We start from the raw sequence: 127071 nt of genomic DNA, 5'->3' as shown, positions 1-127071 counted from the left end.
GGTTTTTTTCCTGTCTTTGATTTTTGCAGCCACTGGACTAAACTGCCTAACTGTACATGGAGTGGCTATACAGCTACAATAAATTGCTGCTTATACACCCATGCATCACTACAAACTACATAATATGTCATATACAGTGATATACAATCCAGTGGAGTGGTGGTATATTATTATTTTGCAAATATTATCCATTTTGCAAAGGATGATATCATGCAAAGACCTGTGTCAGACACACTTTCAAACATGTATACTCCACATATACACACTTTTTGTTTGCATGACTAGGACCACCACATCCATCTGAACCCTGTATAATCATGGACATGTTGATTCTCTATAAAATTGCTATTGCTAACTTAAGACCATTAATGCTATGTTGTCGTCACACAGACAAATTTTCCAGGATCAGCATATCGATGACGGTCTTGGATCAGCATATACAAATTAGGCAGGGTAAATAGGGATGGTCTTGGATCAGCATAAGCAAATAATCCAAAAATTAACATGTCAATGATACTCCTGGATCAACTTAAGCAAATTATTCAGGATTAATACGATTTGTCTTGGATCAACATAAACAAATGATCTGAATTATTAGTTTTTTAAAATGGTATCATTTTCCCTCTTAAATGTTAGTAAACAGTATTCTAGCTGGTTGGCAAGCTTGCTCGTTAGCATAGCCGACCTAGTTAGCAAACTAATTCACTGACCCTGCGGTAGTTCAGAAGGATTTTTTTCAGCCTTACTGAAGATTTTGTTCAAATCTTACAAACTTAAGATGGAATACTTAGCTCTGAAGAAGGACAAAGGAGTTTTGAAAGAAGCACAAAAGCAGTACAGTGATGTTGTCAGAGAGCTGTGATTAGTTGATGGCAGTGTTGGTCCAGGAAAGAATTTTACAAATCATAGGATAGCAAAGGAATGGCCTGACTTACTCCGTGTTACTCTGCCTCTGATTGGCCTACCCTGACATTTTTACTTTAAACCTAACCAATCCAACTCCTCTTACCTAAACCTAACCAATCCAACCAAGGAAGGCAACGAGTACGTGCCAATCATAAGGAGAGTAAGGCACGTCATTGCCTTGCTACCCTTGAATTTACAAATTTGCACCCAGGAATGCAATTTGGGATGTCCTACTTGGCTAAATCACGCTATGCCCAATGCAAAACGTTCGCATTTGACACGTTGGGAATGAGAAACTGTCTTTCTCCAGCTATATTCCTTTCTAGTACTTTCAAGCATATTATTGACTTATGACTTTGACTTGTAGAGGAGTGTTTGTTAAGGCCTCTAAGTACTCTTCCCATCACTGTCGAATTGGGCCAATGGTTACTGATATATTTGCCACTCTTTCATTCATTCCCTGGTCTCCTGTGTTGTCAGACTGGGCTTGATGTATGAATTCAGTGAGCGTCATAATGCCGGTCTGATGATGCTGCGGGTTTCCTGGAGCAATAACCTCGCTTCATCCTCTCTTGCCATTACTGGAAACACTGAGCGCAGGTGCACAAGAACCATATCAACAGCCTCGGGGCAAATGTCAATGATGTCTAAGCTGGTTTTGTTGTCATCACCATGACGCAAAATAAAAGCCTCCTTGCTCTGTCTGAGTGCAGCCAAGACTCCCACTGAGGTGTTCATCACTTAACAACTGGAGGTGGACAAAGACACTGTTTTACACGGCGTGTAAGGCCTGTGTGTGAGTATGTGTCACAGTTTTATTGGGACTGATGGTTTTACAGGGTGGTTAATTGCATTTTAGCCTCTGCCTAGGTGGGTAGAACCCAATGTTCTGTTCCCTTGTGAACACAAAGACAAAGCCCACATCGATCTATTGTCTAATTGATGTCTGAATTACCAGAGAGAGAAAGACAGACACAGGGAGAGACAGACAGACAGAGAGAGAGAGAGAGAGAGAGAGAAAGAGAGAGAGAGAGAGGGAGACTCAAATAAGAGGATAGTGTCATTTTGTTGCTATACCTAATTGTGGTCTAGGGGGGCAGTAGTGGTCTTCACTTCATACTAGGTACTTGATGCAGACAGCAGGGTTTCACCAACAGAACTTAAAGCTTTTGCAAACATGACATGCATGGATGGATTACTGAACGGACCTACCGGGCACAGGCCCAGTGGCCCACAGGTCAGGGCCCCTTGGTGTCACTTGGTGAGGCTCAAAATGACCACAAAGAGACACTAAAGGACCACAAAGAGATGCAAAACAGCTGCAAAGAGACACAAAGAGACTCACACAGACTATGAAAAGGGGCAAAACGATCATAAAGGGACTCAATACAGCTACATAGAGATGAAAAGCAACTACAGAGAGACACTGTGCAACTACAAAAAGATGCAAAATGACTACAAAGTGACAGAAAGCTGCAGAGAGAATAATAACAACAAAAAGAGGCTAAAAACCTGCAAAGTCTGTGTTTCTTGCGCCTATTTAGGAGAAGAGGTGGGGCCTTCTACATGCCTGTGTCCAGGATTCACAGTCTTACAATCATGATGACATGATGTTAACATTATATGAAATTCCCCAGGACACTTTGACATCTGTCAAGTCTACTTTCCTTCCAGTAAGTAATCTTTTGTCTAATTCCTAGAAGTACAGGTACAGTGGGACTCTTAGTATGAGCTGCAGCAGTGTAACAGCATAATTTCTTATCTCTGATTTCAAACTCTGTTGTGCATTTTCCTAAGAATTTTCCCACATTCCCTCTGTTTAATGTGTTTGTATCAATCTCTGCCTCAGCTCCACAAAATCATCTGGCATCTGCTACAGAGTCAATGTTGCCAGGGCAAGAAGAAACATACAACACACAAGTAAAATGATTGCATATCAAGTGGAGAATGTGTTTACAGAAAATCAAATAAACAAGACAAAAGACTCACAACGCATGAAATCTAATCTCGGATAAATCTACTTAAATTTGATAGTTTTTAGGATTCAATCAAGAGCAATGTATTTATATAAAAAAGGTGCTGGAACACAGGATGTATTCTGGTCTGCTCTAGTGGTTCATTTAATTTTAAGAGTTGAGTCACATCTTACATAAACACATTGTAAAATCACACTGGTAGGAAACCTCTCCCTCTTTCTCTTATTTCCTGTCTCAAATGTATTAATGTTAGCAAATGAGCACTGCTGCAGGAGGCATATATTTCCCTGCAGGTGGTCAAGATGCCCAAACTAAAATTATATTTGCCATTACTGAACGTGCAGAAACTGATCGCACTCACTGGATCACATTGTGAAATCTTTGGTTCAGAACATCATGAAATGATAACATCGTCTATTGTAATGCCATTAAAATTTCACAACAACAATGATAACTATGCCTGGAATGTTCCTCACGAGCTGCTCTGGTCAATGTTTCAAACTCTGGTTATTGTATCAGTGCTTCAATAACTGATTGTGCATATTAGGTCATATTAAGTCCTATGTGAATAATATCTGCTGTGTGAAGATATTAAGCACATTTTCCACAGCACAGGTTCATAAGACTTATGCCTCACCAGCATTAAAGAGGTGCAGGTAAATCTGCAACACTCTGCAATACACCACCTACTCCCAAACAGACAGGTAAACACATAAAAACCCAAAGGAAGAGTACAAAGTGTTGCAGTGCTTGTTGTACATAATAAAAGTGGAGTGGAAACAGATTTTTGGCCATGCTAGAAACATGGCTCTGTAGTGATGTCAGCCTGTTGGCCTGTCATTCCACCACTTTTATCCAGACTGAAAAATCTCAAAAACTATTGGATGGATTGGCATGGAATTTTGTATAAAAGTTCATGGTACCCAGAGGATGAGTCATACTGTTCTGGGTGATCTCCTAACTGGTCCTCTAGCACCAACATGAGGGTGACATTTGTGGTTCTGAATAAAATTTATTGACAACTATTGGATGTATTTCCATGAGTTTTGGTACACACATTCATGTCCCCCTCAGGATGAACTATCTCTCTGTGATCATTTTACTTTTTATCCAGCATCACCATCAAGTTTACTTTTATTTTTACTTTGGTTCAAGACCAAATACCTGCAAAATTACATTCACTGATTTATGATGATTTTATAACTTATATTTATAATTATGATTTTGGTCAAGTTTTTTTAGCATGCTAACATGCCAGAATGCTTAATATGAGTAGAGGAAATCTCTCCTAGTATAGGCTAATTTATACAATGTGAAATGCCATAGGCTTGTGCTAATAGGGTTAGCATGATATATCCGTTTGGAGAACGTGTTTAGGATAAGACAGTTGTTCTGTTGGTGAACCTTGTGACTTGTTATGGAGCCAAATTTTGTAACGTTATCTTTGTTAGATGTTGCTGTTGTCCCTGGTTTCATATGAGTAGAGAGAATTCCGCTAGCCACTAGGCTAATTTATACAATGTAAAACACCATAGGCTTGTGCTAATGAGGTTAGCATGTTGTATTGGTGGGGAAAATGTGTCCAGCAAAAGACAAGTGTTTTGTCCATCAATGCTGCGAGTTACAGTGAAGTCGGTTTGTATAGCCTACTTGTGTTTCAAACTGTCACTGTTAAGCCATGTTTAATATGTGTTTAATGTGTGTTTGGGTGTGTTTTGAATCAACTAAACTTTATAGTACTTCACAGAAACCCCACTGTTTTAGAGGTGTTACTGCAGAGTGACACAGACACACCACCACAGAACATGGTTGACATTATGTATGAGCTTGTTAGCATGATGTGAGCATTTTGCTTCATAGAGCCACTAGCAGAGGAACACTCAACTTGCTTTGCCTGGGGGGCACTTTTGCAAACAGATTGGAGGCCTAGAGTCAGTTAATGAGCAAACATTTATAATATTTGAATACATTGCCTGTTGTCAATGTTTCAGCCTTTGCAGTCTAATTTTGGCCAAGAGGAAAATCCAGTTGCAGCAGCCCCACACAGATCAGATGTAAGCAGGGGGGTTCCAGGATTTTAGCCTGGACCTTTGTTATGGGAGCCAGAGGATCCTTCCCTGGCATTTTTTTGGTAATCAAGCTTTATTTTGATGATTTTTATACACATTGGCAACTTATTTGCATTCATAGTACACACAAACAAAACAAACAATCTCACTGTGAATCAATTTATTTTCATTATGTATTAAAAAATGGACGGCGGGCCAGATTTGGTCTACAGGGTGTAGGCTAGGTTTTTATGACTTTTCATTTTTTATAGTTTTTCTCTGCAACAGTGTTGCAGAAAATACAGCCTGAAAAGTCAGAAGAATGCTGTTGCACAGCGTGTGGCTAATCCTTGAAGCTGTTGTATAGTGTTTATTGAAATCATATGTCAGGAAATGAAAAGGAATCCAGGGACAGAGAGGTGAAGATAAACGATCTCGTATGGTCAGATATAAACGCAAAACAAGGTCACACAGCCCTTGTGAATTTTTTTTTAGTCGCTCCTCTGAGGTTCTCTAATGGTTGTGAAAAATGAAATTGGCCATAACAGAAACCCACATGACTCATGGCAGCTGGGAGAAAGAGAGCTTGAATTAGAAACAGGACTGAAAGGTTTTTTTGTTTTTTTAAAAGCACACACCCTGGAGAAACTGTCATCACTCAAAAACCTTGCCCCCAGATGCATGACAGCAGATGTATGTTAATTTACAGAAGCTAATAAGGCAAAGCAGCAATTAGAGCTTTAAAGTTTTAGTTTATGTTTCATCATCATGTGTTTACAACAGATTTTCTCAGTATCAGTGCAGCAGTCTAATTTCTACACTAATATGAATGTCAGCATTACTGCTGAGCTCCAGAGGATAAATAGACATTTGTGTGGGAGAGCAGCTACTGAGCCGACTCCTTTAGATGGGATTCTGAAGTGAACAAATACAGTGAAACTGACTGAATGGCCTGCAGCCAAAATAGAAAGAGGGCATCCCACCAGCTTCCCACTCATTAATACAATTATGCCACCCTAAATATGCAGTAATCACCATAATTACGGCCCTTTTAGTCTCGGGGTGGCTAACCAACAAACAAACAACCCAGAGTTTTATTTAGCATGGAACTGATTATGGCATCAAGCAACAGGATGTGATTAAGCATGTTTTTAGTTTGTAAAATGCATTAAGAGCATGAACACCAGCTACGCCTCTAAATTTGACTCATAGCAGTGGGTTATTATTAAAACTTAATCCAGTTTGTCGGTTCCACTCAGAAGAATACAAGCACAGACAAGCACATTTTTTCTTAAAAAAATTATTTTAAACAAGAAAAGGCACTTGAGAAAGACGGGCCTTTTTGAAGCAGCTTTGTGCTGCTAGTAGCACTCAGTAAGAATCAAGAGACCACAACAATTGTTTTACATGAAACTAAAATTGCTCTTGGAGAGCAGAATTATTCAGACACATTAAAATTTAAAATAAAAACAAAACAACAGGCTGGCCCTGCGTCATAGGCTGTGGTGATGCATTATAGACAGCCTGTCACTCAAAGTGGCCACGTCCTTACTTATGCATAAATTTAAGTCTTAATAAAATTTAAACAGATGAATATATAAAATATATATAATATATAATATATAAAAATTCATCATCCCATGCAGTTGTCATAAACAGGGGAATTAGTTACTGACTGATTAATTAGTGGGGTCTAAAGGGATTGACTCCATTGTGGAGCCAACCTCGAGTGGCCATTTGAGGAACTGCAGTTTTTGGCACTTCCACTTTGGCTTCATTTTTCAGCCCTGGAAGTTGCAGCTTGAGTCAGAGATGTTTTGTAAATGAGATTTTATTGAAGGCAGCAGTGTGTAAGACAGTGCCAGAGTGCATAGAAAAGAATCAATATAGAGCTTTTTTTTAATCAAGGGGACAATACCCTAGACCATCGGACAGAGGTCCAGGCTAATTATTTCTACATTATTATCAGTAATTTATTTTGAACTGGCCCCTGGCTGTCTGTCATTTTGCAAAAGTGGCCCTGGGGCAAAGCAAGTTGAGTACCCCTGCTGTAGGATTTAGGGGGAATTTTGGCAGAAATGGAATATAATATCATTAAATATCAAATCTCTGTCATCTTTCTGTCAAAAATACTGGAACGTGCTGTTGCCTCTCAACTCAAAGCCCACATGTCTTCCAACAACCTGTCTGAACCATTTCAATCTAGCTTCTGCTAAAAGCACAGCACAGCACAGAAACACCCTCCTTAAAGTCACTAAAAACCTCATCCTCGCCTCAGGCTCTAGTTGCCTCACCATTCTTATTCTTCTCTACCTTACAGCAGCCTTTGACACAATCAACCACACAATTCTCCTCCCTCCCTCAAAATCCCCAGTAGTGCCCTCTAAGGCTAAGGTCATACCTCCCAAACCAACAACTGTTCATTAGCATTAATAACTGCACTTCCTCCCTTGCTCCTCTGTCCCAAGGCGTCCCCCAGGGTTCAGTGCTTGGCCCTCTCCTATTAATTCTCTACATGCTTCCCATTGGTTACATCATTCACAACAGCCGTGGTCTCAACTTCCATTGTTACGCTGATGATGTCCAGTTCTACATCTCCACTTAAACACCACTGAAACTCACTCCACTCTTTACATCTGCCTCAGTGAAATCAAGTCCTGGATGCAAGTCAGCTTCTTCAACTGAACTGTAAAAAAATCTGGCATGATCATCATCATCTGTCACCAAAACCACTCACAACTTCTGCCTCACCATTGACAACTCCACTCCTGCATTCCTCCCCCACACATCTGCAACCCCTGAGTTATTTCCGCCAGTAACCTTTCTTTCGAAAAACATGTCATTCAAATCACCAGTACTGCCTTCTTCCACCTATCCACCCATCACTCTCCTCCATTGCTGCTGAAACTCTCATCCATGCCTTTGTCACATCCAGAATTGACAACTCTAACAACATTCTTTCCAATGGCTTTCCAAAGTCCTTAATAAACCCCAATACATCCAGAACTCTGCTGCCCTTCTGCTCACCCATTCCCGCTCCTGCATTCGGATCACCCCTGTTCTTCAGAACCTCCACTGGCTTCCTGTCCCACAACGCATCCTATTCAAAGTCCTTCTCATCACTCATGAAGCCCAGAATGGACAAACCAAACACTGGCTCAATAAAAGGCCTTTCACTTTTTTCATGCATCCTCACTGCTAGATGTCATTAAATCCTAAAATCAGTTAATTTCACTCCATATGTCTATATGACAAATGGCTGTAGTTGAAGGACACTGTTGATCAGTTCATTATTATAATTAATTATCAAGTGTCCTAAATTTCAATTTGTTTGCGCCTTTATCTACTCTTTCCACTTTTCCACACATAATTACATTCTCAGTAATCCCATTTACACAGGCCTGTTAGGTTAACCACTGGCCCAATTAAAGTAAGCTGCATTTGGGTGAGTGAGGAATTTAAGGTCAATTGCCACTTAAAACATCAGATTAGATGTTGATGATTTGAGTCAATACAGCAGTTATGAATTAATTTTGAATGCTGTTGGGAAAAATCAAATCATGCTGGCAAAGAATTACCTCTGCTAACGGAGCATTTGATTGTTTTCATTTTGCTGTGATGACAGGATATACAATGGCTGTTTACAGCTGTTTGCAGAATTGTTTTTGTGTTGAAGCAGCACAACATAGTGGGAGTGGTTACCTTTCATAGACACACATGTGCTTATCCATCTGAGACTTTAATTAGTCTGTACTTTTATGAATCCATTTGTGCAGACAGGCAGAAAATTTGAATGAGTCAGAAACATTTGGAAATGCTGACATTAGCTCCGTTCTGTTTTTGAATAAAATGCTGTTTGTCTATGTTTACTCAGTCCAACTCTATCATTCTATAGGTTGAATATACACCAGTGGCATAATAGAGTCACAGGACATCAACTCTTGATGTGCTTTTATGATGTTTTAGATGCATCTTTGAGATGCATTCAGCTAGAGCAGTGTGGAGAACATAAGACTTCCATTTCACTGCTGGATGAATTATTTTCGAAGGTTTATCTTAAAATATCCTGTTGTCATTCCCAGGTTATCAAATACAGACACTCTGTAATACCTCTCAGCATGTGATATTAATGCCAAAGGCACCCTTTAGCATCTTTAGGGGACCCGAGTCCAGTGTAAACACTTCCGTTGATGCTGAAAGCAACTCAAGTTGCATAAAGAGAAAGTCAGCGTACGGTGGAAGTGTAGGGAGGGACAGCCTGTTCTCATTCCAAACTCAACAAATACTGCTGCTTTGTCAGTGATTTCGGCGTCAGACACCGACGCAATGAGGCACTTTTCGCATCAGCTTGTAAGGCCGCTGGATGGTGTCAGTTTGAAATGCTTCTGGTAACAATGTAATATATAGAAAGGCACCTTTTGTGACAGTACGATACACTGCTGAGTAGCGTTATAACACTGTCGGATGGCACCAGTTTGAAACAGTGCCAGACTGTGTCAGTTTGAAATGCTTCTGGTAACAACACAATTTAAGGAGGTGGAAGTCCCTAAAGGGCAGGCTGGAGGGGAAGTGGATGGGTCCAACAAACTCTAACTCTTAACCACATACCGAACCACATGCTTTTGTTGCAACATGGAAATAAACGTAAATACGAGGTGTTTTACCAACTTTGTAAGTCTTTTATACCAGGCTGATTGGCTGATGAGCTGCAGCTGTGGAGGCAGGTGAAAGGAGTTGTCTTGATTAGGGGGGCGTGGCTGGCTTGTAGGGAGCAGGTGAATGGAAATTTACCAGGAACAGGTGAGGGAGAGAAGCAGACTGTGACACATAAATTGACACGCCGTCCCGGAACATCAACAGCAGACACAGGAGCTACTGTATAAAGTCCACTGACAAAGTGCTAGGGAGGGGAGGTTGATGGGTCAAACAAAACTGGACTTTCACCCTGGAGACTGCAGTTTGTGTCTCGTGTGAAACCAGTTGGCAGAATGTTTATTTGCACAATGGTGCAGGGTTACGTACAGTTCACCTCAAAAGGGCTATATTGGCATGAGAAACATATGTTTACTTAGCCAAAGCAAGTGTGAGATAAAAATAAATATTGCACAATGAGAAAAGTTCTACAAGAATTTGGTTTATACACATCTCTGCTGACTTGGCAATATCTCTGACACAACCACCAAACAAAAGGAAATGTACCTCAAAACCCAAAACCCTGCGACTGAATTGAACTTGAGAGAGTTTCTGAACAGAATGAGCATCAATAACTAATACAAACCATCCATTAATACAGCAGGATCTGTCATTTCTAGCAGGGTTTGACACATATTAAAGCACTGAGGGTTTTTTTTAAAATGTATGTGGCTGTTATTGTTGAATATTTCAATAAGTATCCTGACCAGTGCTTTGCTAAATATTTTGACAGGAGAGATACTTGCTTTGCAGCTTGTCTGCAATGGACTGTGAGATGCTCTGGAAGTAATTTAGTAATGGGAGATTATGATTCATTCACTGCATTAAAAGAAGAATGTTGCTGCCAGAAAGAGCTTTTGGGAATACTTTAAGAGGCTGCTCTTTTGTCTGTGTTTGTATTATTTACTGGAGACTTATAAACCACTTAGCCACTAATCAAGTCAAGATTTCACTTCTTCTGTAATAGTAACAATGTGAGATGTGAGAGAGAGCTGGCATGGCTTTAATTTTACAACGCAAAGGAGGAAGAAGGGGGCTGAAAGATAGGAAAAGCGAGATAACCATCCACCAAAAGGCTATTTTTACACTCAGGGACATGGTCCAACTCTGTGACAGGAGCTGCTGGGCCCTATTGTACCTATGTAGTCCACAGGAATAAACACCTGCCGCTGTTCTCAGAGTAATTATACACAGTGTTTGAGCTGCCCTGTCAAAAAGGAGAGAGCTCTCCATCCAGACAAGAAACTATACTTCTTAAGCGTTCATGGATCAGGTATAAGTGTAGGTTATTCCCAGAAAGATGTCCTGCAATGCAGCAACTACCTAAAAAGGAAACTGAAAGGTGAAAACTTTTCACATTCACTGATATGTGGGTTAAATCAAACTTTTAAGGCCATGATGACAGTGATGTGACCCTACATGAACATTCCTTAAAGGGATAGTTCGGGTTTTTGGACATGAAGTTGTGTGAAACGCTGACCATCTGTAGCTCTGATGTGACGGTGTCACTACTGTCAACGAGCCTCCTGCTCTGAGAAATGGCCCGTAGCTTACCGGAGAAAAACTAGTTCTTAAGATATAAGGGGGGCACGTAACCAAAAGGTTTTAAGCTACAAAAAAGTATGCATGTGTTTTGTTAGACTATTTCAATTCCTGCATTACATCAGACCTTGCTATTAATTGGGACTATTTTCTGGCCAGTATCACTCCGCTGTGCAGGCCAGCAAGACAGCACGCCAACAGAAATCAATTAGACAGTTCATCACCACGCTGTGCAGATGTGCAGGATAGCAACGGCTAACGAAAACTTCATCGGCTGTTTCCAACAGAGAACCAGTAGGCTATTATTAGTGAGGAAAAAGATGTACTAGCCCTATATATACCTACTACTACAGCACGAACACCGGCTCAGGCTCACGACACACCCTCGTCAGCTGCTGTAGGTAAACAGAGGAATACCAAAATGGTGTGAACAGCTGTGGGAATGAAAACATCGCCGGCTCCCAATTTCATCAGTTTCCTGTTACAGATGTAACCCGTAGGCAACTTTGGCTTGTGTCAACTGGGATGAACCTCGCTACCAAACCGGCGAGGGTGAAGCAACTGCGCGTATGTCAAGCTAAACTGCTAACGATGTCTGTAACTGACTGTCTGTAAAACAAAATGTTTGATTGAACTAATAGCCTGTTGTGTTGTGGAGAGTACATTATCCGCGGCCTCGTTTTACCGTCGGCATTTAGTTTATTATATTAGGCTAACTGCTAAATCCATGACATGAGTAATCAATCACATAAAAATGTGAATTCATATGTGATTACGACCAGTCTCTGCTTTGTTCTGGTGGTGGGTTAGCCAAAGTTGCCTACGGGTTACATCTGTAACAGGAAACCGATGGAGTTGGGAGCCGGCGATGTTTTTATTCCCACAGCTGGGGAAATCACAAGTTCGCACCATTTTGGTATTCCTCTGTTTACCTACAGCAGCTGACGAGGGTGTGTCGTGAGCCTGAGCCGGTGTTTCCGGTAAAACCATTTTTCTACCAGGCTGGAAAGATGTTCATTTCTGCTGTAAACTTGGACATGTTAGCATGTCTCTTGGCATTAGCTGGTTTTAGAGGCAGCCAAGTGGCCATTAGAAAAACTGCAGTTTTTGGCACTTCGGCATTGGCTTTCTTTTTTGGGCCCCAGAGGTTGCCGTTTGATCACAACTAGCTTACACCAAAGGTGGAGGACTCCAGCCACTAAGTTGACTTCAGTCAGACACAAGTCGCAAATTTGAGGACTTGAGACTTGCTTGACCAACACTGATAAAAGACTCGGCTTTGACTTGGTATTCATGACCAGAAACGGACTTAGACTTGAGGCAGATGACCCAAAGGGACTTTTTTAATAAAATATTTGCGTTTTCCAAGATATTGAGATGTTTTATTTTCGCACCACGATTGGGTAATTTCTACTGTGATGTGTACTAACTTGGCAACCTGCTCCGGACATGGCAGAGCAGCAGAGACCATTGCACAAGGCAGCTATCATGCTTTGGGGCTCGTCCAAAAATAAAATCTGGATTCAAGGATGACATAGACAGTGATATTAATGAGAGGAGACATGATCACCACAACACCCAACTTCATCAATCACTACAAAACCCACAGAGAAAGGTACATGAATACTAACATTTGACAAGATCATTAGAATTACATATGACTTGACTTGTGACTCGTTTGATGTGAGCAATGTCCGGTCTTGTTCGACTTATGGCAGGGACTCAATTTTACTGGCTTGATTCTCACCACTGTAACTTGGGACTTGCTTGAAAGGTTGAAACCTAAGACTTACTTGTGACTTGTACTTGTGTGACGTACTCCCACCTCTGGCTTACACATTAGAAGCAGTAGTAAGATGGCTGTAGGTCATTTTAAGGGCACATTGATGTGACAACATTCCTTCCTTCCTTCCTTCCTTCCTACCTTCCTTCCTTCCTTCCTTTATAGGAAAAGTTATAACTGATAAAATTACTAAATGTCCTCATGTCCCCATGCTTACAACTACATTGTAATGCCTTATAAACAAATTATATGTTGCAAATAAATGACAAATATGGGGTTAAACTAAAGTATACAAGCATAGTAATGTACATATGCACATCTACATGATGAGTGAGTGCAAATCTAAGGGATGCTATCAAATAATAATAACCCATCTAAGCTTCTCTATCATTTATAAAAGCTCTTGTGGGTGCCATGGACATTCAGAGAGGGTTCACTAGTTTAATTTTGCCCCTGTGGAAGGAGAGCTGACGTTCGATGAGAAGCGCCGCCCACCCTGGTCTCCCGCGAGGGGGGATTATGCTCTGGTCAGCTGGCTGTCAGAGGTAGCAGGGTGAGAACAGAGCTGATATACTTTCAGCATGACTGTACATCCATCAGCTCCACTCTGAGCACCCTGCCATTACTGCTGATGGAGATCTGGCATAAGAACACTCAGAGCATCACATGTTAAGGCTTGAATGGAAACATGCACAGGCTGGTTGTTTGCATGTTATCTAGTTTGGGAATGCATGTTGTTCTAGTACATGTTGCTCCAGCTGTCAATTAGCCTGTGCCATCATAGTCGCTCAAGTATTCTCAGTATGGACTCTCTTTGTTTTTAATGTTAGACATGATCACAGTTAATTAATTTGTTATTTTCTCCTATTCAGTTTATCCTCTGACCCAGCAAGACTGTTAAAAAGTGAAAGAGGTTAATATATATGAAACAAGAAGAAGTCAGAGCTTGAGCTGTAAGAGCTGAAAAATGAAAGACGTATTTCACTGTTGGAAAGATGACCTTTTAATAAAACTAGGATGTCTATGCAGCCTTTAAAATGGTACTACACAACCAGAGAAAACAGAGAAGACACCGCTTTTGCTGAAGAGGGGGAAAACCTACAACTAACAGAATGCACTGCGTCGGACCAGACCAATAAACGCTCCCACTGGTCGGTGATGCAATGCAAACGTATCCTTTTGAAGCGATGGCGGCTGGCTGGCAAGAAATGATCTACAATTTTTTGAGCCAGCTTTCAAGAGTGCGGTGGTAGGTTATGTCCAAGGTTGCTAAACAACCTTAACAAGCACTGTATCATAGCCTATTTACCCAAAATCCTGAGTGCAGAGCTGATCTTCTTCCAGGCGCTGTTTTTGTAGGCCTGTCATCCATGGAAGAGATGTAAAGCTCTGGGTAGCCCTGCACCAAAATGATCGACTTTTCCAGACTGATATTTACAGAAGAAGGGAAGATATCTGTTGGCTGTGACAGGTTGAGCCGTGTCACATGACATGCGGTGCGCGCTGCTGCATTCTAAAATTTGAACTTGTAGGCTCTATAGGCTCTTTGTGACGGCGTCGCTCTGGCGTTTGAGTGTGCCTGCAGCACGTCTTCATTGAAAACAATGGATTTGAGGGAGCACAAAACGCAGCATGTGTAGGGCCCCTACAAAAGTAAGCTAAAAAATGTTCCTGAAAACATTTGAATATGAAACAATTTACACATACTGCCCACACTGTTTTCATACGAAACTGGTTGAAAATTGGCAAAGTGCCCCTTTAATGGCCTCAAGTGAACTTTTAGATTGAAATTCAATACAAATGTAATGTATGTTAAACAATATTTTTCTGGTGACTGGGTTGAAAGACACATATATATTGTCTTCAAAACTATATTCTACACAGCATCTGTCTTATTCCCTCTATTGCTTTACTTGTAGCCTACTGCACATCAGGTAATTGCCTTAAATAAACTGTAATTTAAACCCAGTTTCTGGCCAATCACTTTATATCATAACAAAACCAAGCCATAATAACAAAAAGCTTCTAATCAGATTCAAAACTATGAAAGAATATTTCTGTGCTGCAGCTCACTGATCTCAGTGTCTGGCATGGAAAAATCCTGCCAAATGCCAGTTGAATGGCCAGACTCAAAGAGCGTGACCAGCCTCTGAAAACAAGCTTGTCTCTGAGGCCAGGCCACAGCTGACCCAAACACACAACATGCTGCTCCATACTACTGCACTCTCACCTGTCTGTTCCCACTGCCAGCTTGCCTTTTTAGACCTTTTTCATCTCATCGCTGACAGTTCCCAACATTTTTCCCAACAGCTTAGTAAATCAGGAGTAGCAGGGATTTTTTTTTTACTTAGTCTGAACATATCTCTGCAGCAGTGTGTCCCACTGGTGACATTTGCATACTGTAAGCCAGTTATTCTGATGTAAACAAACACCTTGACAAACATTTTTTTTTTAAACTGTTGTTGCAGCCACATTGAAGCTGCTCTGGGCAGAAAACATAATCATCTTAACTATACATCCAGTGTTTACCTTTTACAGTCCAGCTAATCTCTCTTTAAATATTAACCTGGCATACATTTGCCAACAGATGTGTGTGTTGTGATGTGATAGCAGCCTGCAGAGACCCTGGAGAAAGAGAGAGGGAGAGAGTTGTCTGTGTGCATGTGCGTCTTTCAATGCATCAGAAGCTGTATTTTAATATTTCATAATGGTATGTGTCTCATTATTAATCTAACACAGCTGTGTGTCTCTGTATTGGCTCCCTCTGTTGGATGGTCTGGGGACTGCTCCCCTGATGCTCCATACATATCATCCCACACACCCACACACAACACACACATACGTTCACTGTCATCTAGTTAATACTACATGGCTTTTGCTGGTCTGAGACATTACACTTTTGCATAAGTGAGTAGTCTTAATGTGTTTTCCATTTTGTGCCCTGAGGGTCTGCTTTAAAGAACGAGGAATATGTCTCAGTTGTTGGGATTTAATGATTAGACATTTCTCTCTCTATAGCGAATGGATTGCCTCTAGAAAAAAAAAGGATACAGATGGTGCTGTGATCACATACTTGTAAAGCAAAAGGCTATTGTTATTTAGAGTCAAATATAGAAGTGCCACTAGGCTAACTCAGATGCTGTTATTTAAAATGTCTCAGGGGACAGAAGGGGTCGATGCACATCCGGCCCTTAGCTGAACTTTTCATTATTTCCAACTGATTTAAAGCATCTCAATATAAAGGCAGTGATGCCTGCCGTGTTTTGAGCATTTTTTTTTTTTGAGCATTGGGACTCTGTAGCCTCAGAGGGCTCGAGACTGTTTGAGCATCACCGCTCAGTCAAGTCTTATTCCTGCATATCTCGTCTATCCCAATCAAGAGGCCAAAAGACACAGAAGCTGCTTGCCATCTCTTGGCCTGTTCAAAGCTGGACATCCTCAACAACAGCTGTCACAGCACATGACTGATAAAAACAAATGCGTAAGTGGAGAAATTTGATCTGCTGGCAGTGTTGACTCCTGACGTGTTAGGAGGGTCTTCACTTCCAAATAACACTCATATTAACACGTACCATACAGGAAGAAACTCAAAATGACCACAAAGATACTCAAAATGACTACAAAGAGACTTAAAACAACCACAAGGAGACACAGAAAGACAACAAAGAGATGCAAGAAAATGCAAAGACACACAAAATAATACAAAATCAGGCACAAAACAACCACAAAGAGACACAAACTGACTACAAAAAGACTTAAAACAACCACAGAGACACAAAATGACTACAGAGACTTAAAACAACCACAGAGACTCAAAATGACTACAAAGAGACCCGAAATGACTACAAAGAGACTCAAAACAACCACAGAGACCCAAAATGACTACAAAGAGACTCAAAACAACCACAAAGAGACACAAAATGACTACAAAGAGACTAAAAACAACCACAAGGAGACACAAAATGACGACAAAGAGACTCAAAACACTCGCAAGGAGACACAAAATGACTACAAAGCAACACAAACCAACCAACAAAGACAAAATTACCCCAAAGAGACACAAAATCACCTCGATGAGATACAAAATTAACAACTACAAACAGCTACAAAGAGACACAAAACTACTACAAAGTCTGTGTGTCTTGCTCCTGTGTCGGAGAAGTGGTGGGTTCCTTTGCATACCTGTGCCCAGGGGCCCAGTGTCCTATAATCGGCCCATCGCTTTTCTAATCAGTCAGAAAATTAAAGAACAGAAGCGTTAAAAGGTCGAAAGCAACACTCTAGATGCAATACGCATGATGAACTGCTAATGATATCACATAAGAAATAAAATGTATTATAAATGAAGGAATACTGTGGTTATCACTACTGTATTTGAGGGAGAATTCTGTGAAGCTCTTTGCTTCAGCTCTGTAGAGTTTATTGACACATGCAGTCGGTCCTTGAACCCTGTTTATGGGCAAAGTTCATGTTAAAACTGAATGTGTGTGTGTGTGTGTGTGTGTGTGTGTGTGTGTGTGTGTGTGTGTTTTCCAAGAAGAAACACAATGTTTTGTTCAGGAATTTACTGCAGCAGCATATAGCCATGTACGCCTCCCTTGGATTTAGGCGCAGTTGTAGGCCAAGGATGGATTTACTCACCCTCTGCCGAATTCACTGCAGGGCGAGGTGATTGATTAGTTGGTTAAGGGTCCAAGAAATTCCCCAGACCGTGAGTGTTAATATACTGTAAGGCTCTGTAGTGGGAAAAGTAAGATTTTCCCATCAATTCTGGAAACGCTGACAGTGTTCCATGCATTTTCAGTAGCCTAATCCTTTCTGAGCACATCCATCTGACCTCATGGTACAACACAGACCGCATTCTCACGTAATGGATTCTCTGCTTAAAACATAAACTCAGATTCAGACAGGTATAAAGGAAGGCACTGATTAGTTCAACTTGACATTTCAGTGGTGATCGCACCAAATTCAAACCTCATTTGCAATAAAGAACTACTCATGCTGCAAAGCCCCTTGATAAAGGCATTAGTTCTGCTCTGTATAAAAAATGAAATGGCTTTGCCAAGGGTAAAAATGCACAACAGTTTTGTGAAATGACAACTGAGGGCACACCAGACATTTGAGAGAGCAGGACAAAGTTCACTCAGCCAATAACCTATTTATGAAATTGGAGGGAAGTTTGGTCTCTCTGGAACAAGAAGAAATTTCTTTTTAGATAGAACAGTTTAATGGAGTCACTGAATGCAAACATTATCAGTCCCTTTAGGAACATTACATAAACGTTGCAGTTAGAGGATGCACAAACAAAAAAACAATTCTGTTCACTCAATAAATGTTTCATTATTCAAGAAGTAGTTTGACATTTCGGGAAATACAATTACTTGCTTTTGTGCTGAGAGTTAGATGAGAGGATTGATAACTACTGTTCTCTATGCACGTAGGCTACTGTAAATATGAAGCTACAGCCGGCTAACTTAGCTTAGCACAAAGTGAAACATGGAGAGATAGCTCCACCTATAAGCCACCAGCAGCTCTAAAACCCAGTTGGGACCAAAGATTCGCGGCGAGTCGAAACCGCTTTAGAACGTTGCAGAGAAAAGTTGCAAGGGTGTGAACTGGCCGTTTGAGCTCAACTTACGCCATATTTACACAAAAACGATCCACTGAAAACAGAAAATGGCAACCGCACGAACATTTGTCTGGACGGACGGCGAGGTGGAGTTGCTACAGTAAATCTACACTTTGCTGGAGAAGCGTTGATACATTCAATAGGGTGAGCAGCACAAACAGAGCTCGGGAGTCTGCCATTGTTGTTGTAATGGTCGACTTTCTCGCGCATGCCTAGTGACTGGAACCGCAATGCGAAAAGTCTCCGTTTTCAGGGGGACTGCATATTGCAAGTTTACATGACAACGGAGACGGTGCCGTTTCCAAAAAATTGCACTCTGGAACCCGTTTTCAAAACGTTGCGTTTTCAGGTACCCAAAACGCCGCTGTCGTGTCATTTTCAGTTGAAGTTGTTGTCGTATAAATGGGACCTTAAGCTGGCTGTTGGTGTCAGGTGCAACTTGTCTGGCCAAACTGTCGGCGGCTGGTTTTAGAAAATGACCGCAGACGGCATGTTGGTTTGCTGTTGCAGGTGCTCCGTCTGTAGGCAGATTTTGTTACCTTTCAGCTGTTTCCCTGTGTTTAGTCTTTATGCTAAGGTAAGTTAGCTGGCTGCTGGTAGCTTATTTATCATTCAGACATTAGTGCTGATCTCATTTAATGCTCAGCAAGAATAAATGATAATAAAAGTACATTTTATTTTTTTACTGTTACCTTTAATAGCACTTAAGGTGCTCTTAAAACATACAATAAGTAACAAAGCACCAGTATTAAAACATTAATGACAATAAACACACAAAGAACAACATAGCATAGCTCAGCAATGATTTAAAATCAGTATAAATAAGCTACAATTGATGCTGTTAAAATGAGTAAGCTAGTTTAAAAAGATGCTGTTTTCTCAGTAGCAGTTCAGCAGCAATTCCATAATGGAGTTCAGTACAAGGAAAGGACATGACGTCAGTGGCAGTGTTCGAATTTGGAGCCAGACTTTGGTGCCAGTTCTATTCAAGTTAATGGAGTGAGCACGGCAAGACACAATATAACCCATCATATCTTTGTTGTTTCACCTCTGACTGAAAAATCCTTTCACGAAATTAAAAACACACATTACCTGATGCTGACTGATGTTTCTTATCTTAATGTGTGCGATCATTTTTCTTATTATTGGTCTCCAAACAGATCATGGCTCTGTCTCAAGGTCTGCAATGTTGGTGAGTGGTCACAAAGGTTGTAGCTTAATGGTTGTGCTTGACAATGAAAGAGCCTGACATAGGATAACTTACATAAATGTAAAACAGACAAAGCATGTCTCATGAGTCAGAATAATGATCAGAGCCATAAATAAACTGATCTGGATATAATTGCTGATCTGTTTGGAGGCCAATTACAAAGAAAGCAAATGTGCATATTAAATCAAAAAAACATCAGTCAACATCATATAATGTTTGTTTTTTTTATTTTGTGAAAATATTTTTCAGTCAGTGATAAAATAACAAAGATATGATGGGTTATAGTGTTGTTTGCCGTGCCCGCCCCATTAACATCAATGGAGGTGGCACCAGTGCAAAATTTGAATGTCGTCACTGATGCCATGACCTTTTATTCTTTTTCAGTTTCCTTGTTCAGTATGCACAGTGGTGTAGTGGTACTAAACCTGTTCTCATTTCAAGGTTGTCAAATACTGCCACTTTGTCAGTAAGTTTGGCGTCGGACACCGACACCAAAAGCTGCCTTTCTGCCAGGTGGCGTCAGTCTGAAATTCTGCCAGTAGCAACGTAATATAAGGGCCGGTGTATGGGTCCAACCAACCCTGGACTTTCACCCGGGAGCCCAGTGTTTACTTCCAATGTGGAGCCAAACCATGAGTTTTTTTTTCTAAACCCAACCAGGTGTCCTTTTGTTGCCTAACCATGTACTTTTGCTGACATTCCTGCCTTGGCTGCTGCATCCTAGAACATCAGCAGCAGATGCAGGAGGATACCTAACATGTAAAATATAGATGTGAAAGTCCACTGAAAAATGGTGATATGTGACGACCTGGGATGAGAAGGTGTTGTGGTACTTGATGAGGTGGGTGTACTACTACAAAGATAAATAGGTTACAGAGAAGGTAGTGGCTATACTCTCCCATATCCTCCTGAAAACAGAACTTTTGTTTGGTATGCATTTTTAATTTCTTTTGGCTATTTGGCATCATTTGGATCTGATAAGTTTAAAAAACTAAACACTGTCAATGATAATGAAGTCCCAATGTTGTCAGACAAGATGATAATAAAGTCATTGGGCCCTATTTAGATGGTCTAAAACGCAAAGCTCCAGGCGTGTGGCGCACGGGCGTGTCCCAGTCACTTGCTAGTTCGACAGCGCGTTTTCAGACTGTGCGCCATGGCGGAGAGTCTAAAATGTATCTCTGTATCAACTGTCCCATCACATCTGATGTCAGATCAAAGGGGATTGGCACCGTTTGGCGCATTTGGCACGTTTGGCACGCGTAATGGAAACCCAACCTGATTTGATTAACACAGTTGCAAAGTAATAAGTTCACATCCCTCTCAGCCAACCACAAACAGCCACAGCATCAGATAGGGAGTATATATTCAGCATCTGTCATCTTAGAAAAGTCAAAAGAAAAGAAACAGAGTGAGACTGCGAGAGAGAAAGAGAGAGCGTGCACGCATGGGAGAAACGCTGTCAACAAATTGTAAATTATTCAATTTATTTTATTTTAACCCGGGAGGTTAGAGAGCCCAGCTCCCTCTCCAGCATCACCATGCACCACTTTTTCTTTCATCGGCTTTCACCTGGAAGCAGTGCAGCAACTCCCAGAAAAACAAACAAACAAACATCATGGCAACCAAGAAGCAGAAGACGCAATTATGGACAGACCAGGAAACTACATTCATGCTCCGACAGCTAAAGGAGCTAAACATTTTGAAGTTTATGGATGGTAGGAAAACACAAAACGCGGATTCATTTTAAAAAGTTTCTGAACAAGAACCGGAACTAGTTCAATAAGCACTATATTAAAAAGGACACAGCGCCGCCTATCGAGGCGGAGTCAGATGTACTTGGTCAGAAATTCAATTTTCTCTTCTGTATACTCAAAACAAGAGGAGAAGTCTGACTTGACTGATTAGCCGAGCTATGAGCTAAACTCGACTACTGCATGCATGTAAACATACTGAGTGTCTTAGCTTGTTGTGATGTCTTCATATGAGGACACAGGGTCTTGGGAGGATATATCCAATGGCTTTCAGGGGTAGAAAGAAATGTGGCTATACCCCGTATACCCGTGTAGACCCACCATTACACCACCAGGTGTGCGCATGTAGGAGGGAAGTGAGTTCCTAAGTTTGGATGCAGCTTAGGAGAATTGTGCTGAGTTTGATGGCCGGATGTGCCTAAAATGTTACTTTAATGAGTGCTGTGCGTCACATTGACTGAGTTCCCTTCATGCACATTGTGCATATTGACAATAAATATCAAAAACAGAAGTCCAATAAATCTTGTTCCTTTTTCAATAAACCATGATGGTAAGACAATCTGTGAACTAAAACACACACACACACACATACACGAACACACACTACATCCCTGGGTTTAGTAGCTACCCCCCTCCCGGTTACGTCACAGGGTACAAGGAGCGCAAGTTGCAGCGGTGCGGCTCGCGCTCACTCAGCCACTTGCCAACTGCGACCACAAAGCTCAACCGATCACTTTATAAACCTCTTATTGAAACGTTATCCCAGAAATAGTTAACTTCTCTGCAGCCGCTGACAGGACTCAGGACTTCCCTCCGAAGGTGAACGCAGGCGGTAATTTATTTTTAAAGTTGGATTACAGCGGAGTCTCTTGAAGAACTGAGAGGAAATATTGTCTGCCAGATGCTGCTCAGAAGATGAGCAGCAGCGAAGTACAGATTTGGGAAATCAGCGGAATCCCGTGCTGTCAACGGTAATTACTTGTCTATTTATTTCCTCCAGTTTGATGATATTTCCACGTGTGCTGCAAGTGAACTGAAATATCACTTACTTTAAAACAAATCACGGGCTTTTATAAGAAGAAAACTGCGACTTTATAGGGAGATTGTAAATGGGTATTTATACGACTTACACACTTCGTGGTCATGGTTTAATTTCCTGGAATTTAATGTCCAGTGACTGCTGGTGGTGTCACTTATCGCTCCCATTCAAATGCCGTATTATCTGGACCATCCACTATCTGGGATCTGCACTTGGTCAGTCAAACCTACAAGTAGGCTATGTTTTACTTAGTGGATGTGAAGGTAATGTGACCCTATTTACGAGCACAGTCATGCAGTTATCCATAAAAATAAGGAGTTTTCTGGCTCTGAATGGGCTTCAAACACCAGTTAAACACAACTGCACTTCTAAATTATTTCAATTATAACATCATTTATTGCTGCAAAACAGAATTTTTTATATTAAGTACAAGTGCAGACATATAGATGCACGTGAAACCTACATAGTAGCCTACTGAAACTGCTTAATTAATAGCTGTAAAGGAGTCAGGCTGCTTAGGGATGAATAAAACAGCACATGCAATGTGATTAAATACAATGCAAATTTTTAATGAGAGGTGAGATTTTGCTTTAAAGGCATGGCGTGCTGTTGTAAGTTGTGGTGTTGCTGCAGTGTGTTCTGTGGTAATATGTTTCTGTTGTTGTGTCCACCCTGTGTACTGTGTGATGCAACCAGTTCATAATGAGGGCTGTAGTTAAGAGACAACACCAGATCTGTCAAACTGAAACCAAGTGTAAGGTCAGCGTGAATTTGCACGAAGGACCAAAAATAATGGGGCACCCTAAGTTTAGGACTGTGAGACATGACCAAACAAAGTTTTTTTTGTTTTTTTTTTACAAAACTAAATAAGTTATCTTGCCCTCTTTGTGCAAATAATTGCAGAATTGTAAAATATATTGAGGGCAGGATGTGCACAAGCTCAGGGCTACACATAATGTATTTATTTTTTATTTATGTGAATGAAAATAGTCAATATTTGTGTGTTTCTCTCATATATTATTTTATTTATACATTTATTTTACAATAGACTCTCTGACTCTGAGGCAAATGAAGTGTGGGCATCCTGTGCTGTACATTCGAAAAATGTGTTTCATTATGTACCAGGCAGGATAAACACATTAGTGTGTCTCTGTTTACACTTTAACACTGAATACATACACATTTAATTGTTCGGGGAGCTAATTGTCCAGGAGTGATTTTGATCCTAATGAGACCCACTTGGGCAGCATCACGCGAGTGACAGAACAACATGTCTCAGTGCCTTCTGCATGTACTGTTAGGTAAACACCTCTTACACATAACTAAACAAACACATTCATTCATATCCCCCGACACATCTGCTGGAGTAATAAGAGAGATGCGTACAGGTGCACTCCATGAATGAGTGCTGCCTCGCTGTATGTTGTCTGTAGAGGTAATTTGCAAACATTAACAGGTGGTACAGGTGCGTCAGTGCATACAAGATAAACACAAGTGCAGTTTTGTGATGCATTAAGTAATCTTCTGCTCTCTGAGTGCTACTACAATCAGCAGGGCGAACTTTTCTCAGCTGCGAGTGCCATTATGTGTGTGCGTGAAAATGCTGAATGATCAGTTTGGTGTGAGGGATTGCATTTGTTCAGAGGTTACATAAACATTTTAATCTCATATGCATGCAACACAGCTAAATGACTGTGAGACTGCGACTGTGATCAGGCGTCAAGGGGCTGAAACTGAAAGCAGCGAGTGCTCGCTGATATTTTTGCACCCTTTAGAGTGCTGTACGTCAGTGCTATAGTGTTCAGCTCCATCCTCCTGAGGTCTTTTTCACTAATTTCATATGGGAAGCGATGTATTCAAATGACTGCACTCTCCTTCCTCTCTTTGTCTGTGGAATTTTGTGCCTTGAGCAAAGCAGCATCAGGACCACATAGTGTCATCTCAGCTGTAATTGTCATTGAGGCGTGAGTGTGCTTGTGTGGTAGGAAACCTATATGGACATTTCTGGCTGCAAAAATATACCAAAAGCTTTTTTTTCACTTGTCACCTCTGATGTCATTTCAAGTTGTTTGAAACGAATGCTGTGTTGTGGATGTGTGCTTTGATAGAGTGAGGCTTTGTGTTCCTATAGCAAGCTCTACGGTTATTTCAGCAGAAAGCCACAGAGATAAGTTGAAACAGGTGGTTACAGTTTATTTACATGCATTTTGATTAACTCTAGTTTTCAAAAGTCAAAACACTGCAGGGCAGAAGCTTTTCTAAAATCTTGCTTTTATCCAAATGATGTTTAGAAAGCAGGTAAGGCTGTCATCAGATGACAAGTGCAGATGAACCTGTCACAGTCGTATACATGTTGTGCCCAAAGGGGACAAACTGCAGATAACCACAAAATCAGAAGCTGTGCAGATTAAGGTGGACTGTAATGGAAACTGCCACATAACAAAAACTTGGAAACTATTTTTTTAATCAGGTACTTTTCAATTCCACACTGGAGGAAATGTGATGTGAAGTGAGAGCACATGTAAGGCATCCTAGACGTGTTTATTTTTAAGTTTAATAGACATAAAAAACTTGTCCAACATTTGATCTGATCACCCAAGTTGTACCTGATTACGGGGCAAGGAACTATTTATTAAACTTTAACTGTCTTGAGTCTTACATTTGGCCTTCATGACAATTTTTTTAAATTTTTTAAAGATTTTGTCTAGAAATACATGGTAAGATCTTTAAAAAAATCACAGTAAAATAATTTTAAAAAAGGCATTTATATAAACATTGTGAAACAAAAATTGGATGTGTTGGAGTCAGGGGACATAGTCGTACCCAGCAGGTATATTTTAACCTGTTTTAAGAAGACAAACTTTTTAATTGAATAAGAGACTGTATGAAAATTATTGCAGTTGTAAAAAAAAGCAAATCCCCAACCAGGCATATTATTTTTTCTATGACTCCTCTCTTGACTAAGGGAAAAAATTGCTAAACAACTTCTGAAAATAATAAAACAGGGTTAAATTGGTGCAACTTGTTAAATCATGGGGGAGAGCGGGGTCAGTTGGGACAGGTAAGGACAGTGTCTTTTTAGTGAGAAAGCAGCTATATGACTATGCCTTTCACCCTGCTCATACTCAACCACAACCTCTTCAGTTTCTACCTCAAAGTGGAAGCCTTCTGTCTATTTCTCACAATTTATTTACAGTTTTGAATTCGACAGTGTGTAAATTTAGGCTTTTTTGTTGTTGTTCTTCTACCATACTGGTTTCAGTTATGCCACATACAAAACAAATATTGCTGGAAGGCTGATTTTCTGATGCATCAGTTTGTGCTGGTGTTAGCTGTCTGAATTTTTGTTTGTAGCAAGCACAGGAGTCCAAAGTTTGTCTGCTCATGTTGAAACAGTTTTGTTTATGGTTCTTACCTTATTACAAATCAAAGACAAAGGCGTTTCCAAATTGAATAATACCCACTATATAATGTTACTGAGTCAATGTTTAATCCATGAAGAAATTTAGAGTGCAAAGCTGAATTAATAGGGCATGTAAAAAATGCATGAACTTCAAATAGACCTGTATTTAAACCCCTGAGCAATGAATGTGCGGAGTTCAACCCCTTGTTGCTATTGACTTTTTTGTGTTGCAATAGCCTACATAAACCTTTGGGCTACATGTAGCATATGGTAACCACATTGAGCTGATGCCAGTAAAAAGTTGGAAGAAAGCCAAATTCCATATCTCAGTAATTTATGAAGAGATAATGATTTTACACATTTTCTTTTTCTCAAGGAAATGTGTGAATAGGCAATTTTATAAATATAAGGTGTTCAAATTTACACTGCATATTTAGAACAAGGTGTCCCAGCAGACTCACCCACTGTTCCAATTGTCCTGGGGAAAATGTACTCCTTGTACATTTAACAAAATAGTGCTTTTAACGTTTTAATGTGTTACATTTTTAGTAGATAGACTACCTATATCTGTACAGGGATCAAACTATTTTCACTAATGTTTAATGCCTGATTCACGCTACACAATATCAGCCCGATTATAGCCCGACGCAGCAACGTATGGTGTCGGCATGGATCGTGAATGACAATGATAATTTCATCTCGTGTAGTGTGTAATAGTAGACAACAACAGACACCACGTCTGGGACGCCTCACAACATTCCAACAGAAAGTCTGGCATGTTTCATTTTCTTTTTGTTGTTAATGACTGCTCCCATCACAGCCGTCACTTTGACCAATAGAAACACAGAGCAATCTGCTGCCGTAGACAACTGTATGACAACAACACCCCAGCGTTTTTAATATTTCCTCTAGGGATGTTACCACACAGAGTAAAAAGGGAAAAATGATGGGGTTAAACAGCAGAAGCACTTTATCAATCCAGTGAGTACTGTCATTAGCATCAAGCTAGCAAAGAATATTATTCCTTTATAACGGAGACGGACATAAAGTAATACAATTTTAAAATAGTGGCTTTTGCTCACCACAACTGCAGAGGCTCCCAGCTTCATTTGAAACAGACTACATTATAGACGGTCCTTTATTTATTAATCCCTCTGCATCTTTCTATTTTTACTTTTTATCTGCTCCCGTTTGCCTTGATAAAGTTAATGCATCGCGCCGTCATTTCAAACTCAACACTTCCTGTACTGTTTCAAATTAAAAGCCCATTATAACTTCAGTTGAGAGAATCCCTTCATTTTTTTAAAGGCTTTTATTGTGAAACATTTGCAGGAACTTGTTGTGGAGGATTCAGTGACTTGCATGTTTGCGTATGGTACTTCAAATGGAGCTCCTGCCATCTGGTGGTGCTTTTTATGTTACTACAACAACATTTCGGCTGGCACATGAACAGACACAGTGACTGAAATAATAGTAATAATAACAAAAAATAGGACAAAAATAACCTGATGACATCACGACCGGGAATAATTGGTGTGGACCATCGTGCAGTGTGTCATGTCTGTCGGCCAAGTCACGGCATGATTTTATGACTCCACAACTGCGTAGTGTGACATAGTGACTGTCAGAACGGGCAGAAATGTTGTGTAGTGCAAACCAGGCATAAGTAGTCTGTGAGTAATGGAAGGTTATTTTGCAATGGCAGAAAAGTGTCCCAACTATCCCTGCTCTCCCCAAACTTAGTTCAAACCAAAGTGCACCTTTATGAGCCCTGGCACAAGGGAACATTTTCTTTATGATGTAACCATTTGTATAACTAATTGCAAAAGAAATGATAGCTAAGCCTTGAGCCAAAACAAATGCAACACCCTTTCACTTTAATGACCTCCTCTTCCCCTCTAATAATTTTCATACATTCCCTTGCAGAAGAAAAATGAGAAGATGGAGATGTCTTCATATAATTGATCCAGATCCAGGTCAAGCAGACATACATCACAGTGCTGTCTGCAAAGCACTTTAGGACTTTCCTCAGTCACAAACATGCGCTTGTCCTGCATGTCTTTGATCTTTAACTTGTTGAGTCAAGCACTCACGCTGCCGAGACAAGAGTTATCCTGTCTGTAAACATTCAGCTTTGTGTCTGCGGGAACTGTGACTGCTGGAGATAAACTGTGAAGACAGTCAGTGTGGGATAAATCAGAGATGGGGAAGATGCATGAGAGGGAGCAATTGATTCTCTGGACTCAAGCCTACTGTACATCTTCACAGCTGATGGACACTGTGAGACTATTAAGTATGTAACACTGAAATGCATTGGTTGGTTCATGGTGGCGTATTGTAGTGCATGATTGGCACGCTGCAAGATCGAGGTGAAAGAGAGGTGAACAAAAGACAGACTTAACGCTTGACAAGGGAAGAGAGTGGACAGCCCTGCATATCTCTGGACGTCTCTTTGCCCTTTGTGGTTTCCTGAGTATGAGCCAGCTATCAACATGAGAGCGAAAGAGAGAGATGGATGAATGAGATGAGAGAGATGCAGTGGCTTTGCTTATTTCTTGCTCTGTGTCTTCTTTTCTTTGGCTGTAGTGTCGAGAATAGAGCTGAGAAAGAAAGAAACATAAAGACAGACACAGATCGCAGACAGACAAAGAAACAGATTGAGACAGCAACAAAAGAAACAGAACAAAAGAGAGAGATGATCAGGAGATCCTCAGCTGATGGCCTTTGGTGGCGCGGAGGACAGGTGTGAGGAGGTCTGTAGGTGTCAGCAGCTGTCAAGTTGCTATGGACGTCCTGTGCTGCTCCACAGGCTCCAGTTCAAGCGGACCCCTGTAATGGACCCAGGAGGGCTAAGAATAGCTTCCACTACAAAGAGCTGTCACTCCGGATTGTAACAGAACAGCGATAAGGGTCTGACTGGATACCACCGCAGGGTTCCACTTTGCCATACAGCTCCTAACACCTTGTCTGCGAACACACACATATGTGCACACACTAATAGGTACATGAGCAAATACAAAAAATGACAAGGTGAATAATTTAAATAAACTCCTCTCTTTAGAGATGATGCAGACACCTCTTGCCCCTAGAAACAGCAAGTATGAGACAAAATTCTGATTTCAGTCCTGGTTGATCTGACAACAGCCATAGTCACAGAGTTCTGGGGGCAGCAAATCAAACTATTGTCATTTTAATGTAGAAGTCAGTCAGTAATTTACCTTTTTCCACCATTCTGTGAGCAACTGTGATCTGAATTTACACTGCACACGGCATGAGTTTGTGACTGGTGGGCACTGTGAAAGGAGTTGGTTACCTCCAGTGACTATAAGATGGATAACTAGTCTCCACTTCTTTCCACTGTAGAAAAATTAAGCCAAAATATCGCAGATACGGCCTGCAGATACTGGTGAGGTCATAGTCTGCACAGCGGTATCGACTTTGCCCTGTACGACCAATCTTGAGCAGCGCCATTGATAGCGATTAGCGCACACAGCTGTCTGTCATGATGTCAAACCCTCTTTTAATAGAATCAAGTAACTGATTAAAGCCAAACCTAGCAGAAAAACACACTTGAACACACATCGGCATGATAATAACTATCTAAAATGACAGAAACCATCTTTGAGAATTATATGACGTGTGTTTAATCTCCTAGTTTGGCCTATGTCCTATCAGCTAACATGGGGTTTATTATCTATACTGCAGCCAGCCACTAGGGGATGATCAAGATGTTTTGGTTTCAATTTGGGGAGATGTCATGTTGTCTGTCTTTATTATACAGTCTGTGTTTACCTTGCTAAGTTGGAGGTTTGCAGCCTGTCACCTGCAGCTCGTCATCTAACAGCTTACTGTGGCTGCTCCTTGTTTTTCCATTGCTCCCTGCAGTATTTCAAACTGATGCGCTGGCAGAAAATGTTTTGAAGACACATTTTTGATGAACAATAGCGGAAAATTCTAAGCTCACTGAAAAAACACATTGGATTTGCTGTGACCCCCTTCAAAATAAAAGTCAACTTGCGATCCGACAGTTAAATGCTTTTAATGTGAAGCTGCAACACTCAGTCGTTTTTGTTTTTGTACCTTCGCATCATTCTCTGTCCCCTTCTCTAAATTCTGAGGTTTTTGCAGGTCTGTGAACACAGCACAAATTTGATCTCTTCATGGGTTTATCTTTTCTCAGCAGTACGTTGTGGAGTTTGAGTCACAGGGTTGATAATTGTCAGTCGATCCGATTATAGCTTATCAGATTGATGATGAGAGGAGCAGCTGCTGCAGAGGCGAGTGACAGAAAACTTTTAGAATGAGGTCAACGTTCTGCTCCTTCTGTGTCCAGAGTACACTCTGCTCTGTGTGATGCAATGAATATCACACAACACTAACAATGCACCTAAGGAACGGTCAAGCTCAAAAAATAGAAAATCAATATGTGGCACTAGATGTTAACATCGTGGTGGACCACCACAAATACATGAATGTGTGGGAAACCCTTTTGCCACTGCAAAAAAACAAAAACAAAACACAAACAAAAACATGTGGCTTTTTAATGCAGTGGGAATGGTTACACACCTGGGTCAAATCACTCTGCAGCAGTCACAGCTATTTATCGCCTTCCGCTCCAATCGGCATTGATGTGAACATGCTACTTTTAGCCCCTTAACTGGCGAGATGTAATGATGCGGCATCACAGAACACCGTCCATCTTCACCCAAGCAGTGCTCAAACATCGATCCAAAATAGTCTGCACTGATCTTGAAAGAGAGACTGTCTCATAGTGCTGTCTACTGTTAACCTGTTCTCCGGCCTGTCTGTGACATCAACATGACACACCAAAAAACAAAAAACAAAACACACACACACACACACACACACACACACACACACACACATGCACACACACACACACACACACACAGGAAGGCATACTTGTCTGTCAGTAGACAAAGCTCTGGTCTACTGACAATGGGAAAGGAGTCTATAGCCTATTTTTAGCGGGTTTACTCGTGTTTTAAAAACCCACGTACACAGGCTAATTTTGGTGGAAATGGGGTGTTAATGTTACTGAAGTAGAAGTTGCATATTTTTTAAGTGCATTGGGGGCCTTTTGTACACTATTTCAGGCTACAAAAACAACAAAATTCAATATTTTTCACATATAAAACATCATAATAAATCTATAGCTGTTTTGGACCCAGGTGTATTACTAAGTACCCAAATAAGCACAGTATAAAGTGTGTAGTATGAGCAGTTTTCCAGAAAGCTGCAAGCAGCAATATCACAGGCCGAGTAGTCAGCCTGTTCTGAACTGACACAGCACTTGTATGTGCAGATACACAGTGTTTACTGTATACACAATTCAACGGGAAATATCAGAACCAATCCCTTCCTGTTAGTGGCAGGAAACATGTACTCCTTATTGAATAGACATCGACTCCCATATTGCTTCGAGCCACGACTTGATCGGTGATTTTGTCGCCCAACTTTCAGGCACATGCTGGGTTAAACGGATAAGTTAAGAGTTTATTAAATCTTCCCAAGTGCACCCAACAGTGTGCCAGTAGCAGAGCAACTGTCAGATCCTTTAATGAAACCTCTTCGAAACCAGCTCTTTACCTCCAGGGGAAAATCAAATTACTTATTTGTTTTTTATGGAGCAATAAACACATGCATTTGCTATAGCAACGGAAAACCACTGGTGGAAGCGGAGGATTGCGCAGTGGCTACCTTGCTCCATTGCTGGGGATTTTAAAGGATGCTTCAATATTGATACATCAGGCGAAACATGTCATTAAGGCCACAGCTCAGAGCGTATTGTGCTTTGAGTAGTGGGTCGCGTCTGTTGCTTTTCCTCCATGTTCTCAGATATCAGATATGAAGTGCAACACATTCCATCACTTACTTTGGTCTGGGTGGCTGCCAACAGCTCACCCTCCTGCCCCTGTGAACAAATCCAGACAATGTTTTGGTGTTGCCTGCTCTGCAGTCGGGAAACAACAAGATTAATCAAACTGACAGAGCCGTACGTCCCAGCATGGTGGACAGGCTGAATTGTTTCTGCAACGCCAGTCAAGAGGAATCAGCACTTGAGCTGATCTCAACGAAAAGGAGCTAAATGTGATTTTTAAATTGTTTTCTAGGTATTTGTCTTAGTGTTTTTCTGCCGCAGCTAGGAAACACTGCATCATTCCTCCACACACTGATCATAAGAAACCTATTCCAATATTGTAAATAAAGCAGAAGCAGTGATGCGATGCTCTGGGGAATCTGCATCATTTCATTCTTGGTTCAGTAAGAGGTTTGCTATTTAAGCCTCACAGCACGCAGATTCACCACATTGCCTCTGGGTATCAGCCAGACATTGAAACATCTAAATCCCGTCTTTACTGAATCATTTTAACAAAGTCCCACAAGGAATAATTTGAGGATTACAGCGTCCCAGTGTGTATTCGGTTCAAAGGCGAGCTGGAGCTGGTGCTGTGCAGGGAAGCAGAGAGATTAATTTATCCATTATTTTAAATCAATACCCTCAGTGTTAATGTTGGTGTCATTAATAATGGCTTTTTAAAATCACTCATCCTTTTAAAGAAAATCCTGTTAATTCATTACAGAAGAGCTGTTACAGAGAATGAGTTTCTGCAGAGGAAAGGATTATTCATATTATGAAATTGAAAAAGTTATGAATAAGTATCATTATTACATGAACACACCAATGGTTTAGACACTGTAGCCTATAGATAGCTCATTTTTTTAAGTCAAACTCAAATTTGTACTCCCTGAATTTTTGTAAACATGAGCAAAAATGACACTGTAGCTATTTTAGTTTTTGGAAAGAGGATAAAACTATATTATGGACACATTAGCACCTAAGATTCAAGACTCTGGGCAGGTGATTATATGGTAGTGTTATACCGAGATTTGAGGGTGTGGTTAGGAGATATCGGTTTCCATGTTACACTACTGACTGGAGCATGTCATGGCCTTGTATAGTCCACGAATGCTGAAGAAGATACTTTTCCCTCCTTTTTTAACGAGCTCACATTTCATTGGTTATGTACTATAAGTAATGTACGGCATCTTTTGCTCTACAACGTCAAACATTTGGAGGACCCACAGTGCAGCCTGTTCTCATTCCTAGGGCAACAAATACAACAGCTTTGTAAGTGCCCATTAGCCAATGATCCTTATGCGCTAGGTACAGTGTCGTGTCCGTATGAGACATACTGGACTTTCAACCAGCTCCAATATAAACCCATCCGTGGTAATGACATAGTTTAAAGTAACCTCTGTCCAAAACATTCAGACAGTGCTGGCGGCCTAGTGCCATTCAGATGATGGTAAGCAGCCAAGAAAAAGACAATGAGGATATTTACTGATATCATCTCATATCGATCCCAGGCTCTTGAACTGAATCAAATTGAAATTATAGTGTGGCAGACGTTTTGATATCAGCAAATATTGTTTTATTTTCCAAAGAACCAAAATATCATATTATGATGAGAAGTCTGGAGAGAGCAGTGGTGAATGGTTCAAAAATACACAGGACTTTTTACCCAGGAGACCGGTGTTTGTGTCTCATGTGAAACAGTGGGTTTTTTAAAACTAGATTTTAATTACATAATTATCAATAATAATAGAAATTATTATCAATGACATATTTTAACCCAAATGATCTTTTTCTAAATCTAGCCAATTAGGTGTGTTGCCTAAACCTAAAATAGTTTTGGTGACAAAACCTACATTTTCTGTGAACACTTGTGATTCTGAAAAAGTCAGTATGCATGTAATGAGCGGAAACTGACATGCTGTCCCTGAGCATCCAAAACTGATGCGAAAGAGCACATCATACTACAGCCTGTTCTCATGCACTGTTTGAATGTATAACTACGAAATTTGTATAACCCACATAAACAGGAAGGCTACAATCACGTGACCAATGCATTGTTAGAAGTAAAGAAGGAAGTAGTATAAAGACTGAAAGTCCATGTAAGGAGGCACGTTGTGGTGGTGGATGGGTAAAACAAACAGGACTTTCCCCGAGGGGTTTGCTTCTGTGTGAATTCATTAGTCATGGTCATGCATTCTCATTTGATATCCTACAAACTATTATATATATGCATTTTTGTAAGGTAGCATGCAAAATGTTGTGTGTGAATTTGTTGCATATTTTGTGTAGGGAGTTAAGGAGTTGTGTTAAGGAGTTGGGAGTGAGAACGTGTTGCTTTGTGCTACTAACACTATATTTCACTCAGAAGGTGGAAGCTTTCACATGGAGTGACGTCCATAGTACTTTAATCACAGATGGTACTAACAGCAAAAAGCAGCAGGTAGCAACCCCAGGTCTGTGTGGCTGCTTGAACTGTGGTAATTTTATACATATATGTATATATGTATATGTATATATATATATGTGTATATATATATATATACACATATATATATATATATATATATATATATATATATATATATATATATACATATATATATATATATATATATATATATATACACATATATATATATATATATATATATTTTTTTTTTTTAGTGCCTGCCTACACAGACATTAAACCTATCAAATTACACTGTCAGAAGGAAAAACTCACGCCCACATACTGATCTATTTGCGGAAATTTACTTTTAATTTCAGTTTGACTTTAACACTCAATAAACAGCTCAGTTTTCTGGTGTGTAGAACACAACGAGCTGATGAACATTATTTCAGGCAATACTGGATGTCATACTCCAAAGTCTGTGTTGCCTCATTTTTGCATAAAATGTCAGTTAGGATGGAACAAGATGTTGGTTTTCTTGGTGACAAACCAGCCAGGTGGGATTGCATGATAAAAACATCAACTTCTGTGATGTATTAATAGCATTTTGAAGTCTTATAAATTAAACTGTCAAAACCCGTGATTAAAAAAAATGAACAAGGTACGGGAGTGAGAGTGGAGAGCCAACCTTCTTTGGTATTTGAGCTCAAAAGATGTGGAGCAGTAACAATTTAGTGCTCCTTCCCATATGTTAATACTTAGCCAAACTTCTTTGGGTATCTGGTAAATAGCACTCTACAGACAATCAGCCTGCCCATTAAACTCAATCAGAGCTTATATAAGATATGTAGCTTCGTACTCAGGAGGTCATGACTGGAATTATCTCAAAGGACTCAGATAAGTCATGTTGGCCTGAGAGCAGCCAGTGGGCTGTGATGATGGAAACACATCACTGTTGCTGTCTTTGCTCTAAGATGAATCACACAATCAGGCTCAATGTGGCTTATATGATTACTCACTAATGACCAACCTACACGCTCCAGTGTGGACTGAACAGAGGCCACGTGCACGTGGCTGTCCACGGGTCACCATTGGTCAAGTTGTGGATCAGATTTGAGAGTTTGAAAGGTTGTGTTCATGTCTGGCTCACATCTCACTTAACCTGCCTGTCCCGCGGGAAGTAAATTCCTTTTCAATGCACACAGAAACAATTCCATGCAGGGTGGAGATTGGAGCAACAAAAAAAAAAAAAAAACTCACGCAGGAGAATCAATACCAGCAGAGGAAGATAAAAGAACACAAAAAGGTTCTGCTTTTCTCTGAACTGCTTTGTAAACCCTGGAGGAGGGAACGTTATTGAGCCATTTTCTGTTTGTTCACATCCACACTGTGAGGCACTAAAAATAACCCCTCCTCCTTTGCAACATGTGTGGGTCGAGGGTCAAGTGCAGCCCCTTTTGCTCCCCAACACGACCTATTATCACAGTACAGAGCACAAACAACAGTTGCTTTATCTCATCAACTGCTCAACTGGAAACTGTCGCAACCATGCCTTTGCCATGGGCTTTGGATTGCATGACAACTTTAATCCAGCCACAAACAAATTATCTGAAATTTCTGGTCCGCTGCTCATTCTAAACTTTCAGGTGATGCTTCTTTTTAAATTACAGTTTCAACTCTTGCTATTTTTTGCTTTTTTTTGAGTGAAATGATTGCACAAGTATAAAGACAGAGCATTTTCAAAATTTGATGCGATCATCGGGTGCATTCGATGTCTCTAGTCCTTCATCAAGTATATAAAATAACATTCTTTCCTAAAGTCGCAAAGCCTTCACGGGATTAAAAACATACATACAAGGGCAAAAGCAAAAAAAAAAGTAATGATGATGGATACATCTAAAATGGCAGATAAAGCACTCAGTTTTTTTATCTGTTCTTAAGAAAGGTCCTTCGAAAAGTCAGTGTCAGATTAATGACCTGCTCTTAAACTGCAGAACTGTTTGCATCTGTGTTTTCATACTGATGAATCCCATTGTCCTTTTAAATTGAAAGCATGTGCTGGTTGGTCCCAAGTAGCACAGGCAAACACCCCACAAATCATTATGAAAGGGCACAAGTCTGCAGGGGCTGTGTGCACACATGGAAATGGATGAAGAAGAAAAGGGGAAAAAAAATTGAGAGAATTAAGTAAAGACTACTCAAACAAAAGTCAAAAGCTCTGGACGTCAAGCATAAAAAAAAACCTTCAGTGTTGTATGAAATGGAGAGAACTGGACCCAAAAGCGAGGGGGTTGAGGCTGGGCTCTCAGGAGAAACACGGCAGGCAAATGGGTAACCAGTGAATGTGGATCTAAAGCAGGTGGCAGGCTGAAGTGGCAGGCACACAGGTAACCAGTAAGTGTCGATCTGAGGCAGAAAAAGACAAGTTTTAAGCAAAAATCCACGAGGGGAAAAAAAACAATCAGCAACAAGTAGGCTGCGGTTAGTACTGCAAGGCAGACTGAACGACCTGGCGGAGACTGGACTGCAGAGCCAGGGTACTGCTGGAGTTGATTGATGGATGGCTTTCAGGTGAGCAGGCAGATTGGCAGCAGGACTGACAAGGAACCACAAGAAACCAAGGGGAGGGGGAAAACAGCTGACACATGAGGAACAAAGGAAAGGCACAGACAATGACATTCAGTGGTTCTGAGGTGGAGGTACTTCAGCAGAAAGTAAACACCAAACGAGCTGTCATATTTCGTAGCATCAGGGTTCAGGAGTGGATATAAAACGACACAAAAAACGATGCATAGGGTGTTAAAAATGTGCATTAATCATCCACCCAAACCTGCAAATTGTATACATTATAGTAGCACAATTGTCAGGGATAAGGATAATTGCCATGGCACTATCCAAACTGTGCGAGTGCAGGGGTGTTTTTTATTTCTAAGTAAGTAGTGCCATATCTAACTTTAAATTGTCTGAATAAACTGTTTAAAGAGGACTCAACTTTATATAAAAATAGTGGAAGCTCTCTGAGGCCCCTCTCACCCCTTAAGTTGCAAAATGATTTAGTCCAACCCTGAGATAGGATTAACCTCTAAACGCAGTCAGAGCCGAGTGATGCTCGTTATGTTGCTGGGGCACTGACATACACTGGAATGTGTTTCCCCAAAAATGGGAAACCAGGGTTCTAAAGAAGAAAAGAAAGAAAGAAAAGAAAGGGAAATAAAGCCAACTGACTTTGTAAAAAAGTTTTCAAAAGGTGCAGGAGAGAGATGTGATTTAAGAGAGGAAGGGCGAGGTCCCACAAAGACTGCTTTATGCATAGGGCCCAAAATTTGGCGCTACACCCCTGTTTTTGTGTGTTTACAGAGAAACTAAGAGAGGAGGAGACAAATTGGACTACATGCAATGTTTCTGTAAACTGTTAATAACTCAAAACCCTGCTTTGTCACTTTTTGCACCACCCATCCGCATCGCCTGTAATATTTTCTAGCCTCATCAATCACTAATTATTCGATAATGTGGGTCCCATTAACGTAACTGATGTGAACTGAGGAGTTAGTGTAGTGATTTAATTTCAAGAGACAATAATGCTTTTGGTAAAATAATGGAAATAATTATTAGAAAATAATTAATTGCAAAAATATTATTGTAACTTAAATCCTATAATACAACTGTAGAAGTGAATAAAACACTATTCTGCACAAACGTCAGCAAAAATATGTGTGCAAGCCTAATAAAGAAACATTGGGGAATGTCATAAATCTTTGTGAAGCCTACTTAAGTGGGTTTCAAGAAGAAATTTCCCCCCAAAACTATTGGTGAATGAGCCCCATTGCTTTACAATTATAATAATTTTCAATAAAAAAAAATATACCCAAGGAGCAGATTGAGTTAAACTGATTTTCATAAATAAAAAAAAAAAGTCCCTGGGCATCTTTCTCTTGTTGTGTTTTTTCATCTGAAAGAGTGGAAATAATTAAATTACTGCAGTTTACTGTAAAATTTTATTTATTATTTATTTAACCTTAATTTAACCAGAAAAACCTGAGGTTAAAAATCCAATTTTCAATGTGTCCTGGCTATAAATTACAGACAGACACCATAGAACAAAAACACAGAATAAAAATGTAAAGCTCAAAAACAATCAATATAAAACACAAAATAAGATCACTACAAAGAAAAGCTAAGACAATTAGGTCCTCATGCAACAAACACAGCTCAGAAAATGATTCTGTTAAAGAAATAAAAGAGAAAAGGGGGGAAAACACAAACACTAATGAGCTGGTGATTGCCCTTTAAGACAGGCGCAAAGCACTTTTCAAATTACAGTGTTTTCGGTGATAATTGTATTTGAGAAGAAAGTGAAAACATTTGGAAAAAAAAAAAAAAAGGTCTGAAAATAGCTGTGTAGCTGCATAATCTCGGGGCCTTTCACTACAAAGGTCTGATCACTACCATGATCTCAGACTAAGCAACTGTTAAAGTGAAACCAAGTGAATTATTACACACACAATGTATTTCTTGTTCAGTTTTCAACACATTAAAAAAATCTGTAAAGCCAAATAACCGTTCAACTGAACCATTGCTCATGAAATGGATCATGACTTTAGATGATTTATTATAGGTTTTGCTTCCAGCACAGCTTCAGGTCGTCATTTGGCTAACAGACCTCAACCAGAAAATGTGGCAGTATTCCCTTAAAAATGATGAAACCACCGAGGGAGTCTTGGCTGACTTTTACTCCAGCTTTGGAGAAAAGAGGTGTTTAAAATACGCAGACGCTGTGCATGGTCTCAGGGGTGCACTGGATGGGAATTTTGATACAAGATAGAGCGTGTATGTTGATGTATGGTGAGCCACTGCAGCACAGTAGAGATTATTCCCGCTACTAAAGCATATTTACTATTCTAAGACTCATGTTCACAACACCGTGAAATAACTTCAGAATAATGCTCCACAGACGTGGAATAAGAATTTTTATGATATAGAAGTGCATTTGGAGGGAAAAACTTTTGTTTTATTGATACAGAAAAGAAAACAGCACAATGTGTTACATCATCAGAAGTGCAGTGTATAATGCATGGCCACATGCTGCAAAGAAATGGGGGCAGCATTTTATTGGTCTTCTACTGGGTCTATAGAGCCTTAATTTACAGTCATCAGTGATATTAAAAAAAGCCAAATACTAACTAACAGCAGGGCAAGATTGTGCAAAATTTGACCCAACTGTTTGACTTAAACTCTGAGAGCCGGTCAAAATAACATTCGCGTCAGCCAACAGTCACATCAAAACCATATGGCAACATTGTTTTCTGGTATTGTTTGTGTCGTCATTAGTTTCACTAAAGATACATTTTGCTTAACAGCCAATTTAGATGTTACTTATCAGTCTAAAACAGCAGTTTGCAGTCCAAAAGTGGGTCGCAGGTCCATTCTGAATGGACTGCAAGTGACTCGCAAACATGTGAAGTTGGTAAAAAAACACATTTTGTTTGTTAGTACACTCAATTGCCGGCACAAGGCTTTTATTTTGAAGTGCCGTTTCCTGTTGTAGAATAAGTGACTAATGGATAATTACTTAACATAGACAGCAAACACAAGTATGAGGCTGAATATATTAAACTGTGTGAACCTTGAATTAATGAGTAAGGTGAAATCTAGACACCGTGGCTGGATTGGTATTTCTAAAAGAAACACTGTGAGCGCAGCATCAAACCGCATCTCTTACCTCGCCAAGAGCTCTAAGAGTCTCCAGCAGTGAAAAGCCACGCCAGTGTTTATGTTTAGCTTTTTTGATATAATACTTTTTTTCTTTGCCGGCGAAGGTGGTTTCTTGCTGGGAGGTGGTGGTTGGACTAGTGATAAAGGTTGCTTGCCAAGAACGGCAGTATCTTTTTTGTTTTTAAAAGTTATGTGTTTTAAAATGAAAGCATGTTAGTGTGGTGTAGTTCACTGTGCCACTAATCGGGGGTTCGAGGCAGCTGTTCTTCATCCTCTCATGTTGGACTGAGGGCAGACTGGATGCTACAGTGACTTACTTAAGGGAAAAGTGGTGATACAAGACAGCACAGGCTGGAGCTAGCTGGTTAGCATGCTAATTTTGTACATAATTCTGTCACTTTAAAATGTCAAAGTTTCAGCCATAAATAGTCTTTGTTCTGTGATTTTTATAGCATATTTTTTTTTCAACTTTTCCTCTTTTGCATTTGTAAGTGAGTGTGTGTATTGGAAGAACTTTAAGAGTGCAACACAAGGCCTATGCTATTGTCCACAGAAGCAGATATCCTCACATGACTGCAGGAGTCAACACTGCTGCTTGTAGTTAGCGCTGTAACAGGACATCAGCAGTTTGGAATGAGGGCTGGACACAAGTTAAAGGATGTGAATTGCAGACACTGTTGGGCTAATGTCTTCCAGAGGAGTGTTTTGTCTGCGTTACCTTTGATGAATGAAACCCTCCTCTTAAGTTTTCAGTGTGGGTGATTGTTAGTGAAAGTTAAAAAAAAAAACAACCACCATGCCCTCCTGTGTCACAGAAAAGACTGCTGATGTCAGTGTGTTTTTGACCTGAGGAACGAGACTTGGGCCTTCATGCGCTGTGTACACAACGGGAAACATTGACCTCCATCACACACGACACACAAACACACACTCAGTACTGAGGGCTGTGACAAAACCACAGGAAACACCCTCAAGGTTTAATGTTGGTTTTAATGACTTAATCAAACATTCGTACAAACATTTCTCTTCTCTTTGAATATTGTTTTAGGCTTGCTAAAAAAACACGTTTGCCAAGAATAATTTTTACACAACAAAATAATTTATGCATGTTCTGCTGGCGTGTGTCACCCTGCCACTCATTCGTATATTACTAAGTTATCTATGGCCCTGTTTATAGCTGGTGTGAACATGCTTCCTGTGTGATCAGGTAAGTGATGTGTAGACAGCTCTAAGTACAAGTGTGAAAAACGCCCAATGTGTCCTCAATGCATCTTGAGATTCAATCACCTAGACCACATTTGCAGATGGTCTTGGCTGCATATGGCCACATTCTTTTAGCATTGTGTACACCAGGGGCAATTCTAGGATCAGAGGTTTAGGGGTGCTGAGCACCCAGAGAGCTGCCCGGCCAGATAAATTTCACTGTTTTGTAGATTTTAACTCAATTTCATTCCCACATTTGTGAAAGAAAAGCACAACACTTTTTGTGAAAGTCTGTGACTAAACCATCAAATCTGATAAGGATAGACCGATACATCGGCCGGCCGATATATCGGGCCGATATTTGAGTTTTTTACTTGTATTGGCATCGGCCGATACACGCGTGGGTTCGCGGATTTATTTTTCCCTGGCACTTTTTTTCATTTGAAAGTATGTGGTTAAGTTGAACAAAGCTGTTGAATCCTACTGTGTACAGTAGTTGTTGTTTTATTTATGCTTCAGCTTAAATATTTGTTTATTTTATAAAGACATTACTGGAAGATTTAAGAGCACTGAACTCTTTTTTTTTATTTGAATGTATAATAAAAATAATAATATTCTACCTGTTCTACCTCAACTTTCCATCTTGTTTTAGTATTTTTTACTGTTTAATAAATGTTTCTTACTTTAAACTTGAGACCTGTAATATTTGTTATCATTGTGTCATTTTTTTTTTATGTAAATTGAGGGAGCAAAAGCAGTATCGGCCCCAAATACTGGCTCAAGAATATCGGCAGTCCATAATTGGTCATCGGCTAAGGGTGATGGAAAAAAATTGGTATCGGCATCGGCCCTAAAAAATCCATATTGGTCTATCCCTAAAATCTGATAAAGGTTATTTAAATGCTGAGCCACAGCAAAAGAGGAATGGATTGGAATCATAAAAGAAACATATCGTCACCCTAATTTCTGGGGGAAGACAACTCATTTTGATATAGCAGCTCCTCAGCATACACATAAACAGTATGTATGTTTCTGGAGTAAACCAGCCCCCTATAGTGAGTACCAAAAATACCAAAAATGGACCTTGGACTTATTTTCTGGACTTTTATTTGAAATGCAATGCACAACATGTAACATTAACACATTAACAGTAATTGACTTTTTCAATGTTTGTCTCTGCCTTTTTCCTTCTTGTCTGTATTATATAATACAAATACATAAATAAAAATACACTTCAAAAAAATAAAAGTGCTTGAAATCTACAAAAAAATAATAATAAATACACACAGTAGGAGTTATAATGTTAATGGGCATCCAGTCAGTTAGCTAGTCAGTAGCACCTTGGCTTTAATATTAACACATGCAGATGACACAGCAGCTAGCTTCTCTCATTCCAATTCAAACAGAGGACAGTGGTACTGACCACCTGTAACGTTTCCTAGCTAGAAAAAACGTCAGCTAACTCCTACCTAACAACATAAACAGTGACCTACGATTAAATGCAGCAAAAATGAGGACTGGTAATGATAATAATGTAATGGTATTGAGTGGTAGAAGTTAAGAAATGTGCCACACAGACATTGCGCTAGACTTTTTCGTCGCCAGTCATTTTGACCGACAGGGTCATAAAAATCCGGTCATAATCTATTTTTACTGGTCATTTTAATTTTTGTTTTTAAATGATAATAAAGATATTCAAAGACATTTAGTTTTCATTCGTTCGTTTTTAATAAATCCAACAAGCAAGTTATAAAGTGTGCATTAATAAGGACATGAACGAAAAGATGAACAGTCACATCCACACACCGCAGCACTTCAGTTCGGCGTCTGGTCTATTTTTCACGCGAGCCGCGAGCGCTTCTGTCAAGCTGGATAGAGTGGATTGTACCAAACAGGAAGTCGGACACAGAAAAGACGAGAGAATCCGGCCAATTTTCAAAATAAAATAACAACAGCACGCACTGAGGAATGTGAGGAGAAAATACTGTGTTTATAATTCAAAATAACACAACAGTGCATAACTGAACACATTTTTCAATACCCTAATCACTTCATTACAATTTTAATTTTGTGTCACCGAGCCTACAGACATAACTACATGAATAAAATGGTCAGAACAATAGGCCCTATTCATTCAGTGTTTATCCAACACGCTTAATACATGGACATGCAATGACAGATTGTCATTAACTTATTACGTTATAAAAAACGATTAAAATATGGCCTTACCCATGTTTAAAATGACCTGTTGAAGTGAAAAAACGAGTACTGATGAGAACAGACGAGTGGAGTCAATGTTTAACCGGAGCGGAGAGCGCAGGAGAAATGAGCTGCCTGTGTGGACAGTCAAGCGCCTGCGAGTATACTCACAGGACTTCTGCGGCACTTCCGCATCTGGTGTGTCCAGGCCGTTATGTCAACAATGCTATATGAAGCAGATGAATGACTTTTTTCTGCTGCTGCTGTATTTTTGTTGTTAAAATATTACGTTTCAACCAAATACTGTGTGGTTTTGACACTTTTCTAGCTTGCTAAAAACAGACATACAGTAAAAACAAAATTAATTTTAGGGGTGCTGGGATTCAATTTAGGGGTGCTTCAGCACCCCCAAAAATGGGCTAGAAATGCCTATGGTGTACACTAAAGTGTCCTGGGCCACACTGAGGGACCGTCTACGCAACTGGCGTCCTCTGCGGAGGTGAGAACATGAAGTATATAGAGCAGGGAGGTGAGATCGGGTCTAAGTTGTCATTTGAGATGCATATGGAGACACATTCTAATGTCAGGTGTGAACAGGCAGACTTAGAGCTGTCAGCAGAGATTGTAGTGTAAAGAGACGTGGAGACGTTGCCTTGAAATCCGCCCACTCCACCAAGTTGAGTGATTCATCTGGCATCATGACATGAAACAGTGGTTTGGCGGTTGAACTACAAAACGACCAATGAGTGCAGCAGGGGGACAAATGAATAGCCAAACAGACCATAGGACTAATGTCATATTCATGTGGTTGTCAAGTGGTTGTCGAGCTTGAGGATGGAACCAATGAGACGTGATAAAAACAACGGCGACTGCAATGGACAAGATATATGCTGCTATTGACGCTGTTATAAATCGACATGTCTCCTCAATATCGGCAGACATTGCTGTTCCCCTCTTAAAATCCATATGTTGGCATGGCTATGCAGCAGTGTGGACTAAGAATGACTTTAGGGTGCTTTCAGACCTAGAGTTCGCTTGCTTTGGTCTGAATCAGGGACTCATTTAGCTACAAAGTTGGATAATTGCCTCAAGATGGTTCATGTTCTCACGGCAGCATTTACAAGTGGACCAGATCAAATGCCTTGCGTGAGAAAGCTGCTCTTGATTGGTCTGAATTTCCATGTGGGAAAAATCCAGGAAGTAAACCAAACGTTGAAGAAGAGTACACTTACAAGATAAATGTGACACTTTCTAATGTCACAATGGAGGGACAACTATGCAGGTTGACTTTAGTGCTGGTCATCGTGGACTATATTGCTGTCAATGTTCATTTTAGTCAAACCATACAGTTTGAAAACAAGGTGCGGCTCCAACTAGAAAACAATGTTTTGATTCATTGGATGCGCCGAATGTGCATATTAAGGCAGTACAGGAGGAGGTGCACATTAATAATCCTCCAGGACTGTAACATGCTCATGCTTGTTTGACCCAAACAATGCATAATGGTAACCAGACCATCTCTTCAAGAAAGTCTCGGTCTGGTTGTTTTGGTGCACACCCCATTGCAATTGCTGTGTTCACATCTGCCCAAACGAACTGCACTTAGGGGGCAAACAAACTTGAGTCCGATTGAACCGAACCACAAAAGGCAGGTGTGAAGGCCCCCTTAGATTCAGGCATGTTGGTCTCTAGTGATTGGTTTGAGAAAATCAAATCCCCCTCTCCCATGGAAATCAGTTCCCGTGGACACAATCTCAGATGGAAAAAGGAAATGGAGTCTGATATCAGGCATGTCAAGAAGTGTGTGTAAATGCTGGCTTTCTTAGTATGGAAATGGTCTGACATAGCCCCCACTAATCTGAAGCTGGAAATGTGTGGGAGGAGGAGATTTCAGAGGCTATACCACTAGTCGACAAACACTTCTGATACTGGCAGCCTGCGAGTCTACAGCAGTGCTAGCGGCTCTTTGGTCAGAAACCCCAAGTACTGGACAACTGAAATCTTGACATGTATGTTTGTATCAAATTTCACGGCAAACTATCCAACAGCTATTGAGACATTTTACTCATAACCACAAATACAAACCTCATGGTAGAGGGAAAGTCTGAGGATTATCATAAATCAATCTTGGCAGTTTATGGTAATCCGTCCAGTGCTTGCTGCAGACTGACATTGTCATCCTCAGCGTCGTAGCAGGCAGAAAAAAAAAGTCTGAGAAGCAAGTTTGTGAAGTTTGGGTCAAGTTGGGCCAAGATGCATTAAAAAATAGATGCACAGAAAATTAACTCTGTAACTGTACTGTGTGTCACATGCTGCATGGGAGCAGCGTGGGGAGCAAACACGTGACACAAACAAGCAGTGGAGAAGTTCACCTTGTATCATAGTAGATTATCAGATTAATTATCAGTCATTAAACCCTCATATTATTACGATAAATGAAGCAGTGTTTAATAACCAGGCATGATAAATCAGCTGCTTTCCTGTTAAATGTCATTGGGCGTCCTCTAAAATTTGGTCTCTGCTGCGTCGGAACACTTCTGGTGAAGATTTAGATGTCACAGATAATTTCCTCTTGGTTGTACCATCTGCTGGCATCATGTGCTGAGCGTGTGTGTATACACTTGCAGAACTGAGCGGGGCATTTCTATTTTCCTTTCTGGCCCTCCTCACCTGTCTGCAGCAGACTGACTTGCTGGCTTCTTCTCTCTCTCTGCGCAATGATTTATGCCTGTTGCCTTTACAGCTCCCTTCTGTCAACCCTCATCTCCTCCCCTCCCTCAAAGAGCTGCCATTAGCTATGCTGTGTTGACGTAAACTAAACATTAAACATTCATTGCACACCGACACACTTCTTCTGTGGAGTATTATTCGTGCTCTCCACAGACCTGTGTTCAACTGCTGAAGGTCTTTCAAGAGCTCAAGACAGCCGCACACAACATCCATCCAGCTGCTCTTTTCTCAGGAACAGCAGATCTTCTCTGCAAACATATAATCAAGTGGAAGATAGACGCATTAAAATTCAATCCCCCACTTCTCTTTGTATGCCCTCCTCTAGTCTGTTAGGTTATCATGGCGACAGTGTTTCTGGGTGACTCTTTTTTAGGGTTAGTTTAGCTGTAAAATAAGAACTGTGTACATGTGATGCGCTGATGGTGAAGGGTTAGTGGATCTGGAGAGAGTGAAGTCACTTAAGGGTCCTCATGAGGCTAGACGTACAAGAACATGTGTGTGCGCTTGTGTATATTTATGTGCTCATCTGGTTTACTGCCTAGTTAGTCTCTGTTTGCTGACTGCATTACCTGCATTACAGAGCCACCTAAATGTTTCCAACAGGCATGATCTTGCAGGATGAAGTAACTGCTGCAGCTGTAACACAACAACATCCAAGGCTCATCATTTAATTTTTAACCAGCTTTAATGTAAAAAAAAACAAAAACATGATATTTCTAAAAGGAGAATGTTTTTTTTTACGTTCCTCACATGTTGAAAGCTCGCTGCACTTCGCTCTCACAGATAATGGTGTCAAAATATGCCAGTAGAAAGTAGGCATGTCACAATAAGAGAAATACCACAGTGAAAAAAGTTGATGTACTTACACAAATACTCCTTCATAATTTCAAACATTTCAATTAAATTGAATCCAAATGTTACTTTTGCTCCCGCATGACTTGCCTCGAATGCAAAGTACAAGTCTATGTGGATTCATCATTTATATATGTTAAATTACAGCCTACAGTATATTAACGTATTACTCCCCCATTGTTTTTGTTCACTAGCACATATAAGATCTGACAGTTGGTCTTTGTAGTAGGCCATCTGTCCCACCCCTCCTCCACTGTAAGTGGACTGCTGGGTAAAAACTGACAGTAACGAGTGCAGTGTTTTAAGTACAGTTGAACATTTTTCAGCTCTCGGCAACCGGGGGAAAAAAGCTGAAAGTGCAGAATAGACGCTCAGCACCTCATCAAGCTGACGATTGCAAAGAATTAACAAAGAACGCTGTAGTTGCATTAGTTGCCATCATCCCATGGCTGTCTAAAGAGCTGGATACAGCATTGGAGGCACAGTGCCGTTCATTCCTATAAAAGAGCCAACAAAGCCTTGGTTCCGCAGGATGAAATTACCCAGATCTTTAATATCATGGGGCCAAACGAATTGGAGATTTTCGGCGGCCAAGTGGGTAACTTCTGATTTAGTGTTCACTTGAATGGGGACAAAAAAACCCCCACCAAAATCATGTGGCTCGTCTAGACTTTAGAAATGTTATCGGACCAAGTGGATTAAATCAGATAAAAACGTGAAACGAGTCGTGGAAAAAGGTCTATTTTGGACCCAGTGACACAGATATTGTAATTCCATGCTTGGCCACTATGTAAAATTGGCTTCAAAGCCAGGCAGTGTTCCCGTGGGCTTGTATCTTCCACGTGTTCTTCTTCCTCACACATTTCACAACAGACTAGAACGCTTAGTTGTAGACATATATATGTTGCCCCATCAGGTCCGGAGGAATTGCATCCCTGGTACCTACAGTGCTGGAGAAAAACAAGTTACATCACATTATCAGAATTTTAGCATCATCTTGGTATGGAGGTATTGGTATTCATGACGTCCCTAGTAAAAAAGAATCAAGTACCCACATTTAGTTAATGTTTGATTTGTTCTGTTTTTTCCACCCTGAGGTTTTTGCTTCACTGAAAAAAAAAAAAAAAAAAAAAAAAAAAAATATATATATATATATATATATATATATATATAATATATATGTTCGTTGGATAAAACAAGACATTTGAAGACATTACCTTGGATAATCTTTTCTATTTCCTGACATTTTAAAGACTAAAACATTAATTGATAATAAGAAGAATTGTTTGTTGGTGTCCTTGCCCTAACTACATATGCTGTAATCACATATTTTGGTGACATGACAGCATGTGTGTTGTTTGTGTGCTGCATGATAGCAGCACACAAACTTTCAGATAAAATGTACAGACTGCAGGAGCTCTGGATTTATTCTTAACGTTCCTGACCTACATCACATCTACAGCTACCGGGGCTGCTTTCCCCCCCTCGTGAACTCTGCTGCTCACTGTTCCGTGACATGTTAATATCTTGTTTGCCTCTCACCACACTTTCTCATGAATGACTGAGGATGTTGATACTGCGCAGCGCATGTCGCTCCTTCTACAGTGATGAGAGCCAGGACGTGTTATATGTTATTTTCCGATGTACAGACATGGGAAATGATAATTCTGGAGGTCTTGGCTGCCTAATTAAATGTCTGAAAACAAACCAGCACAGAAGTGCTCAGCGCCATGCAGCCCACGTTCATGGATCAGATCTCTCTTTGGCTTTTCACTGTCTCATCATATCTCAGGCTGATGTTTCCTTGTCTGCTCCTGCAACTCCGGCATGCTTAATTCATTCATAAGTGAGGTCAGCTGCAACAACTGAACCTGTAGCTCCTCATGGGAGAATAACGGGCCCTTGAGTCCTATTTAGGCATCTCTGTAGCCCGAAACAAAAACAAGTATAGCTGCCTTTCATGCTTCATAGAGATGGCTCTTCAAGATTAAATACACTGAGGTGCCTTTGTTTTTTTGCAAACAAGCAGCTGGAAGCCGCAACAAAACAACAGCTTATTTATGCATGACAAAACACAAATGAGACACCTCCGGCAAACCCAAATTATTTCGGGAGCATTGCAGCGCACTTGAGGCAAAGTTTACATAATCATGGCTCTAAGCATCTACTGTAAGTGTGTGTTTGTGTGGGTACGCTTGAGAGGTGAGCGGGAGCAAGTGGCAGAGCACAATGTGTGTACAACTGAGAAGATGGTGCGGCGGATAAGTCACTCTGCTTTCCTCTGCCAAGTGGTAGTGAGGAATTGAGTTCATTTAGATTAAGGATGGTACAGATGCTAAGAGGGGGAAATGGAGTGAGATAACACAGATGAGGAATAAAAGCGATAAAGAAAAGGAGGGGCAGGACCTGTGGGAGTCGAGTGAAATCAAGACAAATCACCTCGATTTACTTTGTGTTTCATAGAGGGAAAATCCCCACGTTATACCAACAGATTACGCATTAAGATATACAAGTTTAAACCTCTTGGATGTCTGCTTGTGGCCAGGTTGTAGTTCAGGAGGTAATTATTCACTATTACCGTCAACTGAGCCAGAGTGTGCTCCATATTTTGGAAAACATTAATAAACTGTAGTGATTGGTTTCTTAATAGGATTCACTCTTTTGCCACTTGGGATGACGCTGCTTACAGCTCTAAGGAACCTCAGTCTCGCCAGTTATTTTAGTGAGCAGCTGCACACACACACATATATTAATATTTCTCACTTTAGTGGCCTGAAGGTTAGAAAGTAACCAGCTGGGAACAATCTTGGTGTGCAAAGTAATAAATCACAACCTTTTCCCAGAGAAGATAAGGCTGCAGTGATATTATCTTTTTGGTTTTGTCAACAAAATCCCACAAAAGGACCAAAATCAACAATGGATTCAAGTTGTTAACAAGCTTTGTGTGTTTAGCTAAAGTCTGATATACTGAAGGTTATGATACGCCTCTTTGTGGTACACCTCCAGTATTCTAAAAACACACGGAATAGCCATTACATCTGGATGACATGCAGTGGTAAAAGCATTTACCTCAGTACAAGTGGCATTACAAGCATTTATTTTTTCACATATGTAAAAGCATAGCAGCATTAGCAACAAAATGGCATTATAGTCCGACTCATTATGCAGAAAGGTCCCTATCAGGGTTACATTATTATTCTGTTATAGCTTCTTTGCATATGATGTCATCCATCAGTGTGCTGTCCAGATGGAGGGCAGCTGGAGGCAAAGACTACAGACACCGCATAAATGCCAATGATTTGCGTTGTTTACGGCTGTTCTGGTTGAACAAAATTGGGGAAAAAACAAAGGGCACGCACTGAGAAACAGCGGCAGATGTTAATTAAAAACCTCCGTCTTCAGTCTGGAGGAGTGGAGTTAACTAATTTCAAACATAAACATTAAAGCGTGCTAATCATGCCCTGACTTGGATGCAATTGCAATGTCCTATGACATCTTCATGTGTAGTCACAATCCAGATTTTTAACAGCGTTTCACCAGACCTCTGGGAACGGTTGACTTAATAGGTGGAAAATAATAGCTAAAGTTAGCTAACATTAGCTTGTAAGGTTAGCCTGACAGCGATACATTACAGAGTTGAAATACAAAATGTGTTCTCAAACGGTGTGACGTGATGTAAATCCAGGTGTGTGGGATTCTTTTGATAACCACACATTATTATTGTAATATTAAACTGGGCCTAGTTATGTATACATTCTTTATTGACTGTATCAGTACATTGTGCACACTCATTTCCTAATTAAGAGGCAAACTCAAAATGAATTCTTGAATCATTTTGTAATATTTCATGGGTAATAGTTGTCAATTACTATTTGATATTAGTAAATAAAAACAAACATTTATGCCATGATATGAGTGATAACACACCTTATACACTGTAGAAGCTATTGTGCACAGATATAAATACAGGTGTGCCTTGAGATTTTGGCACACCCTTTGGTGTGCCTTGGACACACAGTGTTTGAAAATCACTGCACTGGGCTGTTGTATGCTTTCATTGGCGTGCTGTGTAATGTTAGTAACATTAGGAGGTCTGGAGGACAAGTCATTTTTAAAAATGTGTCCACACTGGGCAAATCAGTCAAGTTGTGGGAAAAAATATATTTTTCATTTCCAACATGACTTTTAATTTTAATTAATACCTGCCTCCCACAATTAAAAACAAAGGAATGAATAACTAGGCCTATAAAAGTGGTCAACATAACATAACATAACATAGCTATACTCACTATAATGTAATAACTAAACAAGGTGTTCACTGAACAAACTGACCTGTCCAAATGACACACGTGGAAGTATATATAGTGGCTTGGCCAAACCAAATAATACACAAGGGGTAACCAAAATGGACACCAACTACAACTAAACACAAAGCAAAACTCACTAAACATGACAAGACATGACATGACAGCACGTGGTTTTGTCCAGTGAGTTGGCTCCAGGATTTAAGACTCCTCAGCCCTCAGCTGCACCTTTTGCTCCACCAGGAATGGACCTCCCTAAACAACCACGGTAACTCAAAGACAAAGAAACAGATTATTAATATCAGACAATTTGCCTGTGTAACCCTACAATGTGTCCACTTAAATAAACAACAATGAAAGGTTAAACGCAAACTGTGTGCAACTGTGTGACATGAATTGTTTAGGTATGGTTGATCATATATGAAAGTAACCTGTGTAGATAACAAACTAATGGGTTTAAAGAGTGTGGCTGTGACCATCACACTGCCCTCCGTCTGAATTTCATTGCATCACAGTAGTCACATGATTATAAACAAGTGATTGGATCATGATTTATCATACAGTTGTTAGTTCTGGCTGAGTAATGTGATTCGACGAGGCACTCCATTAGTGCTGCACTTTAAATTATGCATTTATCCATTCCACTTGAACATACTTCCACAAATAACATTTGTTTTAAATTATGAATGGTTGACGTTAAGAGGGAGAGGGGGAGTAAAGAAGCCTTGGTGCTTCACTGCAAGCCTTCAGATGTGTTCGTATGACATCAGTCAAAGTCCGAGCGTACTGTTTCAACCTGTTAACTCATCTGAGTCACACATATGCCACCGGAGCGACTCTTGTGTCTCTGGTTGCACAATAAGTGGAAGCATACAGATAAATGTAGGATGATACAAAGCAGCTGGCCTGCAGTAATGTGTAGACCTGTCTTACACAAAATAGCAAGCTAGTTTGCAGCAGAGTTTACGTGTTGCTTGGCAGCAGTCCAGTGCCAGTCCAGACAGAGAACTGTTTGTGTTGGTGGAGCCAAATAAGTGAATAAATAAACAAATAAATCATAATCTGTTGCCACTTATTACTGGTACTAAATGGCACTTGAGGTCAGGCTGTTGTAGTGAATATGAGCTCAGCTGGGATTATGACAGCTCTCCCTCATGTGTGATATGGCCTTATTATTCCAGCGGTACTTCAAGGTGCAGCTAATTTTAATTACCTCATGTACTACTGGGTTTATAGACATCTGTGTCCAGTCATTAAACTTATAAATAAACTTAAAAATATTCCCATTTATAGATTCAAGATTTCTCGATGAGGGAGGGTCTAATTTAAGAATCTGACATCAAGCTTAAGAAGGTACAACTGTAATTAAACTTGTTAAGTAAAGAACATATCAGACACAAAATACTCTTCCCAAGCTTTAAAACATATGGGATGGGGGGGGGGTCTTTAATTATAGTACTTATTTATTAAATAACTTTTCATCAATATACAGCATGTCTGTCATCATAATGAATATAGTGTTGTTTTCTAGCACAGTCTCACTCCAAAGTTGCCGAATCCAGAGCTTGGGCAGTGACTTGCAGCGTCAGAAACCAACGAAAAAAGCGCCTTTTAATGTCGGCATGATATGCAGCCAGTTGCCGTTATACTAATATGGTGCCGGATGGTGTCAGGGGGAAACGCGGTGGGACAAGGACAAAAGTTAAGGCGGCGAAAGTGCGAGTGGGGGCGACAAACACTGACTTTGACCCGAGAGAACGGTGTTCGCGTTTCGTAAGATTCTAAAGCCGAACCCTGGTCTTTTTTCCTGAACCTAACCACGTGGTTTTGTTGCCTAAACCCAACCATGTGTGTTTGTTGTTGAAGGGAAAAAATGTTAATTTGCGGTGTTGTACTGACATAGTACATTTATTTTGAATCTTGAAAGAAGAGAACTTTACACAGTCTCTTAGAACATCAACAACCAACGCACCCAGGATACCTTGCACGTCATATGTGGACATGGAAAGTCAATGAGTGCATTTACATGGACAGTTTAATTCTCTTTTCATTCAGAATGAAAGTTCATTCCTATTAAAAGTGATCTTGTAAACACCTAATTCGGAATGAAAATGGCCAGTGTGATTGAAAATTCAATCCGATGTAAGAGGCTGGAATATTCCGTTTCTAATCCCAAATGAAAGAACTTGTATACACTCATTCCTCTTTAAGTTCATTCCGGTCTTTCTGTGCATGCTTGTTTCCTTGCTTGGCGCGGAAACGCGATGATGTATAGCGCACATAGCAACGGGCTGAGATAGAGCAATCGGACTCGTTGCACTCACTGGTTTCCATTTGCCAAAGCACGGTCTTCTGTCTCCCTTCTTTGACCTTCTACCTCCTCTCAACAGACAAAGCATTAGCCGAACAAGGTTGTTGTCGTATTGCTGCTTCAAGAATATAAGCAAAACAAGCCCGAAAAAGGCATGAAGAATGGCTTCATCAAGCATCTTGTTATCCAGAGCGAGGACTACAGTGTTTTCTTCCGGTAAACGTAAACACGTAACATTCGCCCCACCCCCTATCCAATCAGAAACCTTCCCTGCCCCAAACCTTGCGCAGACCCGAATACAGGCAATTAAACCGATCTCCCATGTAAACCCTCATTCGGAATGTAAACTACCTGGAAAAACTTCATTTCCGAATGATTTCATTCAGATTTATGTCATTCTGAATGAGAAGCCATCATGTAACCACACCCAATGATGTGACGAGATCGGAGTGAGGAGTGTTGTTTATTCGTCTCAGTACATGAGATTGAAAAATTACTTAACAGTTATGTTTGTTATATCAAAGCAATTGGTCGTCCAGTGCAACAAAGTTCATGGCAATAAAGTTCTTCGCTTTGGAAAGCAGAGCTAAATGGTAAACAACAAACATGGCAGCACACCGGTAAGGTAAGACAACACGTTTACATGTCGTTTTCTATATGTTCTCTGACATGTATCCTAACGATATGAGGCGGTCTTTGTGGAAAAAAAGCTTGTTTAGTGGACTAACTTTGCACTTGAAGGTTGACCGTTCACTTATGTTTTAACAGGTCTGATCCTACTATGCGCCCCGGCTGTATCTAGGCTAACGGCTAACATGCTAACTATTATTTTTATGTCACTAGTCACTTGAAACAAATTTAGGACGATAGGAGACAGGTTGAAATAAACCGAAATTTCCCTTTAATGGGGATAAATTCATTGTTGGCTATCCTCTCTAACAGGAGCAGCTCAACCAACATCCACTTTATAAATGCTTTGTACATGAACTGTTTAAAGCTTCTGTGGAGATTCTTCCCTGCTGCACAGGAGATGTGTAGTGTGTTTATGAGAGCAAAAATCACCACTGGCTTGATGCAAAAATGAAACTGCAGAAGAAAGCATAAAGTCGTCGTCAACACCCATTGTCTTGATTGTTTACTTGACCTTTGTAAGTGAAGCCGTGAGTACGGAACAGTATCGCAAATGCACCAATGTCAGCAGCCCCTGAGTACACAGTATGACTTCTCCCTCTGCAGCTTCTCTGTTCTCTTGTAATTTTTTTTTTCTTTGGGGCTGTACTGCTTTGCTAAATATGGTTTAAGAGAGCCAGTGTATCTATGTATGGGGTCCAGTGTGCCGTGCAGCTTTGCCACTGTGTATGACAAACCTCACTTTCCTCCAAGTGTTTGATAAATTCCAGGCTTTATTGCGGAGTGACAGAACAGCATGGCGCAGCTCAGGGGATTACTGCACGTAAACACTGACTGCCAGCATCTATAAGGGCTCGACACACAATAGTGCCGCATGGATGCACATAGAGGACACATGGTGAGGGGATCACCCAGGCCTTTTCATAATTCAGGACGTCTATTTGGAGTTAACTCATAAACATTAAACATTACAGAGGGCACTGTTGGAGGGCTTGTGGGGGTTCCTCCGCTGGACATATCAAACATTTAATTACTGTGAGAATAGTTCATGTTGGGAATATCTCTGAATTTGGTGAGTTACAGCAAGTCAAGAAAGTTTGCATATGTCTTTGTGTCTTTCTCCATCTCTAGTACGTCGCCTCTGTGTTTGTTGTGGAGCCTCATTTCTGTTGTATTTCTCAGAATCCCATCGATCCTTCGCACGGGACATAAATAATCTAACAAGAGGAGTCTCATTAGTGTCCTCGTATCTCCTGAAAATGCTGATTGTGGCTCTTTGAAGTTTCCTGATCTGCTTTGTCACCCTGCCAAGTCCACTTCTACTCTTCCTGATGGGATTTCGCTTGTATAGAAACCTTTTTTTAGAATTTCCCTTGGAGAGAAACTCGGTCCAGAGATAGTGAAAGGATTGCTTTTTCTTCTGTCTTTCATGAAACTCTGTATTTAGTTATTTAATTCCCTTAACATATCCAAACCCCATCAGACTTAATTAGGCGGGTTTATCATGTGGCTCTGATAACAGTGTTTGTTTGTCAAACAGTGGCCCCTGTCCCTGAACTTGAACCCTCATTAAGCCAAGTTGTGCAGTACCAAAGCATCGTAAGAAAGCCCCCTTGTTACTAATCCTGACTTTTATTGTAATTCACTTAAAGCAACATCACTGAATAAATGAACCTCATCCTTTTACACATAAAAGGCTGTTGACACTATAGCCTTACAATACTCTTTGGCATTCCTACACAGCTGAGTGTGTTTGACTTGTCATGCGAACCTGCAAGTGCTGACAGGTGAAATGTTTTGAAACTGCTGTGTTTTCCCTCGCTCCTTGCTCGCTTGTTTACACGAAAACTCAGGCAATCGCTTTGAACGTTACAGGGAGATTTATTGCTGTGACAGAGCAGTCATTTTTATACTCAAGAGACAACTCTGAAATGTTTACTAGCGAGCTGTGTGCTTTATATAATGCTTTTGGTGGAAATATACAGTCACAACTCACTGGTTTGGATCACAGACTGCATAAAATAACTGACGTAGTTAAGGTGTGGACTATCATTTCGAAGCCTCGAGTTTAGCATTTTGGCCGTCTCTATATTGGATTTTTGGAGCCAGAAGTGACCATATTTGGATGAGAGGGTGAAGGTGTGAATGAGTAAAAGGGGATCTGACTCACAGACTGTGGTGATGCCTTGCAGACAGCCTGTCTCTTAAGCAACCCTGCCCTTAAATATGAATTTAAGCGTTAATAAAATGTAAACAGGTGAATTATATAAAAATTTGCCCCCTGTACAGTTATCATGAAGGGGGAAATTAGCTATATAGACCAAAACCATTGTTTGTTCCAGGCTGTAAACATGTTTATTTCAGCTGTAAAGTCTTGCATTTTAATATGGGTGTCTGTGGGGATTGATTGGCTTCTGGAGCCAGCCTCAAGTGGCCACTAAAGGAACTACAGTTTTAGCCATTTTCGCGTTGGCTGCATTTTTTTCAGCCCAGGACATTGCCGCGTTATTTGCATATATCACCCTGATTCATTTATTTGGCAGCTTTCAACTGGATTTATGAGTTGTTCGGGCAGTACAGTACCTCAGATTTGCACTCAAGCATAGTACTTGATGATATACCCACTGCCTGGGTGGATACATGGATACATGCACTGAGGTTCTCTGCAGATGCGATGTTGTCCCTCCTGGTCTTGTGTGGCAGAAGTTGCAAAAACACTCAAAACTGCCATGAACAGAGACCTTTGACTCCGACTATTAGGACTGTACCACATAGTTTAAAGCTTCCAAGCTTCATTCGTCACATTGACATTCAAATTCTAGATCAACATTCAAATTTCTGCCAAGCTTTGTCTTTTTCTCGCATGTGTATTCATTCTGTTTGAGCTAATTTGCTGATAATGATCAGGCTACACTCATATTACTTGTATTAGTATTGTAAAATTTTATGCCAGTGGCTGCATAGGATTGTTCTATCTCACACATGCTCCGCCCTCTATTGTACTTTATGGATAGTGCTCTCCACTAATCATGAGCATGCATTTTCCCACTGACATCTGCATAAACGTAGCTGGCCAATCAGGTCATGCCTACCAGAATACGCGTAGACCACAAGGAATATAAAGGAGTACCATGATGTTGTCCGTTGTCCTTTTTCTCCTCAGCAACAGTGATTTGCCCACTCTTTGGGTTGAAGTTATGTCGCAACAAGGCCTTTATACATCAGAATCCAGCCACTTTACCCAGTGGGGGGTGCAGCCTATGTGGAAACAATGACAGTTACAATATTGTAAACCTAGTTCTGTTAGCACAAGGGGATTCCTCTACCTGGGGGCCCAGTTGCTCATACAATGCTCATTGAAGAAGGTGTAGGATGTCTGATGGCGTTGTGGCACTCCCTTATATACTGTTTAGTCAGCATGCATTTGGATTGGCACGCCCTGATTTGTTGGCTATCTTTATGCAGATTTCAGTGGGTGATCGCGTGCTCATGATTGGAGGAGAGTATTTCCTATAGAGTCCAGTAGAGGGCTCTGCCTGTGCAAACAGAACTAGAGTTACAATATCGTTGTTTTGGACCGGATCTGAACATTTCAACACTGTTACCCAGGTTACAGCCCCTGAGTGAGGGTTGGTCACACCAGACATCTGCACTGGACTATTCAGATTAAGAAAAAAAAAATCGCTAATACTTTGATTTGAAAAGTTCTTATTTGTTTTATTGCAATGTTTGTTGTAGCGTAATGTTACAAGGCGTAAGAACTATTTAATGATGATTTAATGCCATTACTGGATTAGCCCATAATACTGCATATAAACATGGACGACATGACAGCTCCCCAAACGTGAATCCAAAACACCTGGATAGCCTGCTGGTGGTTGGCGTCAGTACAAGGTCATTAATCCTGCTCCCTTCATGTTCCCAGACAGGACATGAGCCACACAAAAAACTAAGAAGTACACATCAAATAAGTTTTCTCCAACAATGGTTTCTGTCTTTTCAGGTAGCTCTTATCATGCTGATATATGTTCAAGTCTTAATTTTTCTGATAAGTTTGGTTTTAATTAGTTATTTGATGCTATGAAAAGAAAGGGAATTTGATAACATGGAGCTCGCACTGTGCAGACTCTGGCTCCAAAGGATGCTACCAGCACAAGATGGCAGTGGCTGTATATATCTGGAATGTTTTAGCTTGAGTTTTGCACAGTGTGAGGATGTGGAGACATGTTGTCCATTTTCATATACAGTCACTGGGTTAGCCCGCTGCATACTTGTGTATATGTGGACAGAACAAATAAGTTAAATTGATTAAAGAAGGTTGATTTGATTTAAAAAACAAGGCTTACTCATTTAACGTATGAATCACTTGTTTTGGGATTTTTTTTTTTTTTTAGGGTGATGACATCATAAAATATCATGAGACATTCAAAGCTTCATTTGAACCCCTCAAAAGAAGCTTCAAATTTAAAAAGAGACATTCAGTACAGCCTTACTTACAAATCTGAGTAACCAGTTAATTAGGTGCACTTTAACCATCCAATCCATGCAGTGTTTTTGTCCACCTCCATTAAAGTATTTCAAGTACCTTTCAATGCAAGTTCTCAGATAATGATTCTTGGCATACTATATATATTGTATAGACGACATGCATCTATTGACACATGCGTAACAAGTGATGCCAGTGGCTGAGGACCTTGTGTGGGCCAGCTTCACGGCTGTTGAGATGTAAATTGAAGTGGGGTTACCACAGAAACAGTGAGTGCAAGTAATACAAATGATGATATGTCTTCATGTCCTTTTCCCTGCATTTCTGTGCCAGCAAAATCAGTGAATATCAGCAAGTACACAGGCAGAGACAAATAAGCCAAGTGTTCTTGTTTGTAGCATGAACGGGTTTATTCCTGCCAAGCTCAGACCGCAGACAGGATCTGCTGGATGGTGGTCCTGCTCTTTGTTCAAACTGTAATTACACTGTTGTCTCAAAATCAGGTTTTAGTCTCAGAGAAGTTATCTTTGTTCATTTCGTGGTTTAGAGGCTAAGGCATAGTTGGAAACCGCTGGCTTGTGTTATCAGGAGGCGTGACTGGCTGGGCTCGGTTCATGATCAATATAATCCTTTCTTTAAAAGCAGTGCACCTCTTGTAATGGAAATCTTAACAGTTTCGTGATGAAGAGCACAAACAGGTCCTCCCAGGAGGAAAGTGCTGCTTTAGCGCAGAGGCTGAAGAATCACCCCGTGAATATATTAGCTGAAATAAGCAGCTGAGGGCAGATGATGTTGGATTTGGGGGAAGGAACACATTCCCCTCTCATTCATGGATGGATTGATTTGGGGAATTGTTGTGTATCAACGTGTCCAGCGTGGCATCCATTTAAGGGGTTGAAAAGCTTATAGCAATAAGCAATAAGATCAAATTGTATGTTGAAGTCACAAAAACAGCATGGAAGAAATGACGGCATCATGTAGATTTGATACATGAAAAAAAAAAAAAAAAAAAGTAATATTTGACACCGAAATCGCACTGCAATGTGCTTTATTATTACAGTTGCCAAAATACATAGTGGTTATCCGCAAAGAGGAAAAAAACTGTACAGCCAACAGAAATAGCCCTGCTTTCTGTCATAATCAGTGACTGAAGAGAGAGAGGATGAAGTCGTTATTTGTATTAGCTGTTTTTGGGACTTTACTATTCACATTTTAATTATGTATTGGTTTAAAGAAAACATAAACAGCCACGTTATATTAGCACAATGACATGACCAAACCTTACTAGAAGAGGGGGATAAATGACACCAGGAGGTGCTGGGGGGGCCTCGATAAGCTTGTTTGCCTGGAACTTCACCAGGGTTTAGGATCGCCACTGACCATAATACAACCCATGGTGGATTTCTGAGACTGATATTGGTTTGTTTAGAATGCAAACACATACGAAAAACAGACAGACTTGATGCAGATCCCAGTACAGATTTATGACCAAAATACATACTAAGCAGGACACTTCACTGTCGAAACACTGAGTTTTCAGTGTTCTTATTGTCATGCAGTCACCTCACCCCAGCTGAATTACCTCAGACCTAATTTGACATTTATGTACTGCAATTTTTTGGTTACTTATGAGCCAGCATAACACTGAAAACAATATATAAGCAAATATCAGCCAGTATATGGACCTGGGTGATATATGAACCCTCCTTTAAGGCTTTTCCGTTGCCAGTTTTGGCCGCATCAAGTCAAATAATTTTTTCATTTTCAGATTTTAAATAATGTCGCTTGATGTTAAGGGGTTGTGTTGTGTTTTGCGTATGGTGCTCTTTTGTGTGCTTGGTTATGTGCAATACATTAGTGGCTGATGTGCACTGCTGTTATGTGTAGTATGTGTTTTTATGTCTTTTTCTGGACTGTTATTGTAAGGCAGCAATGCTTGTGCAGCTCCTGAGTCCAAGACAAATTTTCCTACAGGGACAATAAAGTATATTGTATCATGTCACATCGTATCGTATTGCATCACATTGCATCACATCGTATTGTATCGTATCATATCGTAATGATGCCATGTTGATTTACATGTCCTTTGCCAAGTTGTGCCGAGTCACCTACCAGATGACCCATAACTGGAATTGGGCCAAAGAGTGCCTGATCGCCTCCAAGTGGGTTGTGGTGACATCAGATGGGCTTTCTCATCATTATTTAGTGTCAGCATTAATTGACAATTCAGTGACATGTTTAAATAGCCTCAACTGTCTCTGAAAAACAGCAAAGAGGAAAAAAAAAGAATGGCTAACACTTGGTCTGTGGATGAAACACAAGCCCTGCTTGCTGTTTGGAGCAAGAATATCTTGCAGGGTGATGTAACACAGGTGGCGCAACAAGATATGAGAAGGTCTTCTGAGACATTGATGGGCATCTGATGTAAGTTTGTGCAGTGCTGAGCAAAAATTGAAAAACGTTAACAACATCAACAACGTCAACATTAACATGTGCGTGGCAGAGAGAAGAACGTTCCATTGGTTCACAAGCACATGCGCGTCATCAGTTAAGGACATGCCTTCATGTGGGTAGCCTTGTCGTATGGAGATACAGACGTCCGCTGTGGTTTAGCATGTGTGTATGAAAATGGAATATATCTGTCAAGTTTTCAAGTTTCAAGTTCTTTAAAGGTGCTTCATGTGAAATTGAGAGTCTGGGAGTTGTCTTGACCCGGTTCTGCACATGGAGGTGGCTGAGCCGGCAGCTACTAGTTAGCAATGCTAACTCCATATACAGCACTAAACAACAGCAACAATGATTAACAGTGTTAACCAGAGTGAACCAGAGGGTGGGTGCTTCACTTCTGTGATGACTCCGCAGTAACCATCTTGTGAGCAAAGTGCAATGTGGCGGTGATGAGTTAGCCAGTGAGATACACACATGCAAACACAGCCAGACCGGCTTACCACAACAAACCACAGAGAAGCTCTGATTACAACACAAGCAGAGGTAGCGTGACTTCATTCTCTGCTCAGGACACCATTACTCCACCATATCTTTACATGGAAAATAGTGGTTTGCTGCTATATTAATGCTCTGAATGCAGTTCTTTTAATGTCACATGCATAATTATTATAAAGAAGCAGGTGCTGGCAATGACAAATCTTGGATGTCAGGCTCCCTCTGACAATTCTCATTGAATATGTATCAGTTATTATTATTAATTTATAATATTCTTTAATCTAAAAAAGTCAAATCTGGGCTCATCCCCTGTAGTGATGATTGCTACATATAAATCTTTACACTGGGCAGCTCAGTGTATGAAACAGTAGCAACAGTGTAGGCTGGTGAACATGGTAACTGATAATCAAAGGCTCCCTGTAGGGTTGTTGTTGCCTCACAGCAGGCACAGATCACAGGTCTAACACACCTCATCAAAGAGTATATGTACTTCCCACACACATGCCCATGTACAACACAGAAAAGCCCCCATACACTCACCCTCACACAATACAGGTACATCTCCAATGTTATACAAGTGTTTGTCATTGTTCCCCGCCCACATTCATCAGACGTAACCCCCTGAATAGGAAATGTGAATGTTGTGAATAATGAGGAGGCTTGGAGCATGCAGCCGCAGGGTCAGCTGGAGCCGTGACCCACATGGGACGCAGATGAGTCGCGGTCTGCTCTGTGGCATTGTAACCGGGTCAGTGACAAAGGTTTTGAGCAGTTCAGAGGTTAGCCATATAACACAGCTGCTGAAAACTGAACCACTTTTTTGTTGGTTTTGTTTTTGGCTTAACATTATCTCCATTTATAATCCATCCATGCATCTCACAAACACATTATCATTCCTGTCGTATGTAGTGTGAGAATGACACAATAACATCCAGTTCATTTTAATAATACACAATACAAAGTGTGTGACATGGGTGTTGGACAATAAAACAACCTTGTACATACTGATTGGAGGCTGTAAATACTGTGTGTTTTCCTCCCAGTAAAAACTCCTCTGGAGGCTGTGGAGAGGAGACAGGTGATGAATAATCAAAAACTTAGAGATTCACTGTATTTGTACACGTTTATTGTTTCATAGATGTCGTAGAAGAAGAGTGAAATACCTGCAAAAAATGTGATGTTTTTTCTGTGACTACTACAAAGCACATTTTAGTGACCATTTGCATATTCCAGTGAGAAGTGTCGGTCCTTCAACAAAATGTCGTACAGTCCTCCAGCTGACACATTTGACCTGCATATTCAGTGAAGTACAATGTCCCGTTGACTTTTCTGAGCACGTTTCTCAAAATGCAGGCATGTGAGAGCGGCTGAAGCCCAGTTGTGGAATATTTTAGCAGGCCAGGAAAAAAAAGTACACTAGCAAATTGTCATATTTTACCGAGGTGTGGAAAAGGTAAAATGTAGAAGCCTGTGTTAAAGGGCGGAGGGCGAGCAAAACCTTTGACGTGACACATTTTCCGAACGCCATTTGGCAGAGAAATGCCAGCATGCAGCGAATGATTAGCCGAGCAGTGCATGACGTATCCACTAACAGACCTGACAACTGAATCCTGCAGAAAGACAGACTGACCAAATTAGGCTACGACCGTGATGAGCATGGTAACGTGGTTGTTAGCTTTATGTATATGCTGTGTATATACATGTTGTAACAGGAGGTGCTATCCCTCACAGGCACGTCCTGGATTATGTAGACTTGGTGAAGGTGACATAGCTACATCTGTTAGAAGTCTTGAACTATATATGGTCAAACTCATCACTGGAATGAGTGGATTCTCCTCTTCATGCACTGACTTTTATGTAGCAGGTGTAAAGAAGTAAAGATTGAGAGTGGGGGTGCCGATCTTACAGACCCTGTCTACATACAGATATTTATGAAGATGGCTGTTTCACCCCTCCATTATCAATGTGACCTTGATTTTACAAAACACCTCTGTCCACACGAGAAGAATTAGCTGTCTTCTGCAGACTCTCCTTGTTGAAAAGGCAGTAAAGTATACAGATCATAGACTAACGGCGTACACTTTGCACCCTTTAGCGCACATCTGTCAGCACTCTGTAGAGCCAGACAAGCATGTTTGTGTTGGTTGGGAGAGAGAAAAGCTCATATGTATGAAACATTATTAGCGTACAGAGCACCACCACTTTATGTTATTCTCACCCTCTCATCACTGTTGACTTCCCTTTGATATTACCAGAGGAGCACACTCAGAGATATGATTGATGCTCTAGACATGCACAAGTTTTCCTTCCACTCCTCACAGACAACAATCCCACTCTTACAGTTATCCTACCATCTGCTGCTTCAAGTGAGCTTGATCCAAAACCACAGACGCTGAGGTGGACCAAATAAAACTGGGCACAGAAGATGCCTCCGTTGGTCCATGAAGTGGTCCAGAAATAGTTTAAGTGTAAAGTAGTCATTAGACCAAGCAGTGCTAACAGAACAAACCGATCATCTGCCATTGTTGTTATTGTTTCTTGGTTATTATTAAGCAACAATGGGCACTGGTGAATTTTCAGCCATGGAGGTTGTTGCTTGGTCCACAGAGATAAACAGTAACTGGAGCATAGGTGTCAAACATATAGCCTGTGGGCCAGAACCAGCCTGCCAAAGGGTCCAATCCACCCCTCAAGACGACTAGATTAAGAGGTGCCAGGTTTCAGGAGCAAGTTAAACAATGTGTTGCCTACACCATGTAAAATTCTGCTTTAGAGGCCTTTTCACCCTGACAAGAATACAGTTCTCTGACATAACAATCAAGACTTACTGTGATGAGGTTTAAAGATATTGAACATTGTGCAAAATATTGTCAGCCAGCAGCTTGAGTTCAAAAGAATCTGTATCAGGAAATGTCTGGATAAATGCACATGTAATGATAGTGAGCAGTAGACTGACTGAATGTAGAAAAACTGATGCATACTGTTAGAATTGCACTTATTTTTCTTAAGACATCTTACGCTGATCATTTGTTTGTAAAAGGATAAATGTACAGAATGTACTTGTAATTCTTTACACTAAAAAAGGGAAAATATTGGAGCTGATGGTACTTAAAGGTTATTGTGCGATGGTTTTATTCGTCTGGCCAATCTGAGATCAAAGTGGTGTCCCAAAACAGAATTGAGGTAGTGGAAGTGGTTTCCAACACTTAAAATCTGCCCTAGATTCCAAGGGAGCCCCGACCCATGCTTTCAATGAAGTGGAAGATGATATTTCCCAGAACACCTTGCGAAGTCAGCAACTTCGGCAAGATTTGGAAAACATTTTTACTGTATGATTGGAATGAAGGCTATACAAACAACAGATGGTTGGACTAGCGTAAAGTCATCAGCGACTCGGTTGAACACAGCGTCAAAATATTTAAACAAATCCACTTACCCGAACAAAATAGATCAGAACTAGAAGACAGAGAAGAATAAACATAGCACATGCCAAACACAAGCGCTGGAGCCGGCGTTTTCAAACCTGAATGACTACCGGTACCTTGCGTCGCTACTACGCGTGACGTATGCCTGCACGTCAGTCACGCTGATTTGCATGAAATGGTGTCCCATTTCTTAGGGAAAGATCTCTACCCTAATATTTCTCACTTCCCTCATCAAGTGTTATCTCGCAAACAAGGGCGCTCAATACCAAGTGGAAGATTTAAGGGGTAGAAATGGGAATGGGCCTAAATCGAGCTGTATGTGGCCCATGAACTAAAATAAGTTTGGCACCCCTGAACAAGAAATTTGTGCACCATAGAAGGCGCTTTTCAAAAACATATGTCTCAGTGATCTCCTTTGGCAATCTCTGATTGAACATGGACAAGAGGCCAAAATGTAGAGGAAAATATCCATCATCTGTTTGCATGTAGACATGCCCTGACAGTTACAGTAAAATCTCCTCCAAAAGTTTGTAAGCTCTGTCCTCTATAGGTAAAGATTTCTCCTGGGTTTGTTTTCTTGTGTGATGGTGCATTTCACATTACTACAGCACAGTTCTGACGCAGTTGAGCCACAAAATGCGTCTTAGCAATCTGAAACGTCAATAGTAAACTTTCAGTCTCGGAAGCAGTTTCTCAGAATCAAAGCACAGCAGCCTTTTTTTTTTTTCCTGCATTCACATTGAATCCCAGATATTCATCAGTCATACAGGCAGAGACTTATTGCAGAAAGAAAATATTCAGATTTGGATGACACAGAGGGTGGCTGCTCTCAGTGCTCATGCACAAGACACACATTGACACTGACACATGCACACTCCAGAAAAAAAAAGGCTTTTGTTGTTAGTCTGAGTTCAGTGAGCAGCTGAGGGAGAGCTTCCCTTTTGATTTGTGTAATTGTAATCTTTACAGCTGAAGGACTTTTGGCTACAAAAGGCTCTCTGGAAGAACTCAGGAGCTTTTGTTTTTTTTGGTAACATTTTCGGTGTGCTGCTGAAACTGCAAATGAAACCACTGGTCCACTTTTATTTATAATTTGCTGATATGTCTGTCTGTAAAGTAGGCGTCAACAGGAAGCTTTAGTCAGGATGAATTGCCTGTTGAGTCACAGTTATATGAACTGTAACTTTGCCTTTATCGTATTGAAGTAAGGTTAATTTTGTGATTAAAATCTTGTTTGTTTTGAAGAAACATCCCCCTCAAAAATACGCTGACACTTTTCTGGGAACAGCTGTTGGTAATGTACCATGCATAACTAGTTCAGAATGGGTTTCCAAAATGTTGGCATGTCTCCAGAGGGTTTGTGGGAAAATCACTCACTGGAGTTAAAGCAGACAGGTAGTTGGTGATCAGATAAAAGAACAACAGCTGAAATGCACCGAACACAAGTTAATCCATCAAGATGCCGTGTTAATGGTTACAGAACATCTCACTGAAAGAAAGAGTGACTGAGACTGAATGAGAACTGAGGTTTGCTGCACAGATCATTATCTGCCACACAGCTGCCGCACAGAAAACCCACGCTCCAGCAGTTTCAGAGTCAAGAAGTCAAGTAAGTTGATGAAACTTATTGTACAATAACAAATAAGACAGATAAGAGTACTTGCTAATCAGAGATCAAGTTTGTCTTGCAGCGTGCAATGCCTAGATTTTAGCGATAGCCCGTCTTCCTTGTGGAACCCAAGTTGCAGAATGTGTCGCAGCACGATGTTCTGTCTCCTCTGAACTCTGCCTCACCCTATTATCAGATAGTGAGGCTCTCATCCAGCACTGTCATGCTAAGAGTAACATCTGCAGCCCTAAGGTATGAGCGTGATGCGCTTTGCCGTGGCTTATTTAGTCAAAGCACAGAGAGTGGACAGAATATACAAAGCAGTGGCTGTAGAGTTGTGCTGCATCTGTTTGGTTGATGTCTCTGTTACATATATTAGAAAGCTAGGTAAGTGAATAGTGCTTCAGTATTGATAAATGCACAAAGGCCACATCATTGCAAGGTATAGTTGTATAGTTGGCCTCAACTCACTGCTGCACCTCTGCATCTGGAAATGTGGATGATGGATTGTTGCTCAGGGGCATTTCGTGAAGTGGACAGTTATTGTGTTTTCCAAGAGGTTTGTTTTTAATCCTTGCTGCTCTCCCCTCAGCCCGCATTCATGCATGCGTACTCCCCCTTTCTAATTTTATTTGTTAGACAGTGTAATCAAATGAAAGGTAAGTACTCTTGAGCAAACAACAGTAATTGTTAGTGGGCATTGTATTGAGCCATCCAACATACACTTGAACAAAGAGCAGTTTTTATGTTGTTTGGGACATTCAGGGAATTTGCGTCATTAATTTGATTGTCGGTGTATTTTTCGCACAAACATACATAAAACGACCAGGCATTATTCATACACCTAGCTGTCTGTCCTTGCAATAAATGGGAGCAACAACCCTTTAGTTGTCTGGGGAGAAAAAAAAGCATTACATCATTTTTCACACGTTGAACACACCCCCAGGCCAAAGTGAAATATTTTGGTTTGGTAACTTGTTTCAGGATGAAAAACACCAAAGGAAACAGGCCCAAACCATCCGAGCAATCCCTCTGGCTCTGCCTGACTCTCCGCAGTCGTTTCATCCCTTAAATCAGATGTTCAGCAATAGCAATCAGAGCTCCAGGTTATTTCCTGGAACAGACAGAGAGCTAGCGGGGCAAAACAACACATGTTCCTGAGGACCTCGATTGGTCTGGATCCTCAGCAGACCGACCGATTCACAGCTTAGTGGGAGTCCAGCAGGATATCACAACAGCAGAATATACAAGCCTAATTAGCCTCACACCTTCAAGCCCATTAGTTCCACTCCAGCCCCCACCAAATGGCCGAAGTGATTCCCATCATCGTGCATCAAAGGCAACCAAGCATCCACTCGTATGTGATAAATCTGCTCAAATAAAGCACGAGAGACTTACGGTCATATATCCTCAGGGTGTGACTTTAAAAATCCTCTCATGTTCTGGCTTTTCTTGTTTGAGCATTACAAGCAGTGAGTGCTTTTCCCAGGAAAAGCCTCATTTTGAGTTTAGCTTTGGGGCATTTAGTGATGCTACATCTAAAAATATACAGATGCAATATGAAACAAAGCAGAAAACACATCCGTGACATGAGATGTGAAAATCTGGAGTGTAAGGAAAGGACCTTTGGTGTGATGGTCAGGGAGTAAGATTAAAGGAACGTATGTATATCACCCTCACTGCATTACCTTGAATTCATGAAAGCATGTCTCAACGTTAAATGAGGAATACAAAAACAGAGAAAATTCTTGATGAATTAAAGTTAAAGGGGGACCGTGGTTAACAACAGCAAAACTATATCAGAACATCCATTTACAAATCTACATCAACAAACACTTCTGCATAAACAGTCTCACACATGGATGAGTAGTGTGCCTGGGCGACCCAGTTGAAAGCCTGAGCAGAGTACAGATGCACGCGCTTGCCAAAGCATGCTACATGAATGTGCAAGTGTTTTGAATAGAAGGGTGTTAGTGAAAATGCAAGTGTTTGGGAGATACTGAGCATTTGACTCAATATCGTAACACTTCAATTAAAAGCCCAGTCTCAATTAGAGGCCCGGGGCCCTTTTAGTAGCCCGGTGTGACAACACATTTTAACAATTAAACGCCCGTCTCAGTTAGATGCCTGATCTGATTGCCAAGCAAGTTCTTTAACCCTTTGAAACCTGAGCGAACTGACTTAATTTCTTTAAAAACGTGGGGAAAAGGCAATGAGCAACGAAAAAGACGACCCAGAAAAATCAGCAAGAAATTAGTAAAAAGAGAAAATTAAATGCAAGAAAATAAGTAAAAAATAAATAAATAAATAAATAAAGGTAAAAACAAACAAAGAAGGAAATGGAAAAAGTTCTTAAAAATTATGATAACTCTTGAATTTTTAAATATAATGCAAATAATAATTATAAGTATAATATTTTTCCTAGCTTTTTTCTTATATTCCATATTTAAAAAAAAATAATTATATGTATATTTATTTATCTATTTATTTTTCATTTTCATTTCATTTCTTGCACCAATTAGTTCAGAGTTCAAAGGGTTAAATAGTTGTGAAAGGTGTTAATGTATGAAACTGGGTTGTTGGCTACCCACTTGAACTAACATTAGTTTGCTGCTTCGATTGTGCATACAAATATAACGGTCACCACCAAAGAAGACAGTAATCCATCCAGGGTTACCACCATGGTAAACAAGTCAGAATATGTGTCCATTCCTCAATTACCTGGTAGTCACCTTATTTTCCTTTAGTCCATAAGGGTTCACCAATCAAAAGAATCAAAGTTGTTTTTCGTTAAAATCAATCCAAGTGAATTTTGTTTTAACAAAAACATCAAGTGGTGTTGTGTCAGTATGCCAGGTGCCGTAACCAGCGGGTGCTGTGAAACAGTCCGCCAGAGCTACATCAAAGGAATGATTCATAATGAATATATTATTTGAAGCCTATTTTTTATACAAGAGAAATTCATACTGGTTTATATAAACAATTTGACTGCATTTACCATATTTGCTGAGCAACAGTTATGTGTAAAAGGAATTAAAGGCCTGTCCCATATAGACACCTGTTAAGTCATTTAAGCAAATAATAGCCCAGGCTATTAATGAGAAGTGTTCGCTTTTTTTTAATTCTCTATTCAACGTGGAGGCCTGCGAGAAAAACAAAGTTCTCTACAAATTAAACTTAACATAGTGTGAGTAACAAATGGTCATTATGTGGGGGACATATTCCTGTAAACAGAGCAGGGGCTTTAGTGTGGTGTTAATGGTCAGTCACCTGACTGTAGAGATGCTTCACTTTAAGAGATATTGTTTTCACATGAAAAAAACAAAAAACAAAACTAATGTGGGCTATTCATTTTTGTTGACACTTCACAGATATGTAATGGCCTCTGTGTGTGTGGGGACATAATAACGGGGTCAGAAAGGGTTGAGAAACTCTTTCTTTTTCTGTCTTGCGTTCTCAGCGTCTCTTTCATCACCCTCCTGCAGCACTGAGCGCTGGGTCTGGTTAATCATTGCTCCTACTTGGTGCTAAGTTGCAGAAAGTGGTGCAGGCCGGTTGGTGTGTTGGGAAATGAGTCTCTATATGTGTTTGTGTGACGGGAGCGAGAAAGAGAAGGGGGAAACCCATGGAAAACTGCCCCACACTGGCGTAACACTCATGCCGTAAGCAGGAGCATGTGCTCACCCACATGCATGTCAGCCTCTCATCTGCACCCAGATTCATGCTTAAACATCATGCACTCACAGAATGATGCCTGAGAAGTTTCTCTGGTAAGAACTTGCATTTACAGAACAGATGTTTGATTTAGCAGTGTGATTGACACAATTTGGCTGTTGTTTTTGGTTCGTGACATTTGTGTAAAGCATGAACGGTGTGCTTTTAATGAGCCATAACTGATCCTTGAGTGTTTGAATCAAAGCCAACATCTCATACCAGAGATGCTTCTGTGTTTCAAGCCACTTCTGTTGCTGTGAAAGTCAGAACGTGTAATATGAGTGGTAACTGAGCTGTGACTCCAACATGTCTGATGGTGTTAAGGGCAAAAGAGTCAGTGGTATGATCTCAGCTGGAGCAGCCTTGACCCGATGTCAGACCAGACAAGAGGTCGCCTGATCCCTGAGGCACCCGGGGCAATCAGTCAGTCTGTACTGCAGCTAACGCTAACTGCATCCTGTGGTCATTACACTGAACAGGCCATTTAGAAAGTATGGCTCTTTGATTAAGATATTATCTGAAGTCTGACTTCCAGTAAAGCTTTGTGAAATATAAGGGTGGACATTTACATTGTGACTGGAACCTTGTGGCAGCTAGACTTTAGAAGCTTGTTGACATGTTCAGTCAAAATGTGAGCTAAAAACTCACATGAGCACGTACATTACACACAGTACTGCACATCTGTCATGGTGCATTGTGCTCTTATCTCCTGCCCAAACACCGTAGCCTCAGTAAACAAAAGAAAATCCAAACATGTCAACACGAGCCCATCCTCCTCCCTGCCACGAGACTAGAACAGAATGGAATTTGAAACGTTTTAGCCAAAAATGTTTCCATGGTCAAGGTGTTTTTTGCAGAAACGTTTCAGATTTCGTTCCGTTCTCCCGCTTCGAACCAAATCTCTCTGGGGAGTTTGCGGCCTTTGATCAATACACAGGTGAGTGACCTCTGGCACACGCTGACACACGCTCGATCAAACACTGACAGGCTTTAAGATGAAGGTGGACGGCAGCCAACTGTGAGTCCCCTGAGTGGGTACAGCTCTGCTGAGCCGCAGCTGTCTTATCGATGGGACGAACAGCATTTCCTGGAGGTTTCTGGCTACGTGTAGGATGTTCTGGATAGTCCATCCTGCTGCTTGTACACCTTGCAAACTCAAATTGTGTTGTTATTATGCCCCAGCCTTTTCCTGTTTTGGTCTTCTTGATTTGTGCGGCCAAGTGCAGTCGAGGCAATAAGTGGTGTGTTTGCAATGAGCTTTGATGGATTGTGTGTCTCTGTGTCATGCAGGCAGTGTGGCGAGCGTAGATAAGCCCCCTTATGAGGTGAAAACCCTTCCCCGTCCTGCAGTATCCCCTCCCAGCACCACCAGCAGGAATAAGGGATGTCACAGCTGTTCCTCCTTTCGGCGATGCTGATTGTCTCCTGCAGCATCGAGGTAAGTCCAGAGAGCTTGCACTCTCACAAAGAGGCACATATACATGTCATATTCACACTTTTTCCCATAGGTAAACAGCCTCCATGTAAGTCTGTGAACTTCCATTAGTCACTGACCTTTACAATGTGGAGGTGGATGTTGTTTCTTTAGCGCTGCTGCCTTATGAAACAAGCCAGAGAGTCGTGGTGTGGGAGCCTAAACAAAATGTCTGTCCCTGTTTTTTAATGATAGGAGTGTTATAGTGTACAATAAATCAGCCTGTCCATACATTAGTACAAGTCCCCCATACAGACGACACATCAGGACACAGCATCACCCTGATGGATTATATCCCCATCCTGAGGATGAGTTGTTTACAGCTACTGAAGTGAAACAAATGAATGACAGTGCAGTTATTGCACACATTCTGTCTTCATTGTTTGTGTAAAGCACACATTTTTCTTGCCTACCTGCTTACACTACATCGATAAGTACACGAATAACAGACCCACCTCATGTAACTGGAGTTTTTTGTTGCATGTGCCCCACTGTTTCCTCAGGTGTCTCCTGCTGCTTCTCTGGATAAGCTGAAGGAGAGTTGGAAATTGTACACAGAGGAGTGTAAGCGCAACATCAGCCGAGACCCGCCAAGCACCGGTGAGCTTAGCAGCTTAACATGTAACTCATTTTCAATGGACAAAAGTGCAGTAACTAATCATCTTCTCCATTTGATATTGCAAACCTGCTAGCATACAGTTGCTTATTTACACATCCAGCAGATATGGTGCAACATATAAACATTTATTTGGAGTTCAATCAGGACAGACTTGTTCTGAGAGAAAAGAATAATTATTTAAAAGTGCACATAAGTAAGAGAAATGAGAAAAGTCTTCAGTGATTTGACCCCATTGTGATGTCATCTATTCCAGGAGGGTGGTAAGGACGTGGTAGATTAGGGATCTCCCCCTATGGAGTTTAGATGCTGGTGGTGGTAATGGTGGTGATTAGATGAGATATGAAGAGGAGTGGGCTTTTGTCCTGAGCCCTGGAAAAGGTGACTGGAGGCGATTCCACCTGAAATGACAGCTGACAGGAGCAGAGAGGAGATCAGATTTAAAGTTTGGCAGCAGCATGAATGGCTGAAGGAGACTGTAGCAAAGTTTAATTGGCTAACCGGAGGAGGGAGCACCCATAGTCAGCTGATTGGTGGAAGTGGTGGGAGTGGGATAGAGAGAGAATTGTGAATGGATAAAGCATAAAGAAAGTCTTAGTCATTTGTGTTCTTTGCGATCTGGTCTCACAGAGATACTTAAAAATTTCGATGATCTTTTAACACCATTAGCATGACACGGTGGTGGAACGTATTGTGTTGAAACAACATGTCAGCACCACAGAAACAGTGCCAGTTGAAAGTCAATTAGGATTCTTTGTCCTGGTGGAGACATGAATTCCCTGGTTCAACACTGTCACGCAATGGGCGGTGGTTAATGCAGAATTTTCCTAAAAAACAATGTGCAGTAATCCCTCTCATTCATCACTTATGACCCAGTGTTTGGCAGTGTATTTTTCTGCAGAGACTCTGGCCTCTTTCTCTATTTTCTTATTTTCTGTCATTAGATCTGTACCCCTACAGCACTCAGGTGAGGACAGGGCTTTATAAAAGGTGCCAGACCATTAAGAGCAAGCATCCAAGAGACAGAAAATGCCAAACAAGAGCGACTCTCTTTCACTTTAGCTGGCGAGCTTGTTAGCAAACAGTTATTGACAATCCTGTATAGCATACTTCTAGTGTTACGACCCCATAGGTATTCAAGAGAGAAGTTAGGTGGGGACATGCAGGGACATTTTGGGCAGGTGCTCAAGCTGATAAAAAGGGCACACATTTGCGAGCAAGGAAAAACTGTGCGCTTAAAGTTTTATGTGTTAGAAGTTTCTATAAGCACCTGAAAGGCTCTTGAGGACTATGTACAGACAGAACATTTGTGCACAGTAATGAGAAGGTGTCTGTCTGGCTTACATATGAGCTCTCTCAAGGTCTGTACTAGATGTACCTTGCAGCTGCCACACCTACACATTCCCTCTCTACATTCATCAATAACAGGCGACAACAGAGAACAATGCCACACTGTGAACACTTTAGTGGTCTATACAATAACCACTCAACAAGTCTCAACAAAATTAAAAAATAATAATGCAACAAACCAGCCAATCTACACTCCAAATGCCTATGTTCAGCTGCAACAATCAGGCCAATTGTGTTCTCCTCCTTGTCATCACTCTATTCTCCACTCCTTTCTCTTTGCTCTCCTCTTCTCTATACATTCTCCTCCTCTCCCCATTTTCTTCTCCTTCTGTAATCAGTCACGTGCTAATTCTTAAAATTACCTTCTAGATAAGCTTTGAATATTCTAAAAGAATTGCAGAGAACAGACACATGCAGGCTGCAGCTCTCCTCTTCTCATCTGTTCCTTTGCATCTTTGTGCAATCTGGACATGTTTGTCCAGCACATGAAATTAGTTTAAATGAATTACCAGAGCTGCAGTGTAGGAGATGTTAACATTATTTTGAGTTGAGTTTTGGTTTATAGAGACATATGGAAGTGGGAAACCAAATTAGGCATCTGTCTTTGCCCGTTTCAGGCATTTGGTGACCCTGAATCTGCGAGAGAGTTGGAGCGAGACAGTGTGATTTTACAGCAAGCTATCTTACTTGTTGTTACGCAAAATGGTGGGTTGTTGCCTATGTTAGGCTGGCTGTATTGAGATGTTTTAAAAGTGTTTTAATATTTCATACTAGTAAGAACAATGCAGACACTTGCAAACATTATCGTTACCAGGTTGTCCATAAAGGGAGGAACTGTGGTAGCTGTGACAACAAGGGAAGTTGAAAAGGGAGGTCAAGGGGCTACACTCACATGGGTGTCCAGCACGTGCATACAACATGATTCAAAGTGAGAATTGATGGTGTGGGCCAAATTTAAAAACTAAATTGTAAAATTATTAAAAGAAAAAGGGCACTTATCAAGTCAGAGGCCAATGTTAGGGTTTAAACACTGGACTTTCATTCTGTAGACCGCTGTTCAGGTTCGCCATTGACTTCTAACTCAACCTACTTTTGGTCTTTACATAGTTACATCATGTTACGTGACATCCTTACATCCTGTACGTAACAGAAGTAGTTATTTTAATCAAGAGTACAATATTACCTGGACTGCTTTCTTTCTCTGCAACATTTCCAGACTCCGCCCATCACTGTCCCAGTCCAGCGCTGAAGGCTTGGTCCATACATTTGTCACATCACGTATTGACTACTGTTAGGCGGTATTCTCTGGCCTTCCCACCAAACTCATTAACAGGCTTCAAATCATTCAAAACCCTGCTGCCCGGATCGTCACCCCGCACCAAATCTTTTGACCACATCACGCCCATTCTCGTCCAACTACACTGGCTCCCTGTTCAGTACAAAAACCTTCTGCTCACCTTCAAAGCCCTCCACCACCTAGCTCCCACCTATCTCTCTGGCCTCCTCCAGGAGTACACCCCCTCCCGCTCCTTGTGCTCTTCCTCTGCTGCTCTCCTGATCATCCCCACTTCATGTCTCAGCACCATGGGTGCCAGGGCTTTCAGCTGCACTGCCCCCAGGCTCTGGAACTCCCTACCTCCACACATTCGACAGTCTGACAGCATAACATCCTTGAAATCCCATCTCAAATCCCACCTGTTATTGACTGTACCCTCTGCAATTAATAAAGATTGTAGGCATTAAAGTTTTTATCTAGAGAAACATTGAAGGGCAGCATTATGATGCGCTATGAATCCTAAATCATCTCCGCTGCCCTGACAACATTCCTTAGACGTTAGATATACAAGAGATATTTTTCATATATATAATTTGAATTCACATGAGAGAGAAATTCAGCATTCACCCTCACCTTGTGGTGCAGTGGCAACTACCTAATGCAGTAGAGCTGGTAATGATTAGGTCACACTGTCACTAGACTGTGGAGCGGCAGCAATATCCGCTCCCTGCTCAAACCATTGTATAATCACTCTGCTTGCAGCCGCTCACAGTTTTCTATTTGCTGCACCACACTCTCTGCTCTCTGGATTCAGTTCGCTCCATCAGCAGCATTTAACTGCACGGAGAATGCTGCCCTTCAGGTACATTATAGTCTGTTAGCTTGTGGACTAGAGGTGAGGAACACAGACGCTCCAACTTTGAAAAAAAAAAAAAGGCTGCTTCCCACAATGCGCACAAAATCACACCACTCTGTGGCACTCATACACCCGTCCTGTCACCCCCATGAGTGTAACAGCAAATTAGCAGGCGTAGAGGAGATGGGACTTTTAACACCTGAACATCCTGTCCATACACTAACAGCCAGCGCTGTTTACATCCTCTGTTGAGAAGATGAAAGGTGTGGTGTAAGCAGAAAGAAGTCATCGATGGACTCTGAAGTCAAGATGAAAGACCATGAGGTGTACAGACGCCATAATGGCTACCAGCAGCCATCACGTCAAAGACATGCTACTGTATTCAATGCCTCAGACCACTCCAGGCTATAGATACAGACAAAAATATAGTGTGTGAGGGCCGTTGTTGTATGAAAAAACAACCCATATTAATTTTTTTTCTTTCATCTCCAGGCCTCATGTGCCAGAGGGAATTTGACTTGTATGCCTGTTGGCCTGATGGACTCCCCAACACCACTGTCAGTGTGCCATGTCCGTGGTATCTGCCATGGTACCATAAAGGTAAGAGACACTTGGGTCAGCAGATACACACTGTATGGCCGTTATTTTGCTGACAGCTGTGTGTGATGACTGAAGCCTCCTGTAAATCACAGAGACCACGTGTGTGTGTGTGTGTGTCTGTGTGTGTGTGTTAAGTTAAACATGGCATGGTGTATCAGGACTGTGATGCAAACGGCCAGTGGGCAACTACGAAGAATACCAGCGAGTGTGACTCTAATGATACAGGTCAGGTAAGAAATAGCTCTTGTTATTCTTCACAGAAACAAAGAAGCGTTTAAAGAGCACATATGAGATGTTCCTGTTAAATCTGACATAGGAAATACATCTAAACATGTCTGTCTGTGTTTTAATATGCAGCAGTACTATGGCCACATTCGGATCATGTACACAGTGGGCTATTCCTTATCACTGGTGGCTTTGGTGTTGGCGCTTGGCATCCTCATATTCTTTAGGTAATAATGATTTTTTGTTGAAATCTTTTCTAAGAAGTATAAGATAACAATTCCAGTAGATTCTGACATAGCTAGAAAGGGAAAACTTACATTTAAATTGATAAATTGCAGCAGGAATTTGTACTAAAACGCAGAAATGTGTTAGCATTTTTTTCACTTCTGGTGCCCTCATCTCGAAGTTAACATGTTTTTTAAATTGCTTTTTGATTAGATGCCTGAAATGAGGTCTGTGGAAATTAGATGACAGTATGTCATCACATCTAATGCAGTTTTAGAGCCTCCTTGTGGTGGTGACGTTGAAGTCATGTGACTATGGTGAAGTTTGTTTGCAGCATAATGTTAGTTTTTTTACATCTTCAAAAATCAGAACAGTGGTGTTCAGTTGTGAAGATGAGAGTAGCATCAATCTCCCCATCTGCCTCATAGAAAGAATGTGACTAACCATATTTCCCCAAATGTCAAACTACTCCTGTAATCAGAAAGCTATATTGTAGTTTATTATTGCGGTGGAAAAGGGACTGACCATTGTTGCCTCTCATTCATAAGAAAACTGCACTGCATGAGGAACAACATCCACATGAACCTGTTTGCCTCCTTCATCCTGCGAGCGCTGTCCATCCTCATCAAAGATGCTCTGTTGGAGGCCAACACACCGTTGCGGGACCTTGGCAGAGACCAGGAGCAGGGATTTCCCCAGGCGTCCTTTCCTCCAGTGGAGCTGCTGGTCAACAACGAGGTCAGTGGTGATCTGTAGCTGAACAACAAAGGGAGTCATTTGTTTTTCTCTTTTTGCTACGGGAAGAGTTATGTGTCTATTTCGGGAAGAAAGAGAGAGAGTTTTGAAATTTTAAAAAGCAAAATATAACATTTAACCTCCCTCCTCACTGCAGCAATTGTTATAAAGTGAAAAATTTGGGACAGCGCCAAACAGAATAGAACTAGAAAAAGCTGCTTAAAACTGCTTTTGTGTCTTTAATAATTTAATTATCTGCAGTCTATGGTATACCTTATGAATAATGCACATAATAATAGAACATAAAAACATCAAACTGCATGAGAGCTATCAAAGATTGTACAAAGAATAGTAGCAGGGTATGTGATGCTACCATTATGATTTGTATAACAGTACAATGAAACTCTATTGTGAGGGGTAATGGTAACCACAGAGATAATTGTAGCCGCTAATTATTCATATAAGGGGCCAGGGTCAGCCATGTGATTTGATGTGTAGAGTACTTGTGTTTGTTTGGGAGGTCACAGCTGGATGTGGCTGAGGTTAAAGTTGCTGCTGTTGGAAAATCTCGTGGCTGCTGGCACATAGCCTGAATCCTGGCGGCAGAAGGAGCTCCCATCTGCTGCGGCGCTGCTCTCACCATCCACATCACTAAATGACGCTCAGCATCAGATAGCTACGATATTTCATCATGTGTGTAATAAACCTCTTTGCCATCTCGCAGATGGTGGTGAGCTGCCGCATCGCCATGGTGATGATGCAGTACAGTATCATGGCCAACAGCTACTGGCTGCTGGTGGAAGGCATCTACCTCCACAACCTCCTGGTCATCACTGTGTTTACAGAGAGGAACTACTTCAAAATCTACCTGTGCATTGGCTGGGGTGAGCTGCTGCTAAGTGTCTGCGAGTGTGTATTTAGGTGTGTCTGAGTGGAATATTAAGTCAGAGGATGCAAGGTAATTATGTGCTGTATGACACTTTGTGCATGAAAGGAAATTCAGTGAGATCAGAAAAACGTAAACAGCTATAACGCTGGTGTACGAAATGACTGTTTTGCATTTAGACAGCTCTCATTTCTTTACAGGTACCCCATTAATATTCCTTGTGCCCTGGGTGATCGCTAAATACTTATATGAAAATCAACAGTAAGTGTCCACAGTCCTCTGTCTCCCTCTCTTCTTTTATTTCCTCACTCCTTCCATCCATAGCTGCTATTAGACCCTGCAAAACATTTTACATTTAAGCTAATTTGTGGTAATTCCACACTCATAACAACACCTCTTATCAGAAAAATAGCTTGCAGATGGACTCCCTAAAAACTTGTAATTCCACCCAGGGGCGGTGCCTTATGTCCTAAAATGTTGTTTAATAACCTAGTTTTTGCCCTAACTCCATATTAAACCTACCAGAGACCTCATGCTTAACAGGAACTTCAAACAGAGATGATGTCTTGTTATGTTTTTTCATCGATTTATAAAGATACAAACGTGGCTTACGTTAGACTTCCCTGCAGAATTGTAACTGACTTTTACCCGACAGCTGATAAATTCTCAAATTGACCATCATGTTACACTGGAAAATATGTACAATTAAATAGTGTGAAAATATACAGACATTTAGATTAAATACATTACATTCAAGGGCAAAAAAACACTGAGATGGAGGGGTCTGTTATCAGTGTAGTACCTCTCATCAGAATGCCCAGCCCAAACAGGTTTACAAGGCAGACTATCAGATTGCATGTAAACAGGTTTCAGACCATATACATAAACTGAGCTCATATTGTGTGCGTATTATTCTGTCCAGTTTGCCTCATTTTTCAAGCTGTAGAAATAAAACTAGCTCGTACTTTACCACACAGTCCAACTTCTCATTAATTCAGGATCTCTGTTCTGCACAAAGGTCACGGAGCTTGACAAAGTGAGTACTGCTGGGTCCTGCAAAACCTTGCCCATCTGGGTGAAAAGTTTCTAAGGGAGTCCTGTTGATAGTCAGCAGCTCATGTGCAATTCACCAAGTAATTACTGCGCAACAGGGATGGGCAAAAATTGAACACACAAATCTTTAAAAACAACTCTTGATAGTGTCCAGTATGTACCGGGTCAGCCTGTTGAACGTTCATGTGCTCATGAATCTGTAAGATGTCATAGTGTAGTGCAGGAACAGCGCTGAATGAACAACCTGGGAACGATAAAATCAGACTTGAGCCAAGACCCTTGTCAGACAATGCCAGCAGTGTATTCCTGTGCTCCTGCAATGGTGGTTTTTCTGATTTTGGTTTGTTCATGAGCTGATATTGTAATGTGGAAACAACATAGTCTTTAGAAAGAAGATGTGTTTTATTTGATGGCTCAGAGCGTTTAACAACACATTGATTATGAAGACAAAGGAAACAGAATATTCTGACATCACATAAATGCAGCACAAGGCTGTAAAGGTTACTTGGAAGTTTGCTACTCCCCCCTCAAATGACAAATTGTTGGACAGTGATATTTCTGTAACAATGTAATGAGCGCACACAGCCTACGTACGTACAAGTAGGATGCTGCATCGATGTATTAAAATTTCACCTTTATTAATATAAACTTATAAACTCCATCCATCACTACTACACAAAGAGTTTGCTGTAATTAAACTTTTCACACAGGCGCATTTTATCCTCTGCAGGACGCCAGTAATAAAAAACTAAGTCAGAGTAGGAGTTGTGTTGGCACGTTTTTAATATTTCATGTTTCCAACCTTTATTATGCAATCTCTAAAGGTCTAGTGTAATGGGGGTGAAAGGGATTTTAAAGCTGCGCTTTCTAAAACCGCAGACACAATGTGTTGTTATGTAAAGCTTAAAAACCCAATGATGTCTGGTGTCGTTCGTCGCTGGCATTTCATCAGCCAGAGAGAGGAAAGCCTGTGTGTCAGAGTGAACCTGTTTGAAAGGTGTTTCTAGTCGTCTCACTGATGTTCCCTCCAACGCTTTTTTTTTCTCCCAGGTGCTGGGGCCAAAATATAAACATGAATTACTGGTGGATCATCCGTTCTCCGATACTGCTGGCAGTTGTGGTAATTTCACCTTCCTCGCTCTTATTCTGTTGCTGTCTCCTGCTTATTTACCAATACACAAGTTCCTTTCACATCATGATACGCCTTTTCCTAAACACTTGAATCCAAAGTGCCACATGCACATGTTTTTTTACATCAACAAAAAAGTGCATTCACACTAAAACCTCTCATATTCACCCACCACTCTTACATTTCTGCTTTTCCCCATTCATATAGTATACAATATTAAATACACTTCATTTATTCACGAAGTGTAAAAGGCTGTCTGTGCTGTAGGGGGAACATCTGTGAAACATCTTCAGAGTCAAAAGTGTTTGGATTAAAGAAATATGATTTTTGCTAACACATTTAAACTCTATTCACGCCATGACCAGGCCCTTTATTGTAGATGTGCTCTGCAAAGGTCAGTTCTGAGCTTTTACATAAGTCCCATTTGTCATGGCTCTTATGCCAGACCAGTTACACAGACATCCTGGCATTTTCCATGCATTAATCTTTTTGCTAAGTGGCCTGTATCTCACAGGAATTCCTGTGTTTGAGTTGTCGCAGAGACGTGAGGGCTGCTTCCCATTTTAGTGTTTCCCTCTGTGTCCTGGTCCCAACAGGGTGCACATCAGAGCAGAAAGCTCAGTAGTAAACACTTGTATGTGTGTGTGTCGCTGCAAGAGCATGTGATTTTGTTACTGACTGGTCAAAGATCAAAGTCTAGGCAAACACGAAATAACATGCATACAGTTTTCATGCTGATACACATTGAGGGGGTACATACACAGTACGTGGAATAGCACTGTGTTTCTAATAAACACAAAATGCCTGCACATGTGACCGTATGTACAAATTAAGTCCTTTCTCTTCCTTTGTTGAAGCCAAATGACCAGCAAAGACTTAATTACAATATAAATGTCACGTCATAAGTGATTTTCATTAGAGAATCACCTGCTGATCCTTTAAATGTCAGCTCGTGTCAGGGGCTTCCCTGATGTGCCTCTACTGTAAGTAATAATGTTAAAGGGTCAGTTCACTCAAATTAGATTCAAAAAATGTTTTGCACTTCCCACTATGGGAATCAGTCCGTACTGGTAGTTTTGGTTTTACCTGCAGAAGTTATTGGAAGTACCTTTTATTGTATGTTTTGTTTGAGCAAAGTTTCAGCTTGGCAGTGTCTCTTTCTTTCACAGATCAACTTCCTAATCTTCATCCATATCATCAAAATTCTTGTGTCAAAACTTCGAGCGCACCAAATGAGATACACAGATTACAAATTCAGGTGAGTTCAAGTGTTGCAACAGCTTTGCTATTTACATCGCGGGTCCATGTCATTGGTTCGACAGCCCATTGGTTCGACATCCCATTAGTCCGACTGTCCGCAGTGCTGAATGGCTCACGGCGGGCGTATGGTGCGCCGCGACCGGCTTGAGGCGGAGCAGGCTCATGGCTTATGTGTTTGTCACTTTCTTTTTGTGCCTAAACCTAACCAGACCTTAACCACAGGGCGTCATGATGATTTCGGAACGGACTTCGGAAAAATGAATTTAATATGGTCGGAACAATGGGATGTCGAACCAATGGGCAGTTCCCTTACATCGCACCATTCTCTCATCTTATTCTGTGCTTTCCCTCTTTTCGTCTCTCATCCCCCTCCGTCTCAGGTTGGCTAAGTCGACTCTAACCCTGATCCCTCTGCTGGGCATCCATCATATGGTCTTCATCTTCGTGACGGACGAGTCCACGAAAGCCACCATTGGGCTTCGTCTCACCAAGCTCTTCAGCGACCTCTTCTTCTCCTCCTTCCAGGTTGGTTTTTGGGTTATACATTTGTTTGTCTCTCCGTCTCATTAATTTTTTTTAAAACACCCCATGGGAATTTCTTCAAATTAGGTACTAACGTCCACTTGAATTCAAGGATAAACTAACTAGATTTAAGTGATCAAAGGTCAAGGTCACTATGGCCTTGCGTCCATCATATTTTTGTGAAGCAGATAGTTCAAGAATACCTTTAGGAATTTTTTTTCAGATATGGTACAATCATAAACTTGGACTTGATAAAGAACTGACCAGACTTTGGTGGTCAGAGGTCAAGGTCACTGTGACCTTGCATCCATCTCATCCTCGTGAACGTGATTTCCCAATAAGGCCTTGAGGGAATTTTCTAAATTTTGGCACAAATGTTAACTTGGACACAAAGATGAAGTGATTAGATTTTGGTGGTCAAAAGTCACTGTGACCTCATAAACATGTTCTTGGCTACAACTAAAGAATTCATACACTAATTATGACAATTATGACAAAATTTTATGTCAAACAGGATAAAATGGCATTGTGACATCATAGTGTTCTGCAAAAACACTTTTCTGTCCATTGTTGAACGCCAAGACTCAGGAGCAGAAGGGAAGACATTTGGTCGGTTACTGTATTGGTGACACTAACCTTGGATGACCACCTTGAAACTTTGGTGTTTGTACAGATCTTTTGTGCAGCCGGGTTGAAGATGTGTGTGAAGCATTCACATTTTAGAATATGTAGCATTTGAGCCTGCACAGGCATGAATGTAACTGTAATTGCAACTTGTACTGTTCGCAGGGGCATACAACCATGAGGCGGTAAGTCAGACAAAAACAAAGACTGCATCATTTATGGAATAGCTCAGCATCACTCAGCTTAGATCAGGGGTGTAGATGAGAGTTGAGAAATTGGTGGGACATCTTATGGTTCATAATTCTCCCCTGTAGTTAGCGTACTGAGACAAAATTGAAAAAGACAGCATATAATGCATGCGAGGAAGATGTGTGAAATGAACGATGAGGGAGATAAATGGGTAAGACATGCCTAACAGGATAAAAAACAAGTTTAAATCACTGCCTTTGTTCTCAAATTTGAGTCAATCTAACAAGAATCTAACAAGATTCAGTGGAAGAATTACATCAATCTTCGAATCAAATCCAAATCTTGGCATTCACGCTTTACTAAACTAACAGTAAAAAGTTACTCTTTCATCGTATCTAAGTGCCGTTCAAGATGAGCTTGTTCAGCGATCCGTCCAGTCGCTGCATGTCTGAGTTTCCCTTCCCCCGGGACCTGTATTTACTCAAGTGTCAGGAGGGATTACATTAGTATAATGTGCTATCTGTGCTGCTAACTGGCTGTGTCACACTGTGACATAATGACAGTGACCTCTTTGCTATGAGGACATGGATGACGTGAGTCGAGGTTATAGCCAGCCACCAGGGGAATCGCCTTGATGAAGAGGGCGACAGAGAGAGGACAGTAAGAAGTCAGAGACGACAAGTGCAGACATGAGGCTTTACACTTAAGACAGAAGATACTCACTGAAGTTAGCCCGCTATACAATTGCAATGGCAACGGTAAATGCCCGTTGCTCTGAATATCTTGCAATGTTGATTTGTCTGTTCTACTCTCATTCTATTTCTATCAGACTGACTCAGTACTGGTTGTCTCTACAGGGTCTCTTGGTGGCCATCTTGTACTGCTTTGTCAACAAAGAAGTGAGTGTCTGCATTTGCACAACACAAACACCTTTGTCGACCCCCAACTTTTCGCCCGTTATCACATTAATAACGTCTGCCTTTGTCTCTCCTCAGGTGCAGTCAGAGATCCTGAAGAAGTGGAAGCGTTGGAAGCTAGGGAGGAACATCGAGGAGGAGTACCGCCACACCTACAGCAATACCCCCAACACCAAGACGGCCAGCCTGTTGAATCACGTCTCTCGACTGCCTCATCTCCCAGACATCGCCAAAAGCTCTTCCCCCGTCTGCAGCCCTGAGGAGACGCACATGCTCGTGGGTGGATGCCAAAACGGTATGGCCCACAGTAAGGAGGCAGACCAGTGCTCCTCCCCGGTTCACAAGGGAACCATCAGCAACTGCACCCTACTGGAGGACATCAGCCCTACGGACAAGGTGCGGTGTTGCGAGGGTCAGAGAAGGAACATGGAGAGCCACCTGTGAAAGGCACTGGGAGCGAGAACTCGACGAAGAAAGTTGGACGGCCGTGAGCTCTCATCTGGCTCTGACATACCTCCCTGGGTGGCTGTGAAGAGCTGGGCTGATAGACTCATCTGTCAGAGCGGTCTTTGCCCAGAGATTGGTGTCGCTGGGAGAACAAGTGGGCACGCAGCCAGAGAAGGGAGAATATTACCGCAGACTCTCACACTGAGGTGTCTAATGTTCTGTGAGCTTTGCGAATGGATTTTTGTAGACGTTTGCCATACAACGAAAGAAACTACTGCATGTTGAACGGTGCAACGACAGCATCTCAAGGCAGATAAGCCATGTAAAATAATAAGAAAAAAACCTGAAACCTCAAATAGCAACTACAGAAACAAAAAAAGAAACAGGGTCCTTGCTTGAGCCTCTGCTTTAAATCGTGCTGTGTATCAAATGTGTGTTTTGTGGTACTGGAGGTTAAAGACAAGCTGGACATTGAACTGTATACACAAAAAAGACCAAACAAGTGACTCAAAACAAGATGGTAGGGAACAGACGTTTTTCTTTTTTTTTTTTTTGCATTGCTCTGATATCTGTAAATGGTTTCTTGTCCATACTGACTTTTATGAAAATGTACAGAAAACATTGTACTGGCTGTACTTCATACAGTAAGGTGACCACAGTGCTGTTCAAGCAGCCTCATCCAGGGGACAGTGGAAATTGGCAGCTGCTCTCACCAGGTCATTCCTGGCTTATACAAACATTACAAGAGGTCAAGAGATAGTGAATTATAAATAACGATCATCGCTTGACTAGGTGTTTTACAATAAAAATAAGTCTTTTTTTTTTACATAGGTGTCAATCTTGGATACTGCAGAGTGCTACAGTTAACTGTGTAAATGTGCCAGCTGTTTTTCCAAGGGGGGATAGTTGCAATTCTGTGCCATTAAATATGATTTCTCTTCTCCGTGCCATCAAGATGTTATCTGACTCAAACGCCTTGGCATGAAACTATATAAACTTCCACACAGGAGCCCACTCAGCCCTCAAGACGAAAGCTGACAGGGGAAACCGTGCACTCATATCAAGGATAAAAATACACAGCATATAGACATGACCTGTAAAGCCGCCCATGCATTAAGTATGAATTCAACACCGTGACTCAAGAGTAACATGACATCTCTGGCACATGGCTGTTTCTGCAAGTTTTTGCATATTTAGTGAGTTCAAGTTTGAAGCTGTGTGAGTCATTCGCAGAGGATGGGTGCCACACAGTGACATCACATCAGTATCTCCTCTCTCTGAAAGCCTTTGCTAATGATTGCCCGGCCCAGTTACTCTGTATAAACAGTGTTTGAATATTCAGCCTTATCCTGTGTCTGCAGGCGCTGTGGACACTTAGAACAAAACTCTGCACCCTAAAAGTAGAAGAAACAGCATTCTAGTGACAAAGAAAGCCAAATTAGCAGTGGTACATTTGCCTCTGAATACACTGCATTTGCTTTTTAAAGGTTCAGAGTGTAGGATTTAGGGGCATTTACTGACAATAATGGTATATAATACTCTTAACTATGTTTTCATTAGTTTCTAATCACCTTAAAGTAAGAATCATTGTGTTATCTTTAAATGAGCCGTTTATATCCACATATGGGTTGTTTCTCAAAGTCAAGGAGGGATCCTCAAACGGCCGAATTTGAAGGACGCTATGTCATAGACCCCCGCTGAGGGACTGTTCCAATGTCGAGGATCCTTCCGAGTTTCACGATGGACTGATAGATGTCATTTATTTGGATTAATGTCTCCAGGAGTTTTTATCATACAAGCGTGAAAAATATATTGACAGAAACCTCATAATTTACACTTTCCAATGCGTCCACTGCCAAATGAGATTGTTTGAAATAATGTGATTTAGATAAAACATAAAAGTTTTTAAATGAATAATTCACAGCAGAGATGGAGCGCTAAGTGTCCCCCTCCCCTCCTCCCCCAACTATTCACATGATAACCACTCTCATTCTGTCAGTTTCAATAGGTGTATTTTTTGGGGGGAATCGCGGTGAGGACGGCCAGAGTAGACACATTAGAATATCCTGCAGGATAAAGCATCACTCATTTGTTTTGAGGTGAACTTATTTCAGAGGATTACCTGGCGGTATCATGTGCAGGCAGTGGGTCAGCTATTTCAGAGCAGCACGGCTCATCAGATCAGATCTGCTATTCATATTAGTGTGGCGGAGTGTGCGTGGTGATAGACACAGAAAATATGGATCACTTTGAAATGACAGAGTGATTCTGTGTGTGAGTCTGAGTATATACTGTTAATTACAATTTAGAACTTACTCTCCACTTACTCTTAAATACCATCAAGAAATATATTCTCCCTAAAAGTCACGTGATTCTGACAATACTGATACATTTATTTAAAATTGTACAACAACATTACAGAGTGCGGGGACGGGTCCTCCCAAGAAAAGATCCTTGACTTTGAGAAACACCCATGGAGTAGGTTCTCTTTCATGGAGCTTTATATGGTGTTCTACAGTAGCCCAGAATGGACAAATCAAACACTGGCTAGTTCTCCTACACGCTTGGCACATGGGAGAAGTTTCAGTTCTGCAACCTCACCACTAGATGCCACCAAATCCTACACACTGGACCTTTAAAGAAGGCAAGCCTCCCACAGAGCATTGATTAAACATTGAGTTGCTAAATCTTTTGCAGGAGCTAACTCATCATGACTTTGTATGTATGACTATTTGCACAATGTTAATTTATAATTGATAAATGTTGTGTGTACATATGTGTTTATACAGGTGATTTATTTGATTGCTGTCAATATATTTCTTAGCATGTCTGTGTGTGTGTGTGTGTGTGTGTGTGTGTGTGTGTGTGTGTGTGTGTGTGTGTGTGTGTGTGTGCGCGCGTGTGTACTCTCAGGTGAGTATGATTGTGTGTAGTTTCAGTATTCCAGATTTGTGGAGGTGTTACAGTTGGATAAATCGCAGGGTGCAGCCAAATAAACAATGAGTTGATATAAACCACAACTGGCTGCACACAGAGGTCAGAGGTCACTGCCAGACCCACTCTAGAATACACAGTGACCAGTGTTGGGTAAGGGTTACTTTAAAAGTAATCAAAGTACGTTACTGCGTTACTTTTTTAAAAAACCGGTTACTTTACTGCGTTACTCCCTGAATAAAGTGACTCAGTTACTTTAAAAGTACTTCCAACGTTACTCCCTGAGAAAAGTAACTCAAGCACTTTTAAAGTACTTTTGAGTATTCTACATTTCCTATTGGGCAATGGACCACAGGGCACTAAGCCTACATTTTTTTGTCTCCAAAATTAAAGTTATGGACCACTTGCCCTTCACTGAGATCCAATTCTCCCATCACAGCCGTCACTTTGACCAGTAGAAACACAGAACGATCTGCTGCCGTAGACAACTGTATGACAACAACACCCCAGCATTTTAATATTTCCTCTAGGGATGTTACCACACAGAGTAAAAGGGGGAAATGATGGTGTGAAACAGCAGAGGCACTTTGTCAACCCGCTGAGTTAACGTTACTGTCATTAGCATCAAGCTAGCAAACAATGGTACATCCTCACAGTTGGACATAAAAAAATAACATTAACAAATAGCGGCGGGGCTTTTACTCACCACAACTGCAGAGGCTCCCAGCTTCATTTGAAACAGACTATATTATAGACGGTCTGTTATTTATTAATCCCTCTGTGTGTTTATATATTTACTTTTTATCCGCTCCGTTGTCTTTGTAAAGTTAACATATCGCACCGTCATTTCAAACTCAACACACTCAGCCCCTTATAACCTCGGCTGAGAGAATCCCTCCATTTTCTAAATAGGCTTTTATTCTGAAACATTTTTCAGAACTTCCTGTAGCTGTAATGTAGCTCTTTCCATCTGCTGACGCTTTTAGGTGACTACAACAACATGTCAGATGTCACTGGCACATGAACTGACACAGTGACTCAAATAATAGTGAAAGTAATAAAAATAGGACAAGAATAACCCGATGACATCACACACGCCATGAAAGACGACCGGGGATAATTGGTGAGTACCAGCGTAGCTTGTACCAGGCATAATGCAAGTCCTGAGTCTGAAATATGTCTGTCAGTGAGTCCTACTACACCTATTTAGACTCCACCGTAGACAACGGCAGCATTTCTCCGACCACGTAGCGAGCCACAAGCTCCGTGGCTTCTTTTAGACTGATAGGTTTAACGGAGCTGAAGGACCAGCGTTCTAAAAGTAACGGAAGTAACTGATGTCTTGTTTGAAAATGTACTTAAGTATTTGATTACTCAAACAGCAAACTAACACGTTAGGTTACTTGTTACTGCAAAAAGTAACTCGTTATAACCAACTCTGACAGTGACGCATGACACATGAAGCTGTGCCTATATGTGGCATCAGGAAGCCATGGCTCTGTGTTTTATTATAGAAGCGACTCTCAGTGTTTCCTCTGTCATTTTCAGAGCTAAATTAGAGCACAACAGCAGCATGTTTGTCATTCAGATAATAGCTCTGTGCATTTACGCTTCAGCCAGGTGCTGGTGTTGAGTTGCTTAAAAAAAATAAATAAAAAAATTGCAGGCTGAGGCTATTTTTCATCAGCGTCTGCTGAGGATTATAATAGTGCCGACAGATACCAAATACTGAGAATTGAGCTGGGAGCATGACACAAACGCTGGCGCTGCTGGTGCCCTGAGGTGCGTTTGCAGTGTTTTTCATGTTTTCCAGAGCAGGAGAAATGTTTGGATACTGAAAGAGTAACACAGGTATGTTGTGCACCTTGAGTAAAATCGTATTCAGTAGAGTATATAAGTATGGTCAAAATATATTTCTAAATTTATTTCAAGCTAATATATGTATTTTAAGCTGTGACCATAACTATGTATGTTTTTGAAGCCAGCAGCTTGGGTCATTCCCCTTTTTGGACCAGAGTGGTTCTGTCTGAATGTATTCTATAAAGGGCCCAAATCAGTATGTTCCTTTTTATTTTCTATTAAAGATGGTTATGTACAGTATATTTGCTGTGAGGAACCGTTCAGTTATAACTGGCTGTGTTCAGGTGTATACAGTTCATCATATATTGTGTCCGCTTATCAAACATTGTTGAAATGGTGAAAGAATAAATTACAATGTAAGTGAAAGAGGATTTTAAGTTGCTGTGTCTTCTGTACTGGTGAATATTCATAATGTAGAGATCAATCTTCGTGGCTTTTTGGTGATTCAAGTTGTGATGGTCAGCTGGTCCTGCAGGCTGGTTTACAAGAGGGGTGAGTATTGATTCAACTCTGAGGTCTGTTGTTTTGGGTCCATGTCATTGGTTCGACATTCCATTAGTCCGACTGTTCGCGGTGCTGAACGGCTCGCGGCGGGCGTATGGTGCGCCGCGTCCGGCTTGAGGCGGAGCAGGCTCACGGCTTATGTGTTTGTCACTTTCTTTTTCATTTTAACCCACACCATGATCTTTTCCTGACCCTAACCAAGTGGTTTTTGTGCCTAAACCTAACCAGACCTTTACCACAGGGCATCATGATGATTTCGGAACTTCGGAACAATGAGTTTAATATGGTCGGAACAATGGGATGTCGAACCAATGGGCTGTCGAACCAATGGGCAATTGTTTCACAGCACATGTGGTTTTGCTTTTGGCCAAGAGTCACCGGTTTGGTCAACTCACACTGACATATTGAAACCACCCAATTTCAACTTACCAGTATCCCTAAGAGCTGCTTGCCAGATGGTCGAAAAACTTCAGAAAGAGTTATGTCAGAATTTAGCGGGCTGTGTCTGACCATTTCTGTAACTTTCTGTAATAAAGTTTTCAGTTGTTGCTCTTTTGTGCATCAATAGTTAAAGAGGTTCCATGTGAAGTTCAAAGCCTGTGAGCTGTCTGGACACAGTTCTCAACATGGAGCTATAACAGTGCTAACTCCAGTAGCAGCGCTTAACAACGCACTTGTGCCGACAGAGCCGATGATGTTTATGAACGACATTGTCCTGATATCAGCGGTAACCACTGTATGAGAGCAGTGCAAAGTGGCTGCAATGAACTAGCCAGAGGGATGCGCTGGATTACAACACACACAGAGATAGGGTGACTTCATTCTCTACAGGACACCAATGCTCCATCATATCTTTACATAGAAAATAGTCGTTAGCTGCAAAATTTTTAAACCAGCTTCTAGATTAAATGAAAAAATGGACATAGCTATTCGGACCCGGTCTCACTCTGAGGTCATCGAAACCCGGCACTTGGGCAGTGACTGCAGTGTCAGACACTGACTAAAAAAAGCTGTCCTTTAGCGTCACCATGATACGCACCCAGCTGGCATTATAAATTAATGGCACTTGGCAGCATCAAGGGGAAATGCGGCAGGACAGGAACAAAAGTTTGGCAGCAAAAGTCCGAGTGGGGTGGGCATAAGGATTGGTGGATGATCCAACAAACACCAACTTTCACCCAGGAGAGTGGTGTTTGTGTCCTGTAAGATTCTAAAGCCAAATCCTGTTCTTTTTTCCTAAACTTAACCATGTGTTTTTGTCGCCCAAAGCCAACTACGTGCGTTAGTTGTTTATTTTGAAAGAGACTGTATGTGACCAGTATAATTCCTGTGAATTTTGAAAGAAGACAATAGATGTAACAGGCAGAACTTGACAGGGCATCCCAGAACGTCAACCACCAACGCACCCAGGGTACCTTTCACGTTATATCTGGACTTGGAAGGTCCATGACCAAATGACAATATGTGATGAGGTCAGAGGAAGAATGTGTTGGATTTCAAAGCCTTGAGTTTGGCATTTTGGTCATCATTATATTGAATTTCTGAAAAGACATAAGTGACCATATTTGGAGGAGAGGGTGGAGCTGTGGAGGAGTGAGGGGTGAAACCTGCGTCAAATTGACGTTCAAGAAACTGCAGTTTTTAACACTTTTGCCTACATTTTTCAGCTCTGGAAGTGGCAACCCACTTACAACATGTTGTGCCTTAAAAACTAATTATGTTCAGAATCTTGTGTTGTTGGGTTGCCTTCCTATAAGAAAGACCACAGGGGCTTACTTCAGCATGGAACACTTACCACATGCCCTGGAGTATGAGAAGATGGGAAGTGGTTTGAAACAGCATCTTTTCTGCACTCCATACTGCACATGGAGTAAATATATGGAGCAAAGGTCAATGGATGTTGAGTTCATGTTTTCTCCCTGAGGCCTGTGAACTGGTCTTGTGTCCTGCAATTGGGCTGTAAAGCCTGTGTGTTATCCCCCACCCTTGGCTCTCCCTGACAGGCTTTCAGGGCAGCTGCATGGTGGCTTCAGTGCTGTCATCAGTTCCCAGGATCTTTAGCATGGCACAGCTGGAGGGGCACAGTGCTTATGTTTGCAAATTAATATATAACATCCACATATCTCACCATGTCAGCAAGCCTTTAAAAGCCTATATAACAGTGTGAGTGATCTGTGACATGCTTTGGGCCGTATTACATCAGAAGGGATTACATCAGCGTTTTAGTTTGAACTAAGTGACATACAGTATATCATCAGCTGTATGCATGTAACTCAATTGCTAGAAAAAATGTTGGCATTCTCTAAACCAAAGATGTGTTACATTTGGAAGTTATTTTGTACTGGATACAATAAAACGTTATGTTTCATCAATGCTGTCAACATGTGGTTAGATTTAGGCACAGAGCTTCTTGGTTGTGGTCAGGAAAAGATCATGTTTTGGTTTAAAATAGCCAATCCCAGCTGGAAAAGCAGCAACGGGTTGCTTAAAAAACCACCCATGTTTGGGGACTAAGAAGCCGTGGGACAAACAGCGAAAGATCCCATACAAACAACTGGTTTTGTTTGTCTCAGACAGTAGTCAGCGTCACATCTAGGTGTTATACCATCCACTACACCTCTGGGTGACAAAGTCAGCTTATACTACATCACTTTAGAAACATTGATATGCATATTTACGAATGCATTTCATAGTTTGCAGAAATGTAAATTGCCAGCATTTTCTTCTGGTGGCTGGGCTGATTCATGGCTGTGATGTCAGTGTTGTCACATTCTCCTTGGTATCTAAATGGGTAAAAAGTACTTCTCAGTGTGATCTATGTTTCCAAGAGAAGATAAAGTGAAGAATGACAAAAAAAGTTTCTTAAAGTAAATGTTTCTTTCTGCTGTTTGGTAACAGTTCACGGAAAACTATTAAATACTGTGAGTGCTTATCTAAACTGCTTGTTGCTAACTTGGTTGAGCTATTGATCACTGTAAAACTTCACAGAGTCATCAATTACCAGCCTCTCTTACTGGCATATAAATTCACCTTACCAGGCAGCCTTTAGCAGCTTCAATACATCACGCCACTCCACCCACACTCAGGAGCAGCTCATGCAAACAAAATAAGGCAAAAAACTGGACTGACTTTTCTGCATTAACCACTTCGTCCTTTGTAAGGTTAGCCAGTGGATACATTACGACATATACCTTATCTTTTGACCCATTTAAGTTCTCGTGGGAAAAAATAGGAACATCAAATATTATAACCAAAGATCCAAAGTTAAGAACCACTTGTATATTTTGCTGTTCTTAGAGTTAACATGTCCTTGGGTATGCTAAGAGCAGTAATGGGTGTAGAGTTTCCCTGAAATAAAATATGTGCCCTTAGTTTATCCCTTTGGCTCATTAAGCTTGTTAGAAATGACCCCAAGACCAACGCACAAACACTTCAATTAAGCCAGTACACACAATCTGCAGGTTAATTAATCTCAAAAGGAATAGATGTTTGACTACTTGAAGCAAGTGGCAACCTCTGGGGCTGACAATGAAGTCAACACAGAAGTGCCAAAAACTGCAGTTCCCTGAATGGCTTCTTGAAGGTAGCTGCAAGGGCGAGTCAGTCCCCATAGACCCCCATATTAAACTGCCCAACTTAACAGTGGAAATAAACATGTTTACAGCATGGTGATAAAAACGGTCTTGGCCTTTATAGCTAATTTCCCCCTTTAAGACAACTGCACGAGGGGTGAATTTTCACATAACTCATTTTATTAAGGCTTAAATTTATAATTAAGGCTGTGGCTGTTTTGAGTAACAGGTGGGTGCTGACCACTGACAAGTCGCTACAAAAGACATGATGCCCAGGGATGGATGAACGATGAAAGCAGGATGACAACCATAGAAGGTACACAGACGGACTGACAAAGGGAAACCCACAGGTATATATACACAGAAGACTAATCACAAGGACGAGGCACAGCTGGAGAAGGAAGACATGGGCAAAAGGAGGGAAATTGGCTGACAACAAGGGTGGAGCATACAAGACTAATACAGAACAGGTGTGAAGGGAAGACTCAGGGAACAGGGAAGGACTAACAAGACAGGGGCCTGTATCACGAAGCGAGATCAACCTTTCCTGGGTTACCCAGACCTATCCTGGGTTGACTAACCCTAACAATGGCAATCAGGATAATCGGTATCACGACGCTGGATATCAACTCGGTAACTCAACCCAGGGTTGCTTTATCAAGAGCCGTGAACGCGCACGCAGTGGACCAATCACAATCATGAGAGAAGCGCAGCGTCACTGAGCGTCCTCACAGAGCGCCCTATGTGAGAGGAAAAAAGTATTTCTCATGTGAGGATCAGAGATTAATTCTACTAAAATATGAGGAGGAGAAAAGCAACATTAGAGAAAAGGCCAACACCGTGACAGCTGCAGGAGGAGGAAACACGCGTGGCAACGCATAACGGGATGAATAATGTTTAGTTTTAGTTTAGATTAGTTTATTTGCACATAATGTTAAAAATAAAATTTACAAGATTAAAAAAAAGAAAAGTGCCGGAGAGGTGAGAAGCCACTAAAAGCTTATCAAAGAAATTCCCCTGTCAAAACATCAATGAAATCACATAATAGAGAAGAAAAAAAAACGGGTGAGGAAAGAAGAAATAGAGGAGGAGAGAGGGAAAAATCAAGACAAAACAAGGTAGCAAATAAAATGATGTGTAGGTTAAATTACTTATCACTGGTTCAAGTAGCTACAGTACCTGTACATCTGACACTGATCACACCCTTGAATCCCATGAAATCAATGCTGCGCAAATGAATTGCGTGTATTACAATTATCGTCTAACATCATTGCGTCTGATAAATTGGTCTTCTTTGTCATAACGTTATATATGCTACAATAAAGCTTAAAGCTGACGCCAAAATTAAATCATATCAACACCAAATTGATAGTCTGAATAAAATCATCCTGATATGAGCTGTGTTAGAAATTAACAGCTGCACAAAAATATACCTAGTCTCCCTCTTTAAAAAACAAAAAGGAAAATCCCTCAAAAACCATGAAGTGTAGACATATAGGCTACTTTCCACATTTCCAGCAGCAAAGCTGTCAGTTAGGCCCATTATCTTTAACAGGGATCATTTCCTCCAACAAAACAAAACATTGGCACTAATTAATGGTGCTATTAAGTGTCCGCAAATGATCAGTTTCTTTCTTATGAAGGGGTGGGATGAAAGTTCGACTTCTTTCCACTCCGTTTTGAACAATCTTTTCATTGTCTGTTGTTGTTGCTTTCTTTTCTTTTTTAATGTTCAAAATAAACTTTCAAATCAAAATCAATCAAATGAATTAAACTTCCTGTCATGACTGGGCTGCATTTCTGTCAGCGGAGTCATTTTTTTCCGAACAGCTGATTGGCCAGTGGGTGGTGCTTTTTATAGGATCAGATTCAACCCTGAACTTACCCTGCTCCGGAGCAGGATAGCTGTTCAGAGTAAGTTACCATGGTGATCTACCCCAATAAGAACTAAACCGGCTTCGTGAGACCGAAAACCCAGGGTTAACCCTGAAGTTACCTCGCTAAGACAAAATCCTGCTTCGTGATACAGGCCCCAGGTGTGGCAGAAAACAGGTGGGAAAACACACAAAGACAGGAAGTAAAACCAGAGAGAACCTACAAAATAAAACAAGAAGCAGATTAAATATCAAACAAGGAACACAAACAGAAAACTCAAGACAAAGTCCACAAGATAACAGAATATGAAACCAAAACCCAGGATCATGTCGGCATTAGTATTCACTCATTTTCCATAACAGCTTATCCTGTTAAGGGTTGGCCGAGGGTCAGGGTATACCCGGGAAAGGTTGCCAGACTATCACAGGGCTGACACATAGAGACAGACAACCATTCACACCTACGGGCAATTTAGAGTCACCAATTAACCTGCATGTCTATGGACTGTGGGAGGAAACCGGAGTACCCAGAGTAAACCCACACTGACATGGAGAGAACATGAAAAACTCACTGCACCACCATGTCATCTAATAATGGTAGTATTATAGTTATTCATAGCTGTACATGCATCGTGCTAACCAAGTTAGCAGCTACCATTAGGGTTACAGTATCTCCACCCTCCTGTCCAAATATGCTCACTTCTGGCTCCAAAAATCCAAAATGACAAACCTGAGGTTTCAAACCAATGGGTGACATCACGGTGGCTACATCCAGAATTCAATACAGGCTGTGATTTGACAACGGAAATTAAAAATACCTGACTTTTTTAAATGTATTGTGATCCAGACTGTGCCAATTTGCAAATTCAAAGTCAGAAACTCTGCAACCCAGCAAGCACATGTAGATAAATTCAACTATTCTCCCCTTCAAAATTCAAAATTTCAAACATTTAGTCCCATAATTTTTGTCTCCCCTGACAAAAGCGTAGCTAAGCTCCACAAAAACATTTCCCCGGCTTAATTAGCATAATGTACTCTGTTTCACAGAAGACAGAGGAGAGGAGGAAAGGCAAGAGGCAAGCAGAGAGACACCAGATTCAATGGTTTGGTTAATGCACAAGCGTCATCAGTCAGGTTGTTAGAGCTCATTAGCTGTGTTTGAGAGGCCGCGTTATCGTCCCTCTCAAGCAGAGCAGAGTCCCCTGGGTACACACACTCTGGGTCAAAGCAACCCAATCTATCAAAGCTACTACATCCCCATGTAATATGAAGAAGACCCTCTCAGTTTACGCACACACGCTCACCACACACACACAGCCTCATCTGAGAGATCCCCCTCGCCATGGCCTAATAGTCTGTCAACAGCCCTGCATGGCCTGGTCTCAGGCAAATTAAATCAACTAAATGTGCAATCAGATTATCGCCATCAAACACAGAATAAGTTGAATAAATCCAGTATCTCAGACAGTGTGGTGGTTGGAGCGGAAGCACTGAGGCAGAGTGACTGACGTGGCTGCGGGTAAATTCACAGGCCCGGGTGGGAGTTTGATAACCAAAAGCCTCTCTCAGAGGAAGATTAAAAGAGGAGCTCTCAGTGCACGTTATCGTTCTGTGCTCAGCAGTGTGGCTCAAAATAGCCAAGGGAATAAAAGGCCATTGCTGATATCCCACAGTAGAAACAGCAGTTCAAGTGCTCCTTTAAAGATTTTTTTATAGATTAAATAAATGAGAAACTGTGTTTTTACTTGTGAGCTTTAGAGGTGCTTCTGAGCAGGTTTTTTATACCTTTGGACAAAGCCAGGTGGAGGTTTTTTTTTTAATCAGACACTGATTGATTCACAAATGCAGACGTGCACAAAAGGCAGTCAGCACAGGAAGAGGTTACCAAATCAACAGGCAAAAACTCACTGGTCTGAATACAAAAAAAGGTCAATGTCACGAGGAATACACACTAAGACACTGTAAAGCTCACAAGATGACGGGCAAGACAATCTAGCAGAGAACAAAGGGAAGACACAGACTTATACACCCTGACAGGGGAGATAATGAGACACAGGTGACAGCAATCAGACTATCACGGTGGCGGGAAACTTGACAGGACATGGGGAGGCACGCAACAGACTGTCAAAATAAAACAGGAAACGGAACTTCAAACCCTGACAGTTTTTTTTAAATGGAATTAAATTAAATTTTTTTTTTTAGCTAGAATTTGTCACTTTATTAGAAAATGGGTGTGCACAACATACAGTCAATTAAAAATGCATTCATAACTTTTATAGACCCAGTTGAATTTGCAATAATAAAGTGTGGTTATCACAAAGTCCCACGGCACACCTGGATTGCTGGTCTGGGGGCTGCGGTGGTCCCACATGATAAATGAACTAATTCAGAAATACATTAGTTGCTCCAACGACCACAAAATAAACACATTTGGCCGGGACCACAAACATAACATGCACAATGTTGTCTGATGTGTTTAATGAGTAAAGTACTAACTCACTGGTGACTCAGCAGAATGCGCCATGTTTGCTTGTAACAAAGGCAGGTGTTGAAAACGCGAACAGAACATGTAGCTGTCCTTGTAGCAGCCTTAAGTTTTACTTACTTTAGTTACTAGAAAGAAAGAAACCATGCACGTATTCATCTAAAAGTCACAACAATAACCAAACAATCACACAATAATGTGTACAGTTTATGCCAAAGTTTGACACTAATAAACTGAGATAATTTAGAAAACCAACAGCCTTTGCTGCTTTCACTGTCACCAGCAGCAGCAGACACTGTGACTTGTCACCGCTGTAATGGCAGCACCACAATTAGAATCAATCACCTACAAAGTAGCCCTGATCTAAAAACTTTATTCAAGCCGTCATGTCAATTTAATATAAACGCTTTTTTGCTTATTGTGTCCCAAGGAGATTAGAATAATAATAAAAAAAGACAGATGGACTACTTATGATAATTTACTCAGATCCAGAAGTAATTTCCTCCGTAGAAGCTTCAAAAAACTACGACAGTGAAAGATGTCACACTCTATAATTTCATATATTACATGTAGGTGAAGCCGCGCCTCTAGAAAGGCAATGTAACACATGCTATAAATGACGGCTTCAATTGCTTTCATAATGCTTTTACTTAAAAGACAGTGCTGTAATTATTATGTACGTTGACCAATTTGTCAATTGATAATGACATGAGAAATGGGACAGCTTACATACTTACATGCATTTAACAGCATTTGACACATAAGTAATATGTGGGGGGTTTTTTTAGCCGCTAACTGATTCATTCACTGTGATGGACAAGATAAATTAATACTGGTGGTCATGAGACTGGATGGAAATTATTCCTTGAGCTTTGGTGGACCAGAGAATTAATTCATCTCAGCCTGACATTTACTTCACAGAGACAACTCTGTACTGCACAGTGGGGAATCCTGAATAGCCCAAGGACATAATGTGTTGTGTTTAGCTTAAGCTGAGAGGTGTGTCCAAAATTTAAAGTGACAATAATGCCTCCTGATACTGTGGGGGCACCACTCACTATGGCTCAGCCATAGACTGTAAAAAGAATGGCCATACTGTGACATCGCCCATTGGTTTATGGACTGTCTTGAAGGCTTGAGTTTGGCATTTCGGCCGTCACAATCTTGGCTTTTCAGAGCCAGAAGTGTCCATATGTAGATGAGAGTCTGTTGGTGTGGAGGAGTGAGGGGTGGATCTGACTGAGAAGCCAAGGACACTATCAATTCAATTCAGTTTTATTTATAAAGCCCAATATCACAAATCACAATTTGCCTCACAGGGCTTTACAGCATACGACATCCCTCTGTCCTTTGGAACCTCACTGTGGATGAGGAAAAACTCATCCACAGTGAGGTAAATTTATGGTAATCCATATGATACAATGATACAGAGAGAGAGACAGAGACAGAGAGAGATGCAGGACAGACGGTAATGGCAGTAGCTTACAACCACATTAATTCAAGTAATAATATTATAATAATTACGGCTATTGTGGTACAATATGTTGTAGGTATATATTAATATATGATAGTATATGTATGTGACAATAATCATATGTGTATAATAACAGTAGAAGTATGACTAATGATAACAGCAGCAGCAGGAGGCATCTGGCAGGACCACGGCAGCAGCACAACCACACACGTCACACTATCCAGGCACCGCTGCGATATGAGTTAACCTGCGAGACAGTAGAGCACAAAGGCTCCGGAGAAGAAGCTGAGTTAGTGACATGCAGAACAGCTGAGTTAGCAAGATGCAGTAACAGGACATGAATGTTAGCAAAGGAGAGAGAGAGAATGAGAGAAGGTGTTCGGTGTATTACAGGAGGTCCCCCGGCAGACTAGGCCTAAGTCAGCCTAACTAGGGGCTGGTACAGGGCAAGCCTGAGCCAGCCCTAACTATAAGCTTTATCAAAGAGGAAAGTCTTAAGTCTAGTCTTAAATGTGGAGACGGTGTCTGCCTCCCGGACCGTAACAGGAAGATGATTCCACAGGAGAGGAGCCTGATAGCTGAAGGCTCTGGCTCCTGATCTACTTTTGGAGACTTTAGGGACCACGAGTAACCCTGCGTTCTCAGAGTGCAGTGTGCTGGTGGGATAATGTAGCACGATGAGCTCTCTAATATATGACGGAGCCTGACCATTTAGAGCTTTGTAAGTTAGGAGAAGGATTTTAAATCCAATTCTGGATTTTACAAGGAGCCAGTGCAGAGAAGCTAAAACAGGAGAAATGTAATCTTGTTTCTGAGTCCCTGTCAGCCCAGGTGCCACCGCATTCTGGATTAGCTGGAGAGTTTTCAAAGACTGATTAGAGCTATTAGCAGACAGCCTGTCACTTAAAGCAGCTTGCTTGGTCAAAATCAGATAAAAATTCAGCCATGACTACTCCAAACAGAGTAGCTCCTGGCGTTTGTAAGGTCACTCCAGCGGTAACTTCCTGCAACAACTCAAATTTTGCGAGACCAACTACCGGAAAACACCAAAGAAGAAGAAGAAGAATCTCGTGAGAGGTGAGATCTTTCACTCTCTGAGTGAGTGTTTTGACTTGCCACAACAAACATGTCCGAATTTTTACACGATTTTGACCAACTGGATCTGGATGAGCCATTTGAATTTGATGACCGCCCTTATTTATTTGAACACGGAGTACATGGACGTACACAGATGCAGAGCTCATTGAAATTGAAGAGCTGACGAGGAGAGAGGCAGCAGTGTTACTTCGGTAGCACATATACTAAAATTGCAACAGGCAGAGGAACATGTCCGAATCCAGCTAAAGGTAAACACAGACGTTCATTTCTCCTTTCCATTATGTTGTCGGATAATTATACTAGCAATCCGAGCCTATCTGTGTGAAAAAAATGCACTTTTAGTGGACGTGTTTTGACGTTGTTTGACGCTGTCTGAGTGCCCTATTATTTAATATAGTGCACGCTCACAGGCTGCAGGCAGGTCAGCCTTAGCTTTGTACTGGAGAAATGTCAAATACTGAACATCCTGTCAATCATTTAGACAAGTAGATCGGAAAATAGGACCCAGGTTGAAAAAAACATTAGTTCCCCTTTAATAAAGTGTAAATGGGTGAATCACCCCTGTACAGCTGTCATGAAGGGGGGAATTAGTTAAGGAGACCAAAATGTTTTTGGTACCAGGCTGTAAACATGTTTTTTCCTGCAGTGAAGTTGGGCATTTTAACATGGAGGTCTATGGGGATTAATTGACCAGTCAAGGAACTGCAGTTTTTGGCACTTCCGTGTTGGCATCGTTTCTCATCCCTGGAGGTTTCCGCTTGGACTCAACACTACTTTGCCCTGGACAAACTTGCTTGTTTGGCTACACTCACACTACAAGGCTTAATGCTCAATCATGATTTTTTTTTTTTGCATCGACTGATTACATTCATGTTTAAAGTGTCCCATATTTGACATTGGTGCGAATGGAGCTCTGCCTTGAAAATGCCATAAATTGATAATGACACACACATGTGAGCTGGAACAACAAAAAAACACCTACAGGCCTGCAGCCTACTGCAGCAATAGCAAAAATCTTGGACACTGTACAGTAATCTGTGCCTGCATGGGAAAAAACATTGGTGTATGGGGAAACAAGAAGGGATGGCAGAAGAAGTACCCGCACACTAATTTAACCAGGCTGGACAGCCACAAAAAAGATTCACAGGCTGAGATCAATGCCAAAAAATATCAATTTATTCAGAACATCTGTGCACTAAAAGAAGGGTGCTCAAAGTGCAAAAAGTAATAAAAGTGATTAAAAACAGCAACAAATGTTTTGGTCCTTGAAACATCCTCATCACAGTACACTGATCATAGTCAAGGACTATTTGTGGGTGTCCAGTCCAGCTGCTGTCCTTTCTTGGACGTAAGTAAGCACAGTTTCACAGCAGCCCTAAGACTTTGCTGTATGGGAAAAACACCCATGAATTCAGATATGACTGTGACAGTGGTTGGATGTGTAAGCCCATTTGATTTAGGACCACAGAGAGGACCATTTGTGATTGGAGAAAAATGGATTTCTGTCTCCACACTTCTCTGAAAATATATTCAAGCCACATTTGCTTGCAAAGTGAACATAGCCTTTATCAGTAAACCCTTCACATCTGCAGTGTGTCAAAGCAGCAACACGGAGTCAGATTTGCTCATGCTGAGTCCCAACGGAGGCTGCAAGGTGAGGTCGGAGGGAAACAGAGGAGTGTTTCCCCATGTTTTTCTTCCTCCTGATTTGATCTTCACCTGACATGAAGGGATTTTTTCCCAGGTATGCTTTTTTGTTTGTTTGTTTTCAGCAACATCTACCTCACTGTATCCGCAAAGTTTATTCTCCTTAGCTAAAAGGGAAATGTGTGTAATGACAAATGAATTGTAATGAAACCAAACAGGGGAGCCAGGGGAGAAATATTCCGGCAGGCTGCCACCATTTTATATGGCCATGCAGTCAGACCAGATGAGTTAAATCTCCCTGATGACCCAACTCCACCCCTGGAGGGAGACGCCTGCTCAGAGAGGGTTGTCACACTCAATTCCACAGGATGCACATGTGTACTTTATGTACTTTATGTTTTATTTACTCCATAAAACACTAGTTAAGAAAAACATATGTGGCCCAGGCTTTCATCACATTTCAATTTAGACGGATTTAGGGGTTCTTATTACATGCTTAATGCTGAACTACGAAACCTTGCTGTTAGAAAGTTAGCAATTATGGTGTATGGCAAACATCCCAAAAAGTTTGGGATGCCAAAGTCATGTTGCCGTCCTTCATGGTTTCTTTGGGGAATGATAGTAGTCATAATCGTCTGGGCAACTGAGCAGAGTTTCCTGGAGAGACTTGTACCCCCTCACCTCAAGCGCTTTAAAAGCCTGAGCCACGGACAGGCTGTGTTGTGTATGCCTGAATTATTCCAGTGAGGATGATGAAGCCAAATGAGCGCAGAAAGAATTCCGTGTTGGGATGAAAATGCTTATTGTGGCGTACAGGAGGTAGGTTTTCCTCTTAGCTCCCAAAGGTTAATTTCATGCTTTACTGTCAGGTGTATTTAGGAAAAAGAATCACATTATATATGATCTATGTCATCATTTATCATCTATTGTTATTCCTGCGCTGTCACATTAGCCTACACATACACACATATAAAATATGACATTTATGCGGTGTTAAACTTCTGACCTGCAGTAACTCAGTGATCATTTAAACACATAAAGACACCCATCCTATTCAGAGAGAGACATCATCATTTTTTCAAAGCTGACAGTTCATGTTAGAGATAATCGAATCTCTGTTAAAGTACAGACCATTGTGTGTGTTTTTTCAGAGAAACACTAAAAGCCTTTGATAACAGCTATGAGCACAGCTTGTCAAAAATGTAATTTCAATACATAAAAGGATGAAGATGTAATTGAAATGAGGAAAATCTCAAGAGGCTTGAAAGTAAAAGAAAAAACATCACCATCTTTGAATATGTTTATTTAATTTACTCACACTTGACATATCTATTGAATTTTTTTTTTTTTTTTTTTTGATTTATCACTCAAATTAAAGTAGTATGGTTATGAAAAGGGATGCATGATATATATCGGCCCGCTAATGGGAAATTTATATTATTCTTGATTATTGCGATAAGAAAATTATAGCCGATAGATAGAGCTGTTACTGCCTTCACTGACTTACCTGGCGCAGCATCTACACCATTAACTGACCCTTTGCTAAGTCCCGCCCGTGTACGCAGACTGGCCAATCATAACATAGCATAGCGACACTGTTCATCTGCACACATTGTGATGCCACACAGCTGGTTCAATATCAGCAAAGTTTCCCTTTATATTCATTGATGTGGTGGTTCACTTTTACACTGTGATCTGTAGCCTATAGTTCGGCTTTAGCTTCTAACTATCTTTGTCTTTTTAACCTGTTGTTGCTGCTGAGTCAGTTTGACATCCTGGATATATCCTTCAAACACAGACTGCAGACCCCTCTGTCTGCTTCTCTCTGTTTCTCTCACTGTTTCATTTTTCCAAAAATATGATTATATTTCTTCAGAGAGTGCAGTTAGTTACAGTGTGGGCTCCATGCTTACTCTGACAGATGGATGGACCATCATTGTTGCCAGTGTGGACATTTTTCACAGTTTTAGAGGATGACAACAAAATGCCGAGGGTCTGATCCCTTTCTGTAGCTGCCATTACACTGGATAGCACACCAACAACAAAATGGCTCAGCTCTGTTGTTAAACCCGCTAATAAATGTTAGGTAATGTTAGCCGTGCGATGCTAACAGTTAGCCCTGTCACTGTGTGTGTGTGTGCAGGCATACTGCGGGGCGCACTACTGTCTCACGATAACACTACAGCAGAGAGCAGATCAAGGAGGGGCTGAGCGAATCAATACACTCAGAGTTTACCCATTTTAATAAACTAAAAAAAAGGGAAGGAAAATCGAAATTTGGCACGTCGTTGTTGATATTGTGGCAGGCCATCACTAAATAATCAATGTATGTGAAACACAAAGCCTTTATAATGTATTTAGGGATGCACTTACTTCAATTGCTGTGTATAATATGTTGACATGTTTAATTTCACAGATTAAGTCAAGTTCTATAAAAGCCAAATTATGTTTGAGAAGTTTTTTTATGCTTGACTAAAAAATATATAAATGCACATTTGAAGATTCCAAAATATTGAATCATCCATGCTTGCTCACTATATGCTCACAATATAAAAAGTTTTAAATTATTGGTCATCTTTGGTATCAGTCACAAGAAGCAGGTAATTATCGGTTATCAGTATTGGCTGAAGTAGATCCATATTGTGCATCCCTAGTTGTGAACTGTTATAATCTACTCGAACTCTTATCAAACTTACATGTCACTGTTTGCTTCTGATTGTTGGTATGTATCCTTTGCGGTTTTGAATGTCATATGTCCATCATTTTCAACACAAACAATATATTTGTGACCACTTCCAGGTGAAACTTGAGCTTGCTGGAGTAGTATTTGTGAATAGTGGATAGTGACAGTGATGAAAGCCAACACTTTCTGTTTAAAACCATAATAAAGTCATCATTGTGGGGTATTGAATTTCAGCTGTATCATAATTCATCAGAATTAAACAGCTGGGCTCTTTATTATCTGAATTACATCATTAAAAGCTCTGTACTGGATGTGGAAGTACACGTCATTACAAGATAAACCCCCAAATTTGAGCAACAACGCCCCGACTCAAATGGATTTTCCTGCCTACTGAAATCAATATGCTTGTGGCTTGTAAGCGGACAGCTTGACATCTGTATGGCCTTCTTAATGGGACTATGACCTTCTTATTACAGTGTCACATCCATGGATACACCCCTTGCCTGAAGGACCAAATGTTACTTCCTGCTCACTGTTTCATGACCTTTTTGATGGTCTTACTCAGGAGTTAGCAGGAACATATGTGCCATTTCTGTCTGGCAGGGGTGGAGTTTTAATCCTAAAGGTGTGGGTGACACAGTTAGTGCAGACACGAATCATGAAAAGGGCTTTAGTTTTTCAGATAGCCTGCTCTAAACAGAACGAAACACAACCATGTTTTTTGCATCATTTTAATAAGTCCTCTTCTTGAAATGGATGGTCGTAACAGATATTTTACACAGCAAAAATAATGGAATTGATCTATATATTGAATCACCCATGGAAAATAGTGGTATAAAAGCACTCTGAGGAAGGTGGTGGTGGGGAGTAATAATAAAACTAGAGCCTAGAGGCTTTTAAATACAAAGCTGTCAAAGGCAGAAATTTCACACAGAACACCTTTTTAAAATAAAGTTACTTTCACATAAGGTAATATATGATGGTATGTTGGCACAGTTCAGGCTATCACATTAAGAGACTTGGTACAAAAACAATAAAGGTGATGCAATGAAGCAAAATGTGTGCAGTGGGGAGTAGTAAAATGCTTCTTTTCCATAATAAAATGTGACAAAGTATGCAAACACATTTTTGTTTTCTAAAGCAGGGACAGTACTCTCCAGTCAATTGGACAAGATGGAACCCAGCCAGATCACAAAATTCGAGAAGGCTTTCCTGCAGCACATCCTCAGCCAGCACCAGGACCCGCTCGCAACAATCAAGGCTGACGGCAAGGTCTCAGAGGCATCAGACGCTAACGTGAAGCAGATTGTATTGACCTTCCTGTCCAGTTTTTAGTAATGGAGTGTACTTCTCTTGATCTTTAGTGAGCAATCTGTCTGTGCATCCATTATGCTTTTTTGTGAACACACTGAAGGGCAAAACCTCCATGTACAGATATCTCCAAATGAAATTTTACAACCCTAAAACAATGTGTGCAGCTTTTGTTTGTCTGTTTTGTTGGGGACATGTCCCCTGTGTCCCCCTCATAAATGTAGTACTTAGCAAGACTGTTGAGTGTTGAGCGAGACATTAACATCATGCTGCTCTGCTACATGCTGCTGCTTCACACTGCAGAAACAGGTCCACTGAACAGAAGCTGCCAGGAGATTAAGGCTGTTTCTCCTGGCTCTCTGCATGTAGGAGATGCAAACAAAGCAACTAACAAGTTAATGATTACCTGTTGGGAGTTGGAGTTTCTGCTCAACTACAACGCAGATACTTTTTAGTAAAAGAAACTTGGCTGCTTTGAATTCATGTTGTAAATCCTCCCTGCATGTACGACAGCTCGCCAGTGCTCTTAATCCCTGGTGCTGGTTGCTGCACCGGGGCAGATAACTGTTGCAGACAGTGATGGCGTGACTGAGACGCTCTACAGATAGGTCATTCACAGATGTTGTATTTCAATCAGACATTGCATTAGTGTCCAGACTTATGTTGTGCTCCCCTGAGTGGCAGTGACGAATGAGGTCATTCAAAAACAAGACGGGGAAAAGCCAAAGAAGTGCTGTAGAATTCATTTCTTTATCTAAAGTGGAAAAAATCAACCTGTGGCAAGACTGCAACAACTACAAAATTATTTCTGATTTGTAGTCAAAATGGAAGATCTAAAGACATCAAAGGCCAAACCTGTCTCGACTCCTCATTAAGTTGACTGAAACCTCTCTGGCATCTCATGGTTGTCTCTTTGACTGTGAATCTGTTTATTTAGCCTTTACAGGTTCTACCAATTTGCTCAAAGTTTCATCCTTTGTGATATGGACACAGGTTCAAAGGTTTCATCCAAAGAAGGGAAATCAAGAGAGCTTGCTCTATGAAAATGGAAAAAACAAATTATGTCCAAGCCGTTCAACTCTCTGTGTAATCCATCAAGTATAAGAGCCCTGATTACAAAACAAGCCATTGCCCCATCTCCACGAAACCACATCCTCTGACCACAGACTCCTCTCTCAGTGTACAGAATGTCTGTGCTGTCCTATCTTCAGTCCGCCTACAAGCCTCTATAATCTGAGGAGTAGGGAAGATTAGTCTGCTCATCTGAGACGTCGACAGTTTTATCCCTGATCCCACCTGCAGCTTCAGCAAAATACATTAGCACTTCGCTCTCCATCAACTCGACCTACTCTGCCTGTTGTCATCGCACAGTGTGAACACCCAAGCGCTGAGGATTACTCTTCAAGAGTGATGTATGTCATTACTGTAATAGCATGTCCATGTTTCTGCCCAGCTAGAAAACATAAACAAGTGAATGTTCATTTTTACAGCTTGGTATTTTCTAAACCACATGGAGAGATGGATGGACTAACCAGGCCAGAAGTGAGTCTGCCTAGTTCGTTTCAATTTGTGTAGTTGGATGAGAGTAAAAGGAACTATTCATGAATGTTTGCAGATTTGTTGTTATTTGCACCGCTATTTGCACAAGTCTTCAGCCATGCTGTGCCTTGAGTGGAGCTTAATTTAGCATTTAGTGTGCTAACATTTGCTGATTAGTGTGAAGGAGGTTTGTTGTTTTACAGCCTTCAGCCTTGGTCAATAAAGAAAGTGGATTATAGTTACACTTAAGGCAAAAGTCAGGTCAGCAGAAGGCCTAAAAGAGGCCTCGAGGTCAGGCTGCTTGAGCTTTGTTATGAACGCCTTCCATCTATCATCTCCCAGTTGTGGCAGAGGGAGTACAGCTGCCCAGATAAGGGTGCCGACACCGTTGCCATAGCTCCCAAGGTTAAGGGGAAGGGAGTTTGGCCTATGCTCCAGGCTCAACAGACAAGAGTCTCCTTTTAGATATGTGCATTTTGTAAGAAACAGTCGAGGTGATTTAGAGCAAGCGAGGTGTATGTGCTTGTTGTAGAAACTTCACAAAGCCATAGATCAGGACAGAATAACCTTATTTGGGAATGTGTAGCAAGTCACAAAGGAAGAGTTGGAAAGAATTGGGCAAGGACACTGCCTCTTACACTCTGTATGTTGAGCTGTGATTCTCCTCAATCAAGTCTTCATGAAATACTGTGTGTGATCCATCAAAGTCTTCTTCAGCTATTAAATCATCAGCTCTGAAAATTCTTCAACAATTAGCACTAAACAAAAACTACATCTGTGGATATGGGATTTTTCACTGGATTTTGGATTATTGCAGAAAATAAGACCTGTGGCAAACAAAAGTTTATAATATTTACAAGTTTTGTTCAGCGGGATAATGAACACCACTTTTAGGATTCTAGAAGCCTAAATGCCAAAAGTAAAGTAGATAAGTAAGTAAAATGTATTTATATAGGGCTTGTTGCAGACATAGGTCTAAACCGGTGTGTCTTTAGCTGGCTTTTAAGAGTCAGCAGATTGTAAAGGAGCAGTGAGAGCATTCCAAAATTTAGGTGTTACAGCCACAAAAGCTTGAGAGACAGACAACAAATGTAGCGTATTTAACCGAAGAGTGCGAGCTGAAAAATATGTGTGTGGTAGTTCAGCCACATAAGAGGGAACCTGACTGTGTATTGTTCAGTAAGTATGAGAATTTTGAACTGGATCCTAAACTCAACAGGGAGCCAATGAAGGGCTTTTAGTACAAGGGTAATACGAGAGCGTCTATTTAATCTAGTTAGTAGTCTGGCAGCAGCATTCTGGATTCCTTGCAGTTGAGCAAGAGCAGACACATTCAGTGAGAGATTACAACTGTCAATGTGAGATGAGATATAGGCATGTATAATCATTTCCAGTTCAGCAGTTGAAACAACAGATCTCAGTTTACTTATGTATATCAAGTGGAAAAAACAAGATTTGGTCAAGTGCTTCAAGTGGGTATCAAATGACATTGGGTGATCAAATATTAGCCCTAAATTATGCAGGTCCATCTTGTCAGCATTGAGCTGTAAAAAATTTCCAGATCCTAATCCCGTGAATGCAGTCAAGGAGCCTAGAGAACCTGTAAGGCTCACTGGGTTTGACTGAGAAGTGGAGCTGAATATCATCTGCATATAATGCAATATTATATCTGTTTATTGTTTGTCCAAATGGTAGCAATTATGGAGAAAATAACACAAGCTCAAAAAAAAAAAAAAAAAAGCTAAAGGCTACAAACAAACGACACCAGAATCACATGACTTCAATGTCACCACCACCACAAGAAGGCTGTTAAGCTATGTTTGACGTGGTTTTGGTGTGATGATGTTCTGTCGTCTGAATTTGCCAGTTTTTAGCACCTGCCTTTTTTAGACACTTTAAAGCATCAGAATTGACAAGTGGGGTATTTGCTGATATATTTTATGTCATAGAACAAAACGTCAAAATATCTTAAACCTGTGTTAACCACAAACCTTATTTCAGGCATCTCACTAAAAACCCGTTCAAATAATCCACTAAAATGATCCTTCAAGATAAGGGAATCTAAAATGCTAACTTGTTTCCAGGTTTTTGTAAAGCACTATATTGGTCATAAGGCAAAGTATTGGACTAACCTCAATATTAATCTGATGATGACTCAGTCTGGACCAAAGTGCAAGAGCGACTGCCCAACACTGCGGTCCATCCAGCCACACCTCTACCACTGCTAAAAAGAATCAAATAATTCAAAGCACAACACGTGTACAACAAATTCCGTCTTATTTGTTGTTGTTTTTTTATTTGTTTATTTGGACGTCTCCAGAGGATAATACAAAAATGCTTCAGCAAAAATAATTGTGTTTGGATCTCCATGAGCCTATGAATGGGTCAGACGCAAGACGTGATTTTTCGACGTTTTATAACATTCATTATACAACAGTTAGTTCCGGCCATGCAATCTGATTGGTCAAGAGACAGTAAAACCGTGATGATATTGGAGTACCACATCACGGTTATTTCACTGTATATGTATCACTCCGCCTCACAGCTGATTGCAATCAACTGTCAAATCAAAACTGACGGTTAGTGTCAGTTAGGTCAGCAGTTGCGTTGTTGGCTAATTAATTCATCCACTGTCAAACAGCCAAAAATATGGATTTATTTCCTAAAATAAATTTTGAATTGAACTATGAATGGTCATCAGAGGAAGATGAGGGAGAGGAGAAGCTGAATCCATCTGAGCACACATCCAGGTTTGTCAGTGTTTCATCAGCGGAGCTCAATGACTTGGAGAAAAGCAACATAGAAGTCAGATCAGAAGGCAGAGTCGGCTGTGCCTGTGAAGCGACAGTCCACCATGCAGTCACCAGAAACTTATTTCACCGGCTGCACAATTAATGGAAACGTGCAGATAAATGTGTATAAAGAGTAAGTGCCTGGCGCACCATGTCTGCGTTACATAGCAACGGTGACAGCGGAGTCCTGAGGGAACTATTTTTGTTGGCGGAAGACAAATAAAATGCTTAAATTATCTATTTTGTCCTCATTTTTCAACATTTCTTAATCAGCCTTGCTTATTTAACTGTTGAACTGCGGCCTCGTGCCTATGACCGAATCACAGCCGTGACAATATCACAGTACAACATCACGAGCTCGAGTGTGATATTGCTTAAATAGGCCTCCATCAAAGTGTGTTCAGACACTCAGTTATCCTTACTGCTGTGCAATAGCAAACTTTTTCTGGGACCATAGATATAGGGAGGTGAGTAGCCCACTTTAAACATTTTGTTTTGGGGTGAACGTTTCCTTTAATGAACAAGCTGATGCTGCTCTTATATCTCTATAATTGGAATAATGGATTCCAGAGCATACATTATGTTTTTAAGGGTACTAACAGAGAGCCAGAAATTGCCCTGTAGTGCCACTGCAGCCTTTAAGACCCCTGATTAAGAATATAAGCGAGGACATAAGCATAATGAGTGTAGCTAAAACAGCTGTGAACCTCCAGCAACACATCACTGCATACTTTGAGTATAACATCTCTTAATGACCTTGCATCCACGCTTAAGTAATGTAACCATTTATCTCTATCTCCGTATGTGTCCAAGCTACAGAAGCAAAACAAGCAGGATCCTGGAGTGAAGCAGAGCCAAAATGCCTGCAGACTGTTAGTGGTAAAAAACAAATGCGCCTGATGCAGGGGGAAAAACTGAGCATTATCCGTTGAAGGGAGGTCGTGGTTTTTGCCCTGAGAGTAAACTGGACATCTAGTCTCCTTTTACGTAAGGGCCATGTTGATTACAATCCATTCCAACCACACTTTTATTTACTTACTGTAGCTCTTACAGTGCCAGGGGTCTTTAGGGGGAGTTGTTGTGATAGCTTTTGGGGAATTCATCAGTCGTAGACAAGCACCTTGGCAATGAACAGGCAAATCACACCGCGTCTCCACTGACAGATTCTCATTTGTTACTCAACACCATAGGCAATGATACGTCAGCGAGCACAGTATTTACTGAAACATGCTGCAGAGTCAAGTCTTTAGTTTTTGTCAGGAACATTTATGGAGAGAAGTCACGTCTCCTCATTGCAAGACTGTAACGTGTTTTTCTTTGTACTGGACTCACCAATGAACCCGATTCAAGAAAAGATAATTTATCACGAAGCAGTGCTGGCAAGCATGTAGCCTTCATGTTACTGTCTGGTACGTGACTGTAGATTATTTGTGTTTAAATGAGCATGTGAGTGTAGTAACTATAGCAGCCACCCAGAGGCTGTGTTTTTTACTTACAAGGAAGTTTCAGTTTGACCTGTGAAGAACGTAAAGGGGACTACCTATTCCAATAAAAGAGTCCACTGTAGAGAACTTGTACTCTGTTATATGATCTGAATCGTATCATTAAGGTGTACCTACTGAGCCAATTTTGTGTTAATTGCTTTTTGGCCATTTGAGCCATTTGGGAGTTGATGTGCTGAAAGTGGTTTATTTACATATTGAGCATGCAAAGAGCAACAGTATTTAGCAAAGTTGTGTTTGTGTCCATAATAAATGTATAGTATACAACAAGTTCTGGTTCTTTAGCTGCCAAATGCTCGTTCGTTATAGTCATCAAACCTGTCTGCTGTTTGCTGCTGGGTGGGAAGTGTAAAGTGGGTTTACCACAGGCCCCCCGGAAGTGGCCAGGCTTTAAAGGATAACTTTGACATTTTTCAACCTGGACCCTATTTCCCCATGTTAGCTGACTTAAGAAACTGATGTAAACAACAATGTTTGAAATTGGTCCAATATTGAGCAAGCCAGCAGTGGCCGGCAGGCGCAGAACGTGCTGCAATGGAGGCACATGGGGCAACTGAACATTGTCACTGTATGTCCATTAAAAGTGGTTATTTTTGAAACAGAGCAGCTCAGCTCACCGGTGACACAGATGGAAGTCTGCGCCCCATTTATCACCCACAGAACGAGGCTGCATGCCAACATTTTCTAAACAAAATAGAACAGGCTGCAGTGAGAGTCTCTCTCCATGGGATACTTAAAAATAGCGGTCAGTCCTTCTAAGGCAAGCTCAGGGGTTTAATGTTAGCTGGAGCCAAATGCTCTGCAATGCTTTTTTTTTCAAGTGAAGAAGAATTAGATTAGAATAGAATAGATTAGAATATATTCCGTTCAAATAAACCAGCTGAAATTAATATGCTTTAAGATCCAAAACTAAAGTAATGATCAAAGTTGTCATATGGAATAAAGGTGTGTTGATTGATTCACGTCGTCAACTCATGCATTGAGTAACATTACAAGTAAGCGTTCCACCTTAAAAGTTGCTGGCAGTCGGCCCAGACTCCAGCTGCTTCAAGAGGCAGCAAAACATCCTTTTGTTTTATAGTTACAGTCTGCTAATGAAACTCTCCACGGTATGAACAGTGGTTACATGAGCTTCAAAACCAGCCACAACTCAGCCCTGATCAGAGTGACCATATGCTACTGACCAATCAACAGACTGCAGTGTTCACAGCTCCACCTTTTAGTACCAGATCTGTGTGCTAGGTACCCCAACAGAGGGGGGACCAAAAATGGGGACAGTACAAAACGGTTTCATTGGTACCATCCACAACTTTTCATAGTGGAAACCGAAAAAAAAGTGTACTGTACTGAACTGACCTGCACCGTACTGCTCGGCAGAAATGGAGCTTAAAGTGTCTCTTTACCTTTCATTTGACCCAGTCAGTGAACCAGAAGTCTCCTTCTGAAACATCACGAGATGTAAGTGATGTCACTTGGTGCAGTAAACAAAGATATTCATTGTCATGGATGATTATTTACCTGATTTCAATAATGATTTGATCGCCGCAGGTATTCATGTGAGCGGAATATACGAATTGAAAAGTGGACGAGGAAAGAGAGGAAAAAAAGGCAGCGGAGGCTCTGCAGGACATGAAGCAGGGAGACATGGAGTACTGGAGTTGCTGTGATACTCTGCCCACTTAGGAAAAATGCCTATGTTGTAAAGGGCGGTTTGTGTTTGCAAATGGATCCTAACACTCTGTCCACACACTGCCCATGCAGATCTGCGAATGTTATCCTTTAAAGCCAACTTTTGTAGTGGCCAGACAGTAATTACACCATCACGTGACGCCCTGTGGCCCAAAACGACTTTTTCCCATTGACTAACATGGCAAAAGCGGTGTCTGTAAATCAGTGGATAAATTTCGCTTATTTCATGATCAGGATTTGATCCATTTCGTTCGATCGAACATTTGGAAAGTTTAGAAGAACTGAATCAACTGAATCATTTTATCCCCTTTCAAGTTAGCAGAGCGCTAAACCAGAAGACGCTGGCTCAGGCAGCAGTAGTCTCTATTGCTCCTGCTCTTTGAAACACACTGTATGAAAACAATGCCGATCATACAGGTCATTTTTTTACAAGGTAGTTGAACTTTTTTGGCTTCATGCAGCACTGAGCAGCTTTCACAGGAATGAATGGGGCCTTGCTTCCAATGCTGTATCCATGGTTTACTAGAGCTTTTTTTTTTTAGCAGAAAACAGCTGCCTGTTACAGCTGGAAACACAAAGCTGATGAAAATAAATCAAAAAATTCTGGCAAAAAAACTTCTCAATGAGTACTGTAAAAAAAAAAAAAAAAAATTAAATAAAGGGAAGCCAAAGCCAAACGGAATGGGACAGTTGGCTATTTCTTTATTGGTTTGTCACTGCAGTACTTTCACATTATGCGTAGCCACTGGATCAATAAAAATAGTGGTTATAGCAGCTTTAATGTTGGCTTTATCTACATCTTCTGCCATTGCAGTATTTCCCACACTGTCCCTCCACACCCCCAGATAACAGGTGTGAACATGTCAAGCTACATTTCATTTATTTTCTCACTTACAGTCACATTTAATCAGCATATTCAGTTATGGGGCTAAAAATAAAACAGCTGCTCCAACCACTTGTAACAGAAAACGTAATCCTTTCATTAGTATTCATTGCACTGATTCATTTTTCTGCCTTTCATAATGAAGCTGTTACTTACACACTTACTTCAACAGTTCAAATAATGTGCAAGTCTAATTACATTAAAGTTATAAATGAATAAATCTGCATGACTGTCTTTAACTGGAGCATCTGTCGCCTCATAGAGGCCTCTGCTGTGAGAGGCTTTCAACACCAAATAGTGTAAAGGCCATGGGAATCAGGGCCACTGTAATGGAAATGCTCAGTGTGAGGCACTCAGACCACTTCACTGCAGACAGAATTAGGCCACTATTTAAGCCTTTCCTCACTTGGTTATCTTTGGGTACCTCCATCTCTGTATAGATGTATGGCATTAATGTTCTGCCCTGAGGTTAAGTGTTTCCAGTCTGCACTGTTTAGAGGTGATGGAGGATCCCAAGAGCCTCACAGACAGTAATGGATCCTCTCGCTCTCACACACACACATATTCACACAACAGCACGTTATCACTCTGAGTATGTCTCGTTCGCCTTAGGAGAATGAAAGCTAGTTTGCCTGGCAGATTACATTCAATTGTAATAAAAGGGGCTTCATATTGCAGATGCCAAGTTCCTCGAAATTTAAAAACAAAACAAGCCCTCTGGCATAAGAGAAAAGACAGCCAATTGCCATTTACTCTGCTCACAACTTGCACTTAAATATCCTTAACATGAAATAGTACAGTAAGTAGCCTCAACACAAGGAGTGTGTGATGAAAAAGCATGTTATCACCCCATAGTCAGATGCCAGAAGTGGTAAGCATGGGGCTGCAGTAAGAGCAAGCTCTGCACATAATGATTTTTGATGATGGTTGATGGTTAATTCAGTTACCATCTCCAAAAACAAAAACAAAAGAGCAAAAGTGTGAGTGTCTGCTCTAACGTAAACTAGCATAGTGGTTCCCAACTGGTCCAGCCATGGTGTCCAGATTCCTCCTCACTCATTAGTTCATGATCCACACAGTTTAATATATTCAGCTTCATACTTGCATTGTGCCATGTCATTGAGATAGTTTGCCGCTGCTTTCTGTTACTGTACGTTCACACCAGAAGCTTCCAAAGAGGCAAAGTCTGTCGCAGACACCCAAGAAGCACGATTGTCAAAAATATTTGTGGCAGCTTTGGTTGCTCTAGTCGCTTATCATGTGAATCATTGAACGTTCGATTGTGCTTGTCAATTTAAAGGAGCCGCAAAGCGGACTACTGGCTTGAAAGCAGCTTAGTTGCTTAGTTAAAGGACTGAGTGGGCGCGAATGCAAGTAATAAACTTCTCAGTATCCATTGTCGGAACAAGTGTGCTGTAGGAACCAAGTTACATGGCTTGTTCTCTGGGACCCGCTTCATGTCAGCATTCCGATTGGTTGCTGCCGAACCGCGTCAGAGCTCATTACCATGAAGTTAAACGAGTTTTAACTCCCCTCCAGACTGCGTGGCTGACGACCAGATCAGCCAAGTCGCCAGGCTCTCATTGAAAATGAATGACTTCCGCCGCTTTGGAAGCTCCGGTCGCTGTTGGTGTGAACGTACAGTTAGTCACTCACTCTACAGCAGGAAACGGCACTTCAAAATGAAAGCCCTATGCCAGAAATTTAGTGTACTTCAAAATGAAGTGCTTTTACAAACTTGACACGTTTGCAAGTCACTTGTGGTCCATTCAGAATGGACCCATGACCTGCTTTTGCTGTTCCCACCCATTGGGAACCACTGAGCTAGCATACCTACCTTAGTCCTCAACAGCCTCCCCTTATGTAAGTTAAATATGCAAAAAAAAGGAAAGGAAAAGAAATAACAGTTTCATCTTAAATTTTTCAAACCATAAGGGTACTAAAGCAATAAACTAGCTCCTAACTAGCTAGTTAGTTTACTTGTAGTTAGTCCTTGGTTCTTTATTTCTGTGTCACTGGCTATTAGCACATTATCATGTGATGCCATTAAGAGCATAATTTAAAACTCCTTGATCCATTTTGTAAGTCCACTGGAAACATTATCAAACCTGAAAAAGATGGTGTTTTAAAACAACCCATGGAGACGCAGCTTAATGATCAAGCTACAGCTGCAAAAAAAAATCAGTCTTTTCAGTGGACAAAGTCAATGATCACCGTCTAGCAATGAGAAGAATGTTTTTGCGCCTCAGGAGAGAACTGGCCATCAGGAGGTTTGGGAAGACTCCCTGACAGCTGGCCCATTCCACGTCAAACCAACCTGTGGTCATAGAGTTTTTAATTTTTTAATTCCTGATGTCAGTATTTACTGTATGGTCCTCAGTCGTCGCAGCCTCGCAGCCACAGACGGCACAGAGTGAAAGCTGCCTGTAGACTGGGCCAATGTAATACTGTCAGTATTACAGGGGGAAACCAGTGACCCCACCCAATTTGGACTGACCCTCGTCATTGTGAACACTTTCCATCTGTCGTCATAAATGCAATTAGCAATAATGGAGAAAAGAAAACAGACATAAGGTAAGGTATATTTGTGGTGCAGAAAAATTACAAGCCAAACGGAGGAAAATGTGCAACATGCAGCTAAATGTGCCAAATTTACAGGCCTAGGTTGCTGTGGCCACCGTTAGCCAGACCACTGATGACATGTGACATGAGCGTGCATATGTCAGCATGTTCTTTACCACTCTGACTGTACACATGTTGGTACAGAGTTAGCAGTAGCTGGCAGTATACAGTGACTTACGCTGCATTCAGGCTGCCTCGGATGGTCCCATTTCCCAAGTTGGGAAGTCTTTCTTCCAACTTGAAACAACGCTACACTACAAGGAAGATGTGTTGGATTTTATTGCTCAGAGCATAAACAACAGGCTGATAAAAGTTGGAAGATTTTGTCCCCAGACTTAAAATTCCCTAAAACCACTAAAATATCGCTTTACTTGACTTGTTAATGACTATAAATAACCTTTCTAACTAATCTAGGTCACTCTAAGTGGACAGCAACTAACGTTAACAACCTAATACTGTATTACAAATTCCATGTGAGCACAAAACTGATATACAAATATGTGAATTAATAAAAAGTTTCATACTATTAACCAAATATTTTCTTTAATTTGCCATGTCTGTGTAAAATGAAGTCAACTCAGCAAACTGTGTGCCAAAATTTTCCCAGACTTTCAGAGTTGGTGTTCCAAGTTGAGGGGACGTATACATAAATTTTCCCTGTTGGGAGCTACATTTTTTGAGTATGCCGCAACACATGAATGCAGGGTTCAGTGTCAGAGCTCACCTAGGCAGTGGGGATGTGCTTATACAAACTGAGGAGGTAGGTGTAACATCCAAATGTGTCTTGAAGGTCTTCAGCTTTAGATTCTCTTTATACCGCAAAAACTGTATCAGTGTTATAAAATACCTGTTCATCTCAAAGCCCCAGGGCTAAATTTAAGTCCCAGTACACCGCTGCTGCCCTTGCAACAGTAAGGTCTCACTGTTTCAAACATTATTAAGAATTACAAGTGGTAAAGCTGCCATCATTATCTCGGCATCAGTGAGGGGTTACTAGCATAACTGATGAGGGACATTTAAGAGTACCTAATAATGCAGTGTATTAAAGTTGAACTGTATTAAAGTTTGACAGAGTGCTGCTAATTACTGTTTAAAATGGCTTCAGGGAGTCTTGCTGTTGAATATGCTCAATGATCCCAAATGTACCATTAACACAATGTAGTGTAATTAGAGTTATCAGTGGGAAGATACCACCATCAGAGGTCTCAGATATTAATGGAACTGCAGTTCTCATTTTCTGAAAAATCATTATCACATTTTAATATTGCAGGAAAGACTAAAGCATTAGGCACCTTAATTGCAATACAAGGAAATGGTTTCATTACAGGCAAATGAATGCTAGGAAATAATAAGGGAGATGTGCGTTTGTGTGTGCGTATGTGGGTGGGTGGTGTCAGGATGGGTTGCGAGGGGGGAAAAATGTCTTTAATATCACCAGAAGAGGCTCCTATAAGACAAAGGAGGCAGAGACAGTTGTAGCCTGAAAATCTCTCCCTCTAAATATGACCTTCTCTGTCTGCTTGTGTCGCTCACTTTCTGTTTTATTGGATTACTAAAATTGCCAAACTGTATCTATCAAACAGCTAACATATGCTAAATTATTCTTTTTCAATTAAGATCAGTGCAGCTAAATATCTTTTAAATGGACTCCGTCCTGTAATGGCTCTTAATGGTGCTCAAATGTCAGAGGAACCCTGCAGTGTGTGAGAAAAGAAACATTTAAGACAGATTCACAGTGTTGCTCTAAACGCAGCTATACTCCTCTGTGGTTGTGTTTCTCTGAGATTAATTCTCAGACCTCCCTGTTGTTCTCTTTGTGAATCTTCAGTTTCACTCACAGCAGGGCTCAGACTGCCAGCCTCTGTTCTGCTACAATGCTCAGAGTAATTTTTCTGTTTCTTTTTCTTTTTCAAAAGTCCAAACTGCATTGTGTCTGTCTTGATCAGCAAAATAACTGGAGCAGAGACTCAAAGATTGAACTGATGGTTTCATCTATGGAGTCTCATCTTTCACTTCGCGCCACAAAACAAATAAAACAATGAGAGCTAAAATCTGATTCTATCAATAAAGAAAGAAACAATAAAATGATTATCAAATCATGGCAGAGTGAGCGATCAATCTGATCTACTGAATCTAAATGAGGCAAGTCTGACAAATCATCTTTTTAATAATGTTTTTGTAAAGAAAGTTGCTGCCCAAGCAATGCTGCAATATGAATATCAAACATTTGCAATGAACCAGACCACTAATTTTATTGATAAGACCAACTGATTATCACATTCTCACTCCGACCTTGTCACATATTGACTTTTTGGTCCTGGACTTTCCATGTTCACGTACGACGTGCAAGGTGTACTACACTGTAGTCCTCGCTCCGGATAACAAGATGCTTGACGACGCCATTCGTAGTGCCTTTTTCGGGCTTATTTTGCTTATATTCTTGAAGTAGCAGAGCGACAACAACCTTGTTCTGCTAATGCTTCATCTGTTGTGGAGGAGAAGGGAGGTAGAAGACCGTGCTGTGGCGAATGGAAACCGGTGAGTGCAACGAGTCTGACTGCTCTATCTCAGCCCATTGCTATGCAGCCCGTTGCTATGCGCGCTTTATATGTCATCGCGCCAGAAGTGCAAGGAAACGAGCATGCGCAGAAAGACCGGAATGAACATAAAGAGGAATGAGTGTATACATGCACACAAAATTCTTTGATTCGGAACGACAAATGGAATAAACCACCCCCTTTAATCGGATTTAATTTTCAATCGGAATGACCGTTTACATGGCCACTTTTAATCGGAATGAAAAGTGGAATTAAACTGTCCATGTAAACGTACTGACTGTGTCAAGTTCTCTCCTTTCAAGATACACTTCAGGTTTCACAGGAAATTTAACGTTTACATAGAGTCTCTTTCAAAATAAGGTCAAGGTCAAGGTCAAACTTATTTATATAGCACATTTAAAAACAACCAGAGTTGACCAAAGTGCTTCACAAGCATAAAAGAAACTAACAAAATACAGAAACAAAAACAATATGTGGAGTCAAGATGTCAAAGACCAGCTCACATTAAAAGCCAAAGAAATAAAGGTACGTCTTTAGTAAAGTCTTGAAAGATTCAGCGGTCTGAGCAGTTCTTATCTGCATGGGTGGTGCATAGTGCAACTATTCCGAAGGTTAGGAGCAGCCACAGGAAAAAGCTCGGTCACCTCTATTTTTTAGTAATCAATTAACTAAACTCCATAACTGCCTTAAAGACATAAAAAATTGGATGAGCACCAATTTCCTGATGTTAAATTCAGACAAAACTGAAGTTATTGTTCTTGGCCCCAAACAACTCAGAGACTCTTTATCTGATGACATAGTTTCTCTAGATGGCATTGCTCTGGCCTCTAGCACTACCGTAAGAAACCTCGGAGTAATATTTGATCAAGATTTGTCTTTTAATTCTCATTTAAAGCAAACCTCACGGACTGCATTTTTTCATCTGCGTAATATTGCGAAAATTAGGCCTATCCTGACCCGAAAAGATGCAGAAAAATTGGTCCACGCTTTTGTTACCTCAAGGCTGGATTACTGTAACTCTCTATTATCAGGTAGCTCTAGTAAGTCCTTAAAAACTCTCCAGCTAATTCAGAATGCAGCAGCTCGTGTACTAACAGGAACTAAGAAACGAGATCATATTTCTCCTGTTTTAGCTTCTCTGCACTGGCTCCCTGTAAAATCCAGAATTGAATTTAAAATCCTACTGTTAACTTATAAAGCTCTAAATGGTCAGGCTCCGTCATATCTTAGAGAGCTCATAGTGCCATATTATCCCACCAGAACACTGCGCTCTGAGAACGCAGGGTTACTCGTGGTCCCTAAAGTCTCCAAAAGCAGATCAGGAGCCAGAGCCTTCAGCTATCAGGCTCCTCTCCTGTGGAATCATCTTCCTGTTACGGTCCGGGAGGCAGACACCGTCTCCACATTTAAGACTAGACTTAAGACTTTCCTCTTTGATAAAGCTTATAGTTAGGGCTGGCTCAGGCTTGCCCTGTACCAGCCCCTAGTTAGGCTGACTTAGGCCTAGTCTGCCGGAGGACCCCCTATAATACACCGGGCTCCCTCTCTCTCCCTCTCTCTCTCTCTCTCTCTCTCTCTCTCTCTCTCTCTCTCTCTCTCTCTCTCTCTCTCTCTCTCATCCTATTACTGCATCTTGCTAACTCGGCCATTCTGGATGTCACTAACTTGGCTTCTTCTCCGGAGCCTTTGTGCTCCACTGTCTCTCAGAATAACTCATACCGCAGCGGTGCCTGGACAGCGTGACGTGTGTGGTTGTGCTGCTGCCGTGGTCCTGCCAGATGCCTCCTGCTGCTGCTGCCATCATTAGTCATTAGTCATACTTCTACTGTTATTATACACATATGACTATTGTCACACAAGTATACTGTCTGATATTAATACATACTTTCAACATATTGTACCACAGTAGCCAGAACTATAACTATAATATTATTACTTTTATTAATGTTGTTGTAAGCTACTGTCATTACCTGCATCTCTCTCTCTCTCTCTCTCTCTCTCTCTCTCTCTCTCTCTCTCTCTCTCTGTCTCATTGTGTCATATGGATTACTGTTAATTTATTATGCTGATCTGTTCTGTACGACATCTATTGCACGTCTGTCCGTCCTGGAAGAGGGATCCCTCCTCAGTTGCTCTTCCTGAGGTTTCTACCGTTTTTTTTTTTTCCCCGTTAAAGGGGTTTTTTTTGGGGAGTTTTTCCTTATCCGCTGTGAGGGTCTTAAGGACAGAGGGATGTCGTATGCTGTAAAGCCCTGTGAGGCAAATTGTGATTTGTGATATTGGGCTTTATAAATAAAATTGAATTGAATTGAATAGTCTAGATAGGGACATCCAGCAACATCTGACTGGATGACCTCAAAGCTCTGACAGATGTGTGGATGCGTAAAAGCTCACATAAAGGAGGTGCCGTGCCATTTAAACCTTAAAACAAGCAATAAAATCTTGAAATCAATCCTTAAGAGGTCAGGAAGCCAGTGAAGTGAGAACAAGACTGGAGTGATGTGCTCATGTTTTCTTGTTTTAGTTCAAATCCGAGCAGCAGCATTTTGCACTAACTGTGAATTGACATTTTTTTCCTTCAACAACAAACACACGTGGTTAGGTTTAGGAAAAAAGAACAGGGTTTGGCTTTAGAATCTTACGGGACACAAACGCTGCTTTCTCAGGTGAAAATCAGTGTTGCTGGACCCATCCACCCTTTGACAAATGGACTTCCAGATCTGTGTGCTATTAGTGAGTGGGTAGAAGACATTAGCAGGTGGCGAGAAACATACACGTATTTGGTGGAGAAACGTAGCCTGTACATCAACAAGAAATAACAAGCATACAAGTCACTAGATGCTTCCGGCTAATATTATCTGTGGTCATGTATAGAATGTCAATTACCATGACATAGATATTGAGTTTGTGTCTTGAAATCAGAAATCCTCCCGGCCAAAGAGAAGGACATAAGACCAGTATGTCTGAATACTAACTTCACATCCTAACAGTTTGTACCTGCATTTTGTGTTGATGGCTTTAACAACAACAAACAAAACATGAATTCTCTTCCTGTTTAACAGTAGAATCTTTGATTGTGCCCTCAATCCAGTAGTAGTCAAAATGTTTAGTAACTTGCTGTGGTCTGTTCAGTTCTTACTCTTGTGATCAAGGTGGTTTTAATACAGATACAGATATTGGTGTACTCCCTCATCCCGAGACACTGCCAGTGTCACGGTTTTATGAGTGACCCTTATTAACTGGTGATTTTCAGCCAAATGCGTTCATGGTTGTTCGTAGTACGTTACATAACTGGTTACTTGTTAAACTGAGACAGTTGCTCTGAAACATTTTGGAATTCTGTAAAACTTAAGTCCATTGTTGGAATATCGATTCTGCCAAGCGAACACGCAACAAGCAGTTTTTATTCAATGTTTATAGCTTGCTAACTCGTGTGGATGGCTGCGGCAAAATGCCACATACATTGTGTGTATGTGTATTTCTAATGACATCAGCCGTAACGGGGTTTATATAAAGGGAGTAATTACGTAAGTGGAAACCTCATTTGACCTGCAGGTTCCTTGTTCTGTCCAGGTCTCTGCATCTTCTCTTAATCTGCTTGACAGGGTCAGTATTCAGGAATCAAAACAGCCATTTCTTTAGATTCTGGGGTTTCCATATTGCTCATAAAGCTGACCAAACATGAAACTGACATGAAAACAGTTCACAGCCGTGACAGTTTGATTCTCCAGTGTGATATTTGCAGGGCAGGCGGGAGCACCGTGGTGACGGGAACTGGAAGGGAGAGGGGAGGAAGAAGGCAGCAAGGAGTTATCTTTGGAAGGCAGGCTGTAATAATTCAGCCCTGGCACAGGATACGGTGTGGTTAACACCTCACTGCAGATTGAGTGGAATTAGGTGAGCAGTCCAAGAAGTGTGGAGTGGAAAAGGGAGAGCGGGATAATGTCCGGCAGCTGATTAAACATGTCCAGTGAGAGGAGAAGAGGACTGGAGTGCAAACAGTGTCTGTCATGGTTGGGTCTGACTCTGCCAATCCACTGCTTCCACATCTGTTGTCTGCTGGCCATCTGTGCCCTCCTGATCGCAAATAACAATGTGGTGCATTTGATTAACCTGCTCTGAGTAGGTTCACAGACATGTATCGATCGAGGTGGCCAGAAGTACAGATTTCTCCTATTTTCTGTGTCATTAATCTTACAAAACTGAATTAGCTCCATATCGTTGCTCAAGCCATCATCACCATTATCATCATCATAATCAGAGCTCTGAGCTTTTTCCATATACTACTCAGGGATGGGGCAACTTTCAAAAACACAATGAAGGCCTTTTCTTTTTGTGAGCTTAAACAGCCAGACTTTTTTATGGAGACACTCATCTCCATTATAACACTCATTGCTTTGAATATATTGGCCATTTTTTGCAGTTTGCAAGTCAATATATTTTTAAGCTGTTGCCACGAGCACTTTCACACAGAATCTCAATATTACGCAGCAGAAAAGCCTCATCATTTTTTTTAGAATGATGAAATAAAAGCACATTGTGCAGAGCAACAACACAGAGGCAATGTAGTCTGAACCATGACGGCAAAATTAGTCCTTTCAGACTTGGCAAAGGCAGTGCAACTTTTTGTTTTTACCTTTATTCTTACCTTTCACAAAGGTTTAAAGCCCTTGACATATAAACTGCATAACTGTTTATTAGGGGGAACTCATATTCACTGCCATTCACAGTAGTTTAGATGATACAGCTTACTTCAGACAGACAGCCAGATGCTGCTCTGGCTCAATAGGGTCCCAGTAGTTGGTCCACTGCCAAAAGGAACCTCAGATCTCTCTCTTTTTTTTTGAAGAATAAGCTGGCATTAATATCGCCAAACCTTTTATTGAACAAACTGTTGCAAATTCACATCATTGCCTGTGTGATTACAGTCCAAGAAAAGATGTTAATTCAGTCTGAACCACCTGTGTTGTGGATTGTGATAAACACTACAGCCTATTAGGGGTTTAGGCTCTCCCATAAAAGGCTGTCATACACCTGGCTCATGATGAACGCATGGCATAAAAATGCAAAATACTTGGCTGCAGGTATTTCTCATCAAAAAGTTGTACCAGTAGTGGAGCAAGAAGGACCACAGCAAATGCCAAAGGAAAGGCAAACGGAGATGTTTCGGTCACAAATGTTTTCACCCAGCATATTTTATGTTAATCTGCCTTTAAGATTATGAGATTTCTTCTTTCATTCATTCATTTTTCATAACTGCTTATCCTGTTTGGGGTCATGGAGGAGCTGGAGCCTATCCAAGCTCACACTGGGTGAGAGCTGGGTACACCCTGGACCTGTCGCCAGACTATCACAGGCCTGATGCATAGAGACAGACGAGTGTGACAAGCCGGAGTACCTGGAGAAAACCCACGCTGACACGGGGGAGAACATGCAGACTCTGCACAGAGGTGCACCTCCACCCTGGGTTCAAACCAGGAAACCTCTTGCTGTGAGGCAAGAACGCTAACCACTGCAGCACTGTGCCACCCACAAAGGGAGATATTTCGGTTGCAAATGTTTTCACTCAGCACATTTTATGTTAATCTGCCTTGTGGATTTTGAGACTTTTGCTTTGGGATGCTAATATTTTGATACTAAGTGAAGCTGTCCAAATGGATTGTGTTTGTTGATGGATTGTGTGGGAAATCCTTGCATGTAAGATGAAGACGAGTCAGTTCAGATGCAGACAGACAACAAAAGGCGAGCTTTAATGTAGCTGGTCAAAAACATCCAGTACAGACAGGCAACTCAAAACCCAAATGAAAGCAGAACAAAAACCAAACTGAAAACCAACTGGGGAAAAACATGATGAACAGGGATGAACCCAGGTTGAACAATAGACAATCTGACAAAGAACAAACCCAAACACAAAGGTATATATACACAGAAAACTAATCACAAGAAATGAGACACAGCTGAAGTAGAAAGACGGGCAAAAGGAGGCAAATGGACATTGGGTAACAACAAGGGTGTGGAGGGGAACACTAGGGTAGAGCAAACAAGACTAATACAGGACAGGTGTGAAGGGAAGACTGTTGGAACAGGGAAGGACTAACAAGACAGGTGTGACAGAAAACAGGCGGGAAAACACATAAAAACAGGATGTAAAACCAGACACGGCACATGAGGAGAGAATCTACAAACTATAACAGGAAGCAGATTAAACATGAATGAACAACATGAAACAAGGAACACAAACAGAAAACTCCCAAACAAAGTCCACAGGACAACAGAGTATAAACAAACCCTGGATCATGACAGACCTGATAGTGGTGCTTTTTGAAAGATTTCCTAATTATGTTGAGACAAAATGCAATTCTAGCAGCATTACATTTCCTCCAAAACATATTTGCTGTTACACAGTAGTTATATAAAAATGCAATAAGAGACAGGATGAATTGATATGGATGCACAGCCAAACTTATATAAACACATCAGCAGGGCACCAGGATAAGCATACACTGAGCATGCAGGACCACAGAGTTAAACCCAAAGACCGGATGTCTCTCTTATTCAGGGCTAGCATGTTGACCTTAGAGGCATGAACCCACATGGTCGGCTCGGAGTCAGTATAAATTAGAGCCGGCTGTAACAGAGCATCATCAGTGGGGACAGAGATGCCCAGGATCAGCAGCACTGAGCTGTCACTAATTAGCAGGATGAAAACACTGTGACAAAAACGAACAAACAAAAATACAATTACATAACCACATTAAAAGGCATTTATATGGTAGACTGTAACTATAAGACTTGAAATTGACTCACTCTGGTTTTGTGATTAAAATATGTAACAGGAGATTCATGCTTGTTTCCTGTTCCTGTTTCCACCTTATGTTGATTTAAATAATGAATTGAATGAATTTACTTCTGTGCGTTTTCGCAACCTATTAAACAGAGTCTACAGAGACTTCCCTGTTTTGTGGTTTGAAGAAAACACACATAGTGGAACCTTGCTGGGTCAGGATTGCAAGTTACAGTGGCATGCAAAAGTTTGAGCACCCAGGGTCAAGATTTCGTTGTGAGTAAACGAAACGAACATTTTATTTTTGTTCTATAAAATTTTAAAGTGGAAAAAAAGGTAAAGAGCACCATGCAAAAGTTTGGGCACCCCAAGACGTTTGAACTTTTACCAGGGTTTCAGATCATAATCAGCTTGTTAGAGCTATGGCTTGTTTATAATCATCATTAGGAAAGGCCAGGTTATAATTATTCAGACTCCTGATGCCCACAAAATAGGAAGGTTATTAG

At 41.0% G+C, this 127071-nt stretch overlaps 1 protein-coding gene across 2 annotated transcripts; it reads left to right on the top strand.

Moving 5' to 3' along the window:
* Window positions 1-22201: 22201 nt before the first annotated feature.
* On the top strand, window positions 22202-89919 carry gcgra (glucagon receptor a). 2 transcript variants are annotated; one of them, XM_033645404.2, is made up of 14 exons: window positions 22202-22511; window positions 71661-71808; window positions 72348-72444; window positions 76435-76542; window positions 76678-76772; window positions 76900-76994; window positions 77541-77730; window positions 78452-78611; window positions 78814-78874; window positions 80717-80786; window positions 81965-82053; window positions 82436-82580; window positions 84248-84289; window positions 84386-89919. In XM_033645404.2, the coding sequence occupies exons 2-14, from the start codon at window positions 71755-71757 to the stop codon at window positions 84749-84751; spliced, it is 1572 nt and encodes a 523-aa protein (XP_033501295.1). In that variant the 5' UTR covers window positions 22202-22511; window positions 71661-71754; the 3' UTR covers window positions 84752-89919. The 2 variants fall into 2 exon arrangements, with proteins under 2 accessions (XP_033501295.1, XP_033501297.1); XM_033645406.2 differs by lacking the exon at window positions 22202-22511 and adding an exon at window positions 70295-70426.
* The last annotated feature ends 37152 nt before the right edge of the window (window positions 89920-127071 follow it).

The sequence above is a fragment of the Epinephelus lanceolatus genome, chromosome 18 (genome assembly GCF_041903045.1).
Source record: "Epinephelus lanceolatus isolate andai-2023 chromosome 18, ASM4190304v1, whole genome shotgun sequence".
Classification (NCBI taxonomy): Eukaryota; Metazoa; Chordata; class Actinopteri; order Perciformes; family Serranidae; genus Epinephelus; species Epinephelus lanceolatus.
This window is presented reverse-complemented; position numbering and strand designations above follow the sequence as displayed.

Bases quoted from the DNA above. Each gene is read 5' to 3' on its own strand.
- gcgra (XM_033645404.2), top strand. From the start codon at position 71,755: ATGTCACAGCTGTTCCTCCTTTCGGCGATGCTGATTGTCTCCTGCAGC. The intron at 76,773-76,899 runs GTAAGAAATAGC...TTTAATATGCAG, and splicing joins ACTCTAATGATACAGGTCAG to CAGTACTATGGCCACATTCG. The intron at 77,731-78,451 runs GTCAGTGGTGAT...GCCATCTCGCAG, and splicing joins AGCTGCTGGTCAACAACGAG to ATGGTGGTGAGCTGCCGCAT.